We start from the raw sequence: 121,896 nt of genomic DNA on the forward strand, positions 1-121,896 counted from the left end.
GAAGTCAAAAATCCACGTCAAAAGCAATAAAATCGTGCCGTGGCCGTCCCACTGGGACAGTGCCGAAACGGTTTTATTGCTTTTGACGTGAATTTTTGACTCCTGTGAAGTGATGACTGTTTTTGCGCCCTCATATTGTCTGAAATTAAATTTGAATAAATTTTGACCAATACTCTCATATTAGAAGTCCGTAGATTGGTAATGATAGCTATTATACTTTTTAAATTTACTGTAATGCCGAAGTGTAGACCAACTATAGAGTAATATGCGAGATGCGACATCTGTCTGTACTTCTTCTTCCGGGTTTTCCCTCCTGTATTTTAGATTTGCCCTAATGAAAGTTCTAAAACAAATTAGTTTTAAAATTTTCATTTGGTCAAGTTGGGTTTGGTTAATTTGTGTAGGTTAGGTTTGGGTTTGAACAGAAAACGTAAGTTTCGCAACTCATTTTAGAGCAGCGTATAATTTTACTAACACCTATCAGTTAAATCATATTTTCGCTAGTAGAAATATATATCTACTTGTGAAAATATATTTGGACTTCACTGAAAAATAAACATTCACTGTAACATTTATACATTGCATATAAATAAATAATGAAAAGTATGTCAATGTATATATTACTAAATATAGAGAAGTTGAAATCGTATAATTTTACTAGCACCTGCCAGATAAATTATATTTTTACTGCTAAAAATATATATCTATCGGTGAAAATGTATTCTGATATGATTTTATTGAAATGATATTTTAAAAAATATTTTCGGGGTAGATTCGAGACTGTTTTCCTTAGATTTTCTTTGAGGAATACCCCGATCGTCCCTGATTCTGGTTTAGAATCAGGGACGTCATTTCAGCTTTTTTCAGAAGGGGAGTGGGAAAAGTTTGTCAGTCATTAGTCGTTTTTTATTATTTCGATTTCAATAAATGACAAGCAATTTTGATGACATCCCTGTTCATATTACAACTGTTCTTTTACTTTCAGGTTCATACGGGTGAACGTCCCTACAAATGTGACATCTGCTATGTGGCCTTCACCCAATCAAATTCTCTCAAAGCTCACCGTTTGACTCACTTCCCCGAGAACAGGCCAATGTTCCATTGTGCCCTCTGTCCGGTGACATGTAGCCGCAAGGCTGACCTTCGAGCCCACATCCGCAAGCTGCACACTGCGAATAAACTGTACGAGTGCAAGCGTTGCGGTAAACACTTACCTGACAAATACTCCTACAACGTTCACACCAAGTCTCACACCGGTGAAAAATCTCACAAATGCGAGTTCTGCACGTACGCCTCCATTTCCAAACTACATCTGGAATCCCACATGTTTATACACACAAACGAAAAGCCGTACGAATGCGACGAGTGCGACTACCGCTCTCGGCAGAGACAGCTGCTGAAGCGTCACAAGAACATTTATCACAACCCAGAGTATGTCCCGCCGGAGCCAAACGTAGCGTCTCACGAGTGCGACGTGTGCCATAAGAAGTTCATCCATGTCGGTAATTTGATCAAGCATCTAGCTGTCCACGATCCGGATTCTCAAGTGCATGAAGAGAAGGAAGCGTTGAGAGCCGGCCGGAAGCGGAGAATTAACGTTAAAGAGGAAGACGACGATATGATGCCGGGTAGCTTTAAAGAGGTCGAAGACGGCGAAGATGAAGGGCAGTATATAGTGTTCGAGATTGATGGAGTTGAAGACGATTCTGGGAAGAGAAACGTAGATGCGGGCAATAAGGCGATCGACGTTGATGTCGATATGAAAAACTGTTTCGGATTCGACGACGGTAGCGAAGAAGACGAATAGTTTGTTTTTTTTAAATTTATGATTTTATAATACATATTTTTTTGATTATATCACATTCTTTATATTAATTAATTATAGTGTATGAATTTTTTTTAAATAGTTTGCTCCCGGGGCGTGACCATGATTTAGCGAATTATTGAACCTTTTATTAAATTTTTAATCTAATAAATCTGATAAGTGCATGTCATCACTTTGAAGTCATATTATGGTATTTATACTAATATCTGTCAATAATCTATGTATATATTTGATTTTTTTATTATATTATAAGTACCGCCTCACTGTGAATATCTACTTTATAGAAACTAATATATCATACATAAAATAATGCTAAAAATCCACCACTAAAATATTATCGTATTTTATGATTCACAAATATATGTATGTTTAAAATGCACTAGTTTGATTAATTATATGAAATATTTATGATTTGGATTGTAAACCAAGTCATTATTATTATTATTTTAATATGTAGATGCTGCATTCAGGTTTAAAGATTTTTTTATAATTAATCTAGATATAATATTATCTCACAGTCAGGCGACAATATAATTAATTTAATTTCTTATATATGTTGCGATTAATATTTTGCTAAATGGTGGATACAACGAGGGGATTGTATTATAAATTTTCTTATTTTAGAGTTAAAATTCTATAATTAGTACTTTTATTTATATAAGCGAATTGTGTTTAAATTAAATAGCGGATCATTGCTATTGCTTTTAAGTTATGTTAGCATGATTTGGGATGTGAATGAGATCTCAACTAATAAACGTTTGAAAACATTTACCTTTTTTAAGTACCTGATATATTATATATACCCTAATATAAGACGCATAGGAGGAAGATAGAGAAAGAGATGAGCTACAGTCTGTGCACAATAAAAAATTTTGAATTTCTGCACTGCGATTGGTTAGTCGCCATGAGGGGCGGTACCGATATGTAGAAGTATACAGGGCGATATTTGTCTACTATTATCAAGATTATTATTTTTATAGTTCTATACATATTTAATTTATAATAATAGTATTTTTTTAATTATTACTATTTTTTTATAATTTTATTCCTTCTAATTAAGTTCGGTTTTTAGCAATCATGTTCTGAATGTATGTGTTTTTGTGCACTGACTTGATAAAAAATAGTGTAGATAGCTAAGGATCATAGGACCTGGTTGGTTCTGCTAAATATGAAACAACCTATCTATGCATTTTAACCAATTTAATATATTCACATCGATACAAAGTTTTCAAAATATAAAAATAGGCCTTTCATTATATGTATACATACATGTTTTATACACATTTGTCCTCGGACTTTAATATATATTTCACTAATTAGTACCATTCGTGTCGCCGTTGATACAATCCAAATATTTTCGATTCGACGATTAAAAAACATTAACATAAAATAATCTGAAATTCTTGTGCTATAAATATACCAACATACAATAAATACAAGTACATATTCAAAAGATGGATTGACAAATATGCTCTTCTATACATTAAGCTAAGGTTCTAAATATCTGCTTTTTTTTGGGAGTGAGTTTCGCTAACGGGGCGCTTCTATTGTGTTTATTTGGAGCTCTTATGCTAGCAACATTTTGATTCTTTCCAAACATCTCTCGTTACCCTGTTGTCTTCGTTTCTGAAAATGTACCACAATTTTAATTTGTACATCCGTCGACTCTTTCGCTTAGTACGGTAGCTTCCCAGTTCTGATTCATAGATTTTACTAACAATATATATAGGATTGACTTTTTTTTTAAATATAAATCTATAATATATAGTACATAAGGACATTCAAGTATATATATTTATGTCTATACATACTAAGGCTGCCATACACTGAATATTGATAAAAAATATATGTTTCTTTGCGATTCAGGATTTAGGAGGGATCAGAATAAGCTGTTAATTTGTTGGAATGTATGAAGTTTGTATAGATTCAGTCCTCTCAGAGTATGCTGCAGGCGGGCGCTGTGCCATGACCAAATATCTCGGAGACGAACATAGGAGTTCCGGCGCCTAGGCCTCCGTCGGTGCCGGAGTCTCCTTCGGGATCGCAGTGAAGATAACCGCCTTGACAGTCGGCGCATCGGCACTGATCGGACATGCGACACGACAGGCCCAGCTCTTTGGCCAAGGCTGCGTACATTACTTTGGATGTTTTGTTGGCGACCTAAATTATGAAAATATACATTAATAATTATAATAGAAACGCATTTACTTTAAATTGCAATTTAAAATATATATAAAAGTACAACAACTTTACATTTTTTTGTCACAATGTTTTATAATAATCCAATTTATGTATGGTTTTGAGATGCAATATTATTTTTTCACTATAATATCTCGTTTAACCTTCGCTTCGGTGATGTACACTTAGTTTACATGTAAAATTTGAATATTACGAAATAACCGAGTCGAAATGTAGCAATTATTGTAATAAAAATGTTGATAACGAGCATTAAATCATAATAATCGATATAAAAATTAAATTGTATTAGATTATAATAATTCTATTTTATTCAATTCGAATTAAAAATATTTTTTTATATCTCGAGCGTTTTACAAATTTTTTAACATGCTTGACTCTTTTTTTCTATTTAGTACAGGAAAAATCTGAAATTTCTTGTTTGCATTCGAGATACTAATACTTACTGATAACATGTCTTCAAACAAAATATCTTAAAAATATCAAAACTTAAATCATATAATATATGAGTATTAAAATATTAACCTGATTTGAAAATATTTAATAGGATTTTAAAACGAATTATTAATAAATATATAGTTATGATTCCGCTCGACAGCTCTCCACCATTAGCTCTCTATTCGTCAGTAGGTATACCCTATTTTAAATTTATTTTATACATTTATTTTTAATTCGCGCATATGACAACGCGCGATTATGTCGGCGCACATATGTCGTTGCGCAATTTTGACGGCGCACTTATGTTAGGGCGCATTTGCCCGGCGCGCAAAGGTCGGGGTACCAAACTAACATAGCATACAGTACGTAAATCGCTAATTAATTATTAAAGTTAGACGCGCTCCGCACAATAAAGCCGAGCCACATCTATATTAGATCGATGTGCAAACTATTATACATCTCCATTTTTGCTCAAACGTCACTCAAGTATTTTTGCTTTAAACACTTTCGCCTAAACTAATGGAGTTATTTTGGGTAAATATATCTGGAAAATGTAACAATTTAAAACTTAGCAATGCTGAAATGTAGCAGGTTGTCAATCGACTGTCTCTACAGCGACACCTTTTAAATTGATTAAACTAAAGCATTAAGAATTATTTTGCTTGTAAATCATTAATTAATTAATCCATATTGTTGTGTATAAAAATAAATTAAAGACTGGATGTCATGCTCTGTAGAAGAACAGTAGGACTAGGGATTGCAATACCGGTATTGGGACAAAAATTGCCATTTTGCACTGCGGGTATGAAAAAATGAAATATCGGTAGTACCGAAAATATTTTTTATTTTTTTTTTTAAATCCGTACATCTTATTTTTATGAATTTTTAAAATCCGTATATTGCTTAGAACTACGAAAACAACGATGCCCATATTGCTTGAAATCAGAAACGGAGATTAAAATGATGCCATTTGTAGGGAATGAATCGGGGTAGGATATCAAATTAGAATATTTTATCCCCTTTGGTCCCAGAGAGCCAAAATATCGGCCCACCCTACATATATATGCAAAAATTCCACCCGCCAATATTTCGACGCAAATTTAAAAACAAAAATTCAGCATGTTTTTATACGATATGAACGACGTGTACTTTTAATATATGTCTTGGGCAAGTCCAAAGATATCTAGCAGTTCCCAGTAATTAGGTTATATAACAGAGAAATGACATAAAAAAGCGACCTGTCAAACGCTTTTTTATGATAGGGATGGCTGGCGAAGTGAAAACATTTTTATCTCGATTCAGATATATTTTTATGCAATTTTCAATTATATTTAAAGTTTCATTTATTATATTTATATAAGAAACAAATTAAATAAAATTGCGCGAAATGTGAATTTAAAAAAAAATAACGCTTACATTGGAAAACAGTGCAATGTTATTTTTATTTACTGTTACCAATTAAATATAGGGCTTACCAGACTATATAACTAAAATAGGTATTAATTAAAATTTGTTAACGATTTTTTACATCAAATTTGATTTATCTTTTATTTTTTTTAAGTAAATAAAAATTTCAAATATATTGTTTATGTTGTTGTAACAACTAAATTTGATTTTTTTATAATACCTTACGTCGGTGTTTCTCAAAGTGTGGTACACGTACCCCTGGGGGTACGGGTAGAGTTTAGTGGGGATACGCGCTGCATCGGGCTTTGGCTGCGCCTGGTGCAACAAAAGAGCCTATTCCACTTTGTGTCATTTTTTCTGAAATTCTAACAAATGAAAGCATGAAACCATCCAACTTAAAGCGCCATTTTGAGACAAACCACAATCAGTACAAAGATAAACCAATTGATTTTTTGAAAATAAACTTAAAGATTTAAATCAGTATCGAAAAGTCATGCGGAGTTTGACAGAAAGTGACAATCAAAAAATCCGAGAAGCTTCGTATCGGGTGTTGCTTTTGATTGCGAAATGCAGTGCAGCAGAGAGGATTGGCGAAACTTTAATCAAGATAATGGCAGAAGTAATGATAGGAGATAAGGCAAAACAAACTTTTGACCGCGTTCCCTTCTCAAATAATACAGTTCATCAACGATTCATTGATATGTCTAATAATGTTATTGTCTGATATTTTTTTTTTAAGTCGTTATTATGCATTACAAGTCGACGAGTCCACTGACATTGGAAATTTTGCAAATCTTATGGCGTTTGTTAGATACGAAAAAGATTAAGGAATTCATGACGACTTTTTATTTTGCCTGCCTTTATCAGGTCATACAACAGGAGAAGATATCTTTAATGTTATGAATAAATTTATGCAAGGGAACAAAATTGATTGGAATAGATGTGTTGGAATAAGCACAGATGAAGCAAAAAGTATGGTCGCAATTAATAAAGAATTCAGAATGTTGGCCCAAATGTCACATACACAGAGAGGTTTTGGCAACACGAAAAATGCCCGCTGATCTACAGTGTGAAAATCATTAACTACATTAAAGGCCGTCCTTTGAATGCACGACTTTTTTCGCAAATGTGTGAAGAAATGAGAAGTAATCATACTTAGCTTCTTTTTCATACCGATGTTCGTTGGCTATCTCGAGAGAAAATTCGAAACCGAATATTTGAACTTAGAGATGAACTTCAAAGTATTTTTTAATAATAGATTTGAGCTGAGAAACTGTTTATATGACTGGAAATGGCTTTGTAAATTTGCATACTTAGCAGATATATTTTCTGTTTTAAATTGTCTCAACTTATCGTTACAAGGCAAAGAAATTTCATTGTTCTACGTTCAAGACAAAGTAAAGTAAATTTGTTGCAAAAGAGAGGTGGTAATGGAGAAGTGGACTCGTTTACCTATCTTCAGATAAAATTGATGATGATACTCTGAAATGTATAACACAACATTTAGAGAATTTACAAGTGGGCCTGAAAAATTATTTTCCTGATTTAAACAAAAATATTGAATGGATAAGATGTCCGTTCAAAATTAATACAACATCCATGCCAGAAGGTTTATCGCATGCGGAAGAAGAGCAATTGTTAGAATTAGCTTCAGACGAATTCTTGAAAAATAAACATAAGGAGTGTACTTTAACATCATTCTGGTTGCAAATGCAACATGTGTCCAGTTTTAAAAGAGAAAGTCCTAAAATACATCTTGCCTTTTCCAACTTCATATATATGTGAAGTTAGTTTTTCAGCATTTGTAGACATTAAGTCAAAAAAAGGAACAGGCTTTCATCTTTCATCCTTCTCATTGATTATAATGAATGTTATTTATAATATAGCTTTTATTTATATTTTGTTAAAAATGAATTTTATTTTTCATTTATTGTTGTTTCGTTTATTAAAAATAAATATTTTTTGATTGTTATTAACCCTTTGAACGCGGAAAGCGACTAAAGTCGCCCAATTGATTTTTTATCTCTTTACGCAACAATTAGTAAAAAAAATGCTTTTCAAGAAAAAACTTTTTTTTGTGAATAAACATAAAATATCATTTTAAATGAATAAAAATTAAAAAATCAGAACATTTAAACACAGTCCCAAGGTAAAATTTGCATTTTTCAAAAAAAAAAAAACAATAAAATATTATTTTTGATAACGCGTTCAAAGGGTTAAAGTATATACATTTTTTTAACGAGGGGTACTCAGTGTTACGAAAATTATAGAAGGGGTACACATATGTCGAAAGCTTGGGAAACACTGCCTTATGTCATTAAGAGTAAACAAAAAAGCTTCAAATTCATAAAATATATAACGTAATCTATTTAAAAAAATGCAAATGAATGATTTTTTTATCAAAAAAAAAAATTGCATATGGTATGCCAAATAGTCTGGGACTAAAAGAGCTATGTAGTATATATTTTCCGTCCAAGATGTCAACGCTCATTATCGTTGTGTTGGAAATAAGTGTGCGTGTACGCATGTATACATACATATACAGTTTTCCGCGAATTTGTTTACACCGATATGATAACTGTTTTAAGAGTAGGGTGACCATACGGGAGTCAAGGCCCATCCACGGCTGTAGAGCTTAAGAAGAATACAGATAAGTTATTTAACAGTCTTACTATTGCGGTTAAAATGCATTTTCGTTCGAAGTCTTGCTTACCCAATCGAATAATAATAAACGTTAAATATAAAAGCCAAAATATGATTTAGCATCCTGGCGTACCAGAAATAAAATATTTGTGGACAAAAGTTGTTAATAATACAAAATAAAAGCAAAAAATAAAATAAATAGTCAGATTGCTTGATTCAGAAAAGAAAGCTTACCTTGATGATCTTGGCGTTTTGAACTGGTGTTTTATCTTCTTCTTCGAATTGGTTTTCATCGTCATTCTCGTATTCATCGTGATTCTCGTATTCATCGTCATTCTCGTATTCATCGAGTCCTGCATAAATATTTTCGTTTGAGACTCTCTCGTCTGCCACCATAGTGGCGATGCTGTTATCGTCCAATTGGGCCGAGCTGGCATCGCAAGAAGTAGACGGTTCTTGGAAGTCTCGCCACAGAGACATCTCGCTGACTCGAACGTTGCCAATTAGGTCGTACTCTGCTTTATCGGCGTCGAAAGCGTTAGTCTTGAGTCTGTCCTGGCCTTCGTCCGAGTCCGAGGAGTACTCGTGAGACGAGATGGTGTTGGATCTCCTTGTCAAGATAGATCTGTTTGGCGACGGCTGAGAGTCGAAGCTGCCGCACCTGACCGTGCTCAAGCTCCGTTTTTCAGGGGTCTTACTACCCCAAGCTGCCAGGCGAGTCTGAAGAATATGAGCACAGTTAAAACCTCTGTAAAATGATTTTAAATGTAATCTTATACCTCTTCCAGGACGCGTTGATATGACGGCGGAGGACTCGATGGGATTGAAATCGACTCGACCGATACGCCGGAGTTTACATAAGAGCTCTCTGGAAAGGCAGTAATATGCTTTAAAATGGCGGTTGCTATAATACTTATGACCTAGTTTAACATTTAACAATTGACCCAATTGAAGTCTCGTCTATATAAAGCGAGCTATATCGAGCATTTGCCACTTTTATGGTATGGTCCGACCACGCAATGAACATTTTTACAGCTTTATCCACAACTTACTATAGGGTCTTCTTTTTCAAATATATTTTTTACTTCAAGAATAAAACTGGATCATTTTGATAAAAATATCCTGAATTAAGTTAATTTCTTATAATAACATTTTCTGAGAGTTTTTCTGTAATACGATTCAATAATCTCCATTTTAAACAATACATTTATGGCATTTAAGAAGTCACCAACGACGAATGCATAATCTGGCGGGTTTTCAGCACACGGCGTGATCATGGACGTCATTTGAAGGGGGGGGGGAGGTGAGGTATTTCCCCCCATTTGAATTTAAATAGAAAAATGCATGTCATTTAATAAATACTATGAATCCTAATGAAATAGAATTATTGAAAGAAGCTGAAATGACGCCCCTGATACTAAAGCAGAATATTTCGATTTATACCTCAAAAAAAAAAATCTAAAAAAACAGTCTCTTTTTTTAAATTTCATTTTAGTGAAATCAAATTAGAATACATTTTCATCGGTACATACATATTTTGACTAGTGAAAATATAATTATCTGGCACGTGCTAATAAAATTATATGATCTCAACTTTTCCATATGTAGTAATATAATATATACATTTACAAACTTTATTTATTTACATGCGATGTATAAATATAACAGTAAATGTGTATTTTTCAGTGAAGTTATATTTTCACTAGTGAATTTCCAAATACATTTTCACTAGTAGATATATATTTCTACTAACGAAAATATAAGTTAACTCATAGGCGCTAGTAAAATTATATGCTACCCTAAAATGTTTATGATATTCAATTTAACAGTGGCGAAATATAAATTTGCTGTTCAAACCCAAACTACACGAATTAACTAAACTCAGCTTGACCTAATAAAAGTTCTAAAACTCATTATAGGAGGGTGCAAAAACAATTATCACTTCTCAGAAGTCAAAAATTCACGTCAAAAGGATCAAAATCGTGTCGGCGCCGGCGCAGAGGAAACGCTCTATCGAGCGTTTCCTCTGCGACGGCTTTCCCCTATTTTTCTATTTATAATTATTTTTATTATTAGTTTTTTTATTTATTTAATTACATATTTTTAATTAACAAGTTGAAATGCTTTTTATTCCTTTCGCAGAATTTACTTTCAATAATCGGATGGTGAAAGGTGTTAGTTGGACACAGATATGAGAGAAAACATTTCCACTTCGATCGTCAGATTTGGCACAATCAATCCGTCATCTTGCCGATTTTGCAACCACAAAATGTCAGAAATGTATTTATGATAATTATATTATTTTTGGCGCAGTATTCTGAGATATTTAGATATTTTAATGTGTTTTGATAATAATCGAGCAAAATTATGTTTGTTAAATATTTACTGTTTTTAGAAATTCTATTACATTTTAAATTTTCTAACAATTATGACATATCATAATATATAATAAAATAAAAATAAATATTTATTTAAACTGAAATGCCACTTTTTATAGATTATTCGAATTAAATAATACATAATTAAATATTGAATTATATATATTACTTAAAAACCTTAATCACTAGCACATATTTTTGAGTTTCGGTTTTTTATATAATATTTTTGAAAAAATAAAATATGCTGTTATATAAATTTACGAAATAATTATATCTCGACTTCTTAGAATAAATTAGTATGAATTTTCAACTTTATTCGCAATATAATCAAAATTGAAACAAAAACGTTTTTTTTATTAAAAAATCATCTTGCACTAATTTTCAAAATCTTTTTTTAAAGGGGAAGGGGGTCCTGATTCTTGCCCTCTAAAAAAAGATTTTGAAAATTAGTGCAAGATGATTTTTTAATAAAAAAAACGTTTTTGTTTCAATTTTGATTATTTTGCGAAAAAAGTTGAAAATTCATACTAATTTATTCTAAGAAGTCGAGACATATTACTTGGGAGGAAGGGGGTCCTGATTCTTGCCTCAGGTGCCGTGTTTTTCAGCGCCGGCCCTGATAATAGCAATCCATATAACTTGGAACATCTATAATAATACAGAGGTTCGAAATTTGGTGTTCGACTCTCGCTGTCGCGAAATACCACATCTAGCAGACGTACGGATACTGGTCTTAATAATACTCAACTTATTTAATAAATATTTTTTGTATTAAATAGTAACAATACAATAATAAAATTATAAACATATCTAAAAATCTGTAGAAAACAATAACGATGACAAAAAGTTAATATACAGAGTGTAACAACTAGGTGTTCTTTTCTCACTATCGCGAAGCACCATAGCTATCGTGCGTACGGATACTGTACACTTTACTTATTTTTAAATTGTCGCTTTCCATACAGGTTTCTCGAAAAAATGTTACCTCTACACCATTATGTCACAAGTAGGGATTGCAATACCGGTAATACCGGTATTAGGGCAAAAATCTACCTTTGGTTCTACCGGTATTTAATTTTGTAATACCGGTAGTACCAAAAAAGTTCTCATTTTTTGCAAATGCGTTAATTTTATTTGTTGAAAACGATATTTCTATGGCTTAGAACTATCAAAACGCTGATGCATATATTGCTAGAAAGTAGAAGTTAAAATTCAAAAATGCTCATTTTAAGGTAGTGTTATCGGCGTAGGATATCAAAATATAAATTTATTTTGCAGTATTTACATATTTTTATTCTATAATATTTAAATAAACGTTTATAGTTAAAATTACTTTTAACGCGAGTAAAATATATAAGTATAATTTGATAAAATAAAATAAATAAATTACATAAATATCATCTGTTTTTTAAAAAAAAATAAGTCGCATTTTAAACAAACAGATTTACAATTTTACACGTACTTCTTTCGGGGAATCCTTACTGACAGAAAATAATGAGTAAAATAGGAATATATTTTAATGAAACAAATTGGCACATGATGCTATTGACATAAACGTTTAAGAGGCATTTGATCCATGAAAGATTTGCCCCCCCCCCCATATATTATCGCCTAAAAGTAGTATTGCCGAAAATATTGTAAATGAAAGAAAGTGAATAAATAAATGGGATAAAAGGTTATTTTGATTTTTATTAGTACTCCAATGATTTTTATTAGTACTCAAAGACAATACAATCAGCGTATAAAGCATTTTTAGAAGAACCTGCATGCATATAAAATTGTTTTAAGCTTTATATTGTTTAAATCACAAAATATGCGTAAATAAACAGACGGATAAGTGGTCATAAATAACGACAACTGAAGTCAAAATTTGACCTGTTTTTTTGAAATGCTTAAAAAAATATGTATATATGAAGACGACAATAATTACAAAGTTTTCATTCAATATCTTAAAAAAAATGTTGGAACTATTGAATCCTTAGATTTTTTGCAAAATTCGCAAGCATTTATTAACATTTAATAATATATTACACTTTGAATGAATAGTCATTATTTACAAAGTCTTGTTTATTACAAATTAATTATAATACTAATAATAATGTCAATACCGGTGATACAGGTATTACTAGTACTGACTGTTTTTACTCTATGTAATACTGGTATTATTGCAATCCCTAGGCACAAGATGTTATTGAGCCAAATTACTGTTTTTTTTACACTGTCAAAATTCCGCTGAGTCTACCCCTAAACCTGTGACATCATTTATGGAAGCCGCCTTTTGAATTGCTACGATTAGACAATTAAACAATGATGTACCTGTGTTCTATAAGGTATAGTGAAATTGGGACGAAAAGGCATAATCATTTATTTCGAATTCTTTGTAAATTTACTGACACTTTTAACTTTACTTTTGGGTGTACTAATAAAGGAATCGTGTAACATTTATATATTCAAATAAATAATATTTTACACACAGAAATCTACCTGATTTTGCAGCTAATGGAATTATATTTTTGGTAAATTAAAATATTCATGTGAGTCATAGAAAATATATCAGAAAAAGACAAACATCTCAACTAGTGTTTCTTCTCGAGAATTTTTGAGAAAAATGGCAAATCGAGAATTCGAATTTTTCTAGAAATTTTATAAGGCATTTATTTATTATGTAAAATTAAATTAAAAAAGTTTACAACCACTGCCATTTTTATAAAGCTGCATAAGTAAAAGCGGATTCATGCATAATATGCATACTATTGGAATGTTTTAATAGTGTTCTGAAAATTACAAAAAATTATTTATAATTTTGTAACACTCAAACTCGCATTATTTTTGCTTAAGTAATAAAAAAAGACACTCATATAAGAAACTTTTCCGAAGGTGTTCGTACCAGATGTTTGAAAATATACATACTTTCTCGGAAGATTGAAAATATTTGAATGGCGGATATTTTTTTGTGATTTTCTATTATTTAACCGGCCGGCGGCTTTATCTTTGCTTTGGGGATTTAAGAACCCGCTCCGTTAAGAAGAAATGACGCGTGGGAATCGGCAGAATACAAAACAATTTAGATCTATTTTTATTTTTCGATAATCCAAAAACGTTTTGTTTATATTATTTTTGTAAAGTAGCAACAGTTCTTGACAGTTTTTGACAAAGGGGCATTGAATTAGAAAATATCAATTCTGAGGATTTTTTTATTATACTTGACATGTGTTTTTTAATGGTTATTTTAAGAATATTATGCAATACTTTACTGTATTACATACATTTTTTTCATTCATCAAAATTTCTCGAGAATTCTCGAGAAATTTGAGAAGTGAATTCGGCAACAAGTCAGAATGCATAATCATGCTGGTTTTTAACCAATAACATTTAGTAATGTTTATTTTTATTGAAAATTCATTTAAAATCGAGGATAGTGATTAATAACTGATATCATACAATGTATAATCAATTATATAATTGTATTTCAATGCAATTGATTATATACTAGCAAACAATATAGACATGTATTTTTATATAAATAGTTAAAAAATTCACGCATAAATAATTAAAAAAAAACAAGGAACAGAAAGGGGGAAAGGTCCATCACAAGGTTATAATTATTTGAGTTGTAAAATAAGGCAAGTTATATAATTAAACAGATGTAAAATTATTTAAAACATCCAGATATTAAATGACGCGTAAGCGCGTTTTTCTACAAATTACGCATAATTAGGTCATCGACCTGTAAAGTGTTAATTAATTGGCACTCAAATTAAATATATATCCAGTCTAAAAAATATAACAGAAATAGTGAAAAAAACAGTCAGGCTATAAAATAAATACGAGGATATCGCGGATCAATATGTTTCTTAGTTTTTTTTTTATTTAAAACAATATTTTTTAGAGGTTAGAAGCAAGTGAGATCAATGGTTATGTAACAACAAGCATTGAATTTTAAAGAACATATGACAAGAAAATATAACCCTACGCAAAACATACAGTTCAATAAATCACATTGGAAATTTTCGAGAAGGTTTAGCTTAAAAGAGAAGATGACGCAGTGATTGTGTTGTATTTTCTGTTTGAAATATTCCTGAAGGTCAAAAGCAAATACGTAATTTCTTTAATTTTGTGCAATGGTTTGTGCTCCCTTCAGTGTTTTACTCGAAAATATAGGCAATAATAATAAATATAATAATAGTATATTAATAAATATTTTATAGGAAAGTGGTAAAATGCAAAAAAAAAAAATGAATTGATTTTTACTAATTTCTCTATGTTTTGTGTTAATATTATATAAGTATTGAAAAAAAAAACAACTACAAAATGGTTCCCGAGTGTATAGGTTTAAATTTGAAATTTAATTTTTAGAATAATTTAAAACAAATAGTTGTCTTTAATGTTCAAAAAAAAAATAAATGCATGAAAATTAGTGTTACGTTTGTATGTTATGAAAAAAGTTCTTCGATAGTTTCCTCACCAGTTTGAATAGCTGCTGCGTCGTCGCCTAGAAGGTTTTCCGCTGAAGAGTTGGCCCTGTCTTGGGACATCTTGAGACGGTAGTGCCGTTTGAAGGGTGCCACGGTGGCGGAGGAGCGGCTCTCTGGCCGATAGGAGGAAATCGATTAGTTCCCGGTGTGGTGTTTACACACGATTGCGACGCAATTGTTGGACACTGAGCCAAGCCATAGTCCTCGCAGGTCGCATGCGCTCGCCTCGAAAACTCTGCGACTTGGATGCGACGACCTGATCTTCGGATGTGCGCGAAGAGCTGTGGAAAGCGTCGAAAAGCTTCAATACGCACGCTCCGCTTTGACAGCTTCCGCCATTTGCAATTTCCCCTTCCACGTTCTCTCAACCCCCTGGAAAAGCCTTAGGCCATAACGACAAAATTTTTGACCATTTTCATTTAATCCATATTCATTTCCCCCATTGTGAATATAAATGTTTAATTATATCTAGAACTTATTATAACGAGTGTATAGCTTAATAGTTGCAAAGGAACGGAATTATAATAGATTTCAACACTGTCAGGAATTTCTCCCTGTTTTTTTTACCGCATATATCATAAAAAATAGGTTGATTTTATTTATGTAACAATAATTTTAATGTGTACAAATGTAAACAGTAATACAGAGGGTTTCTTTTTATGGGTATAGAATTAAAAATTATAAATACGAAGCGGATATATTGTTAAGTAATTAAGTACCTAAGTAAGTAAATTTAATTTTTAAGTTATTAAGTGCCTAACCTCAATAAAATTACCTTTTTATAAATATGTTAATATTAATCACATATTTGCGCTGTTTAGTTTTATAGTTATTATGTTTATGTATAGAGGAAAATTAAATAAAAATCTCTTAGCGTGGACTATATTTTTATATTTATAATATTAATATAGATGGTACTATATATTTATTTTTCCACCAGTCTAGAAAGATATCAAGGAAAAACAACTTAAAAATAATTATAATATTTATATATAAAAGAGAAAAAATAATGAATTCCTCCCTTATGGTTTACGTGTAAAATGTATGAAATATTATACGTACAACCTGAAAAAATAACATTTATTATAAACGATATCTCTCTCGCTTGAAAGCAAAAGCGTAGAATAAAATATTGCTCATTGTAAGGGCTAATTTAAACTTATCTCTATTAGTCAAACAGGGCCGAAATATCGGTCCACTCTACATATGCGAAAAATCCCATTGGCTGATATTTCGGCGCATTAGCTGATATTTTTTGTATTTTTGTATATGCGCGATTTGTCCAGATAATAGGAATACATTTGCTTTACCTGTGATAAATCTAACGGTACCTAGCTATTTACAGTAATTCAATTACGTAACAGAGAAATGACCACACTTTTTTTATTATAGGGATGGCTGGCGAAGTGAAAGCAAGAGCAGGTATTATATACTATTTGTACATTTTTATCTCCATTGAGACATATTTTTACGTATGCTTCACAAAATATTGCTGTAAAAATTATCAATAATTAACTGTCAATAATTATATAATATTTAAATAAAAACGTAATTAAAAAAATTGCGCGAAATGTTTGTTTATAAAAAAAAATATATTTTAATTGGAAAGTAATGCAATGGTTTTTTCTGCTACTAACTAAATATTGTACTAGACGATATACTCATAATGTGTAATAATAATAATGTTTTGTCAAACTTTTTTTTTAGGTAAATAAATGTAAAAAATATTTTTATTTATTGTTGTAAGAACTAAATATTGCTTTTAATTAATTATCATCATTGCGACTATATGAAACAATTTTAAATTTTTAAAACACATTTGTTTCGCATATAAAATTAATAAAAACATTCAAATATTTTTAATTATATAAAATATATAATTAAATAACTTCATAGATATACATATTAATTTTTTTTAATACATTGTGTAGTTTGATATAGTATCTTTTGAATGGATCTCATATCAGTTATCATAAAATGATATATTAAATACTATTAATAAAGATAAATAAGAAAGAACATTTTTAGAGTATAGAATCGTTGTGATGAAGATCTCTTCTTATTTATTTATTTTTTATAAATCTTCTATTATATTATGGCAGATGTTAGCCCCAAAGATAGCATTTGAGGGGGGGGGGACAGATGATAACATTGTAGATAACATATTTTTGTTTAAATATTTTATTAAGTACATGTTTGTTTTTGTAAAAAATATTTTTTGTTTATTTTTCTATTCAGTATAGTAAAAGGACATGAAAAATATTTTTTGTATTTTTAAATAATATGGTGTATGTTTGAATAATATAGTGTACACTGTGATGCACAAAACGTCCCGGTGAAAATAAATTGAAGATATCTTCAAAAACAAGCAATATATGTTGGTACGCTAGACTTGATTTTTTTAAATTATTCATTACAATATTTTCATAATATCATTACATTATTCATTAAAAATTTAATCTGTAATGATTAATTGGAATTTTAATTATATATTAATCACTAATAACGAAATCATAGACACGATAGAAATTTAAAAATACTGAGGTTCATACAGAATTCGAACCCAGATCTTTTAACGAAAATCGCGTTTAGAATCCTGTATTCAAGTGTAATATTTGTGAAATGAATGTGTATTTATCAAGCATGTTGATTTTTTATTTTGGTAACGGTCCTTACTTTTAAAAATACTGATTTAAAATTTATTTATGATCTAAACGAGCCCATGAATAATTGATTACTTAATTATCTTCGGTACACGTTCTTTTTAATTCCTACTCAAGGGAGATTTGTCCTCGTCAACCGCGGATTTGTTAAAAAATGTATAAGGCTTAACTGGCTCGCAACGGGAGATCGATGCTGCACAGTTTGAGGAGCTCCGGCGTTACGTCACGCATGCGCAGTATCAGGGGTGGGTAACGCCCCCGTAGCACGGCGCTCAGTTTACTCTCCCTTTTTGGTCATTTCACATATTGCATTAATCATGCCTAACGACCGAAATACTTTACTAAAACGCTGAACATCTTCTAGTTAAACACTTTCACGTCTTGGTATTTCCGAATTACCAAAACGACACAAAGTCACTCGAAAATGGCTCAAGATTAAGAGATTTTTAATAACTAAATTTATTAAATTATTTTATAACACTTGATAAAATATATTTGATCAAAAATTTACAATATTGTTAAGAATTATTTATTAGAAACATTCTTTAAAAAAGTCTATAAGATCAAATCAGAGGCATGAAAACATTATTTTATTTTTTTTAAATTTTATTTTAGCGTCCTATTATTTTTTTAAAAAGAGGATTAAGATGAAAGTTCTCAGGTATTTTTAAAAGAGGAAGTACGGAAACTACATTACTAGAGGCGTTGGATTACACTTCATTGCATTTTCAACGAAGCGCTTTTTGAAGTTGTTGAAGGTTTTTTTATTAAAAGTATGTGAGTAATTTAATGACAAGAGGCCATTTCTAGACATATTATTACTCACCAGCTTGCTGTGAAGGGCTCGGATGATGTCGTAGGTACTGGGACAAGCCTTCGGTAATGGGGCTCAGCCTCAAAGCGGGAAGAGCCTCTGTGTGCGTCCGGGGCGTTCTGGTGACACTCCATCACTCAGTCAAAACAAACGATGACCAACATAATTACGGATAAGAGTAATATTAAAGACTAAATTAAATTTTTTCAAATCAGATCTTTGTGCAATTATGTTTTTTTTTGTTTTGTAAGCCGAAAAACTTTTTTTTTTATTTTTAGTAAATAATATAGTAGCTTAATGACTCTTTTACAAACTTTTAAGGACTGATTTTTACACAACCATTATGGTTAGTCCAATTTAACTAATTACTAAACTTTCATCGTAACTAAAAAAATGATTTTAAGAGAGTTGAGAATAAAGAAAAATAGTAATATATAATCTAATAAATTATTGAACACTATAAAATGTAAATTGAAAATCATAGTAAAATATTTGGACAAATTTCTCGACGTAAATTTTCAATTTTGCCTTAATACAGCTATGTCACTTTTTAATTAGCCTCAATGTTTGCTAAAACTTCTAAATCTTATAATTTAAAATCACTACCTAATCCATTTTCAACCCTATTTAATCTCCACCATTATGCTCTTAGTCTCACTCGCGAATAATCGAGACTTGACTGTATTTTCTCAGCTAACTCCAATTGTTTTTCTCGTTATTTTTTCTTGTTTTCTTACCATCACACAAATTGGCGATCATAATTTCTCCTTCTGCCTTCGACGTTATTTCAGCTCCGAAGCGTAAATCGTTTATTTTCCCCCATATTGATTGAGTTCTCCGTTTTTTTGCATCGAAAACGCGATTTATCCAAAAAATAACACGGACCGCCAGTTTCTTTTTTTTATTTATTTAATAAACAATTTGGCACGGTTAATTTATATAATATAATTTAATATAATATATAATATACACACAATCAATGTATTATTAATATATATATATATATATATTTATTTTTTTTCTGTAATTTTGTAAATCTGGATTTCATTGTGATTTTGACTTAATGTTTGAAATTTTGGCAACGATCGATCTGCTATTATCACGAATTCGAAGTAACCTAATTCGCATGCTCGAATTTGTGATCATAGCAGGCCTATCACTGCCGAAGAATCGAACAGTGCGTCTCAATTACGATGTAACCTAGTTTTAAAAATATACATATTTTAGATATATATCGCTATGACTACATATATGTATATATAAGTTTATTAATCATATTCATTCATATATAAGCGCGTTCGTTCGATACTCTTAACACATTCACCACCATTCGCTCATTTTAGAATTTTCGTATTTAGAAATACATATAATTAAAAAATAAACGCTTGTGATCTAAAAGTGAGGTAACGAAGTTTGGAAACGAATCGATTTATTCGGAACTTGACCTTTAGAAAAAGTCTAAATTTAGTCTATATTAATAGGGTTTTTCGGATACAATGTGTTTTATATAGTGCTGAACAAACACAACGTTCAAATTCGATTTGGCTTACCCAAAAAAATGTGACTTTCAATACATTTAAGTATAATCAGCTTATGAATCGAGTTTGAGCTTTGTATTTGTAATACATATTTTTATTTGAGCAAAATCGTAAAAACGCAACTATGCGCTTATTGGTTGATTTTCTTTAATAACTCTTATAAAATTAACAAGTCTTGTTTGTTTGTTTGTTTGTTTTGTACAACGAAATTAACAACAATTTACGTTTTTATAAAAAATCTCACATGCCTCATAATATTATAATATCACAGCGTGAAATTACACAGAATTTGCATTGATGTTTTATATTCTTGAATGCTTATGAATTTGAGAACGACTCAAAACCACGTTTGATGATTTGAAAATCAAACTTAAAACGCAGCAAGAGCCTGATAGCTGATGCTCGATGCGGCTTATAAGTATGTGACGTCATAGGGTTAAGTTTGTGGCTACATCATCAAAATTAATGTGTTTATTAAAGCAGATTTGACTCAGTTTGCACCATGCGCCTGTTAAGCGAGCAATTTTCCGAACAGTAAATTTAAGTGAATATTCGCCAAAGCATGAAAGTAGTAGTTAAACAGCTTTTCCTGAAATATTTTAAGTGAATTCCATCAATTTCGCTTGAACTTATTAATTAAATCCAAAAGAGAAACGGCCGATGTAAAAAAAAGAGAAAGCGCTGTTATTATCTCTAAATGATTCTATTAAGTTTGTTATTACCATTTAAGTTTCATTTTTTTAGTATTATATATGCTACTTTTGTATTATATATATATAGTATATATTGCAAGAGTCCATTGCGATTGTAATGAGTAGGCATTCCTGTGGATCTATATTTAGATGCTTTGTAAAACTTTGACGTTTTGAGTGAACTGTATTTTATAACCGGTAAACCAGTTAATTAGATTAGTAGGATAGTTAAATTGTATAAGTCATTGCTTAGCAATTATAAAGTCTTATACGTCAAAATTTTTTGGGGTATATATATAAATAAATAAATCTCTTATTACTTAACTAAACTACTTTTATTTATTGCTTTTTTAATCAATCAAATAAGAATCATCAATGACTCAAGAAATAAATTATCATAATTTTATAGCGACTTTTCTTGCTTTGTATGAACAAAATAATTTTATAAGATCCGACGCAAATTATCAATTGAATGAAAATCACGCAAGTTATGACACTTAAGAAATGATTTAAAAAAAAAACTTCATCGTTTATCAACAACAAAGGAATTCCGCCCATAGATGAGGACTGTTTATAAATAGTAAAACACAAATTTTATCCAAAATTTAAGTCACTATTGTTAATATTACTGAATCTCCAAGCTTTAATCTTCAGAATTTTGTTTCAGCAAAAACGTCACCTTTGCGTCAGGAGTTCCCTTAGCACAAACGATTGATTGCTTGAAATTAAATAATGATTTTTTGTTTATCTCTTAATTTCTTTGTTGATTTTTTAACGGATACGAGCTAGTACATTATATAGCTAAAGTTATAAGCTTATAAATATTTGTAATTGCTTTTTTAATCGCCCGTTTCTCTGGCAATATTTTTTTTCTCAGTACCCTTATTATATTTTTTAAATAATCGCTTTTAGGTATTTCGCTGTTGTGCACAATTCTCCATTTTAATTAAATTCTTTTAATTTAAGACCACGTGCAAAAATTCGCCTACTTAAATAACCCACGACGTCACCTCTGGAGCAAAATTTAACTATAATCGCATTCTTAGTATCACAACGGCCGTTTTTGCGTTACATAACGTTCAGTATATCGTGGTTTAGAGGCGTCGACCCAAAAATATACTATTAAAAGTTTACGGTGAATACGGGAAAAGGCACCGAAAATTGCCAATCAATACACGTATTTTTTTATCTTTTTTAAAAACGAATAATTCAGACTTTTCGATCGTCTACAAAATAAACAACTATTTTTGCAAACACGAAATCCACTCGAACAATGCAAATATTCAAAGATAATCATGTAAAAGTTATTCTTTTGAAAAATAACAACCTTTGCGTGAGGTATGTTTTTTCCCTTCAAGAAGAGTATGTACGGATTTTTAAATAAATGTTTTGCTTATAAATCTGAGCAATAAATTCGTATACTTAAACGAAGGTTGTCCAATAAGTAATGGGATTATTTCTATTGAACTCCGAAAATCCAACAAAGAGTAAAATAGTACTGATATAATTGAATCCTACAAATTAAATAGGTTCTAAGTGCCATTTAATCAAAATAGATTTCTATTAAAAAACTTCAACTTTAGATATCTCTTAATATAATATAATTTATCGACAGGAACTTTAATCTCAATTTTATTTCAAAATTACAGATAATACCGTTATTAACGCAACAGTCTAATTAAATGATAATAATTTATATTTTAGCTCAGAAAAAATGTATTTATTATTTAATAGTGGTATTTTATTGTATCTATCGTTTGTTACGCGCAATGGACTGACACTAAAGTAACATGACTGCTAAAGATTAAATAAGATAGAATAATGATATACTAAAAGCAGAGGTCGGTAATATTAATTTAAGTTATATTCAAATAAAATTGGATACTTATTTCACCGCGCAATGCGAAATCTTTGGATAGGATTGTATATATGACTTAGTCATTCTCCAAATAATATTGATAAAAAAATCATCAGAGCAAATTAGCCGCGCATTATGAAATTTTTGTATAAAATAGACCTTTGACTTAGTTAAAACTTTTGACAGATTTAAACATCGCTGTGATTGTCACAGCATCCAAAAACTGAAGGAGCGGTGTACCAATCAAAATGCTGCATTTCTTTCGCCGAAAAAAATAGGAAAATAATAGAGATGCTCTAAAAAGATTTCTGTTCTTGAAAAAAACCCTAGAAAAACGTTAATAGCTTATGAGAAAAACAATAGTTTTAAAGCAGCCAAATAGCAAAGCAAAGAAATTGAGCTCCAATGCTAAGGCGTGTTTTACTAACATTATACCTAATAAATATTATCCCTGAGGTCAAGTATTATTGCCGCTCTTAAAATATACCTTTCAAAGTAATAGTATTTATCTACAAAGGACCAAAATACACTTCAGAAACATTGTTAGACTTCAACACTCGATTAAAGTAGTGTTTTTGATTCCAAAATTGCTGCGATTACAACATTCAAGACTTTGAAACAGAACATTGGGATGATTGTAAAATAATTCTGGAAAGCTTTGATGCATATAAATAACGCATTAATAAGAATTTTACGTTATTATTACTCACGCTCTTGCTTTACAGCTTGATTTAGACGTTGATGCTGAAGACATCATAGAGCCATTAAACTTCAGAGATTCATAAGCAAAACTGGACTAAAGCTTCTAAGATAATAGATCCGAACGAAGATCGACTGTTAAACAAAACATTAATAAAAATATTGCATGAGAAAGAAATCTTTATATTGCTAGATTATTTAAAAGAATTTTCCTTGAACTAAAACTATTGTTGAAGTTAATCTAATTTTACTTATAAGTAACTTAAAATTGTTACGAACTGTTAAGAACCATTTAGTTTATATGAACTTTTTTTAGATCACCATATGAGGATTACTTTATCTTACTTATTTAACAAACGCACTGCAGAGAAGATAATGAGCCGGATCCGGCCCCCGGGCCGTAAGTTGCATTGCTGACCTCCACATAATGGTAACGAATTGTTTTTAGCTCAATTTTATCATTTTTTTGGTCCGCGATTTTGACTGTTTATTTTATACAAAAAATTCTAAAGTCGATATATGACATATTTAATATTGAAAGCGGATAATTTATGGTATGAAATATTAATATTTTTTCTATAAGAAATACGATATTTTAGGCCGCATAGTGATTTTTTTAAAATGTGCCTTTTTTAATAATTAAATGTAGTGAAATTTTTGTGAACTACATTTCGCTACTTATTGCAGCAATATTTTCCCTGATTTTTTCCTTATTCTGTAACATATGTGAATGAGAGTTTCGATGAAGACTTATATGTATATTAAAGAAAGCATGCACGAATATTTCTTAATAGTAAGTCTTATTTTCAAATACTTTTGCGATTCACAACTTCAGAAAATTTTTCTTTTTATATACATATATTTAATATTTAATACCCAATCCCTAGTTTTAACCCATAATACTTTGTTTTCTATATTATGTAACGTAATATGAATATGATGAACTTCTGAGAGTAATTATTATATTTTTTTTTTCACCAAGTTCTTTAGTCAGTTTTTGATGGTAAAAAAAACTGGCACAAAACGGTTCTCAAAGCTCCCATTAATTATTGAACACGTACATACCCTTGCTGAAGTTAACGCGGAACATTATATACTTTTAATTAAATCAACCGTTCGGAACGACTAGATAAGTTTTCACAGTCCGGAAAAGACGAAGGGCGTGCATAGAGTAGGTTGTGTGTGCGGTCAGATTTTTTCGTGGTGACCCACATTCCGGTGACCCACATTCAGGTCAAAGGACCTTCGATATCACTGCAGCATGCACGATGGGGGGTTGTTGAGTAAATGATCCAGAAGGACCGGCGTACCGGCCGCTATCTCCAGAGTGGGGTCTTCTACGTTTTCTGCGCCCGCCGCCGGTGCAGGTTTGGGAGCTTCTGGAATTTCCTCTTCGTCCGGTTCCTTCTTCTCCGGCTGCACTTCGTCTTCGTAGAAGAGCAGGTCGCAAGATTTCTCCTCGGAGGTCTTCCCACTGGGCCACTCTTCGATGTCGCATTCGTCCATGGTGATGGAAACTTCGCTGGTGTCGCTGTCGGTGTCGCCGCAGTCGAAGTACTTGCACTGCAAATTAATAATGGAGATTAGTGACAGTTTATAATCTTGAGTATAGATGCACATATTATTAAACGCATATTGAGGAACTGAATGGTGAAAGCCATTTAGAATAAATTCAAAACATAATATGTAAATTGAAAAAAAGACCCAGTACTGATGAATTGGATGTAAATATAATTCAAAAAATATCGGAAATTTCAATTGTTTTTACACGAATATACAGAAAAGGAAGCCATATTTTATGAAGATCATCAAATGCGCGGAGACAACCATTACCGTTCATGTGGACAAGGTGGCTGATCGAGAGACTAGATTATTAGATTTTTTTGCACGATTTTTATAATACGCATCGCCGCCTCTATTTATATCTTTACTCTATGATTATACATATACCTAAGATAAAAAAAATAGTAAAAAGGTTAAGGAAATGAGAAATCCCTGATATATGTAAATATATGTTACATTGAATGTGTATTTCCAGTCAAATAATATTTTTACTATATCAGTAAAAACATATCGAAATACATTTTCACTGTTAGATATATATTTCTACCAGTGAAAATATAATTTGTCACATTTGAAAGGCTCGAAAAGTCCATTTGCGTGATTTTTATCACTGAGAGTTATAAGCGCCGCTTATTACATCCTGTACGCCACCAGCAAATTTTGTTTAAAAAAATATTTGTAATGCGACACATATTACGCAAAAATGTTATGAGCGTACGAGTATTGGAGCATGTAAATAAATATAGTTTCACTGATATTGCCCAGTAAAATTAAAAATCAATTTTTTTAAATTTGAACTGGCCTAGTTAGTGAAATTATATTTAAACCAGTGAAATTAAAACTTGAAAAATACACTTTCCTAGTTGCGAACCGTCCATTTGCTGTTCAAACCAATCCAAACCGCTAAAATTAAGTTTAGATTTAAATAGTTTCATAGACATAATTTAATTTTTGTTTTAAATTATGTTTTCGCTAGTAGAAATGTGCTCGGATATGATTTCACAAATACAGTTAGTGAATTTATGTTTCTACTAGTGAAAATATATCTTTACTTGAAAATATATATACATTCATTGTAACATATACTATACTATTATTGGGTCCAAAGAGTCGCGTGTCCAAAAAACGACAAACAAGCCAAGTTTTATATATAATTAATATTACTCAAGCGGATCGCACGAAATCCTCTCACGGACCGCATGTAATGCCAATTAACCAATTACTCGCAAGCCGTAGTTTGGGGACTATAAGACCCATAGTGGTTTTTGCCTTGCTCGTGGAATTGTGAAACATTTGTATATCCTAACTATTTTGACTAAATTAGAAATGGAAACATGAAAACATTCTTACATAACCAAGTAGTGTGTGGGAGTAGAATATTATTATTATGAATATCTTAGTTGTGTGGGAGAAGAAATGGGAGGAGAAGTAGAGATGGAGGGTGTGGGAGGGAGTAGCGCGAAATTTATTTATTGCGATGTCAGCTCTGGGCTCCGAATGGACCAAAGCGAACACGAACGTAAATATTATAGCTTCGTTTAAATGTAAATCCACAAAAATTGTTTCTTAAAATTCTCATTTCTAGGGCCAATATCGTAAATAAATGTCTTTTTATTACATAAAGCATTTTCTTAGAAAATTATATTTTTTTTAATTAGTTGTGAAGATAAAAAATACATTTTTTGTTTTTAACTCTGTAGTCTATTACATGCGCATTTCACACAACAGTAGTTTGAAGTTGTATTACAGTAAGGAAGTAAGTAAGAGAGAGAAAGGGGGAAAAAGAGTTTGCTATTGGGAATTAAAGTTTGATATAAAACTAGATTGGTTTTATAGTTAAGAAACATAAGGAGGACTGTGACAAAATAATCCCGCTGGGATCGAAAGCCTTCGGTATAAAAAAATTAAGGACGTGTTTATTTAGTCAACATTGAGCAACTGAAGGTACTAGTTAAATCAGAACCACTAAAAAATCCAGAGCTTTTTTTTCTTAACATTTAAAATAACTAAGAAAATAAAAAAGGTTACATTTGAATTAGAATCCACTACTATTTGCCTCTCAGCCATACACCGCGGGGGTGTATGCGCTTCTAAAGAAATATTTACCATTTTATTTTTATTATATAATAATGCTCTTTTCTTATAATAAATACAAATATTTTATTGTTTTTTGAAACAACAATAGTAGGAACACATTTAATAATGACTATAATAATTATATTTATTTAAAAGATCGTTGAAATTCTGCGCAAAATTATGGAATGAAGTAAGTGGTATTGTAGGTTAATCAAATTTATTCATTTAACAATCCAGTACTGACGCTGACCCCCTATAAATAAAAGTGGGAGGGGTATCGCATACAACTAAGATAAATATAAATCATGCTATTTGTGGTACTTCGTCCAGACGACATGAGAATCTACGACGCTAGCAAAATCTAAAGTGTCAATTTTTTGCAAAATGGCGACAAGTCTAAAAACTTAAACACTCGTAACTCAGTAGGTTTAAATTTTAACGAAAAGATCGCTATATATGAAACGTTTATAAGCTTAAACTTCATCTAAATAAAATATAAAATAATTTTTTGCTTCAAAACAAGCGATATATCAGTTCGATCGGACCCCCATACGAGCCATTTTGAGACTTTCAGAAGAGTTAACGCTCTTAATTGCTTGGTTTTAAAGATTAAAAATTACATTTTTAGTATCGTATAGAACTACCAAGTACCCCCCATATTTTTTGTATGAAAAAAATATATAATTTTTTTTTTATAAAATGGCGGCCAATGTAAAAATGTAAAGTGTCATAACTTTGCAAAATGAAATTCTAATGAAAAATGTCGTATGCAAAAAGTGTTTAGTAACTTAATTTGCATTTAAAAACAATTTTTAATTATTTTTTTTAATAAAAAACGAGTATTACGGTATATTGACCGGACCCCCGAACGAGCTTTTATGCGACTTGGCATATAGTTAACGCTCGTATTTGGTTCCTTTTGAAGATATAGACTTGAATTTTTGATACGAATTAGAGATTTCGAATATACTCACGATGCCGTTTAAAAAAATTAAAAATTAAAAAAAAAAGTTTTTTTTTCCAAAACACGTTTAGTGTTATGAGTCGATCGACCCACCATACATACGCTCATAAGACTTGCAATATAGTTAAGGTCAGTGTGAGCTTATTTATAGATATTTAAAGTTTAATTTTGGTGACAGTGTAGAATTCTTAAGCACTCTGTATATGTTTGCTAGCAAAATCCAATGTGTCAATTTTTTGCAAAATGGCGACAAGTCTAAAAACCCAAGCAGCCCAAGGATCCTTTTCCCGATCACTAATATTTAAGTTTAAATCTGGCGGGACCATCAATACAATTAGTGCTGAAGGAATTGCTAATAAGGTCTTATAAATACAATCACTACACTACAATTTTTAAAGCTGAATATAATTGGAAAAGATCGAGTAATAAATAAATAATATAATCCGATGGAGAAATCTCTATTAAATTAAGAATAAGTGGTAAGTTTAAAACGATATGTTATGTATTTTTATCTTAATGTGCTTAATGTATAAATTGAATTCCTGTACTGCAGCTGAATCAATCTGTAGTATTCTGTCAATGTTTTATTCTGTCAAGGCTGAAGTTTTATTTCCTATGAATATTGAATCAAGGGCATTTATGACATAACCTCAATTGTAATGAATGATCTAACTTACTTATAAATAATATTTAAAATATATGCCTCCCCTTTTGCTGCTAAATTGTATTAGGAGCGCAGAACTGTAAGTCGGTCTCGCTTACAATAGCGAAAATGGGCGGTGGAGTTACAGTCAAAGGGGAGAAATAATTAAAATTTAATAATAATTATTATTTTTTGCCGTACTCCACCGCCTTAATTTCATTATTGCGAGCGCGACCGATTTATAGTTCAGCGCTCCTAATACAATCTTGTTATATAAAATAAACAATCTTAGCTAGCGTCTAATAAACGGTATCCATAAACAGTTTCAAAAGCATCCATCCGTCGAATTTTACCGATTTTGAATATCCATTTTTTTAAATAAAAATTTAAGTGCCGCTACCGGGGCTCGAACTCGCAACCACAGAGCTACTAGTCAGAGACGCTATGGACTACGCTATTCCGTCTCTATCACTGTGAATATAAAAATCGTATTTTAAATTTGACTTTAAAACATTTACTAATTAAAAAGTTTTGATGTTTTAAAAAAATAATGCCCGGAATACAATATGTTAAGCATAGTATTTGGATTATAAACTTAATATTAAATTTGAGATAAATTAGTTAAAAATATATTCTTACTTGACAATCCAGACAGCGACAAGAGTCGGTCATCTCGCAAGGAATACCCAGCGCCATCGAAGCTTCTCTATACAGATCATCACTGGACTTCCTCTTCCTCCACTTGGGGCGAACTGAATTATTCTTAGGAAACAGTATCCCGCTGAGAAACCCGGTAAACATCTTCTTCAAAATATCGCATTTCTCATCGGCGCCGAATCCCTTCTCGTAATTTTTCAACCTCAATATCTTCTCGTCGATCCTGGCATCTTCGTCGAAGCAATCATCTGATAAGTTACCCTCGGATTCATCGTTGTTTCCGTTGACCAACCTTCTCGTGAGTCTGCCGGTCGTTTTCAAGTTCCTGTTCTCGTCTGTTAAACTCGATTCTATATCGTCCTCAATGTCTATTTCAATCTGAGGGCATTTATCGTCGGGGACATTGTACTTTTCGTTGCCACCGTAGCGATAAGGCTGAGGTTTCTGGTAGTTGAGGATATTGCCTATATCCGTGTTGCTCTGCCTCCGGTGGTTCGTGGCTAGGGTGGGGGTCTGGGTGTTGTTATTCAACACCTCGGAATTGAAGATGTTGATCACGCTCGGGTCCTGGAATAAACGACCTCGTTATATCGACAATATCAATTTCGCGGACGAGAAAAAACCGGCGATAAAATCGTTAGAGGGCCCTCAAGGAGGGCAGACGCGCAAATTTATATAGGAAACAATATTATTTACCATAAAAAGCCGTTTAACCTGCGCCGTACTGTATCGGCTTTATGGAGTTTGGGGCTATAAAAGCGTATAGGAGTATTTGATTTATTAGCGTATAAAAAAGCAATGAAGGGATGCAATAAAGAGGTTAACGCAATTTAGTTTAAGCGACTTGTTTATAAGCATATTTTTCGGATACAATGTGAACATTGCGCTTATCTGATACCTATAATCTAGATTATACATTTTTGTATGTACTGGAAGCTTTGAGGATCACAAAAGCGAATAATTTATTGTTTAAGATAAGGAAATTGAAAGGAATAATAGAAGTGCGTTGAAGCGGATAAAAAATGAACCACGAGCTATTGGAATTATTGTTATAAAAATATTTTTTTCATAAAGATAAGATTTAAATAAATTCAGCTATTCAAATTTTACTAATTAAATAGCGATTTATATTTATAAATATCGTAAAGCGTGACTCATAACTATGTACATCAAATTAGCTATATGCATCGCTGGAATAAGCATGCAAATAAATTACAATTTTATGCTACAATGATTTAATTAATTATTTAATTTTTATTAGAGTTAATTAATGTTATGAAATTATACACAAAATGATAAAAACGTATATTTTAAAAACATATATCAAAGAACAATCACACTATTTCAACATGACTTTTAATCTGTCTTGTGAAGTCCATAAAAATATGTTAGACGAAGATTTGTATTACAGTAAGTGCACAAAAAAACGTTCATGCGTAATCACGTGTTTATAAATTCTGTCCTGTGATTGGACAGTCATCGTGAGGGGCGGTACCGGTAAGTGTATGGACACAGGATAATGTTGATTTGTCTTTATTGAGGTACGGTTGTCGAATTTGTTGTCTTATCGCTTCTTTCACTTCGTTTTAAAAACACGGAAATGTCTTTTGGAGCAATAATAATTAGCTATGGACTTTTGAACCCAAGAAGTATAGCGATTATCAAAAATAAATGCATGAAAAATAATTTTGCTCAAGTAAAATAATCACGTAGTGATTATTAAAGTTATATGTGCTCTACAAGTTTTTTTTAACTTAATTTTTAATTTGTTCATTTAAAAAATATTTTATTTGTATTCTTTCTTTGCGTGAATCTGTTTTAATAACTTTTGAGAATGAATAGTCATAGTAATAGTTCTCAAAAAACTCTAATTAAAACTAAAATACTAATTTTGATTTAAAGAAATATTTATATTTATTTATATTTCAGTAAAAAATACTAAGAAGCAAGGATTATAATAAAAAAACAAATATGATTAAAACAGTAGTGAAAGAGCAATCTCAGAAGAAAAAAACTGCCTTATGTACTTGCACATACCGGCATCACCCCTCAAAGCGACTGACCAATTACAAGGCAAAAATGTATGTAATGACTACGCGTTGAACGTTTTTTTTATGCACTATTTTTTAAATTGAAATAAACTGTAGTAAAATATGCTCATTCAAACAGTTAGCAAGAAAGAAAAAAAATAATTGTTAGATTTTTTTATATATGTTTTATTGCTATATTTTGTATTAAGAGTCAGCGCACAAAAGCAAATAAACGCAAAGTTTACGCAATCACAAGGAACGCGGTTAAAATAAAACAAATCAAAAAAAAAAAAAATCGGTAAAAAAAGCAAAGATTATAATAAATAAAACAAATATGATTATATTAATAGTGAAAAAGATGATAATATATTAATCTCGGTAACAAAAAAAATACTGTCCTGTGTACTTACACATACCGGTACTGCCCCTCAAGGCTACCGACCAATCACAAGGCAAAAATTAACGTGATAATTACGCGTTGTACGATGTTTTTGTGGACTGGCAGTTTAACACATATAAACTATAATAAACTATGCTCATTAAAACAGTTAACCAGAAATAAAATGATTTTGTGTTTCATAAATTTATATCAAGTCGGTTTTTTTACTGTTGTATAACATGGAGTTATTTCTGTCGAAAATTAGTTATAATAGAACTGTTGAAAATAAATAGACACTAGCTTTAAACGAATATAACTAGCAAAATATAAATATTATTTTCAGAAAACTATTTATAAGAATATTGCTGATAGTAAAATATAATTTTAAGACAAAAATTAATGACTAAATTGACGAGTCGATTTTACACTTATATTTTCAATCTGTGAGTACTTAAATCAAAATTGAAACATAAATATTTATATAATATAAATAATTTTAAATGCATCTTAAACTTTTATCGTTAGCGGATTAGAACAGATAATATAGGACAAATTAATATAATATAATTTATGGCCTTGAAAAAAATACGGTGGCAATTTTTTTATATAATAAATTATTATAAATACATTTCTTTCTATTTTTATATTTCAGAATATGCAATAATATAATTTAATGAAATTGAAAATATACGCCGACAAATATAATCTTAAATGGCATCTAGAGATGATATCTAATATTTTTTATTAATATCTGATGAAGTTATTTTTATGCTTTGAAAGTGCACAAGAGATTTTGATTTATGGCGTGTGAATATATTTAAAAATAAGGTATAAAAGGGTGAAAAAGCGCTAAGCGTGATTAAGTTGACAGGTGAGATATCTTGGGTGTTTTCTTTCGCCAGATTTGATGTGGTAATTTCGCACGCGATATCTGACCTGTCAGCGTGTGTTTTTGTTTGTGGCCAAGTGAAGGGTAGGGTTTCGCAAAGTTTTATTTAACCCTTTCCACCAGATGGGCCCGGTTGATATCGGTACGCTAATGTTGACAGTGATAAACAAGAACTGTTTACGACGACGTACGAAACTAGATTTGTTAACATAGTTACACGTAAATCTACTCGAGGTCATAACGTTTCTGAATTACAGTAATAAAATGCAATTTTAATTAATATTACTTAATAGATGCTCCATAAATTTTATAGTTTGATTGTTTAAGATAATATTAAGTTTATTGTAAACCATAAACATAAAGATAATATTGAAAAACAAATATCAGATAGGGGAGAGTGTTTAATTTGTGGATAGTTGCACATTTCGACATTGATTATTTATTTACTGGAGAGGCACTTGAATTAGGTTAAATGCTATTTTATTAATTTACTATATTTATTACTTATGGAAAATATAATTTAATTAACATTTATCCTTATTCAAAATATCTATGATTCGCGGTTATTTATGATATTACAATTATTAACATTAGAAATAAAGCAAAATATTTTCTAGCTAAAAAATATGTTTCATTACATTTTTTACGTTTTTAATTTTTTCTCCAATAATTTTTTTAACGGAGTTATGCTTATATTATTTTTTTAAATGGCCGCTATTTTGATGCAATATACCTAATCAAGCTGATAAATTAAACTAGCCAATAATTATAGTAATCCAAATTTTTATTCCTAAAGAATATTTAGAGGGCAAAAATGCTCTATGATAGAAATTATATAAGAAATTTAAAACTTCATTTCTTCAGTCTGAAAGTAGCATTAGTATTTAGCATTATATTAAATACAACCGTAGCATTATATTTTTTTCCGTTTTATAAGGTATTAGAATATTTTTGTTAAATAAGAGCTAATAATAGTAGCGTAAACTGCTTTCTAAAATAGTTTCAAAACGGCTATAAAAACATAAAAAAATATTTGAAAAAATAAAAATAGAAATTTAATTTACTTAAAATTTTAAAAATCTTAATTTATGTGCGTTTTGAAGAAACAATAACTTGCGTAGTTTTAATAATATGGTTATGAAACTTATTATAAAAATAGATCTTGTAAATATCTCGGCTAAATTTGTAAACCAGTTTGATTCGCCATTCTTTTTTAAAATGGTAGTTATTCAAAATATAAAAAATAAGACTTCGTTAAAATTTTTTTTGAGAAAAATCTATATGGTCAAAATTGTTTCAAATTGAAATTTAATTAGAATAAGATTTTTTTTGTATTTATATGGTTGTTTTGTGGCATGCTAACTGCCACTGTTTTAATGATTTTGTCATATAAATATAAAGTGTCATTTACAAATATGGGATATGAGAAAATATTCTAAAAATAATTCTTCTAAATATATATTGTTTTTAAATAGTGACTATTCAGAAAGTAAAATAATTGTTAAATTTAAAAATATAAATCAAAGCAAAATTTTTTTTCAAAATCAAAATCATATTTTTTTTTTAAAAATATTTTTTTTTAAAAATAGCTTTTGTAAATAACTAGGCTAATATCATTAGTCAACCTAATCCGCGATCTTATTTCAAAAGGAGGGTTATTAAAAAAAAATATCTAAAACATAATAAAAAAAAAAAAATAAGATGTAAAAACCAGTAAAAATAGAAACTAAGTGTTTTTTTATTTTTATATCGAAATGTTTTTTTCGATATAAAAATAAAAAAAAAATTTTTGTAAGTTTGCTTTAAAAAAATCAAATTATAATTTACTAACAAAATATTAAAACAATATTTTTTCAAGCAATAAATTAAAAAAAATTAGCACTAAAATAATATTGAAAATAGTAAACTAAACAATTTTCAAAACTAATATGTAAAAAAAAATATAGTTAAAAGTAAATAGCTATGTGCTACGAAAAAAAATATGTTTTTCATGGATCATAAATAAAAAGAGAGTTTGGTTGATTTTTTAACAGGTATGATGCTTCTTTATTATTATTACATACAACATTGAAAAAAATCGATATTTGTTTTTGTATATATAAAGAAAACAATCAGTGTCCCTAGGTGCACCAATCTCCCCGCTCGACGCGAAGGGTTGTCGAATACGGCTAAAGCAAATATTTATTTTCGCAACATTTGGGAAGCTCGGCGTCTATTTGCCGATGGGGTAATAAAACACGTGGGTCGAAAAATACATACCTTATACTGTAAGTGTCCGCCCAGGACGTAAATCGAAGGAAACGGATGAGCTTTCACAGCGTCAGCCATTTTGGATGTTCTGAAAAGCGATCGGCGTTAGTTAGACAAAGAATATAAATCTTTTGGCAATTAGCGAGAAAGCTCTCCTCAAAGTCTCGCACGAATTGATTCGTCAAAGCCGAGGGATTCATCTCGGCAATTAAGTCTAAAATTCTTACGTCGGCCCCGTAAAACTACCTCCACTCCTCCCTCCGCTAATTTCCAATGTAATGCGCCTTTTATTAGAAAACTCCAAGTCTGGGATTATATTCGTTTCGGCAGGTTCGCGCAGGAGAGAAATTAATATTCCGGAGGCGTAACGAAAAATTTTTCGGCTACATTTTCGTCAGTTTGAAGATCGCGAAAAATACGGGAGCCCGGAGCTCTCCCCTTTTGTGTTTTGAATACCGCAGTCGAATGGAGGTCGGGCCACAAAGAGACGCTTCAATGTGTATTTGTGCGTTGCGTGTTTATGCTAAGCTCTCAGATCGCATAGTAGGCATTGTTGCTTTGAGGGAGCAATTGGCTTAAATTATGCGTAGAATTGGAATATATATTATCACAATATGTGTTCTCAAGAGTCTGTGGTTATGCGTACTTTACTTAGGGCACTCGCTTTAAAAATACGATCAAATTAAATAATTGTATAAATTATAATAATTTAAAAATATAAACTAGATATATAAAATAAAAATGCTAAGTAACTTGTAAAAAGGTCGGAAACCCACGGCTCGCGAGCCGCTTGCGGCTTTTGGGATACGCGCGAGTGGGCAGCATTTACCAAATTATTTTATTTGTTTGCTTTCATATCACGTACGGACGTCTTTCTAAAAATACATATTTGAGGAAACCGTTTCTTATGAGAAATGAATGTATTATTAGTACTGTGTTATGCAAATATAATATGCATAATGTAAATATTATCAGAGATAAGTTGTAAAAGTGGTGGTTCTCTCTAGTCTCTGGTTCTCGTTGTTGGCTCATGGCGCGGGCCCGAGTCATGAATCGGAGTTGGGTCATTTGTACGTTTCTTTGGACAAATGGATGAGAGTGTCCATTTAGGTCAATTGCAGTATTATTAAAGTCCGAGTGGCCTTTGTGGTCCCTTTCTATGATAACAAATTGTGTGAAACGGTTTTTAAATCACGTACGATTTGTGAAATAATATAGATACGACTTGTCTACGTCACGTAGTATCAACGTATTATAAAAAGATCGGGTTAACTTACAGCTACTTAAAAATATATTTTTAATTGTGCCAGATTCATTAATTGAACCACTCTTTTATTTACAATTGTGGGAATAATCATAAAAAAATCTGCCTAAGAAAAAATGGGACACCATCGTGGGAGACCTTTCAACAGCTTAAGTGACAATGTATCCGATATAAATAAGAATGGATTAAAATATCCGTCGCCTTGAAAAAAATTAACGCGTGCATTCATAATTAACTTTAGCGGCCAACATAATTTCATTTGAAAATAACTCGCTACCTTATGCGGTATTTGTTTGTGTCATAGAAAGAGGCAAAATATTCCATGGATACGGAATAAATTTGGGAACGCCGGAAAACAATAACTTTTAGGCGAAGTCCATAGACTTATTTGAGATTAGAGCATAAGGCATCCGGCTTAGACTCTAAAATCAAACAAAAATACCAGCGAATATCGCAGATGCCGCCGCTTCTCTCTTCGCGTCCCGATCGAAATCTAAAGGAAACCCATTTTAGAGTTGCTTAGAGCCTGCGTATGCACCCACGAAGACATTTAACATATTAAAAAAATAAACTGTTTTAACAATATATAATTTATAGTACGCGACTGATTTTTCGAAAATGTGTGCGTGTTCGCAAGTCAATCACTACAGTCACAACCAGTCACTGACAGCCAGTCCATCGGTATATATTATTTGCTATACGTTGACAGTGAGTTTGGGAGAAACCATGTCCATTTGAACAAGTAAAATATTTGTTCGGAACTGGCAAGCTGTCATTTGCTTTGTATGATGAAACATTGCATCAGCTGTACCAATTAAAACTTTTACTTTGAATGTAAATATTTTCAGTTGTGTTTCACAGTGGTGTGTGTTTCTTATATTAATAAAAAATATAGCAATTTAGAATTAATTAAATGTTATATTACTAAATATTTTATGATATTCTACACATGATGTATATATATCTTATTATGCTAATATTATTCCTTACACGTTTCAATGGACGTTGATATTACAACTTATGAAACGTGTCGAGAAAGAAAAATAAAACACAAGAAGCAATACAATTTTAGTGTACATGTGTACTTCAAAGTTTTATACGCGAGAAAGTCTTAATATCACATTATCTTTCAATCAAATTACGCAAACAGAAATTAGCACACTCGAAAAACTAATAACGACGTTAATGTAACAATTTACGCTAAATAAAATTTACCTTAAGCAATTATTTACAAGGGTAAGTCTACAAGAACGCTTTTGTAGCGTTCCTATTGCGATCACATAATATACTCATAAATTATCACATTGAATAAATTGCAGAGCTAACCGAAATATACGTTTATTGGAAAGATCTTGCTTCGCTGAGTCAGTTCAATCTTTGGAAGTTTTCTCCTTTGTGCCGCTAATATGAAATCCAGAAAACGATGGAGGAGTGTCCCATAAACAAGTGTCACTCTTTGTTTGGCCTAAACGACAGAATAAATTTTGTCGGTGGTATGAGCTTCGTCCAATTTGTCATCCTACCGCCCCTCGTTTGGGTTTTTTTTGTTCTCGAGGCCATTCAATAAATTTTCGCATTAAACTTTTATGGTCTTCCGAAGATTTAAATTGACACTCAAAGGCGGGACCTTTCAATGGCTATCGGAAATAATTAGTGTGGTAATTTTTCAACACAATGGCTAAAAATTGAGGCTATCGAGCTCAGAATATGAATCTAAAAGAAAAGCAGTTATATATTACACAAACATGAAGGCCATGTTTCTTGAAAGTCCAATGGTGTTTCAATACACTTTAAATAATAGCTATCACATTTTTAAAACATAGTTTAACAACGAAGTGTGGACAAACTATGGAGCAATATGCGTATTTATATATATTGTAATTTGGACTCGACCTAATTAAACTACCTATAAACCGAATTAAAGTCCTAAATCTGGTTTTAGAACTTTTGTTAGGTTAGATTTGGGTTTGAACAGACGTTTCGCAACTGTCAAATTGAGATTCGTAGACATTTTAGAGCAACATTTAGATTCACTAGTGAGTTAAATTATATTTTCGCTAGTAGAAATATACATTGAAATTCTTTTGTGTTGAATTACTTTATTCAGACAACAGTCAGAAATATACTTTCTCTATGCATAATTTGGCATAAAACTACTACTTCACTTTCGACTTGGAATAAATAGCCAAACTCGCACCAAGCAGAAATATGCCGAATCATGCTGATAGATTAAGGGAGAATAATAATCAAAAATAGTTCTGCTTGTTTATATAAATATAAAACATATATTAGACTCAGCTTTGAACAAGCATGTAATAGCTCCAGATCAATCATACACTGTTTAAAATGCTTCTGTAAGCATTAAAAATGAGATGTGGCGAAGAAGAAAATGTTCTGAATATATCGAACCTCGGCTTTAAAACTGTTATCGTTTAATGGATATCCGCTCTGATACGCAATATCGTTTGTTTATGACAACGATAAAATTGTGTATCGTATGCAAGCATTAATGTAATATAAAACATATATTTTTAAAGCAGTAAGAGGGAACTATGTTGTATAAAAATTGCTTAAAAAATAATAAGATTTTTTGCATTTCATGTCTACAGTCTTAAACTACAATGACAACATATTTTGTTTATGGAAATCTTAAAAACTTGCATGCATATAAATGAGAAGTATTATCTCAGTGCACACACATGTTTTTATTATAGAAGGACATAACTCACACTGCCACTGACATTTATTTCATCGTTTAAGTCTAACAAAGAGTGACACTTGTTTATGGCGAGCTCGTCTTTCTCCCTGCTTTTTAGATTTGATATTAATAATACACAAAAGAGGAACAATCCTCGCAGGCCTTGGGGATAATTACATCGAAAGTTTGAACTGAGTTTAAGTCTCCTAATTCTCGCAGGATTCTATCCCGATAAGACGTATCTGTCCTGTCTCCGCGGATCTTCACGATTCGCTGCCTTTACGGCTTCTGGAAATTCCAGCTCAGGGAGGATATAAACCCGAGTTTATATTTCGCATTTTGTTTATGCGCATACTTTCTTATCCCGCATCTTGATTTTGCCAACTGCTGCCTTTCCGGGACCCTTCCGAAAGTACCAAAAAACTCTTAAATATTCAATGCAATCTTTACTCCCATCTCGGTGTGTGTATCTCACATTATATTTATCTGAGACCTTATTCTAAAACGGTTCGGTGCCTGTTTTACATGCCCGTACTCGTAAGTTTAAATATTTCATCATTATATGTTTTCAGTTTATCGCTGTTAACCTGGCAAAGCTGAGTGGTGTTATAAAATTAACCAAGGATTGATTAATTTATGTTTTCTGAGAATTGCGTTGAATTTTTAAGCTTGGCATGTTTTGAAGTATGAGTTGCCGGTGTTTTTTAATTGGCGATTATTCGCAGACTGCGTTTTAATTAATTAAGAAATTGCGCTCGAAACATAACAGGATTTTTTTACTATTTCATTACCAAATGAAAGGTTAGTCCTTTATATAAATCACTACACTTAAAAAATGATTATTTTTGGTCATTCGAAAAAAACTATGGTATTTAATATAGCTTATATTCTTAAAGCCTAATTTTTCATCTTATATTTGTTAATAGCTTTAATTAAGTAATTTATTATACCTTCCAGGTTTCAATTTAAATTTATTGGTATCACTATTATGTTAAATTTAATTAATACCTCTTAATGTAATCTATATATACGAAAGGTAAATATAATATGAAACATATCAAATATTCTAGCGTGTTTTCCTCTACTTCTATTTTCACTGTATACTTAGGGTCTCTATGGTTATAGTTAAAAATAGAGTTCCTACTATAATTGAATGTATGTTACACTTGTGAATATTAGTTTATATCCTCAAACTTATATCCTAAATATAAATATTTACTATGTTCAACAATTTTAGTCGCTGATGTTTTTATAATGATTTTTTTTTCAACAATTTTTTCAGACTTACGTATAGCTACATTTATTAAATTAAAGAAATATATTTTTAAGTATATTATATTTAAAAGTCATTTTCCTTAACCTTTTATTTGCCGAAATTCGATATATCGGCTTTTGATACCTTTGAAAAAATTACCGAATTCAATGATATCATTAAAGAAAGAATCAGATACAATAATAATTGGATGTAAGGAATTATCTTTGAGAATTTTTTTTTTTTTCTGAAAATTTATTTATTATTAGCATCAATATTTAGATAGTAATATCGAAAAGCTCCGCAATAAATGGTCAAATATTATTTTCATTCCAGGGTTCTTAACATATATTTGAAGAAAATTTTAATCGTTTCCCATCACTTAAAATAATTTAGCAGAGTTAACAAACAAACAAAGTAACATTTTAACTATACGAATAATTTAAGCTTACTTTAAAAAATCTTTGTGGCTGTTTTTCTTAACTTTTTTACTTTAAAATTATTTATTTATTTTATGTCTAATTATTTTTTAAATAAATAAGCGCAAATCTCAAAAGTTTTATTTGTAAAATAAATCAAACATTTTAAAAGGCTAAGGGATAATAAATATTAGGTGTAACACACTCAATAATACTGCATAATAAATAGATTAAATACTAGTATTGAATTATTTATATAGAAAGTTTACTTTTTAGTTTGATTAGTTCGACTGTATGTGATGCGCATGTGTTTGACAATATAAATATTAACCCTTTCTCCGCGGCTGATATTTTGCGCGCCATTTCGAAATTTATTAATATGTAGAGGCACCTATACGTGTCATATTTTTTTTTAATATTATGCTTCAAGTGATTTACATTCTTAAATTATATAAATATCTATATTATTAGACTCAGTGGCTCATGGCATCCTTAGGTGCGCAATGAGTACTGGCGCATTTTCTTAATGACTTCTATTGAAGCCATCCGCGGTGAAAGGGTTAAGAGTGCATTTTTTTGCAATTATTTTTTAAAATATTGAAAATATAAATTTATATTAAAAATAGTGGTATATATTTTTTATAATAATACTATGTTCAAACAAAGGAGCATTGGATGGTATAAAAGTTTCTAAGAGGGCCGCAAAGATTTCATTAGTCAACCACCGATGAAATTGTGAAAGAACTGTGCTTAAGTAGCTGAAACAATTAAACAATTGAACAATTAATGCAGATAATATTTTATTAACATTATAGGCATAAAATGAGTAGCAAACAAACTTGTTTCAAAATTAAGTAGCTAAGAAAATTGCTGAGGTGAAAAATCAAGTGAATTTGAAATAAAGGCAATTCAAAAAGTACGTCAAGTTCAACCAAATGTCACGGTTTTTCTGACTTATTTGATTTATTTGATTATAACGGTTGTGTACGCTGAGTTATACAATATTATCGGTATGTTCGGATATTGTTTTTCATTTTTCATTCAAAACTTTATATTCATATGGAATTTATTAAAATCATAAAACCACGGTTTTGGGTTAAACCGATATTCTGTTCTGAAATTCATTGACTTTTTATTTTACTATTCACAATATACACGGTGAAACGGATACGGTAAAATGACAGTAAATCCAAAAATAGATTATTTCAAAATGGCAACTATTAAAATTTTTTTAATTTCTTTACATTACATTTTTTTATTAAATAAAGGAAAGCAGTAAAAATATTTTAAAATTGAAATTGAAAATTTATAAGTTGAATAAATATTAAAAATAAATAATTTTTTACGATATATTTTATTTTGTGGGTTTTTCAAACACATGATAATTAAACATATCGGCATAAAACTAATTATAAAAATAGATCTCGTAAATAACTGTATATGTACAATATAATTTCAAAATGGCAGCAATTAAAAAGAGATTTGAAGAAAATAAAAAAGTAAAACATTTATAAACGAGGAAATTGAATTGTAATGAAAATTGAAAATATTTTTTTAAAATAATATGTGAGATGTAACTAAATTAAGGAAACATCGAACCAGCTTGATCTGCCAACGTGTTTCAAAATGGCGGCTATTTAAAACACTGAAAATTGTAGCTTCATTAGAAAAAAGTAAAAAAGGGAAAAACGATTTTATACAAAAAAATTTCACACACTCGAGTGTTGGACACATATAACGAAATTTGAGAACGCGATAACTGCAGAAGTTTTAATAATATCGACATAAACTTTATTATAAAAATAGCTCTTGTATATCTTTAATATCTCGGCAAAGTTTGCTCATCAACCCAATCCCTCATTTTATTTTAAAATGGCGGGAATTAAAAAAACAATGAAATAATCGTAGCTTGGTAAAAAAAAACTTGAGAAAAAAGCATTTGAAAATGGAAATTGAAATAAAATATATTTTATAAAAAAAATGATAAACTCTCTGTTTTAAAGGGTCCTAGAAAAAGGCAATAATGTTATATATGAAAAAATAAAATTATAAGAGAAAATAAAAACTTTTTTTATCTAATTATCACTTTTGCTTTTTTGCTTTTTGCTTTGAAATGCTTTTTTTTTCAATAATTTGCCAAATTAATTACAAATACATTTAAATGTATTTTTATGATTGATTAGACATAGTATATATTGATACATTTAAAAATGAGTTTTCAACTATTGATTAAACATTTCTATATATAATAAAAATGCACACAAAAATTTTTTGCAATTTTTTTTCATTATAATCAATAAATAATTATAGTCTATTTCTATCCTCAATTAATATTTAGCCATATATGTATTATACAGATAGAATATTTATATTTGTAAAAAAATGCTAAATTATTTCACGGTTATATTTGAGCCGAAATAAGTCGATTGGAAAGCGACATAAACGCAAAATGAGAATATTTTTCCGTGACAGAAATATAATTAAAAGATAAATTGACGGCCTTTTTTGCGATATCCATTTTCATTTTCACGATACGCATCTGCCTTTCGCATAAATTCTCAGGTACGTATACGCACGCGATGATCGGACAGGGCCGGATTAACGACGGGGCTCGTAAATTTTTCGATTTCGCCCGCGACATCTGTCGCCTATGGACGGCGGCGCCTAATCGTCGCACTCTCCGCCTCTAACCCTAAACGACTCTGGCTTTTACCGACGACGAAATCAATCATTCCGACGACAGCGTCTTGAATTATTCATGACGTTTTGGGGTCGCAAAATCCAACTTTCACCTCACAATTTTTCATTGCTCTCGGGCTACAGCCACTTTAAAACTGACCTGCATTTATTATTCAAAAGCACAAGCTTTCCTATTCATGTGAATATATTATACTAGCGGTGTCACCCGAAACCAAATTACAATTCCAATTTAAAGTAATTTAGATGCGCATTTGAAATTTTATATTTCACTAATACTACGCGCTCAAAACATCGCGATACTCGCTCCTAAGGAGGCAACACTCTCACATTCGCTGTTGAATCCACCCGAGATAAATTTAAATATGTTTACAATTAAACATTAAAAAATAATTATGGCGCACACCATCTCATGTATTTTTTTTCTATCGCCGAAACCAAGTTTGTTGAGAACAAGACGGTTCAAGAAACCAAAGTTGCTTAACTTCCAAAGAAGTAGCTCATGACAAACTTTGTCGAATGCTTTATGAAAGTCGTATAGGCTATATTGACCTGGATTTTAGAATCGAGGGATTTTGTCACAGGCTTAAAGGTTACAAAGTTAGTAACTATGAAACGACGCGAACGAAACCCGCGTTGTTAGTCTACTAGCGCTGGCCGTTATGTCATATAGATTATAAGAAAATATAATAAAGCGAAAAAACGAAAATTTTGAGTAGCCTTCGATATGCATTAGAAATTATTGACTATGGAATAATGTAGAAGAAACGGAGTTGCTGGCTCACTACATCCTGCTGACAATTGTGAATATTATATGTTCAATTTAAATAATATAATATTAAATAATGAAACATAAATGTATTTGCTTTATAAAAATATAGAAGTAAAATATTTTAAGTAACTTTTAAAACATTTTTAATTTTATAAAAAGCACCATAAAATCTCGAACTCTTCCTGTTTCCGTAGGATACATACATATTTAATCGAGTGGGAAAGGCAATTTAACTTGATTTCGAAACTATGGTGAAACCCAAATTAATATTTCATCTTAACCCCTTTTCGTATTAAATTTTTTAACAAACCCAAAAAATATTTTTTTCCACAGATTTATTTCAATAAGGGGTGAGTTAGGGGTGTTTATACACTAGCGCAATTAAATCAACTATAACTCAAGTGTACAAAACATAATTACGCATGTGTGACTGATTTATACCGGGGTTTCTAATTGAGCTACAAATTAATGATGTGTTACAGTCCCAGCGACGCCATTGCTTGTTTTTACGAGGGTTGGGTGTCAATTTTGAGCTTTAAGAGCCTATTTTAAAAGTATAGTTTGTTAGGGGATTAAATTTAAACTGGAAAAAACCCAGAGCACGTGGACCTTGCAGCAGCGTTATAATTATTTGTTAATCTCTTATGATGTAGCAATGAAACTGTTAACCCACAAAGGATTACATAAACGGTTTACACCCTCGAAATAAATGACCAGCTTTTGTATGCGTTTTTAGACCCTAAATGGCTATACTTTGTCACACTTAGATTATCGTGAAATTAATGGCATGCTATGAGTTGACGCATCAGTGTTCGTCATTATTTATAGAAAATTTCGCTCATTTTATTTTGGATGGTGCGGAAATAATACTCTTTTCAGTGGTAAGAAAATCATATCCTTGAGATGAAAATAAAATTAATGTTAAAACTTATTCAGAGGTTTTAACGAATCTTTCAGAGAATAAAAATAATAAAGAGCTGAGAAATTTAAAAGATTTTCCGCTGAAAAGTTTGAAGCTCGTCCATCATTAACCCTTTTATATACATATTATATATGTATATAAAATTGAATACCGTGAATATAATTCAATTTTATTTTAATCTTAATTAGTATTTCAATGTCTCATTGTTCAATAGTTGCATACTTAATTCATAAAGATAACAATTGTTTTAACACGCTCATAATTTCATTAATTATATTTTATTTTTACAATCTCCTTATTTTATATATAGTGTAGTAATATAATACTTAAAGTATCTAACTAAATTATATAATGACGTAATAGTTAATCAGTTAAGAAAAAAAGTTGTTTTTTATAATAATATATTATTATATTTATATTTAATTTTGTGCTACACTTTCATATAAATATATTATTCAATACATATATTACATTTTCTATGAGCTTAATTGGCAGATAATTAAAGAAATTTTAATACCTTATGTAAGCGATTATTTATTCATCACGTTATTCATTAGTAAGATTAGGAAAATCTAGGAAAACCAAATCTGAGACGATCCATTGAAATTATATTATTATAGAAATCACTAATTATATTCTTACAGAGACGATAAAATTTTGGAAAAACTAAATATGCGAAAAATTAGTGCTGGTAGAATTTATTATTGTAAATTTGCGTATTTCACTTTGATAATACAATATTTTTTTATGAAGTGAAAAAAAAAACCTTAAATATATGTATATATAAAAATTGCAAAATATTTTGCCACAGAGATAAGATAACTAAATATACATAAATAGTTTTACTTTGCTTTTGGCTAAAAAAAATTATAAAATCTTTTATTGCATATTTTTTTCTGGAAATATTATTTTTGTTATTTGCTTCAGCAATAATTAAAAAATATTTTGATTTTATTGATATACTCGATTCAATTTATAATGGTTTTAAGTACATAATAAATTCATTAAAAGCTGAATTTTAGACTCTAGAATAAAAGTGAGATTGATTATAATATAAAAAATGCATATTAAATTTTGCTACAGAAATATGCTCAGTATTTCCAGCATATTTAAATAAATATTCTTATTATTGCTCACACAATATTTTGTCTTGGCAGTGGCTAATTTGCGCAACGTGCCAGAAATCTCGCGCGTTGCGCTCTAAGCCTTGCTTAATTAATATAACAACTAATTATTACTCTAAATTATTTTTATGTGTAACAAAACAGGAAACATAAATATTTATTAAATAATAATTTATCTGTGATCAGAATTATGACAATATAAAAAAATGATAAAACAGATTTCGATCATCCAGTTTTGTAAATTTTAGAATATTATTATTAGATTTTTATCAGAATATTTAAAATAAATTCATTATCTATTTTATATCCCATGTAATAAAAATTATATTTGTTATTATAATATTTTTTTTTGGATGAAAATTTTATCCTATATTTTACTATTTTTTAACATTTTATGCTACAAAATAGCCAAATTTAAAATTGGTGCACTTATATTTGCATCTATGATAAGACAGCTCTCTCGAATCAAGAAACTATCTACAGAATACAACTCAACACTATTTTTCTATAGTAAATTGTAAAATATAAAAAATAAAATGAGACCAACTTTTTCGCATTATGAAATTTGTTACAAAAAATAGCTTAGTGCTTATTATTTTTGTATGTACAAAAATATGTACTAGTATCAATATTAAATTAAATCAAATATAAAAATAGTCAATAATTATATTTTTTAATATTATATCAATAATGATTTTCATCTTATTTTTCTTTCCTAAATATACATCTTATTATAGTATAACTATTTTATATTTTGAACTGCTAATCAGCAGCACTTTAAAATTTTAATGTATCATAATTGAAAATTTTTGATCACATCCGTTACCAATAACTCATAAATAAGCAAATTATTTCACAGATTTATACAGAAAATTTTACTTTTTGGTAACATAAATTAGTTTATACAGAAAATTTCACTTTTTTGTAATATAAAGAGTTTAAAAATCAGCTTAGATAAAATTTATATATGTAAATAACTATGTATTAATAATTTATTTAAATAAATAAAAACTATTACAATACCATAAAAATTATATATGAAATTTTTTACAAAAAAATATTTTATTTTTAGTGTAAAATTTGCAACAAAAAATGCTTTGTATTTATTTATAAATATTTTTGTGTAATATTTCAACAAATAATATACAATATTTAAAAAAAAATTTAAATAAATTAAATATGTAATAAGTATCAGTAAATCATAAAAATAAAGTATGTTGATCTAATACACTACATATAAAAGTATTTAATAAAAAAACATTTTATAGCAATTTAAATTTTTAAATGATTAAAATTGTCGTTTTAAACAATTGAAAATAACCAAAAAATTTTACAGATTTTATTGTTTTTTTTTGTAGGGTTTTTATAGAGAAAATATATCTTTTTAATACAAACATAAAAAAAAACAGTTCGCTCATAAGCAGTTTTATAAATAGCTTTGATATTTTTGATCATATTATTTTTTGCAAATATAATTTAATTTTTTAATAAAGTTGGAAAACTTTGAAGTTGACTTTTTTGAGTACTTTTAGAAAAAAGTTAAGAGCTGCAAACTATAATGTTTTATAATGAAATATTTAAAATAATAAAATGTAATTTGTATCTAAACAAGAATTAAAATTATAGAACTAAGATAGAGCCCTAAATTTACTTGAGCCAATCAAGTAGTATTTACTATATAGTAGACACAATTTTTTATTACACATATACAGATTTGCTTTATCTGAAATAATTAATGTAACATAAAAAATATTTTAAGATCCTACTGATAAAAATAAATGTTTTCAACAACTTTCTAAAATGATAATTATAATATTTTGAATCATAAAAAAAAACGCAATTTAGTACAAATCTTGCTATTTTTAAAATAAATACCTATTCACTTAAATGTTTATAATTGATCAAATATTATTTCTTAGTAATTTCAGTAAATTGTAATTACTTAGAATATTATGAATAATAAATTATAAAATACGATCTGAGCTAGTAAAACTTTTCCATACACATTTTCTACGCCCATACAAGCAAATTACCCAAACCAGGAACCCAACTCGTATAATTGCACAAATATACCCCAACGTATTGTCACATAAACAGGGTTAAATTCCTCATAACCGTTACATATGGCTTAATAACAATGGTGAAAATATGCTGTGCGATTTTTGGCAGAGGCGAAAATTTTCAAATGATTCGAATTTTTGCTAATTACGTGCGATGTTGTGTGACGCTCAGTGTTTTTGGTGTGTTTTTCTAACCGTTTTCACTTTATTTATTTTTGCGATTGGTAACATGTCACCAGTGGTAACAAACCGCGGGCCGCGGGCACCCGCGCCCCGGCGACGGTCGCGCCTCGACTGGAGAGAGGGCGAAACGGCGCCTGGAAAATTCCCATCCCTCAAATCAGCGGTTGCCAACCTTTACGCCGATTGGTGGGTGACTTCAGTGTTGTCTTTAACCTGATTATTATGAATGTTATTTCTAACAACACTATATCACAAAATAAACTAACACAATTTTCGAGGTGTGATTAAAAACCGACATTTTTTTAAATTTTCAATATTACTGTTGTCACTTTACTTTACATTTATTCCAATCCGAAATAACATAAATGTTTTTAGAACAATAACAAGTCGCATGGAGTCATATCCGTTTATATTCTATGCGGCATCAGAACGATGTCGTTTTTGTTAAAAAAATAACGAATTAATATTGAAGTGTGAGTGTCTTGTCATCTCTGACATATTCACCGTACTGGTAAAAACGTTAATAAATCATTTGCTAGAACACACTAAAGCCTTCTACAATATTTATATCACTTGATCGTACTTTATTTTACTTTGAACGTTAAATTGAATAACTATTGTTCCGTTATTTTCGAAAAAATCGCTTAGCGTGACTAAATGCGTTGTCAATACCTGGCCGTCAAACACAAACTACGCATCTAATATAGCAAAAAATTGGTAAGCACATACAAACAGTCGTATATGTGCTTTGCCACCGAAGATTTAAAGTGAATAGTGTAGTAGAATAGATTGAAAACTGAGCGTTAAATACTGTTGCGTGTTTGAATTTGATATATTTTGAAAGGGTAAGAGTTTGCCACTATTACAGTACTTAGACCAAAACAGTGAGCTTTCTACATTAATAATTAAGATATTTTACTATTTGATTGCTTGGTGTGGAGTAACTACAAGTCATGTAAAATTAAGCAATCTTAAAAAAACATTATATACATATATATTAAAGAACATTGTTATTTTTATACAAACAAATATTTTACGAAACCACACTGTCGTGAAATTAGTAACAAGGTTTAATATTAACAGACTAGTAGCCCGAAATAGAGCAAAAGTAGCGATGCATAATTCATAGGAATGCGTTGCATATATCTGCCAATAAGTATTAAGCATCACTTAAATGTTTATTTCATAATATTACTACGTTGTCAATTTTACCGATTATAGAATTGTACACAGATATAATTTAACTAGCTCTAAATTAGACAGCAACAAATAGTCTGGTTCCACCCCGAATAATCAATATTATCCAGACTAGAAAAGGCGTTGGACTTCCAACAATGCTAAATAGTGTATAAGTCAGAATACTACAAAATTGAATCACTTTTCAGTGTCACGCTATAATCCAATCACCAAATAAGTGAAATAAAAGATCGGTGTCAAATGCAATGGAACGCGATACAAAAAGGTGACAAGCATCCCTAGATTACACGTTACATAAAATTACGACATTGACAATTATTACAGATTTTAAATCTATTGCTACATAGATACACGCTAAGGGATCTAATATATCAAGTACTAAACAATTAACTTATTTAAATAAATAAATAATTAAAAATAACTAGAAAAGACATTGCATTTTTCCTAATTCTGAAGATTATCTAAGCGAGAAAATCACTTCAGTCAGAATTTAGAACCTAAACATATTAAAAAGCGAACCTTAGAGGAGTTTATTGATCGGCATCCAGGTGATTACTGCTGTGAATATCAAGAGAAAACCGAAATTTATAATAAACTATATTCTTTAAGCAAATCTTTTTACGATTATAAATTTAGGCGATATATCAAACTACGTTATAAGAATTTTAATACGTAGTAAGAATTCTATAAAATAAATAAAAAAGTATGTGTAAAAAAAATAAGAAGCACAATTTTCTATGTGCTATAAAGCTCAAAATTATAGTTATAATATATGTACATACATACATACATATGCTAAGTTCATTTACATTTGTGTTATATTTAAGAATGACCTTGTGGTAATTATTTTATTGGAGATTTTCGTCAAGCTTTGTTTTCGTTGTACAATATTTTATCACTTCACAAAGGTCCTTTGAAGTTTTATCGTTTCCTTTGATTTGTTTTATTTTTACGTTTATACAAAACATAATTTTAATGATAACGAAATATTTAATCACTTATCAGTCATTTTGGCCATGCTTTTGTAGATGGAAAGACGGAAAGTTTTGAGAGCCACGCTCTACGCTGAAACCACGAACACAATAAGATGATAACTTTCCACGCGTGTGCTTGTGATCGTGAGCTACAAAAAATATAAGGCCCGACTCACAGCATACTTTTATTGTAATATATTTATGGATGTTTCTAATTAATTCTGTTGAACAAAATATTAATTAAAAGCCAGAACATTGCTACACTGAATCCATTTCCGTCAGATATTCTATTCAGACGCTTCAGTCAGAACTTTCCACTTTCATGCCTTCAAGATCTGTTTACCCCGTATCAATCAATATAAAAATATATACTTTAATTTAGACATATTACCAAGTCACAGACTTGAATAATTAGTGACACAATAATAGGTAAATATGTGGCCAAAATGGTTATCGATTCTCATAGACATTGTCAGATTTGAAAGACAAAATATTATATACTGTATTCGGATTCAAAAAGAAGTTATAAAAACTCCATCAGTATTTAACGTCTTTATTTTACAGGTATTTCACTATTAGTTTGGCCCACCGACCGTTCTTTTTTATCGGTGGCGACCGACTCCCCAGACCCGCTTGAACGCAAAGTGGTGTTCGCAAACACAGGTATGTAAATCTGACAAAGATATTATTTTCCACAATTATAACATGATACAATGATAACTGCTGTAGTTTTTATCATATCTATATGAAACCATGTAAATATTTCGAATAAGTTCCGCTATCTTGTTTATAAAGCACGGCCATTCAAAAAATTAAAAAACGTTTTAAAAATACTTTGGTCAATAAGTGGATTTTTGAGAACACGATAACTTTTAAAAATAGATTTTTTAAATTCGTTAGACATCGAGCATTTTTTCTAAAATTACATCTACTCAAAACATGAAAAATCGTATAAGAGATAAAAAACTCCTAAAAAATATTATATACAATAAAATAAAAAATGGAATTCTTAAAATAAAATCGTTATTTTTATTTACTATTTTTGCTAAATTATACAGATTATTGGAGACAACTGCGTATATTTAATAATAATGTAATGAAATTCATTCCAAAAATATATCTTTCAAATATATTCGCTAAGTTCGTTAGAGATTGATCCACCATATTTTTTTTGAAAAATGACAGCTATTTGAAAATATAAATAAATCAAACGCAATGGTTTTCAATTTTCATAGACATAGTCTGATTCAAAGGATAAAAAATTTTTGTATTTGGATGCGAAAGCAAGTTATAAAAACTCCTTCTGAATTTTACGTGTTTCATTATTAGTTTGGCCCACCGACCGATCCGTTTTATCGGTGGCGACCGACTTCCAACAGCCGTTTGAACACCAGTTCCGCTGCCTTTTCGCCCTATAACATACATGGTATGCAAATCTGGCGTCAACAGAGATAATATTTTATGCAATTATAATATGACGTAATTTTTATCATATCATTAAAAAAACATGTAAATATTAAAATTCGTTAGCTAGCCTTATCCACCAGTTAGAGAAAAAATAAAATAGGTAAGAAACATTTTAAAATAAAACGTTTTTTTTTTACATATTTTTGCTATTTATTTAATATTTTTAGGTATATTAAAAAACTAAAAAACTCAAGTTCCGTTTAAAAAAATTTCAATAATATATATTAAAATAATATAAAAATTAAAATAAAAAACGAGATCTTGGAAAAAAAGTTTTTAATTTAAGTTAAATTAAATTAAAGTTCGTTAGTGAACCTAATTAACTATCTTGTTTTAAAATGGCGGTCATTTAAAAAAAATAGCAAAACAAATTTTTGACAGAAAAATGTAAAGAGATGGAAATTTATTACATTTAAAATTATAAATAAAATTAAAATAAAAAATAATTTAAAAAAACATGAACTTGGTAACTCCGTTAAGAAATCCCAAGAAAATAGAAATCAAAAATGTTCCATAATAGATAGTAAAGTTTAAATTAAAAACTTTTTTTGGTTAAATTATATATAATAAATACAGAAATTTACCTTATTTTTGCGGCTTTTGTCAAATGTAATTATTGTTTATTTATTTGAAGACGTCTGCAGGTCAGTTTTGCGCCAACGTTTCCTGTACAAAAAACAATACATATTTAGAAAATATATAAAAAACTGTCCATCAACTGCGAGTGCGACAAATGTTTAAAAATTCGGATAGCTGTGCTTGTTGTGGAGTTGTAAATAACACAATCACAACATTTGAAATTTTGCGCCACTAACTACAATAATTAACCTAAAAAAACTTTTGCAATAAATACAAAAAAAATGAAACGTAATCATGATTTTATTAAAGCATGAAACTTTCTTATTTATAAATAGTAGCAGGTGTGCCGTTATATTTAGATTAAAACAATAATTTCGTTGCAAATCGAATGGCAGTGAGTACTTCAGTCAAAAATTGTCTTTAGATACTGTGGGATATTTTAAAAAACTATCTTAATAAATGACACAGTAAATAGATAAATAAACTAACGATTAATGACAAAAAAAGTCTTAAAATTCTACTGATACAGTAGGATTTCGAGAGAAGCATTAAACGGAGGCAAACAAACAACATGTTTAATTTATTTTGACGATTAAAATGAAATAATTGTTGCGTTTTTTTTTATTTTTAAAGGTCATTAAAAAGCTCGCGAATCACCAATATTTTTTAAAAGTGACACGCGCTCCGCATAACTAAACCGAGCATCTTCTACTCTTTATCGCAAACTTTAACGATTTAACTAAAACTCTTTTCAAACAAAATTCCATCGGTGAAATAAACATAAAATATAAAAATGTTGTATTTGGCAATAGTAAAAATATTTTAAATGTTTTAAATTTATTTGATTTCACTTTTGAAGAAATATGGATTTAAGACCCAATACGTATTCTGAAGTTTCCAGTTGCATAAAAATGTCAATAAAATGGTAGTGATAGTATTTTAATTTTAATGGAACACAATTCAGCTTTAAATTGGGGCTCTCTTTATGGTAAACCATGCACAATTACAGCAACATTTATGTCTTGACTCTTTTTTTATTGCAATTTTAAAATTTCAATAAAATATTTTAAATTTAATATTACAGCATAGGAAAATATATTTGATCGGTAAATTATTAAAATAATAATGTTTAAAAAATAGAACACGAACATCTTTAAAATTGTGCAGTGTAAACCGTCCAGAATTTTCCCCGGGAAAGCCCTCCCGATCCCAGACGAGAGCTGGCGCCGGTGTGACTGCACCGACACACACTCGCACAAACTCATACCCTTAAACACACAACAACCAATATTTATTAAGAATTTACCGAAATATTCAAAGGTAAACGCCACTTGTTTTACACTCCCTTTTATTTGAGACACACATAGCGACCGTTGCTTATTTACTTTCTGTATACATTTGTTTTTTCAAGATTGAAAATGCGATTTGAAAATAAATTAAGAAACGTGTTCGAGAAGCGAGTTGTGTCCATTGGGTTGGAAAAGCTTTTCATAAACACACCTTATCGATTGCTTTGTTTTCAAACATTGTTTCCTCTTACATGTGTATATGTATAGGCTCTATTCACATTGGCAAATTTCAAGTGTTACACAACACTCCCAAGTTTATATGTGTTTCGCTCATTATTTTGGAATTACACATACTCTATGCTCCTCTAGTTATTTTGGGAGTACACATTCTTGTGCTTCTAAAACAAAAATTAACTTTATAAAATATATGACGTTTAAACTAACCGGGTTTTAATTGATGTTAACTATATTTATAATTATTAATACTTGAAATATATCTTACATTTGTTTTTGTTTGCTCACTCAGTGCCATGGTGATATTTTTGTTAAATATTAAATAAACAGTTTGAATTTTATTTTGTTTATATATATAAATTATCCTTATTCATTTGTATTTTTATTTTCATAAAAATGCTCACTTTTAAATAATATAAAACTATGTGAATACAAAATCCAGGTGTTATCCAGATTCAGATATTTATTGACAGACCCAAACAGTGCAAAACCTCGTGCAAGATACATGGGTCGCATCAATGACCATAAAAGCTAGATTCAAGATTGTGCGCTGTAAGAGAAAAGTAGGAATTGCTATTAATATATCTAAGATCTGCTCTTTGCATATTTACATACTCGGTGTTGCTTAATTGAATACAATTGTTTCAGGGGTAAATCGCTTACAAATGTTATACTATTATCTAACCGTATTATGGTGATAAAACAACTGGGAAATCCGACTTATGTCAACATAACATTGTACTAGTCTAAAAAGGAACTTATGAAATAATAGGACGCTGTAAAAGGAGAGCGACTAATTAAATTTTGCTAAAAGGAAGATTTAGTTGACATTTGAATTACTAAAAAGGCTTGTATACATTGAAGTTGCCATTACATTGTAATGATAGAACAATATGTAAGCAATTAGATTTTATTGTATATTTATTAGTAAGTATTAGGTACATGTTTATATATAAAAGTGTGCAAATGTTTTTCTATTATAAATATTTTTATTTTATTTCAACATCTATTTTTACTTTTCATTTTTTCCGAGATTCTTGTTTACATACATAGCTATGATTTTTTGAATAACCTATTTTTTTCTTTACTTTTTTAAACATAGTACCCTTTTTTAATAAATTAAATACATTTTTATTTATTTTTTAATTTTTATTAATCACAATTTTTACTATTTAAGGATTTGGTAATAACCCTAAACGGCGTGACTTTGCAGCCAGTAAGACGCAGGTGGAAAATAGTAAGAATTTTATTAGATTATATTACATATTGCGACATACTTATGAATGGCGAGATGTTTTCTCTGAACAGTGGTGGAGAAGCTGGCGCAGGGATATTGTCGGTGGAAGATCCTCAGAGTTCTGGTTGGTGTGGTGTGGCAACAGAATAGCGGAAGTTGATCCTTCTCTGCTACGGTGCTTGTATGGTGAAGTCCTTCTCAAGATGTGCCTCCATGACGTATGTTATCCGCGGACGGGCGTGCGTCTGCTACTCTTTTCGAGTGTCTTCCAGATGACTACCTTTATGTATTTGGGGCTGCATTCACTTCTTAGAACAACGAAATATGTATACGTCTTTAGAAAGTGACATTTACTTGATGGGCATCTTCAAGGTCGAATTGTGCAACGGGAATGTTGTAGCCTTACAGTGATTTTTGTCTTTCGGTGATATATCGTTTCACGTGACCGTTTCGTAACAAAGTAATATATATTCAATGCACTAGAACATTTTTGTGTTATTTATGGGAAACCCTTAGAGCTTTGTGTGGTCCCATTATTGTCTAGCTTACCCTTATTGTTGAATGATCATCTTTGGTCACAGATTTTAACGCGAGTTTCAAGAATAGAGTCCTCACATTATTTTTAAACATATTTACTTCTTTATTTTTTTACAATTTTTACAAGAGCATTTTTTTTAATTTAATTTTTTTATTATCAAACATCTTATCTTATTTACTCTTTTCTTTAAGATGTTTTAACAGAATAACGAATTTTTCAATTTTTTTAATAGCAGCCGTTTTGAAACACAATGCCTGAACAGGATGACTATTTAAATATGTCGATATAATAAAAACGACAGCAATTATTGTTTTCTTAATTTTTCTTATATTGTATAAAAAATATTTTTATGAAATCTACCAAAAAAACAATATATAATCAGTATAATTTCACCCAAAATTATGTATCAGTATAATTTGCAAATTATGTATCGGAACATAATTTTCTTGCTGCCAATATTTATATAAATGAGGCTAAAAAGTATAAAGAGATCACCATCAATTAAATTAAATGACGCACCGACCGATCCGTTTTTCGGTGGCGACCGACTTCCCAGACCTGCTTGAACGCCAGTTGCGCTGTCTTTTCACCCTATAGCAAGGTGGTATTAATATATATTTGATGATGATATATTTATTTTTAAATCCACCTAAAAACAATATATAATCAATATAAATTCACCCTGTTGCAAATTCGGTATCTGAACTTAATCTTCTTGTTAAGGATTATATAAAGGAGGCTAAAAAGTATTAAAAAAATCACCATCAATTGGAAATTGAATACAAATTGGATTTGGAAATGAGATTTTTTTATATACTTCTTCTCTTTCCCTTGGTTAAAAAGAACAAGGAAAAGAGAATAACTCGTTGGACGATTCCCGGTGAAATCTTTCGTTACTTGTTCTATTAATTTTTATTATTTTTGTGGTTTATTTTTCTTAGTAGTGTAAGCTTGAATAATATATATTTAACATATGTTAATAAGTAGAAAAAAATACTAAATTTACAACAAAATCACGACATATAAAATTAGAAAAATCACCACCTCTGTAAGAAAGGGGAAAATATTACCCAATCTGAATAAAAAACATGAAAGGACCGGGTATATAAAGCCATTATTAAGGCACTATTGAGAAGCCATAACAAATGAGAAAGAATTTGAAGCGGAACCGCACATATTTAAGTCTGGGTAAAATATGATATGAAAATGTTAAAGTATAATAATTAAACGAACCTTATTTAATACCAGCATTGCTTTTGACATGGATTTTTGACTTCTGAGAAGAGATAATTGTTTTCTTCGCTCTCCTATTCGGCAAAATTATGTTTATATGTTCCTCATTATATTTGTAATATTATTTAATTTGTTATAATATTATATAAAATCATAGTCTGAACTCCAGATTACCGAACGTTCCCAATGCGACAGCTATGGCACGATTTTATTGCTTTTGACGTGGATTTTTGACTTCTGAGAAGTAATGATTGCGTACTTCTATTGGGCAAAATTTGGTTTTGACACGCTTCATTTAATTCTTACTTATTATAAGTCGTAATATTGATATAAAAAGTCTTAATATAAACGCTACATGAGCTACGCGAGCGTTCCCACTGTGACAGCGCCAAAACGATTTTATTGTTTTTGACGTGGACTTTTGACTTCTGATAAAGCATAATCTCCTATTAGTCAAAATTTGGTTTAGATGTGTTTCATTAAATTCTCACGTATTTTAAGTCGTAATATTGTTATAAAAATTCTTATAATTAACGATTTACACAATTTGTGTTAGCACAGTCAGTTCGAGAGCTATCAGTTTCATCATTATTCATAGTTTAGAAAGAGATGGCAACTTTGAGTTTATGCCAGCTCTAAATCTCATAATACGTTCGATATACACTCCCCCCTCCCCCTCTCAAATTACGTCCCCGTTGAAGGCACTGAAATTGAACTCCATTGCTTTTAAATATAATAACCTTGTATTTTTAATACTGAAAGATTTTTTTGTCACACGATTAAAGATTTTTTTTCTTTTCTTTCCAAAGAAAATTTCTAAAATTTCAGGAATATTTAAAAAAAAATGTTTTTACGATTTTTTTTGTAATTAAATTGATGCAAATTTTTTATTAATAATATTTGAGTAACTAATTTTATTCGATTCGCTTATTTTTGAATCATTTAGTTTATTTAATTCACTTATATTATTTACTTCATCGGTGCACTTTCAGTTATCGTTTTCTTTTCTTTTAATAAAAAAATGTTCTATTGTATTCTGTTTACGTTTTTCACTTATTCTTATTAAAAAAATAAGGATAATTACTTGTTAATCGAATAAAATATATGTAACTATTGAATAGAGAGTATTAAAATAATAAGAGTGCGCGTCACTTGATAATATTAGACTGAAATCTGAAACAAAATTTAATTATTACTCAATCGACGGGTCATTTTTTGTCGCGTGATTTTCACACATCACAGAGTTACATCAATAAAATTATTCCATCAGCCGCTTCTTGCGTGAAAAATTTCGTCATCTACGGTTTAAAACCATAAGAGGCGTGAATATTGGCAGTTTAGTATATGATTTATTGGTTTGCATTGATTTTTACGATTTCTATGTATAAATTATACAAATAAATAATTATATTTTTATACCAGCAAAAATATATCGTCGAGCGTGTAACTATCATACTCCGTTTCTAATCGGTTGTAGTCGCCAAATGGCAAAACGAGCGTTTATCAGTTTTTTTATAGTATATGTATATTTTTTGCATTATCTTAATATCCGTCAGCTCATGACATTTGCTTTACAAAATTTTATACGAAATATTTAATATCAAAATATCTTGTAAATGTACTTGGAAAGTTTATTTCATTGCAATTAAAGTGCCAGGGCGGCGTTCTGTCTCAAAAGGAAGTATCATGGCAAATGTGTCGATTCTAGAGAAAGCTAAGCGCAATTATTTTCATAGCAATCTAATAGTTATCTAGTGATTTTTTTTATGATTTTTAATATTTCAGTTCGACTTTCTGAACATTCACTGTCTAATAAGTAGACAGTAGTAGCCAAGACAAAAAGCAAGTCACAATTAAATTAAAACCATAACAAAAACGCAATGTGTAAGATGATCCAGAGCGTAACCGCAGTCGGTCAAGAAAATCTTTCAAATATAGCATTATAACTACTCACTATAAGTTTATCTCGCACCATTTTTCGCTCTAGGCCATTAATTTTTTTTCTCCGTATCAATCATTGGCAGAGAGTCCATCGATCGCAGCTCACCCGTGTCCCGGGTTTATTTATTTATATAGGGCGCCTCCGATAAGTCGGGCTCCATTTTTTTGTTGCTTTTTCCAAGCTATCAGGCGTTGATCCGCTTTTAGGTTGTCGGATTTACGGGGCGACGAAGAGCTCTAGACCCGGAAGGAAGCTGTATTTGCGGAGTAATCCGACTTGTGTCTTGCAGAGGGCGGGAAGGGCCACTTCCGCCGGTAACAGGTGCCCCCGACGACCCCCGGCTTAATTTATACGGCTTTGCGACCCCAACGAACCGTGCGATACCTTCGTTATGTTTTTCTGCAATCGAACACCGTTCAAGTAAGGTTTTGAAAGGTTTTCGATTAACACAAAAAAAACATCATTCAAATCGAAAAAATATATATCTGAGAAGATTTTCTTTAATTATACACGTAGAAGAAAGTTCTCTATCTGAATATAAGTGAAATCGTAGAAATTGTAGACGAAAAAAATGAAAAGAAAATTGTATAGTTGGGATTTGGACTATTAATATTTTTATATAACTTAAAATCTAAATTTATTTATAGTATTTGCATTTTTGATACCCATTTTTCACTTATTTATACATATCCTCACTTTCGAGTTAGTGGTGTTTTTTTTTTAATTTTAAAACAAAGTGTGTTATTATTTCTTTTTTATATTATGTAAGTTTTCCGTGGGTGCGTCCGTACTGTCTTGAAGCGGGCTTAACTCTGGATTCCGGACGTGGGCGTGGAGCTGAACTGGGACGATATTTAGGCTTTTCTAGGGGGAGGGGAGTCAAAATTTGGCCAGTCAGTAGTCGTTTTTTTAATATTTCTATTTCATTTAAGATTTATATTATTTTATTAAATGATTTTTCTGGACAATTTTAGGAGGTCCCTGATTAGAATCCACGTCAACAGCAGTAAAACCGTGCCGACACTGTCGCTGTGAAAACGTTCGGTTATCTATGCGCAGCTATCTATGCGCAGCACCGACAATTTGTCGGTATTTTTTTTTTATAATTTAAAATACAAGATTAATAATACAGGAAAATACATATATTAAAATTAAGTACAAAAATAAAAATATGATGTTTTATATTAATCGGTGCAATAAAGTTTAGGACTGAAAAACAGCTGTCAGTTGGTCGGCAAGATATAATTTACTCGCCGACCGACCAGTTTATGTTTATGATTCACATTTTATGATTGAGCTATCATGTGAAATGGCAAATGTGTAATTTAGAATGAATTTGTTGCATTTTGAATGGGCTATATATATATTACTCTTGTTTATTTCATAATATGTGACGTAGCGACACATTCACATTTCAACTGACTGATGATGAAAGTTTATTTTCTGACATAGATGGTCGATCGTCAATGACACTTAATGAGAGGTCTTCGTTTCATTTTTTATGTAAAATAAATACATATGTTCTTTTTAACTTGAATTTAGAAGTACTTTTCCTTTCTCCTGTAATATTACAAATAGGTACTTAGAATATTCTCAGGTTCTACATCATCATTTATTATTTAAAGTATTCGTTTCCAAAAGTACTCATTTGACCTTCTAGGTCCGTTGAACCAAGCACTGTCCACTTAGGGATATTCATGTACTTCCGCCTAGATTCGCCATATCGTAATTGCGTCACGTCACAAACAATAACGACCTAAGCCAAGCGAAGCGATAACAAACACACACAAATTTCAGGTTAGACCTCTGCAATAATTACTATTGCGAATTCGGAACGTCTGACCGAAAGTAGCTTCGTTATGCGAGGTCTATTTCTAGACGTATCCGACGGCTCGATCGGGCGAAAAGGGAGAATTTTGCGCGACCCCCGAGGCGGCAGGGAGGTTGGGGTGCTTTCACAGAGTATGGGCATAGCGTGTACCCAGGTGGATGTTTATACGACGATGCTCCGATACATGTGCATAATAAATCGATATTGCACGCCACCGACTGTGACGAGCAGAATAGGGCTACCACCGACTCGATTTATATAATTAATATATAGTCATAAAATATTATCTGTTGACGATTCCTTATAATTTAATTTTGACGGATCAAAAACGGGCGCATTTCTTTTCAGACTTAGAAAGTGTATAAAGAAGATAACCATATCAAAATTAATTAATGTAAATGTCAATCTTAATCCTGACTTTTAATGAATATTTTAAGCGAAGTTGTTTGAGTTTAATGAATATTTATTAAATTAAAATTTAAATGTGGATTATTACATATTTTAAATAAATAGTAACTCTGTATTTTTTTGCTATCTGTGATATACCGTATAGTATTAAAATTAAATTAAGCTATTAGAGATGTAGTTTATTAAAAATGATAAAGTTTTTTGGCGAACAATTTAAAATATCGTTATCAAAATAATAGAAAGCTGTCGATTAAAAAAGGTTATATCATATCTGTTAAAAAATCACCAATGGTTTCAATAGTGGATCAGCAACACGGTTTTCGTCAGTATGTGGATATTTTATTTTTAGCACAAAATTAGTATTCTTTATGAATTGAAATAGCTAATTATTAAATATTTTTTAATTCTTTATATGAACGACCTAGCTCGATTTTAATTACACATCCCGTTATTCATCTATGTAATTAAGAAAATCTAGGAAAACCTTATCCGTTATGGTCGATCAGAATTATAGTTATATAATAGTAAAGATACAGTAGAAAATAAAAAAAAACACTAGGGTTCATAGGGTATTTTTTAGTAATAGACACCAACTTAAACCCCACGTCTATCGTGATGAATTTTTACTTCTGAAAAAGGATAATTGTTTTTTACGCTCTCCTATTGGTCAAAATTCGGTTTCTATGCTTTTCATTCGATTCTCACTCTTTGGAAGTCATAATATTGTAATAAAAAGTCTGAACATAAATGCAAGATAACCAAGCGTTTCTACTGTGATGGCGATGAAACGATTTTTTTGCTTTTGACGTAGATTTTTGACTTCTGAGAAGAGATATTTTTTTTGCGCTTTTCTATCGGTCAAAATTCGGTTTATATGTTTATCATTCGATTTTCACTTATTTTTAAGTCATAATATGAGCGCTATATAACTGAACGTTTCTACTGCAGTGACGACAGAACGATTTTATAGCTTTTGACATGAATTTGTAACTTCTGAGAAGAGATAATTGTTCTTTGTGCTATCCTATTGATCAATATTCGGTTTATATGTTCTTTATTATATTTTCACTTATTTTTAAGTCGTAATATTGCTATAAAAAAATCCTAATATGAACGCTAGATAACCGAGCGTTTTTACTGCGACTGAGACGGAATGATTTTATTGCTTTTGCCGCAAATTTTCGATTTCTGAGAAGGGATAATTGTTTTTTGAGCTCTCCTATTGGTCATAATTTGGTTTAGATATGCTTCATTTGATTCTCACATATTGTAAGTAGTAATATTGCTATAAAAAGTCTAAATCTATATTCCATACAGATATTAATGTTTTTATTTTTCCATCATGTCTGGGAGATCGGAATTAGTGATTATTATATACATAATTATAATTCCGATTGATCGTCACATATTAGGTTTTCCTAGATTTTCTTAATTTCACGGATGAATATTATGATGAATTATTAAAATTGAGCTAGGTCCCGGTAGCGGCATTCTAATTTTTATTTAAAAAAATGCGCTATTATTAAAAAAAACCGGCCGTGTCACCGGTTCCTATACTTTTTCAGTCTGATGGTTAATACTTACTTGTAGGTATTCATTATATCTGATTGACTTATCCAGTTGGTACAAACTTACTCCGTTGTAACGCATTGGGCTTACGCCTGTCAGATTACAACGGAAGATTTAATAAAATAAATAATAAAAAAAAAACTATATGAATTAGAAAATAAAAAATATGAACGCTAGATTACTGAGCGTTTCCATTGCGACGTCACGATTTTATTGCTTTTGACGTGGCATGCATGTCATTTAATGAAATACAATGCATCTTAATAAAAATAGAAATATTAAAAAAACGACCACTGAACGGCCAACTTTTGCCGCTGCACCCCCCCCCCCTTGGAAAAAGCTGAAATTACGACCCTGCGTCGAGTTTTTATTTATTCCGTAATTTCTAGATAGATTATTATAAGAAACCATTAATTTTGAAAAATAACCAGTACATCTGATGCTATCCAACTGTAAATAAATACTGTCTGTGACAGCCCTGATGCAATACACCTGTACTCGGTGCCCCTACCCTGCCTCGCCGCGTATCCGACAGGTGTTTAATCAGCCAACTTGGTTTATCAGTGTGGAACGGCGCGCGCAGCGGCAGCCCGCGCCTGAACCTAACCTAAAATCGAAGTATACCTGCACCGCCGGTATATCGATCGCTCGCGCCTAAAATTGGATTATCTTATCGCACTCGTACGAGTTCTTTATTCGCCCGGCGTAAAATTATGCCTAAGATAAGATAGTCGGCTGAATCGAACGTTGATTTCCGCAACCGTTTTAATTTGAACACACAAAAACGTACACACCGGTGTTGCGCATGCGCAGACGATTTGTATAGATTGCTTTTCGCCGGAAAGATGCATCAGATAGGAGTGTGATTTATCGGAAAAGTGCGAAACAAGATGGCGGAAGCCGAGAGCGTTGTGACGATCGATGATCTTCCGATTACTTTTCAGGTATTCAAAAATATATATTGTGTGATGAATGACATTTTATATCTAATGTTTTTCTACATATTGATAATATGCTAAAACTATATATTGATAGTATAGAAATTCTGATTTTATATTATTCAAAAATGTTGAAAACAATATAATATAAAATTTCTTTTGTTTCGTTTAAAAATATATGTATATGCATAGACAGGTGGAGGCACTTGTCCCCTCTTGATTTTGGCAGAAAAATAATTGTCATTTAATGAAATACTATGATTCTGATATAAAATAAAAAATTAAAAAAATTAAATTACGTCAATAAATCTAAACCAGAAATTCTCGAATTATCCCTTAAAAAAATCAATCCCGAAAATATTTTTCAAATGTGTACTTTCGGTATAATCATATCGGAATACATTTACACTGGTGCTAGTAAAATTATATGATTTCAACTTTTCCACACGTAGTAATATTTACAAACTCTATTTACATTTCATGTTACAGTGAATATGTATTTTTCAATGCAAATATATTTTCTCTAGTGAAATCCAAATACATTTTCACTAGTAGATATATATATATATATGTTTCTATTAGCAAAAATATAATTAGTATCTGTTATGAAATTCAATTTGACAGTTGCGAAACATCCATTTTCTGCTCAAACCCAAACCAAACTTATAAGATTTTTATTTAATTAATTTATGTAATTCCGCATGAGTAAGAAATAATTTATTCTGCGGTTACAATTTGATACATCAAAATTATAAATTTATGGCAATAATAATGGGGCACCCCAATAAATGTGTTATATCTTAAAAATCGTGAAAATATAAATAAAAAAACAATTAACGTTGTTTAAAGTGTCTATTTTAATCTTATTTTTAATATTCAGTAGGCATACCTTAGCTTTAATTACAGCTGCACCCCTTTTTGGCATACTAATGACTTTCAGGTGGATGGAGACAATTTTCCCATTCCATCTGCAATTTTTCTCAATTTAGCTCAATTTTAGATTTGCATTGTGTTTTAATTTTGCCCATAAATTCTCTATAGATCGCTTTGATGCAAACCAAAAAATGTTTTCTTGTTAGAATCGGATTGTATCATGTTTTGTGCTTGGAAATATTTTCCAATAGAAATCTAATAAAGTAGATTTCAACATTGAAATATAAATGTCATTATTAATTCTACCCTCGCAAGTGTACATGTTTCATACCCTTGCTGCTGCCGTGCAACCCCAGACCATAACACTTCCGCCACAATATTTGACTTTGGGTACTACGCAATCAGCTAGATATTCTTTATCGATTCTTCAACGCACGTGTACTACACAAAAGGTCGCAAAAACTTACAAAAATGTTTAAAAAAGAGTATGATTATTTTAAATAATATTTCTTAAGAATTTTTTGAATAAATTAAGTTTTTAATATTTTTTTGATATTAATCAATTTTAGTTTAATGCTTACTGATTAAGAATAACAATTGTGAAGATCATAAAAAATAATGTTACATTTCTAGTTTCTTTAGAAAGTTAATCGTTACTTGGAAAACAAGATTGTTTAATTAATATTGAATATCTTCTATAATTTCTATATGTAGGATTAAATTATTTCATTATTATAATAACGATAAATAAGATGGTTGTAAAGTTACTTTTCAATATCAACTATTTGAGATATTTTAGATTTTATATGTCTATAATAACGTTTTTTTATATAATAATTTGCCATGTATTTGCTTATAATTATTATTATATTTAGTTGTATTTTGATTTGATATAATTTTTATTTATTATAATATATCTTTATATATTTTTTCTTAGCCTTTTGAGTAGTGTTTGTTAATTTATTTTACATATATTTTATATATTTTTCGGTTTTTGTGGATTTTTTTAATATTAATTTAGAGCCTCTCAATATTTTTTTATAAAATTTACATAACATATTTTTTAAATCTTTTACATCAAATTAAATTTTAAAAAATATTATATAAATACAATGTTTTTTTATTTATTATTTATTCAGTTACATATGTAAATATATAACTATTTATGGTACCTCAAAACAGTTCAAGGTCGACCGCCGTACATGTACGGCGATACCTCTCAAAGGGTTAAGGATGTCTTGAAACGTATTTGTTGTTTATTTATTTATTTATAAATTTGGGGAAATGATGTATTTATTTACGTATAGATACAAATTAATTATTTACACATGTAGCTTTTTAATAAAAATATGTGTAATTAGTTTCAAATTTATATTTTCTTTAACGGTTTGTAAATATGAAAACATTCGTTATAATTTAAATTATATGTAATTTCATACGGGAGCAATATTTTTCATAAATTTATTTCTATTTAAATATAATATAATATATTTATACCTTTCATGGGTGCTGGTATTTACGAATATAATTAACTGTCGGAGGATAAATTGTCACCGAAACAAATATTCAGGCTGTGCGTCTTATTTTGTAGTTCCATCTAATATTCTAAGTAATTAAGTATTAAATTGATTAGCTATAAATAAGTCTTTTGAACTTATAAAGTTATAAGTTTTATGAAGAAAACATCTGAGATTTTCTTATTTGCGTGCGAACTTGACCTTTGCGTCGAGCTTCGAAAGACCAGCGAAACACTGTTTGATTTTTTAAGCATTATTTTTTGCATATTTCTAACAAATATGCCCTTTCCGCATCCGCACTTCACTGAAACCAACTGTATAAGAACGAGCAGGAAGCTTCAAAAATATTGGTCATTAAAAAAGTTTCGTTGGGCATGTCTTGAATAAATCAGAGCAAGTGGTATGGTCGTTTTAAAAATAGTTGAACGTCAATTGATAGTAGTTTAATCACCAAAACTCCTGAAACAACCAATAAAATGCAGCATTATAATGGCGGTTAGAGAGATTTAAAATGCAGTGAATATTTCGTATGTTTTTGGCATAAAGTACAGTCAATTCAAGACTGTTAATCGTTAAAGTTTGGAAGGATTATCTTAAAATAAAATCATTTTTTAGAATAAGTGTTTTCTGTACATATGCATTATACCAATGAAATTTATGTTTATTTTTTTAATTAAATATCGAGCATATGTACACCTCTTGACAACTCTTACACAAAAAAAATAGACAAGATTCGCGGTTCTTCCTGTATCAGATAATATGGAATAACGGCTTATGTCAGCCGTATTTCACGTTTTTTTGTGATTACGTCCAACTCGTCGCATTTACGTCGTTGTATTACACAAAAATGGCGACAGAACCCGTGACCGTGTCCGTTCAGCTCCGCGTGACCGCTTCCGGTCGACCACTTCCGATCCAACCGTGCAAACGCACTTCCGACAAGGCCGTGTCGCGTGCACGAATTTCATCTGATGCTCGTTCGACCGAAAACGTATTGTTCGATTGCCCGTTAATAATTTTATTATGCCTCCGGGGGTTTTTGGAATATTCCGCAAACAAAGTGAGATGGCTTAATGGATTTTTTTGGGATCCCTTATCTGGTGTTTTTGTGACCTATTTTTGGTCTTTCGCTAATAAATTTAATACCGTCATGGTAAATTTGATTTAAAAATGTTAAATGGTATAGGTAAATTTTTTTGTGCGATTGTTAATTATAAATGTAAAAAGCAAAAGTATATCTAGAAACACGAAAAATCGAGCGTCCGGTGTAAGTATTTGACTGCTTGCTGCGGTTCCTCGCGATAGTGATATACAGACAACCCTAAGTATATTATATTATATAAAGTTTAATATTTTGTAATTAACAATATTTATTTAATTCGTTATATAAATACTAATAATAAAGATATAATTCTTTCATCTATTAGTCAATCTAAAAATCCCATCCTTTTACAAATCTTCATGTTTTAAGGGAAACGACTTATAATCAGGAATGTATTGACTTATTTTTTACCATTAACATAATTTTTTTTTCTTATTGAATCTACTCCGGTTCAATTTATCTAATCACAAAAATTAGTCTTATTACCTATTATTCATATATAATTTATTTAGGGTATACCCTGTATCCGTTCTAGATGTTGGAACCACTACCTTAAAAAAAACCATCCAAGAATGCAATGACAAAAGAACGAATGTTTCACTTTATGCTTGTAAATAGTATTTGGTTAATTGTTCACTATTGTAATTCACACAATACCAATGGCTCTCAACATATTTTTAATCACACGGAATTTATTGCTGTTTTTTTTATTATTTTTCCTAAATATTCAAGATGTAGAAGAACGATTAAAAGATTGGAATGGTTGGTTATAAAAGAAATATTGGAGATGAATGTTTTAGTAGTTATATATAAGTTAAAAAATAATATCCCTTCAGAGTATTTTAATAAGTATTTACTAAGAAAAGTATGTACATACATTTAATAGTGATAATTTAAGGGTAGATAGGTATAAAAAAAAGTATGTTAATGGTATGTTTTATATGTGTCTTGTTTGTATTTATTGTATAAATAAATAAATAAATATTGATGTATTACACAATAAAACATGTTATTTAACCCTAAACCTTTCTTTAACGCTAACAAATTGATATATCAGATTTCGGCAACAAAAGGGTTAAACTACAACAACGCTACAAAAGTGATTGTAATAGAGAAGTTATCTGTACCTTAGATAGACAATATTCGTGTGCCAAATCCTATTTCGATACACCATAATATAAAGGTTATTTCATTTCAGTAAAAACCGATATATCGGATTTCAACAACCAGATGGTTAATATCCCACCATTAACCTAGTATAACCTTTTTAGGTACAATTCTGAGTTAAAATGGATGATTTTATAAGGGTTGGCTAGTGTGAATGTAGATTATATACAAGTAATTTTCAATACGTATTACAATTTGATCCAATAATGGTCCACGATTTTTCATAATACAGCACTCAAACGCTGAACTTTGACTCAATCCTCAGTTTATAACGTGTGATATTGTGTGATGCCTTTATTCCAATGATACATTCCCGGAGCAGAAATTATAAGTCCAAGTTAGTTTTTACTACTGAATATTTGTTTTAAGTAGGTGTAGCTGCACTACTTTAATTATATTTATCTAAGATGATTTTATTTTTGCCGTATAAAAAAAAATTTGGGGTTGTTACACGACCGAAGACTATAGTGACAAAAACCAGTACCATAACAAAATATGACGATTAAAAAAGTGACTTTAAGTAATAAATTTCGCATCAATAATACTGTATTAGTTATTCAGCACTCATAGGCTTTGTCACTATCTTAAGGTTATGGCGTGAATTATCACTCATTTTTTCTGCTAATTTTTAGAAGTTTAAACAGCAGTTATTTTTTTTGCAATTTATCTTGAGATCAACGGCGATTATGAACATCTCATTAATTACCAGTACAGAATTCACCTCTTCCCAGAGATCGTATCATTAAATTCCCAGAAAAAAATTCACATTCCATTTTTTTTATATTAAGCATATATTTTAGGTAACTGTATTTGGATTACTTTTTTTGATAATATTTTTTTCTTTTAACCAGTGAAAAATATTGATATTGTTACACGACCGAAGACAAAATAAAACTAACCTGCAGATATGTAGAGATTATATACTAGTATAAAAATGCAATTCAGTAATAATCCGGTGCGTACGGTGAGATATATTCCCTTTCGCTCGCTCGCGTGACGAGAGTGAGTAAGAAAAAGTGGACGTGCGGAACGCATGTAACGCACACCCTTATCTCTCACTCAACTCGTCACTTAGAACGCGAGCGAGCGAAAGGGAATATGTCTCACCATACGCACCTGGTAAATATATAATAATTATCAAAATATAAGAAAGTAGTATTTAAATTATTAGAGATACACTGAGAATTTTCATATTTTTTATACCACAAGTATTATTTATAAACTACTCAAAAAATATAAATAGCTTATATTTATTTACTAATAAAAGCATATATGTATACAAACATGTGTTTAATCATTTATTAATTCTAGTGTATTTATTTTTACAGTATTAAAGTTAGTAATTTCAAAAAAAATAATTTAGTAAGTTCTAAACTGTAACATATACCGTAATACTAGTCGCATAAAAGATCTGGCTGAACTCCTGGATTCCGGAATGCTTAGCTGGACCAGGTCTGACTTAAAGTTTTTAGGAAATCAGCTGCATTCTCATACTTATTATAGTTGTTTCGATCATACACGGCGTAGCTTTGTATGTGTTCTACTGAACTTGCTTGTTCCAAGTTGGAAGCGAAGTGAGTTTAGTAATCCGCATTCACGCTTATATTTAAAGAAAATCTTTCGGCTATTTTAATCTTGATTGTATGGCCAATGTGATGGTTTAGTGCTGGGAATAAATTATGGGATATTATCTACTAAATATCTAGTTAAAATTTTCTTTAAAATTGGTAGAATTGGCAATGGTCTATTAACTGCAATATTTTTTATTACTTTAGGCGCATTTAATCGACCGACCGATTTTTTTTGTATGACCATCATGACGCATTGGGGAAACCTGTCAAGTCGTGACTTTTGTATGACTGACCGATTTTTTTTGTATGTACCATCATGACGCATTGGGGAAACCTGTCAAGTCGTGATGGTCAGATTTGTAATAAAAATATATAATAATTTCTAGCGTTGTTTAATATATTAAATTAAAGTTCGTAGATTTGAATCTCACACAAATCCAATAATTATTGATTTTTTATTATGCGTGTAGGAAATCGATGATTATATTTATTAATTCCAAATTGTACTTTTTTATTACCTCAGGAATTATTATCTAGTATTTTTATATGAATAATATCAAATGAATGTTTTGAAATAATCGACTTGAATGTTTGATATTAAGAGCTAAATAAACGTTAGGTTATTGAGTGGTGGGAGTATGGAAAATCAGGTGCTACGTGTTGAGTTAAATTAATTTTGCGTAAGATTTTAGAATATTATAATGAAATAAAAAATGGCTTTTAGGTAATTTTATTAGCTAATATTATTAACGTCTTGTATGTGAAAAATGATAGCAATAATCATCAAGACGGTTTATGTAATATTTGTAGCTGCAATATAAAAAATCGAAAGGCAGTTTTTAGATTAGAAAATCAAATTATACGTTATGAACCATGAAATCAATAACTTATATATTTCTTGTTAATTTAAAATAGTAGTTTTTGAGGAGAAATAAATAAAAATTTTCAATTTCAGAATCCTATATTTTTATTTCCTATACTGAACTAGAGTATTTATTATCTTTATAATTATGATAATATAATTAGATACTCGAGTTTATTAAGTAATATATTTGACTCGTTTCATTATTTATATCCTCCACTGATAGCACGCAATAAAATATTGTATGTACACATAATTCTGAGTGTTTGTGAGTAACAATCAATAAACCGGTGATTAAATCTCCGATAATTTTGCTTGTGTAGTGCAAATTCATGGCAACACGTAACACAAAGGCTTTTCGCAATGACTTATTTCGTAACAATTATGAGTCATGCTGTAGATTGTTCTCGTGTGATACGCTCGTTAAAAAACGAATATTCATTAAAATCTCTCTCTGCGTTGGGTACTTATTAAAAATTACCGAGCAATGACATTATGTACCTGTTCGTTTGAGGTATCATATTTTACATTAATCCTGACATATCCAATGGCCTTGCCAATTAGTCCGTATAATAATTAAGTTAGTTATGAAGATAGGGACATGGAATCAAATTATCATAATTATTTTAATGCATAAGATATTTTTTGTTAATATTTGTATTGTTAAAATAAGTAGATACAAGCTCATATAATTAGAGCAAATTCAATATTAGATATTAGATTAAGACAATTTACTTTATGAAGCACTATTAAAATTGAGACAGAATTGTCGTGTAAGAGAATTGAACCTTTTTACTCACCAGATTGCAGTTATTAGGATAATTTGTCGATTTCTTGCCGATAGCTCTCAACTGTGGTTTTGCCTAGGTTGAAAAAATGTAGTAAATAATACTATCCACGGCGACATTAATTCACTACGTCGTATTTAAATTAAAAATTAGCAAAATACGCAGAATTTCACAATAACATTCATACTTTCAAGTCATTAATTAGCAAAAAAAAATCTTTAAACTTGTTAAAAAAATCAATTATAGCCTCTCATTAAAAAATAGTTTGAATTACCGTTGTAATTATGAGACGGTCGCCTAACGCGGGACCTTAAAACAAGTATTCACAAAGGGAGTAATCTAAGGTGGAGTTAGACACAATTGGCAAACATTATAAAACATCACTAGAAGAACGGTAATCATACATCACTAACAGAATCACTCGACAGACTCGCCAATTCAACTATGCCGCCCGATACTATAATAAATATTGAAATATTGTCATTTTAATGTATCAGTATTGGTATTTTGCTGTCTAAAAATCATATTTAATAACGATATTAGAAGCAGCAGTAGCAACATATGTAGATATCTTTGGAAAAAATCTATTATGATTGGTTTAAACTATCTTGAATTTTGAGGTAAATAATCAGATTATATTAGACCCAATTTTTTGTATCTTTTGATCAAAATATTTATCTTTATCAATTTTATTTAAGATTGATGCCGCAATCATTAAATTTTAATGCATTAACGAATTATATTCTTGATAAACGGAAAATAATATAGTATTTTAGTTCGACCAACAAGTCTAGTGAAGATAAATACGAACTAATACCTTTATCTATTTGATTTCTGCTTTAAACACCGTATACTTTGAATCCAAAACATACACGATAATATATCTTCAGATTGGTATTAATCACATGTTTGCTGGTTGAGTGTTATTATTAGAATATCAACATAATTTAGTGTAGTTGCATATAATAAAATTCACTGATGCAAATAATCACTTTATATGTGGTTTTGTCTACACTTTGCTACAAAAATAAGCTTTCAACGACCAGGAATTGTAATTATATCATCTTTCCATTTTTTTGATAGTCTTATATTTTTAATATGACAGCTATTTTATAAAACAAAGGAACAAAACATATTTTTTTTAAATATATCTTTTTAATAATAAATATAATACATTAGTAATTAAAATTTGTTAAAAACATAGAAAATGGGGTACTAAGGTACCTCGCTTTGTTCAAGCATAGCTATAATATATAATACATATATATAAATTGCTCTCGTTTCTAAACGATTATTTTTTATGCATTTTAATGAGCTATTATTAAGACATAACACTCGAGATTTAGAATTAATGGTATATTTACTATTTTTATTAAAATATATGTACATAAATGCAATTGTTCATATGTAATATATAAATTAATAATCTGAAAAACATGTATTCTAATTAATCTTGACTCATAATCCTCACTTTGTATTCGTTCGACTGCTTCCAAAGCGTACATAGAAAAATCCAGTTTCGTTTTTAATTCGCATTTATATTACAACAAGAGCAAAAACAACACTATACATTTCTATAAAATACGACCGTTTGTGTATTAATTAAATTGTAAATTTTTACATTCGCATGCAATATTTATGAGTTTCGTTCCAGAGTAATAATAAATGGAATTCAGCAGAGGGTTTAATTATTATATAATTGGTCTTGTGTGCACAAAGATAAAGATTGTAACGGCTTTTATAAAAACACATGCGATAAAATAGTCTGATTGATCAGCTGTCAGATTATAAAAAAGAAAAATATTTTTTCCATCAATAGCTGCAAACAATTCGTTTTCAATAAATGGTTGAACTCAATCGTACTTTTTGCGAAAAATAATTAAAAAGGGGTTATAGTAGAGTATTTCTTTGTAGTCGCACTTTAATCTCGTTTCTTTATATATTTTAATTTCAAGTTCTTAATTAAGATTCAGTACAACAGTAGCAACATTTAGGGTTATTTAAAAACAATATTACATTTACTATTCGCGATTAACTGACGTAAAATATTTTGAACGATCAACACCAGTATACTATAATCATAATTTTAAATTTTATGCAATGTAAAATTAATTTTAATATACATATCTCACAGGTGCTTTAAAAAATAGCGACGGAAAGTCTTCACTGGCGTGTCGAGTTGTATTATTGTCGTCTATGCTTTCGGTGGAGCAGCTGGGATTGTCATGACATGTTCTCGCGATGCTATCTAAATGATCCGCTGGTGTCTGTGACTCCGTGACGTCTCTCTCATGTCACATATTGGTTCGAGACAGCTCTGGCGAATCACAGATTCGCTTTGTTGTCGAGAAAATTACATCGCTTCTATAACACACCCCCAAAATATGTTAACGCCCTAAGATAAAACAGTTCAGATTGTTACTCTGGCGATCGGTAACCAGAGTTAAAAGAACGATAGTAATATGCGCAGGGTATAATGTATTTTCTAGCGCGATAGGTGATTAATGTTTCGGAGCGAATGTGCTATTCAATAGTTCGTTCTTAATTTCCAATTATTGTCTGTGTTGATGGATGTAAAACACTGCAGAAACGTGTTTTAAGAAATGCATATCATTTGAAGAATGTAAATATCTTTATAATTCAATAAACACAGATATACCACCGCTAATATCTAAAAACAATAATGCTAATCAGAAGATGGTAAAGATGCTGGCCAACCTCTTTTGAAAACTTTATACAGTGACACAAAATTATTTCCACTCACAAGGGCATATAAAAGTCATACGTGTGATTTTTTAACTAATTATTTATTTTATTAATTAATTGTGGTTTATAACATAAACAGAATATAAAAAAATACTTTAATATTATAATTTATTATATTGAGGAAGCCCGCTACATTTTTATTTTTGCGGATTGCCCTGTGAATATTATTATACTAATTCACACCTCCGTACAATATTCCCCTGGCCGTACTCGTTTTCTTATATGTACTTATCTATCCATAAACTATTTTTATTTCTAGTAATAAATCTATATGCATTTTTCATTTATTATTAAATACTTATTAAACAGTAAAACATTTATTTTCAATAGTTCTTGAATATCTAACTATTCTAATCTCTTGAGTAACAATAAAAAAATTAATATAAAATTAAAATTAAATTAATTAACATAGTAAATATAAAAATACCAAAGATTTCAGAAACATTTCTTAAGATATGCGTAGCATTTCGAGCATAATAATGGTTTAAAAAATATAAAAAAAAACATATACCACCACTAAAAACTCAAAAAATATAGCAATACCAATCAGGAGAAAGCTGAAATGCTTGCCAACGCATTTTTGAAATTTTATAAATTATTTTCGTCGCAAAACCGATCAAAACATATTCAAATGGCTTTCACTACTTATTTAAAATATTTAATTTGTATTTATAATTTGTGTATCTCTAAACAATAAAGATTCATTAAATTAAAAAAGTTTAAATTTTGATCAATTTGCCTATTGCTTAAGTTAAGCAAAAAGTAATAAAATTTTATTGCGCTTAAAATATTATAAACGAAAATTGGATTATTTATCAAAAACTTTTTTACAGTAATATTTTTATTCAACGTGAATCACACCAAATACAATTTATAGTACAAACAAGCTTATTCAATGTATGCATAATGTATACGGATTAAATATCCAAATGTTGTATGTAGTGTGACGCTGTTTTGACGTATGTTCTCATTGTGATTCCTATTTCATACACTTGTATACACGGTATTAAATTGCTTCGAGTTTTTGCGGCATTGACAAGGTTAGTTGCTGACAGCAAACACAAATGTTTAACCATTACGTATGTTTCAGGTCAAATATCTTGGCCAGCACGATGCCGGCGGACTTTGGGGCATAAAACACACTAGAAGACCAGTTGACAATATGGTATCCGCAGCCAAAAACCTTCCTTCAAGTATGTTTTTTTTACTTCATAAATAATTTGATGCAAATACATAAAATTCTTCTCCAATTCCAGATCAAGTCCTGCCAATGATAGAACTAGAAGTGTCTACGGAAGGCGTTCGTATAGAATCTACATCGACAATAAAGCGAATGACTATGATTCAGAACAATTTTAAGATTGAATCCATATCTTATGGTGTTCAAGATCTCATTTACACTAGGGTATTCTCAATGATTGTCGTCAAAGATGTGGATCCTATGCATAAGATAAATCCATTTGAATGCCACGCTTTTGTATGTGATTCAAAGTAAGTGTTCTACTTTATAGCAAATCGTCATATTGACATACCTCGAGACATCCAACAATAACTGTCAACTTTAAATAATCATATTTTCTTATTCCAATACAATGATCGTGTCTGTAGAAAAATACATAAAAGGTTGTGTAAATTAACTAAAAGTTTTATATATACATACATAAGTATCAGGCGCGTACGGTGAGATACATTCCCTCTCGCTCGCTCGCGTGTTAGGTATTCTAAAAAATATTTTAGAAAAAAGTAATAATTTGTTTAAATATTCAATTAAATTTAAAAAAACATAATGCTTTTGCCATACTTAAGTTTTTTAACGTATTTGTGAAAAGTACTAATTTTAACGTTTTTTTTTAGAAACTCAGCTAGAAAACTGACATATGCTTTAGCAGCAGCTTTTCAAGAATACTCTGAAAGAGTTAAGAAGTCACAAATGGAATCACTAGCTTCTAAACAAACAGGAGGTAATTTAATTTTTTTTACGTAACAATTTATATTAATAATTATATTTAATATATAATTCCTGTTGTTCCAGAAGAAAATGTTGAACCACCTAAGGAATTTTACATGAAGAAGAAATTCGCTATTGATTTGAGGACTCCTGAGGAAATTCAAGCTGATATGGATGCAGAAACGGAGGCATAAATATTCAAGATGTATATATATAACTTAAGAACCAAAGAATATTATTCCAGTGGATAGTATAGATTACCAAATTCTAAGACCAAATCAAAAGAATAGTATTTTAGCAAAGCGTGTTATGATAATGGATCACTATATTTTATATTTATTATATAAAAAATGTAGAAGTAAATTTATTCTATGATATATAACCAAAGGAGTATCATATATTATATATGTATTTAAATATGTTTATCATAAATTATTAAAATAATATGATTTTTATAGCGTATTTTAATTTTTAATAAGAAATACAAATATATGATTTAATATTTCAGCCATTAAAAATTGATTCTTATGAATTATTTTCACAGTATAATGGATCTTAGTTTAGATCTATTTGACGGTGATGGTGACGAGTGGAAATTTGACACAGATTGAGCCACTACAATAGCATTTTTTAGAGATTTACATGTCATTTAATTTGTTACGAATGGGATGTTACGATGAAACACCGGCCGTTGTTATCCGTCAAGGTTCACCAAAAGAATTTTGCTGCCCCCTGCCGCCGCTACGTCAATGTTAACAGAGTGCCGCTAATTTTTGGCCATACTGAAATAAAAAAAAAGAAATCAATAACATATTTATTTATTTTATTAATTTATTTAGCAAATATATCTATTTTTACACTAAGCAAGTTTAAATGATGCATATAATACATATAAAACATAATATAAACATAAACAGAAAATAAAAAAAATGCTTAATGTTATAATTTAATTCAGGATACCCGCTACATATAAATATATAAAACAGTTATTTAAAAAAATATTTTATAAAAATAATTACACCATCTGTTGTCGAATCTATGCATTTTAATAAATAATTCAAAATATAACGATTTTTTATATAAATAAATAAAAACAAAAAATAGTGTCATCTGTTGTCTCAGATAAAAAATAATTTTTGTTTATTAACGATTTATTTCAGTTTAAATATAACCGTTGAATGTTAAATACAGCTCGTGATCCATTAACGTTTTTCGGTTAAAGTATCGTCTCGCTAGAATCAAAGTGGGCTTTTATGGGTAAATATGCTTTAGAGAAAGTATTTACATATTTGCTTAGTCAATACATTTTGATTCAAAATGAAATTAATTAATATACATACAATAAAACGTTCTACCGTTATTTATGTTTATGTAACTTAATTAAATTTGCGGTCATGCGTGCATTATCGATGCATTTTGTGAACATTTTGAGGTCAAAAATCCGTAAACACTTTCTTCATGTGACCTACATATTTGTAAAGATTCTTGAATTGCAAGTCGATGATTCAATTACTTCACGACTTATTTTAAACATAAGTATGCAATTTAATTCATATAAAAATGTGCCGATTGAATATGTAAAGGTATTAAATAAGAAATAATAACGAGACAACTTTTATGTTAAAAATTTCTCTGCATTCAAATCTGACCTTTACACTAACAAAACTCTCGTTAAAAGTTTTTTGCTTTGAGCGATACAATTTATTTTTCCATAATTCAAGGGTTCTTTAAATAGCTCCCGGGGGATCAAGTTAAGATTTTAAATACAACTTTTGCGTTAGATTTGCGTCTAAAACATTTTTGAGGTATTACATTTATTTGATATCTCAAAGTTGTTTATATTCTTATTGGAAAAGTGTCGTATAAACAATAATAAAATATTTTATTAGGGACTTGAAAGTCTTTCAGGAAAGTGGATCGTAAAATATTAAATAAAATGTATAATAGAAGTGAAAGTATATAGAGATTTAGTATTGGATCAAATACAATAATTAAACTGAATTTGAATAGAGTTTGGATTACAATGATTCGCTTCGGCTTAAATTATGATTAAAAGCCATAAACGCCGTAAGATGTTTTAATTAGATAGACAACGTTTAACGATTTGTAAATATTTATGAATCGTAAAATGTCAATATTAACTAAAACTAGCGTCTAACAAAGTATTATTTATCTATGATGCCTAAGAAACAAGTTCAAGTTAATTTAACGGCCAATTTCCCAAATTTTGTTTCATCTTCGAGATCAGTTTCTCTTTTTAGTTAAAAAAAACTTGCTATTTAGTTTGATTTATTACGTTAAATTCACGTTTCACTAAAAAGGATGACGGAAATGCAGTCAAAATTTTTGTGATCAGAATTCTGATTTTTCAGCGCTTAAAAATCTTCATTCGAGTACAATTACGAAACTAGTTTTGTGCGAACGTTAATCCTAGTAAACACAAGTTTAAATTGATTTTCTTATAAGTTTTCTCTTATTGAATCATCATTGTTTTCAGAAATCTCTTTGGCTAGATCAAATAGATTGTTGAATACATTTTTAAATTATGCTCATGTAACCATAGTGCTTCTATGTGAAGTATAATAGCAATCTCTATTGAAGTCTTTGCCGTTCTCAATGCATAGCTGTTTCCAAACAATATATTGCTGTAGTAATACTACGTATTGTAATGAGGATGCAGGCGATCAATGTTGTCGATGAATCACACAATGCACAATGAATGTATTTGTCACCGACATTTTCAGCATTTTCTTATTGCCCACTCTTGCTCCATAACGCCTACAGAAGACGGGTGCGCCCACTTTTGAAATGGCACATCACTGGCACATTTACGCTAATTATTTTGTGCTAAAGATGCAACCATTAAAAGTAATTCTAAATCATACATAAACATATTCTTATTTAAAATGCACACGAAACGTTTATTAAATAATGATAATGGCGCACACTTCAAATAAAAGTGCATTATCCCACATAGATTGTTCTAGCTCCACTTAGCTATAGCCGAAAACATTATTGTTCTGGCGTAATCTGACGGCGCCGACAGAATTGTATTATTTTTGACGTGAATTTTTGCCTTCTGAGAAATGATAATTGTTTTTTCGCTCTCCTATTGTCCAAAACTCGGTTTGAAAATACTTTGATCAGCCTTTTTATATTAAAATTTCATAGTAATATCAATAATCATATTTTTAAAACATGTGTAAATATGTGAGATGCGATGTCTGTCTGTACTTATTCTTTCGCTTATATTCCTCTGAGAGATGAGTTGATTTATATTGTATTTTATACTTGACCTAATGAAAGTTCCAAAACTATAATTAGTTTATAAGGAAATAGAATGGTAATTAGTTATATATAACTATAATTTGTATAATTCAGCTGGTGCAATTATTGATTTTTCGTTATTTCTTTGCTGCTTCCCAGTGGCGTAGCTAAGGTATGTGCCGCCCAGGGCGATCCTTAAAATTGCCGCCCCCCCCCCATACATTTTTTGCAGGGTCATAAAATCAGCATTTCTTAAAATAATAAATTGGTTACTATTAAGCTTTTATTATTCGTGGATTTATATATGCTTTAGTGCATTCAGGGTTAAGAACTACACTAGATGGTCGTATCGCGAATATGCCGCCCCCAAGCAAGTGCCGCCCGGGGCAGCCCGCCTCCTCCGCCCCCCCTAGGATTGAGTTTGTCAAGTTAAGTTTCAACAACAGCTTAGATCAGTACATCATTTCACTATCGCCTATCTGTCAAATTCAATTTTCAATGAAACCTAATCAGCTCCTCATAGCTGTTATCTCAAACAAGATGGCTCTCTCAGATGCTATGTATTATATATTGCAGATCTTCACAGGATGTTGATCGAGAAAAAGCTGGCGGTTGAATTCTTAGATGTTCTCTTCTCAACGGCGAATCAACTTATTGACGTGGAATTTCCATAGAATCCGATATAAAACTAGAGAACTGGAACTACTGATTGGTGAGTACAAAAATGATATTATCGAACGTTAACATATTCATCCCCAACGTCTTCGGAGGGACCGTCTCTCAAAACCGGGCGAATGAGTCGCGATATTTGTAAATAAATCACCAAACAACCGTCGCGATGCAAATTAAACATTAAAATAGGATATTAATAACTGTCTGGATGTGAATTACACTGTAATGATCTTGATGCGGTGTTTGGTTTTGGGGATTCTGTGATTTTAACTGGAGATTTCAACGCCAGACACGTGCATTGGAATTGTTCCGTTGCGAATCAATCCAGAACGACGCTTTTTTACTACATGCGCAATACGCATATAACTTTAAACTTTCCAAAAATATTAATTTAATAACAGAATGACAGTGTCAATTTTAGATATTGTGTTAGTTAAATGTCATGCTCATATCTTAGATATGTAATGCATTCAGGCTATGTATTCGGATCACTTTCCTGTGTTTTTACACTGGAGAATGAGACTGAAGCAGTGGCGTAGCTAGGGTATTTGCTGCCCAGGGCGATCCTTAAAATTTTCGCCCCCCCCCCCTTAAATTTTTAAAATAATAAATTGGTTATTATTAAGCTCTTGTTATTCGTGGATTTGTGTATGTTTTAGTACATTCAGAGTTAAGAACTACACTAGACGGTCGTATCGCGAATATGCCGCCTCCAAGCAAGTGCCGCCCGGGGCGGCCCGCCCCCTCATAGCTATGCCACTGGGCTGAAGCTATCCATAGAATTGTCTTTGATTATAAAAATGCTGATTGGAAAGGTTTCGAGAGTATTGTCGGACATTAAAACTATTGACGTAGATATTATTTATTGAACATAATTAGCATTTCATAATTATTGAATTAATTAAAATTCAAAATAATATGAGAAAGCAATGGCAAAAAATAAATCTCCGTAATTAAAAACTTTCTGAGCATTAAAAACGAAGCGTGGTTGCGTAAACTTGATAAGCTTAATCAGGAGGTATTAGTTATGGAAAGTTACTAAATCGCTTGAAAACAAATACCCAGAAATTCCACGGTTAAAAACTGAAAATGCATAGCTGACACAGATCTGGGTAAGGTAGAAATGTTAGCTGTTAGCTTTTTCTGTATTGTACGAATTTACTAAAAAAAATAATATCAAAGTAAATAGATCAATAAGAAAAATATAATCATCCGCGAAAGTTATTGATTTAATTCGCAAAATAAGCTCACAAGAAATTTTGTTAAAATGTTATTAACAACTTGAAAAATAAAAAAATCCTAGAATTGCCAGCTTAGATAACGCGTTGATAAAACACCTTCCTATAATTCTGGGCCTGATTTGATTCCTAATTTAATTTTGAAGGGTTGATCTAATTTTTTTTATCTAATGTACGGTTACGATACAGCCATTTTACGGCCATTTTACGGCCATTTTACGGCCTTAAACCAATCGCGAATACATTACAAAAATCTTTTGAAATCCTAAATAAATATTTTAAGAGACGTCTCTCCTAAATGAAGAGAGCGATAACTTATAGTGGAAAATAACTTACACCTGGACTTCAAGCTTTAATTTGATAAACATATTTTGGAACTTTGGGCTTTTCGCTATTGAGGCCATTAGACCGATATTTAATAGAAAATGTGTGTTACTATAAAAAATAAAATAATACTATTTTTTTCTTAATTATAAGTTATTTAAAACAAAGCTATAAAAATATATATATATATATATATATAATACACATTTTTATACTAATTTAAAAAAATTAGTCTTCAAATACCAATCGTTAAAGAACACTGTCATTTTCATACTAGAAATTTAATTTCATACACTAATTTAATGTATCGTTGACTATGATCAAAACAACCCTTAATTTAAATTCAAGCACATTATGCTTATGACAACATATCAATAATTCTAGTTCGCTAATGAAATGTACTCAAATTATCGCTTAATTTCTTATTTTTTTATGCTTGAATTGTAAAATGTTTTTTTTAATTTTTTCCCTTGAATCATAACCACAAACGCTTAGTTTTATATCTTATTTTTTATTAAATATAGCTAAGAACTAATTATGAAAATAATTAGGCATGAAAATAGTTGTAAAAAATATATAATTAATATGCCTGTAAAATTATTTATGTTATTAAAATAAACATTTAAAAAAATGTTACATTGTGAATTGATTATTATTCTCTATTATATGTTAAAGACTTATCAAGTTAGTTTTATATTACATAAATTGGACCAGCTCCTCATAGCTATCACTTAAATCATCTTTCTTGTGGTTGTATTATAAACTAACTATGTTTTATTTAATTTTTGCTAAAATTTAACTCTATACTTAATGTATAGATCTTTATGATTTTGCTCTCTTTTCTCCTCTAGAAGATTTAATTTACCTGGCGCAAGTAATGTATCAAGGCATACGTGACTCGTGAGACGAATCCGAAAAGTAATTGTAAAATACTCTTCATTATCGACCTTGTTACAAAGTATTACATATAAATGCGTATCATGAGAGCATTCTCAGTACCGTTATAAGAAAAGAATCTAAACACGCTATAAATCTCATTATTGATCCCTTGTTATTAAACAGGTAGTTCTGTATACGGAACCATTTTGGGCTTTGTTTATTTTTTGACTTATCTTAACCCAAGTTTAAGGTCAGCTCACTTGCACCGGCCTCTAACGGAGAGTCAATCGAAAGACCAATATTGAAATAACTCGCTGACCTGCTCCACATACTCCGATACAACTGCCGGACAATGTTTGACAGATATTTAATCGAAATGTTTTTTTTAACGGCCGTTTTCGCCATTAGACGTTAATATAGGAATCGAATTGTTAAAGGTGTTTATGATATGTCCATAAAAGTATTGTGAATTTATACATTGAAAGTTTTTTCCGCGTTCAGGTTGAATGTATGAAATTGGTGTCACTCTTATAATTGCCAATATAAATTTTGATTATGTCGCCATAAGCAGTGAAAACGAACGTAAAATGTTAATTTTAGCATCTGTAATTAAAGATAAATTTGACGGTAATTACTCGCTCATTTGCTTCATACGATCTTATCAGCAGATAAAGAGGAAATCGAATTTTTTAATACTAGTGACTTTTTTAGCAGAAGCTTTAAATTTATGTCGCAGAAAAAATGCAATTGATAGCTTAAAATATATTTTGATACATGTTAACATGAACATAGGACAGATACTGTTATTTTTAGAATTTTTAGAAATAAATGCACATTTGCTTTCTGTTTAAAAAAACGATTTGTGAGTTCTTAAATATACTAGAGTATCATTATATTAATAAACAATGTTTCAAAGCTTTAAGCTAACTCAATAGCCGATGCAAATTAACATATCAGACATATTATTTTGGATTTTGATCAAAAAAAGTTTGATTGATCATCGCCCATATTTTATACCATGTTATTGATTGAGTTTATGGGAATGGAGCTTGTTAAGATATAGAAATTTTTATTTTGAGGAAAACTTGTTAATTTCTAAAACGAACCGGACCTTACGACTACATGTTGTATATTACTTTTATTTTTCCGTTAATTTATTCAGATCTCCAAGAACGTGAGATGTTTCTAGTAATGAAAACTTTTATTTTTTCTGCAGCTTATTTAAATTTCGCACAATTAAATTAGCATAATCGAGTCGTTTTTTTACAACTAACTTTCCTTCGTACAATACACGATATTGATTCAACTTAACGACCGCCAAGAGCACATATTCTGAAGGAATAATAGCACAGTAATTACTGAATGATAAGCGTAAAAATCCGGTGAGTTTATTGTAGCCATTGGAAATATGGCACGCTTGTATATGTTCACACAATTATCGCAAACTACTTTTCAATTTAAACAGCTCAATATTTACGAACAAATAATCTAAAAAGCTTGTTAATTCGACTATCGCGATGATACGGTCACCGTACGTACAAAAGAGATTTTCCTAGAAAACATGTATGTCACACATTTGAGGCACCGCCCTATGTGTACCATAAAAAGCTTTAAAAGCATTGTTTCAAATACCTTCCTCAAGATCTAACTATTTTATTTACTCCATTGATGATATAAATTAATAGATTGAATTGAAATAATTCGACATTTAAAAAAATTAAAATTGAAAAAAAAAACTTTCATGGCAATTTCAGTAAGCTTTGATATATATCCAAAATGAAGCTAGTTTTAAAAACCATTTTTAAATACTTTAAAGCAGCTACATCCAACAGTTTATCTTGTAAATTGATATTCTTGCAAAGTGAAACTCAAAACGGTTAATTAATTCAGTCAAGTGTTCAGTAATGACTTTTCCTATATATAATGCAGTCGTCTAATGCCTGCACTACTCTCTCTGAAAATTGTCCGAACCAAAGATACAACTGAAGTCGGCCCAAACCTACGACTTCGAGTAAGCGACCACACTGCCGAAAATTTCATATGTCGTCCGGACGGCGGCTTCTGTCACGTACAGCTGGCGCGCGATCGAAAAATGTGCCAAACAATCGCAATTTTTAAATTTTCATATTATTAAAATTACGCTACTGATAATTATAAAAGTTTGTGTGAGCACTTACCAATACAATATCAGTGAAAACTTTTCGGTCGTAAATATTCAATTTACGCAAAATCTTTGTCGGCTTTTGAAAAATCCCATAAGGCATAAAAATGATACTTCAGAATACGAACACCACATCTGTGATTATCCTAGAATTTGTCGCCATCGATTCTAAATAAGAATTCGTTATGGTGTGACATTTATATAAACCGATCTAGGAAAATACATAACGATTTCATAACGAAACGATTTTTTAACAAAATCAAGTGCCAGTAATAATTTTTAAATTATGTAATTTTATATGAAAAAAAATATAATAACGATATCTATTAGAAGAATATACTATCAAAAATATAATTAATCCCTTTTGGTGCCCTAAAATATTCAAAGAAGTTGAAGTCCCTGATAAGCACGTGGTATTATAACTTGCCCACGTGACCACGATGCAGCGCTCGACATGCGTGTTAACCATAGGACGCCTACGCGCATACTGAAATTGAACCGAGTTACTCGTTCTATCTCAGTTTGTGAAACACCATATAATTATCTCTCTCACTGTCGTCACTTAACACGCGAGAGAACAAAAGGGGAAGTATCTCACCGCTGGCGCTCGAAAAAGCAGACTTCGGTCCGTTTGCCGACAATGTTCGGAAGCGCTCGAAGCTGGCCTAGTTGACTGAATTACCTCTACTTTACCTCCCGTTCTCGGTAACCTCGAACAACTTCCGAGAGATTTTAGAGCGGGCAGAACCGAACTCGACCGAAGTAAGCCACTATATTCTCCGTCCTTGGCCAACCTTGGCCAACCTTAGCCAACTTCCAGAGAGTGTAGTGCAGGCATAATGGTTTGCTATTTCTGCTATATAATACAATACGTAGAGATCGAAATCTTTTTACATCAACAAACTATATAGAATTCTTTGTAAAAAAATCCAATCGTTCGAAAATTATGGATTCATTTTCAGTTCAAAAGAATACAATCTAATGCGAGTAGTTTATGACCTTTAAAATGTTAAATAGTTGAGATAGAGATGCGTCAGCTGCATATGGGATAGAAAGAAAACTTACATTCGATGACGAATAGATATCGCTAAAAATGAAAGTGTGCTGAACCGGGTATAAAAACAAAAAAATAACTAAAACACAAAAGTAAAAGTCATTAATGATGTCTAGAGATCGCTGATAGATTCCAATTAGGATCTTCCACTTCCTCTACCCATTTTGTATATTGAATTGAAACGCTTCAGAGAACTGGAATATATGATTTGGTTACATATTAATCTAATCTTCCAATCGATTGACATATTTTATCATTTTTAACACTAGATTTAGAACACACTGATTCTTTTTTTGAACTTAATCTGAAGCTTCTATTTTCATGTCCCGAATCTTCAAGCACTAATCATAGGCATCATCGGCCAAACATCCGAGTGCGTGCTATTACACGTTTCCTATTTTAAATTTCAAATTCTTTTTGCCAATTCAGGTGCCTACGTGACCGAAAGACTTAAAATCTTGCAGGTCTAAACCTGGTAAGTATTCCGAATATTGTTTTAATCGCTCGGAATGGCGTCTCACTATTGATGCGACACGTAATTCCAGTTCTTTCCTGCGTCCTCAATTTCATATCTGGTTTTTAAGATGCATTCAGCGATACTTGCTCGCCTATATCGGTTACGTGTCGACTAACTACCCGAATTAGTTCCGTTGATTTTTTTCTGCAGTCCAGTTTTTTGAGGTTATGTATGCAGACGAACGGTACACCTGTTCGATTCGAGGATTTTCAGCGCTCGGAGCAAAATCTAGATTTTTTATGTCGCATAAACTATAACATTTAAAAGGGGAGGGTGAGCTCTCAATAAATGAGCACGTAGCGTTAAATTAATGTTATTTATACATTTTTAATACAAGGATATACAACTGGATCACTGTTGATGTGTTAAGTGTTATGAGATAAAATTTTATCGACGCTATATATATATATATCGTATACAAAAAAAAATTCTTAGAAGGTCTGAGACACAAATTAATTTATTACAATCATAACTTTTAGCAGATGCTTGCGTCTAATTTTGACGCAACAATTATAGATGATCACGACAATTTTGATTTTTTACATAGTCCTACAAACAATTGTATTATTTATTTAAATTTTACGAAAATATTTAGCATCTCAATGTTGTACTAAATCAAATTTTATTTGCAAGTATTACATAACCTAACTACTATGGATTGGTAATGTACGGCTCGCGTGCCGAATCTGGCGCACCAGGAGAAAAAGTTTGAATTGCAGTTTCAAACTTATTATATTAATTTCAGCGTTATGATGATCGAATAATCCTTTATTATTTGGCACCGACCTTCTTAATTGTTTAATGGTTTTTACTAGTGTTTTGAAACTGTTAATGTATCCCGTATATACATCGTATACAAAAAACAGTTCCCAGAAAGTCTGAGAGACACAAATAAATAAATTATTTTAATTAGCTTTTAACAAATCTTTGCGATTCATTTTGACGCAACGATTACAGATGATCCCGACAATTCAATTTTATTTTTATTAAAATAAACTAATAAAATACATTGTGTTGCGAGATTTTTTTAATAAAAAAATTAATATTCACTATAAAAGGAGCGATCTTAAATATGATAAATAAAGTTATTGGAACATTATTAATTTTATAAGTTAATAAAATTAAAGATGCCATTAGAGCAAGACATGAAGTATAATAAAAAATACAATGTAATAGCGATAATATAATAATAATAAAATAACAAGGTTATCGACCTACTACAGTGCAAAAATTTTAGAACATGAAAAAAAGTAATTAATTGTATATGTCACAAAATGTTTTATTAAGCACTACTATAAAAACACTGTTTCCAATTTAAATTAAGCCCTTAGGAATATTTTGATTAAAACTCTATTTTAAAGACTGAAATATCATATTTATATTATTCATAAACACGTGCATTCTGATAGATATCCTATTTTTAAGCAAAGTGATGGTGAAAATATGAATATATGACTAATGTTCGAGAAAGTATACTATTGTAGAATATATAATTTTTTTAATATTTTCCAATTATCCATTTAGAGTCTCCTCACTTTTAATCAAATCTTAACAAAGGATACTAATATATAAAACGTTTGAAAGCCATTGCATACAAATGAACGTTGTTCGCTTAGTCACGTTAACCCCAAAAATCATCCCCTTTGTGTGCAAATTAATGCTGATTGAGGCAATTGAATATGTATGTGAATTAACCAGGCACTTTATCGTGCGAGAGGTAAATTTGCAAGGATGCTCGCTTCTAATTAAATTATTAATTAGTGGTAGTCAAATAGTACGTATTTATTTAGCGATTTATACTGTAACGTTATTAAAAAAGACATCCATTACTTTCAAACAAGTGTTGTTGACAAGCTGTCATCTTTGTGTCATGGTGTCACATTCTGTCATTGATCAAGAACAAGATCCGGTAGTACCTAGTTTTTAGAACACGAATCATGGTGTAATATAAACGGTTTATCTTAACTATTATTTAACAGTACTTGGAAAAATGTATTATATTGCCTAGAAAGTTTTTTTTTTACTATCATATAGAAATATGTATAATATATACTGACCGAGATCATGTTTTAGAGATAATCATACAGATAAGAACAATTCGTATAATAAAAACATTTTCAAGGAAACGTATTATACGTTTTAAATCGACGGTTCTCAAACATTTTCAATGACCCACTTTCTAGAACGACAAATTCTAAATAAAATATTTGAAGTCAGTTTGCGTATATTCTTTAAAATAATATATTTTCGCAGACAAAAGATCATTACTTTAAAAATATGTTTATTTTTTAATATTTAATTTACTTTTATGGCAAAGAAGAAGACAGTTTTGCTCTTTCTATATTAAATTTCCATTAAAGTTTAAAATCTAATGTTCAAAATACTTTGCCATTTCATGCATTGATTCTACAATTTTATTTTTGATAGTTGATGTTATAATAATTTTTATTCTTAGAGTAAATATAATCACAACATTTTTATCATATCACATTAAAATTAATTTAACCTTATTTTTAAGTTTAACTATTGAACTATGTTATTTTCTGACTTTTTTTTCAAATCGCTCATTAAACAATATCAGACCTAGAATTGAACTTTGAAGTACTCCTGTATCTAACAATAACATAGAACTTTACTTAACATAAAGTGGATGGGTGAATAGTATTATGCCTCACCTAGTTATTAACTCTGTAAAATTGACGTTAAAAAATCGTTGGATTTTTAACGCTATAAATATAGTTAAAATTCTTTACGGGCGCAACTTGAGCATGTCATAAGAATATAAAGTGTACGGTGGAATGTATCTCTGTTCTTCTTTAGTATATATATGATTTGGCTTATCTGGCATATATCTTACACTATATTAGATTGATCTTTCCATTCAAGGTCATTGAATTTTACAAGTTTTCTTGTCTAAATTGCCAATCGAATGTTGGTTTCAAGATTTGATATCAACATTTTTTTATCAAAGTGCTTGATCAAGATGAAGTTGAAATATAAATCCTTATTTTTTATGAATATCTGCGAACAGTATCAAAGATGCTTACCTAACCAATGATGTACTAATTGATCCTATGGACAAAGCATTTACATAGGATACATGGGATTTAACTATTTTTATTATTCTCAAAGAATTCTAGTGCTCACAGATTTTTTAATATAAAATCTTATTAGAATTTTGATTTTAAAATAAAAGTTATTTGCAACGCAGTGTCCTGTGAAATGCATACCTAATATTTAGACATTTCTAAGTCATAAATATTTATTTGCATTATATTTTATTTACTTATTGTAGTTTTGTAATGACATTGGAAAAAAAAAATTTTGGTAATTTTTTATGAAAATATTTAGTTTTATTGATTTTTAATATGTTATTTGCAACCTTTTCATTTATAACTTCCTTTTTTCTAACAGTGTTTTATTTTTTTAAATAAATAAACATTTTATATAATGACAAAAGTTTAATTCATTGAAAAAAATAATTTATTTTAATTATTTATTACGATATTCATCCGTGAGATTAGAAAAATCTAAAAAAACCTGAACTTTGGAGATCGATTCGAATTATAATTTTATAAAAATTACTAATTCTGATATTACAGATACGATAGTAATTAAAAAAACACTAGAATTCATATGGGATTCGACCCCATATCTTCCAGGTATTATTATTCACCGTTTATCTCTCACAAGTCACTTTACTAAGTTTCACATATTCTACATATTCTCATGGTTTTGACAGAAAAGTCTTAAATTTTGCGATTAGATGTCGAATATGCTGGGTTTTGTTATGCGATGCTATAACAATATATTTCCGATTCACTTTCAACACAATACGTTTGTTGCGTTTATCAAAAAAACATTTAATCACAAAATAGAGGTGCCATCAGTAGGTATAAAAACGGTCAAAAAGCTTTTAGCAACATTTAAAAATCCAAATATTATGTTATTAAATCTTAAGCTCTGGTGATAAAGTCAGTCGGCATACGTCTAAGCCAAAAATAATGTGTTTTTTTTTTTGTAAAATGTGGCATTAATGCGAGAAAACCTTATACGTATGTTTTACTTTCGAGTGTATGTACCAGTATTGATGTAGCGTGTATTTTTTTGATTACTGAGAGATGATGTCAACAATCAGTCGTTGCACGTTTTTTTTTAGTAGAGAGTCACGATTGCGTACCTTATTCTTAACTAGGGATTGCAATACCGGTAATACCGGAATTGAGCCAAAAACTGACGTTCAGTTTATTACAAAATAAAATACCGGTAAAAAAAATATTTTTTAAATCCGTACATATTATTTGTTGAAAACGATATCTAAATGGTTTAGAACTACGAAAACGAGGATGGCAATATTGCTTGAAAGCAAAAGCGTATAATAAAATGATGCTCATTGAAGGGGACTAACCCAAGTAGTTCGATATCGAAGTAGATCATAGGGTAGAATATCAGACCACCCTACCTATGCAAAAAAATCCAGCAAATTTAACTTTACATATTTGATATTTTTGTATTTTTGCATATGCACGAGATATCAATATAAAAGGAATAAAATTGTTAAATCGCAAAAAAATCTAGCGGTACCTAACTGTTATTTAACAAAGAATTTACCGCGCTCTTTTTATGATAGGGATGGCTGGCGAAGTGAAAACTAAAGCAGATATTGCATACACGAAATTTTTTCTACTATTTGTACACTTTTATCTCAATTCAGATATATTTTCACTTAAATAGTTCACGGAATATGCTTTACTAAACATCTACGTTAAATATTAGCAATAAGTAAAATTGCGCAAAATGTTTTTTTTTTTAATATTATATTTATTATATTTTTTTTTAATATTAAATTATTTTATTATTAAATATTATTGCGATTTTCTAAAATCGATATTGAATTTGCAATATTATATATAAATCTCATCTTAAACATAAAAATATCAAAATAAGTTTTTTTTTCAAAAATTTTCCCATTTTGCACAATAAAAATACAATATTTACAATTTCCTAGGCACTTTTTTCTCACAAGGTTTTTTTGAATAATCATGGCAAAAAATAATGAGTAAAATATTTTATTGGAATAAATTGGCAAGTGGTGCTCTGGCCTCAGGTATAAAAAATTAGAGAATATCCAGAAGCGGTAGATCAAAAACAATATTTTGTCAAAGACGACATTGTCTTAGATTTATTGTTCCAAAAGAAGAAAAATTTGGAGCCCGAATTTTCTAAAAACAAAATTCGTAATATTAAATATTTCGAAATAATAGTTGTAATAATTAATAGGAATCAATAAATATGGTAAATCATGCGAGCGGTACTCGGATTATTTTTTCAGTCATTTTTTAAAAATAATATTAATTATGTCAGTATTGGTAATACCGGTTTTATTACAATCCCTGCTCAGCCAGGAAGTACGCGCTTAAGAACTTGTACCACTTGTACAAGACATACGCGAGGATGTTTTCTGCGAAAGCTACAAGGAGCTGGAACAATTTATGTAAAAAGAATATTGAGGAAACTCATATTCAAATTTCTTAAAAGCAAATGATTTAGTACTGAAATAATTTAGCTTAAAGATAAAACATCTATAATAGTTGATGCATCATAAAGAATTGTATGTAGACCATATTCATTATGAAATTATCGGAAACTGTAAACAGATAATTTTATTGCTGTTATTCAATCATGCACTATTACAACTATATCTTAAAATAATAAACTGTAACGATTCCAATTATAAAAAAATCATATTATTCCAAATATATAACAGGACCATGCATATGAATATTTCGCTCGAATTTTTGCGTCGCCGATTCGCGGTGAAATTTTGACATGAATTTTATTCATATACGCGCATAAATAATTCATGTCTACCCGCGTGCCGCCCATTTAGCACCACTGGCTCTTCATAAGAGCGATTCGTACAGCACGAAGCTCAGTTGGCCTTGAACCTGCAGCGCGTTTGCTATCTTCCCTTCGGAGAAAGCGCCTTCATCTGTGTCAATAGGACTCTGACGATATATCGAAGATGCTAGGAAAGGTCCGATTGGCCTTTGTGGGCCTGCTGGCCTTATCGTCCTGTGTGGCGACACAGGAACAGGGAAGAAGTGCTTATTATTCAGACCTGATGGACGTGATTATGTGTGGCTTTGGTGGTCAACCTATGACCTGTATCAGGGAAAAAGCCGGAAGGCTACTGGACGGTTGGGAAGCAAGCCTTAATATGGAAATGAGGAGTTGGGGAGGTGAGCTTTTTTATATATTTTTCTACTCTTAGTAACTTAAATACACATATATATATATATATATATATATATATATATATATATATATATATATATATATATATATATATATATATATATATATATATATATATATATATATATATACATAATTTAAATATAATATTCTGTCATCATTAGCCATTATTATATTTTAGTCATTGATCTCTATGATAAGAAGTAGCAGATTTTAGGATATTAATGATAGGTTATTATATTGGTTATAAATCTTGTATAAGTATTTAGGTTAGTGCCCATCCCAACGCCTCTCGCCTACGGTATTTTAAGTGATTCATAAAACTAATGTGAGAAATCAAATTTATGAATATTGAATAAACCTTATTGTTAACATTGTTTGGCTCATATAGGTCAAGCAGTTTTAAACCTTTATAACATATAATTCACAAAGCTATAGTTTAATGCCGCAATATCGACTATTTCAACTTAAACGTTGTGTGATATGTTATTAGTTTAAATACATATTTATATGTTTTATAATTATTATTTTAATAATTAGATGTCTCAAATATGACATAAATAATATTATAAGCAATTACTTTCATTTGTGCCGTTCATCGTTGTTCGTGCAACGCATTCAATTATTTTTCCTCATAAATATTTTTTTTAATAAAATTATAATTTTTTTATTTTTAATAATAAATTATTGCAATGCTTCATTTGCATATGATGGATGAGTCTCACAAATTACCTTTCATTGACATATTTGCATATATTAATCTATCACCCGAAAGGTCATGATCATGCTTAGACCATCTCTAGTGTAAAGGTTCAGATTCTTACCAACTTTTACTTCACGACAGCACGACTTTACCTATTTTCATACGATTACTGATTTTTTCGTTTTGTCTATCAATCACATTATAACATATTTTGCTCCAACGTTATTCGTTAATCTTCACAGAAATTCTTATTTGCATAAAACATATATTTGCTGCTTTACTGTTATAATGTAAATATGATTTAGGAACAGTATATTAATGTATGCATTCCTAACACGCTAGATAAATTAATTGAACGGTAAAAGACCGCTTTTTTGTCCACACTGAATAGCATTACATTTAATTAAAATATATACAAATGATGCAATATTATCGTGCAAAAATTCACATATATTACTTTCATTCTCGTTCATTTAATCGAATAATTATCATATCAAATCATTTTCGTCTCTTCGCTAAATATGCGCAAATTGAACGAATCGAACCGCTAATTTGCGCAATTATAAAACCATATTTCGACTACTGTTTTCACTGTGCAAATCAATCGATCGATTTAGATCTGTCTGAAAGAAGGTTAATTGGCATAGATGAATGTCTGTCTGAATGCGTTTGATGTCATCCGACTTACCGAAACGGTACTTGTTTCTGGGACGAAGTAAGAGTGCCGATACATCACTCTGTTCGAAAACAAAACCGGTTTTAAAAGAGTTCGGTAGGATGTAGAAAAAAATAAACCCTTTATGCCATAAAATTATTGATATACTCTTTTCATACCGCAAAGAGTAAGCGTAGAAGAGAAAGTGAATTACGCTTTTTGGCATTGTTTTTATGGGAAAATTGTGATCTGTAATGGGTTATGTAATGAAAGTAAGTTTTTAGGTTATGTGTCAAATTTCGGGGATAGTGAATTGTGCGCAAGCGCAATAAATAATTGATACGTGAAGATATGTGACCGAGAATGCGTCAGGGACGCGCTAAAGCGTGCAATTTATTTTCACAATTGTCACCTATCAGGGGCTCTCAATTAATGACCGACAATTAGCGTTTGTACTAGATATATTTAAAATCTGAGCGATTTAGCAGACCTTAAACTATTTTTTATGTGATTTTGCCCGGTTGATTGGCGACCCCTGTTTAAAAGTAAATTGATAATATTATATTAGGTAAAGAAGTAAATATAATATGTTTAAAAGAACTATAATATTTAGTGATATAATAGCATTAAATAAATCAACCCACGAGCACAAATCAAAAGAGCCGCATTCGGCTCGAGAGCCTCACATTTAACGCTTACCCTTATATTAATGTGAAATAATAATAAAATATAAATTCAATATTTATGTTTTTTAATAATATAAATTGCAAAATATAAGTCAGTAACGTTTTAAAATCATAGATAAACTTTAATGTTTTACTGCCCTTTTGATTTATTTTTTAAATATGTGAAATAAATCATATTTAATTTAAATCAAAATTTGACTTTTAATTGTCAGAATAGTGAGAAAATTTTGGATGGCATGAAAATATTTTTATTTGTTTGCTCGTGTAGATAAATTATTTATGTATTATATTTTAAGCATTATAATACAAAATTTAATTAAATTTAATATTATATCAAAATCTATATTTATTTATAAAAAAGTATATAGGTTTCAATAAATATTACCTAGTTTTATTTATAAAATACGGTTTTATTTAAAACAATATTTTTTACATGATAAAAAAAATCTTGCCATTTGTAACTATTTTAGTTCTTTCTCTACAACTTTTTTTATATTTTGAAATAATCGCTATTTTGAAACAAGGCCGCAAATCGTATTGATTAAAAATATATGTACATTTTTTGGAGATCTGTGTCCAAAAAACGTTTTATCTTTACATATAAAATATTACATTTTAATTTAGAATATTTTTTCTAATGAAATCTTAATAATAAAAATATTTAATGTTTTAATTTAGTATATATTTGCTCTCAATATTTTTTAAGAGAACGATTTTTTTGTGAAATAATAATATTAAATAAAAAAAAATCTCTATTTACAAATATAAATTCTGCAAAAGAAAGCTCCAGTTATAACTTCAAAAGCTTTTGCAGTTCTTGCAATTCAAATAAACGACAATATATGCCATTTATTTTTTGAACTGATTATACCAATACTTATTAATACGTAAATAATCAGTCAGATAACAACATATGGTTTTTATTATTGATATTCAGTTACAGTGAAAATATTACATATTTCCACAGTATATAAGTAATATTAAAACGTAGAAGTGCGGGAATGGTCGCTTGCGTTAAAAAAATATGTTTTTTTCCGTTAAGTTAAAAATTAAGTTGAAAAGTTGAGTTTTTATATAAGTTTAATTCAATGTTTTAAAATGCATAATAAAACAAATTCAAATAACTATCAGTACATTCTAAAAACATATAAAAATAGGTGTTGTGTCAACATCAGACTGATTCAGTGACATATTTTTAATATACTAAATGTTAGCACGTCAGTATATTTAATTAGGCTGCGGGGAATCGAACTAATGTTTCTGAATTATAAGTTCAGCGTCTTTTTACGAACCCCTTCAAATATTTTTCTCATAAAAATAGTATTTTATTTATTTAAGACCTAGAACAAGTAACGTGTTTTTTCAAACGCATTGAATATTGTAATGGAAATGATTTCCTAAGACTTGTTTTTAAATTATTTCACTCCATAAAAATACTGTTCTTTATTTGGAGATCTCTGTAAAACTGTAGCAATTTGTTGTCGTTAACCCAAAAACCCCGACACCCATATAGGACCGACATCCTTAAAAGTATGTGGTAAGAACCAGCTCGCGGCTTCCGCATCTGAAAGTGAAGCCTTATTTTCCAATGTCCGTTGAAAAATGACAAGTCGTTAATATCCGAGATGACCACGCCAAACCTGCCTTAACATGGCTCACTTTTACGCGTACCGTTAAACGCGCGAATCAAAGGGTGACGAGACGTGTGTAAACGATGGTTATTCAAGTATGTAACAACAACAACGCGACATAACGGTGTATATGATTATTTGATGTTTCACACTTGTGATGTCTCCACTGATTATTAAAAAAAAAACATTTTTGATAATAAACATTTGATACCCCTGACAATTGTTTTTAGATAGTAATATAAAATAATAATTTATTCTAGCCATTTTATATTTAGCAACGTATTAACATTGATATATTTTATCACTCATTAACTTTGATTTTAGTCTGCTGTTTTACTACTTAATTAGTAGTTGTTGGTTGTGTTGATCTGGTTGTAATGCCTGCCATATTGCAACGATATATTTACAATAATGTTTAAATCACGATGAATGACATTGATTCTTAAGTTTATATATTATATTAAAATTAATCTTAGCTAGTTAATATTTATATTTTTTTTAAATGTCTAAACTTCACTAATAAAATATCAATAAATAGAAATAGTGAGTTGTCAGTTTCACTAACAATAAAATATTATCCTTGCGGTACTTCACTAGTACAGTTCTCTACATCAAAAATATTATACATTATTTTTTATATTATTATATTATATATTATCTCTTAGATGCAATTAAAATAGTTTTTTAATCTCATTGAATACTAACAGTTAAGATTTAATCAATTAAATATATAATATAAAAAAACATAGTTCCGTTTATATTTAAATTGTGTATTTTTCAACAATACATTAATCAAACGACCAGCTGTAAAACTTTAAGCAGTTATCTATGACCCAAAATGAATACTTTTTAATGCCAACAAACATTTTTAATGCAGTTAATTTTTCATAATGTAAAGATATATTGTTTATCATTAAGATTGTATAATATTAAACTTCAAAAACGTTTATTGTATACTTTCCAATTTTTATGACTATTTGTTATTGATAATAAAAAAGTATGTTGTCTTAGAGTTATTATTTTAAATCATACTTAAAAGTTAAAAATTATATTTAATTTTATTTTTCTCATTGTTTTTAATAGTTAACGATATATAAAAAGCGTTAAATTTAACGCAATATGTTATTTCTACTGTGAATAATATATGCAATACAATATAGAATCATTGTATTTAAAATTATGCACATCTTAAATTTATGTCCAGCATTTATGCTCAATTACAATAAATTTTATATAATAAAGTAATGACCGTCATGAAATTGTCATATGTACCTTTTAAATTCGTATATAAAACAGATGGTTTCAAGTAAATAAGTCGTAAAACGCTTTAACCTACAATAAAATAACGTAAAAGATGCTTCTGTGCTTTAACTATTCTTTAAGAGCATTCAAATATCAGGAACATGATAATATCAAGCTACGTAAATGGTTCTCGTCAGTATGTGAGCTATGATACTCGTCGCTTCGAGTATACCCATAATTAGACTTCAGCGGTAACACGGTTTTCGTCCGCGTCGCTACACGGTCACTATGTTATTATGCATCTCGAAGGTAATGACAAAGCTCAGCAATTCTTAAATTCAGGTCGATATCTAACATTCTAAAAGCATTCGACAAAGTTTGTCATAAACTTATTCTTCGTTTATGTAAACGATTTTGATAGCATTTTCTCGAACTGCCATCAGTATGTGAGAAGTGCTACAATAATCTACTTTTATAAATACATATAATTTAAGTGTGTAAAATCCGGCCTTAGCTGCAAAGTGACATATATTAATTAATTAAAATACAAATAATAATTTATTATTATTTATAAAAGTTTCATTGATTTCCAGTCTGATGGTGAATACTTACTTTTTATGTTTTCATATATCTGATTGATTTAACTAGGCTTACACCTGTTAAATTACTACGGAAGTTACTCTTCCGGATGGCTCTCTACAAACGCAACCATAGTCGTCATATCCCAATGACTACAGTATTGTAGAAGTTAAAAAACTCTTTATATTCATTAATTAGGGCATAATGTACATTTTCTCGTCAGTGTGTCTTCCGGGTGCGCTCTATAAACGGAACCATCATCATCGCTTCTGCAATATTTATTGTATTTAGTGTAAAGTTTCAAATTAATATCTATTAATTAAAACTTATCCATTTGATACTGATTTATCCCGTTGTAGCGCATTGGGCTTACGCGTGTCAGATTACAACGGAAGTTAAAAATCTTTCTCATATAATTTTGATCCAAGGAAAACAATGTTTATTAAAATAATTAGGTCGTATTGTACATTTTCGTGTCAGTGTGTCTTCCGGGTGGCTCTCAACAAACGCAACCATCATCGTCGCTTCCCGATTATTTCAGCGAGACAATGTGTATTGTTTTAACTAGATATTTATTGTATTGTTTCATTTTAATATCTATTAATTATAAATTAAAATATAAATATTAAATTATAATTATTTATATAAATGTCACCGGTTTATGGTTAAACTTACGCAAAAACGTTGTAACGCATTAGGCTTACGCCTGGCAAATTACAACGGAATATTAAAAAAAACTATCTCACGTAAGTCTGATGTAATGAATAGTGTTTATTCAGATTAATTAGGTCGTATTGTACATTTTCATGTCAGTGTCGCTTCCGGGTGACTCTCTAAAAACGCAACCATCATCGTCGCTTTCCAATGACTGCAGTGAGACAATGTGCTTCAATTTAATATTTATGCTTCTCAAAATTCGTCGTTAGTATGTGAGTTATGGTATGAGTATCAATTTGGGTTTTTATTATGGTTTTTCTTCTCTTGGTCAATGACATACATGCGGAAATTAAGAACTAATATTTGTTATGTGCTAATGACCTGAAAGTGTTTCAAGGCATTCGCACAAATGCGGATTCTTTGTCTTAACAAAAAGATCTGAAGTCACTTTGTAGATGGGCGGTTACTTTTCACATTATTACCTTCACTAGTACCTAGTTTATGTAAAACTGTTTTAGGTAGAAACACTTTGTCTAGGAACTAATATGATTGACTACCATTCGTTAGTTTATATGGCTACTAAATTAAATACTTTTAAATATATCATATAGTATATTTAAAAGCTAATCGTATTCGTATTTCTTTAAGGCGATTAAATTATTGTATTTTCGATGCAGGGTGTTATAAATGATGCAGTTTTTAAAGATGCTTAGAGGAGATGTCAGCAATTTGTCGATACTAGGCGATTTTTGCTGTGAGACGTATAGTGTCTTATAGAGTCGCGACTGCGTCCTTTATTCTTAACATTGCGGCAAGGACGTCAGCGCTCCCTTACATGAGACACCCAGCTCCTTAACAGACTTGTCAGACACAAAAATATTCACGGCGATAGCTATGAGGTGCTAGGCAATTTATGTGCGATAGTGAACATATTTTTAGGTGTGTGATTTTATTTTTAAATATTTAAATATCATTTAGCTATTAAACGTCAGGTTTATAAGATTTGTATATTATAAGCCCTTTCTTTAATTTAAATAAATTTTAAAAAAATATACCAGATTAAATGATTTTAAATAAGAAATAAATGTTTTAGAATTTCATCGCCAAAATAATAATTTATAATTTGTGTTGTAAATGTTAATATTTTTTTTAAGATACACTGTAATTTGTTATATAAATAGATTAATTGAATTGCTATACTAATTGACACCTTTATTTTTTTCTGTTTTTTAGACGAAGCAGACAGAGATGCGGTGATGAACGGAAGGCAGTTGTCCGAAATGCCCGAATCGCCTTCGGCCATCGGTCAAAAGTTGATGTTGGCTATTAACGAGTTGACAAACATCCTCCAAAAGAGCCTATACAGGTGAGCACTTCCAAAGGACAATTACCCGTAGATACCCGGCGATTTTCTGAACCGGCATTCGGTGTCAATGGAACAACAGAACGATGACGACATAATTGTGGCTTTCTAATGGTGGGAAGACATCGGCGTGCCTTACAGCTACTGCGCTGTAATTAATTACATTTTTTTTTCATCTACGCACATCGAAGGGAATTTGCGTAGGTTTACAAATTTACATAAATCGCCTAACGTCTCACCTGGTTCCCAAAACACGGCCCGTTAGAGGCTTAAGCGCTGCGAAAATTTGCGTAGCGTAGGGCCAAAGGGCTATATTTCTAAATTAATTACACTAAATTTATAGCTTGCTTTGTTAATAAACGTCGTAAATTATCAAATTAGACTAGTGTTAGTACTACTAATTTGAGTTTATTATATTATAGTTATGGGAAACTTTTGTATGTTGCGATACTTCTGATTGTTTCATTGATTTGGGAAATTTTCCCAATATGACTTCTGGTTAATATAATAAATAGCAACAAAGAAGCACATTATTTACATTTTTTGTAAGAAATACAGTTCTAAAATTTGGACCCTATATCACGATTATACTCTGGATACTTTGAGATAAAATCGAAATGAATAAAGCTGTCCAATTAAAATACGTAACGCGTAATATATTTGTACAAATTTGTAATGTTCAATGACCGGTTTTTATATTTCAAGAATAGGTATTAGATACTAAATTACTTAATTATATAATAATTGGATGTTAAGCAACATCCGTTAATTTCTTTTTAAAACTTTCTTAATAAAAAAAACTTCCGGAGTTTTATGAAAAATACCTAATTTGTCAAGAAAGATTATAAACAATTTTACAATTCTTTTCCAAACATCACTTTTTCTCGATATTACTATTATAAAATCATTAGAGTTTGTCGTTTTTTTATATATTAGATAATATTATACAAATGTAAATAAATGTTATCTTAAAAATTAACATTTTGATTTGGTTATTTATAATAAAAAGGCAATATTTTTTATTAAATATGCTTATGTCAATATGATTATTTATTATAATTTATTTTTTATTTTTTTATTATAAAATTTTATTTATTTAAATGATTTTTGTTTCATTATTTTTTTTATTATTTTTATTATTTTGAATACAAGATTACGTCCTTAAATCATACATAAATGACAAAAAAAGTGCATTATAATTTTATTAACATTAGTTTTTAAGCAATTTTTAAATTACTAAAATATACGAACCGATTTATTTACAAATTTAAGTATTTGATTTTTATCAAAAAGCTTCTAATAATTAAAAAGTTTCTCTCAAAATATTTTTTTTACTAATATACATATATCATTTTATTAAAAATATAGCAAAATAATATTTATTGTAAATCTTCCGCTGCTTTAGTCTATTACGTTATAACTGTGTAAACACAATCAATGACTATAAAGTAAGTAGAGAGATGCTCGACTAAAAATCAGTTTATTTTATCAATTATAAATCATTATAACAAATTTAAATTAATATATTTTACTATGCATGACCTATCTTGATTTTATTATATTATTCCTCCGTGATATTAAGAAAATATGGAAAATCATGATATGTGATAATCGATCAGAATTATAATTTATTAATTAACAATAATTCCGAACATACGATAGAAACTAAAAAACACTTTTATATTTTATGTATTGTGCAAATAATTTTCTTATAAAATGAACGTAGAAATAGAAGTTTTAACTCAAATATTTCTATTGCGACCACCTTTATTTATTGAATTATAATTAGTTGTGAAAGACTCATAATAATGGGCCTTAAAACTAATTGATTTTTATTCCTTGGATATTTTACGCATCCGAACAATATCGAAAACACTACTAGAACAATGAATAGGGTCAGTACCAAATACAATGGAATAGAAAAAAAATAGAAAATTGGTTTAAAACTACATTCATAACTACTTGATGCTTTTTTTAAATCAAGTTAAATAGGAATGCGTTTAACATATTAGTAACTACTAAATATATTTTTAGCATTACAATATTCATTAGACGAATATTAAATATTTTAAAATCAATATCAGTGTTGAAAAAATCACGAATTGCACTAAAGGCAAACTTAAATTCATATGTTTGTTGTACACTTTCCGTAATTTTAAATAGACTAAAAAGTTTTTTATTTTTTCTTCTCGAAAAGACAGCATTTTTCTTATTTACGTGCGTCTTACCGGGGCTTTGAAGAACCAACAAAACACGTGAATTGCAGTTTTAATATTTTATTCTATATTTTCTACGTGCTTAACAATACATATACTTATTCCCACGTCCGCACTTCACGCACGCCAGCGGAATAATAACGAGCATGAAATTCGCGCATCTTGGCCATAACAAAATTTTTGCTGAACATGTCCTAAATAATCCCACATTACGAAAAAACACATTTTGGCATAAAAAATAACTTATTAAAATAAAAATGACAAGATATCAAATATTCAAAAGGCCGCAAATTTAAAAAAAATTAAAATCAGGCTATTTTAAATAAAGTTTTTTTTTAAATTGATTTATTCATGTGACACTGTAATATCATATATCATAATTACAGTATAAAACTGATATATCATTCATCTCGTAATTTAATACCATTTGACCCACTTTTATTGATTGCTATCGATTAATATTAAACTATATTTTACAGTGCAGATCTTTAGAAAATGTTTGTTGTATAATATTAGTATTAAAAACAGTTTTATATATACATATCCCCATAACTAATTGGTAAGGCGATTAATGAAAAAAGTATGTGGGTCGGTGAAAATGTCTCTTTGCCGAATGCAATATGGCGATCGATTGTCGAATGCAATATGAAACTTTCATATATCACACAATGGGCGAGTGTGTGTAAAATTGTGCGACTGGAAAGAAATTAAACTGACGCTTACATTTCCATCAACCGTGAAACGACAGAAATGCCGTGACTACTCGTTATAAGTAACCGCTGCATTATAGTAAGCACTTAGCAGAACTGTGACATAACTTTGTGGTTGAGCTTCAAAAGTGCATTGTCGTGTCGATTACAAACATCATTATATATATAAAAAAATGAATTGATAAACGTAAAATAGTTTCACTACATTTCTAGTTCTCTTCAACGCTGAATCTGGTTGGACAGTCAATGCAAAAATGAATAGTAGCCTCGGCCGATTCAGCGTAACTCTGCTTACATGTTCAGCAGGGGATGAATTTTCTGCAGTGTTCAAAGATAAAATGTTGGCTTATGTATATTAAATATACACTTCCACGTCTCTTCCAGTCTTCGCATTGGATTATATGGAGCGAACCAGACACTTTGTTATTATCTAACACATATATTTTAGACTTTTTCTCGTGCATCTATAGTTAAAGTCATAATATGCAACATAGTCATAGTATGTGTGGGCTTAATGCCTGTTTAAACTTCATTCCATAGCATTTGGCACCGACCCTATTGTTTGTTCTAAATGTTAGTAAATACTAAAATAATTTATTTTTTAATCAAACTAATTTATAATTGAAATATTTTTTTAAAGCACAGTTTGCATATTACATTAAGCCTTATGTTTTTCATTTCTATCGTATATGGGGGATCTTAATTGGGTTAGCACTGAGAAACGAGATAATAGTTGCAGATTATTTATTTCACTGTTAATATTGCACCAACATCGAAGAGCAGGCCGCTGGAATAAGTCTTCTGCTGCTGCTCCACCTCGGTGTTGCCCGCGTAGCTCCAGTGGCTCCTACATAATATATCAGAAAAACTAAGTACCTCGAGTACCGCACGTTATTGTTCAGTAGTGTGATTAATATTTGCTATTTATATGACTTCGAATATTATCTACATATAGATTATTATACGTTTTTAAATTTCAGATTCGAAGCGCGCAAAAAGGGAGAAAGTGGCGGTGGAATTGACACCATCACAATATCGGCCGGACAGAACGACGATAAGAAGAAAAAGGATAAGAAGAAGAAGAAGAAACAGAAGCCTTCAAACATTCACATCCACCAAGGCGATAAGGATAAGGAGGAGGAAGAAGAAGAAGACAAAGGTGTACTTATCGAGGGTTCTTCCATTCAGAACGGAGAAGTTCTGATTCAGGGTTTGAGGGTAGATCAAGAATTAGCAGGTCCTGCCAAAATCCGCATTAAGCGGGACGATGGATCTGAGAGTGATTTAGAAGTTGGAGGTAATGTAGAACAATCATCTTATTGACTGATGAATTAAATAGTTTAGTGCTAACAAAGTAGTCGTATATATATATATTACTCATACAAATAAAAACAATAGCTTTCTAGCTGTTGCGCACGTTTAATTACAAATACCATACGTCTACACGGTGTGATGAATATGCGGTTTTTTTAGACGGTAGAGGAAAAAAGAAGAAGAAGAAGAAGGCAATCTTGAAGTTGCTGCTCCTCGGTGCTGTTTTGAAGGCCAAGATAGGACTTTTGCTGCAGCTCTTCTCGGCTCATCTCCAAGTCAAGTTCTTCGCCTTAGCTCTTGCAGGCCTAGCGCTCAACATTGCCAGATTTTGGTTGGATTTGAAGAAAGGACACGCTCCGCAGAAGGTCAGTAGATGCCGATGATTTAGCGCTGTTTGATGTTTGATGAGTAACTCAATACGCAAGTTCAATTGCACCTTTCACTTTATATATTTGGACAATCGTGGTGTGGGACTTTTGATGTCAATCAATTTCTCCTGTGTTTATTTGGGTCACTGTGTCCTTTTACGGCAAGAAACATTTTGCAAAAACATTTTTTTTATTAGATTGTCGTTAATCGTCGGAGGTCAAATAACAATATACAACATTTTTGCACTTCTTTACACAAAGCTTTAATAGCTTAATTTATATATACAATTACACGCTTTTTACCTTATTGCTCCATTGGCATTTTGTTATTCCTTAGAATTAAAAAAAACATTATATAGATATAATCAAATTTTAATTTGAAACTATATCATTATTTTTTTTAAAGCCAAATTCATCTAATGATTCATTGACAGCATAATAATTAAAAATATGCATAAAACGATAGCGTTTTTTTTTTTAATTACATGATTTTAATATGTTGACTTTAGCGTCCATTATTTTTTTCACTGAAATATTAGTTTTCAATAAATAAATAAATACTAAAAGTAATTTTTTTTCAAGCGATTTTTTTCTAGCCGTCAAATATTTTAAATTTTTTTTTCATACATAGCTGTCTCGTTAATTCTTGATCGAAAAATCTCGAGACTGAGTTCGTAATATTATAATACACGCATATAGCTATTAGCATCATTATTATAATTAGGTATAATATCATATTATACATACATAGTACATACTCAATTCATGAAAAATATAGTTTTGTGCTCTAAATTGAAATTATGAATTCTTAAAATACATAAAAAAACTTTTTGTATAAAAAAACATATTTTTTTACAAAATTATAGTGACGTATGATATATAGTTTTTTTCTATCATACATAGGTTTTTTACTATAATCATTCTACATTTTTTTCAGTTAGATTTATATGTTAAGTTTTTACTTTATACTTCACATGTATATAGTTTTATTGTAAAATAATTTTATAAGCAATATAAAAATATATGTATATGCAAACTAATAACGGTTTTGAATTAGGCGTAAAATTTTCAATTTGAATAAAGCTATTGTATCTTTGTGGTAAAAAAGTTGTTATTAAATTTAGTCTCAGTAAGAATAATATGAGTTTGAACGTCTCTAAAAATAAAATATTTACATACTAACAAAAAATCTGTTTATACGAGTTGACTTTTATTTTCTTCAAAAATTAATATTTATAATTTAGTGTTCAAAATTAATTGAGATGCTATTAAATATCATTATTGAATAAAATCTATTATAATAATTGGTTTAAAAATATACATACAAAAATAAAATTAATGATGTTTAAAAGTCACTTGTTAAATAAATGGTCAATAAATATATTTATTGGTTAGTAATAAAATAAGTGTTTGTTTTTACAGTAAACTTTTTGAATTAAATTATATGGTTAGTTATAAAATATTTTGATCAAATGTTGCAATTTTAACAAAGAACGATACAATGTAATTGTATTGTAAAAACCGAATATAAATAATAATGAAAGTATATAAGTAATTTTAAAATAATTTGTTTTTATTATTTTCCATAATTGTAGCGTCACTGGCCGTTTTTGTGAATGATACTGACCATTTATGATTATTATCTGACCATATACTGCTATTTTTATTGACCAATATTTTTTTTGAAAGTTTATTTATTCGGTCACTAATTACATTAAACGAGCTATAATTCGAATAATTTATTGACCGTTTAAGGCAGAGCTACTGACCATTTATAATTGACCATTCAATTTTCTGCCAATTTATTTAAATTTTATATACGTCAATAATTGTTTAGCGTATGTTTATTATGTTTTTAAATAAACTTTTTAATATATTAGTATTTAACAGAGAACGACAATATGCTTTTTAAAAATCAAATAGTATTATAATTAAATTAAATTAGTTTTGCAATTAACCCTTTAATTGCCGAAATCCGATATATCAGTTTTTGTTACTGCACCGAAAATTGCTGAATTCATTAAAAAACGGATACATTTTAAATGAATCGATTCAATCCAGGAAAAAATAATGTTATTTTCAAACATATTAATTTATTTTTTAATACATCGATATTTAGACTAAAGCAATGAAAAATTTCTGTTATATTTTTTATTAAGATACCTATAATATAATTCTGAAAATAAATGTATCTAATTTAGTAGCGTCAAATAAAATTTATAATAAATTAATATATACAATCGACAATATCTCAAAAATAAATATATTTGAGGTAAAAATCTTATTGTACAATTTTTTCGGTCAGAGTTCAGATAGTAGAAAAATGTTTTTCTCATGCGGTCGAATCTCGGTCACCCATCATCATTATTTAAATACACTTTACTTAGAAGCAATTTGTCTATTTATACAGCCCATTTAGCTGTCAGCATATCACAAATAATGGTAACAATCACAAACCGCTTCTTTTCTGTTGTATTATTATTTTTGTGAATAATTTTCAAATTAACCGGAAGAAGGATGACAAGATCCGCAATTACAAAAAGTAGGTCTTTGTTCAAAATCGCCTCCAATCAGTTACCATAAAGTCTTAGCGGTACTTTTAGTCATGACCAGTGAAACTTTTACTGAGATGATTCGATTACGTCCGAATATGCTAGGTCGTTAGTATGATTTTAAAAAGTTTGTTCCACTTAACTCACGCAACTCTTTAGTATAATTGTAACTAACACCGAATATATTTATATACGTATGTATGTGGAATTGTTTTAACACGGTGTGACTAAAAAGGCTTGAACGTTACGCTTTCAGGTGATTTATTACGAGCATGCTCAGCATCAGCATCACTACGAGCACGAAGATGACCACGGATGGGGTGGTTACTGGTCGAGGAGTATCGACGATAAACCTATACATAAGAAGGTATAAAAGTGAAGAGTAATTTTTTTTATATTTTGCGAGTCGTCGAAATGCCTAAAATATTTTGCATATATTTTTTATCTTAACTTACATAAAAATATGAACAAAAATAAAAATATAACAATCCAAGGATGTGGACCGCCCCGGGCGGTGCTTGTTCTGAGGCGGCATTTTCGCAATGGAAGGACCGTTCTTAAAAAATATATCTATGTATTGAAAACATTAAAATTCCGCCACTTTAGATAAAAATATTCTTAGCCGACCAAGTTTCTTAAAATCGGTAAAATTCGAAGTTTCGCCAGATGTTTCCCATTGTTTGCTTGAGTCGAATGCGTGCTAAGCTATTAATATATTTCAACAAACTTGTTTTACAATTTTTTTATATGCATATAATATATGAAGGGTATATGGCGTAGCTAAGGGGGTGGGGATCAAAATAAAAATTTTGGCATATTGATGACATATTTTTAGGAAGGTCAAATTTTGTATTAGATAATTTTATGGAAAGAGAGGGGGGAAGCAAAGATAAGGATCGCCCCGGGCGGTACAAGCCCTAGTTATGGCACTGCAACAACAAGATTTGTGTTACATTTATGTATATAAAACAATTAACTATTCAGTATTCACAAATCCGCAGAACGATGAATTTTAATTTAATTGTACTAATACTCTGTTTTTCACATTAATAATTAAACTATTAATACGCATCGATTTAACAAATATTATGCAATGACAAAAAAGTGCTACTCCAGATGATGCTAAATTGTATTTTTAGCGAAACACCATAACCATAAAAAAAACAACAAAATTTTTTTTTTAATACAAAAATATAGAAAATGTATTATATACATATATATTACTTACGTACAACATATTTACTTTGACCTATGCAAAAAAAATCATCCATTTCTTAAAAAAATAAAAATAAAAACAACTATTTTTTGTGAAAAATCATTTAAAATAGGAATTTTGCGTTTAATTATAAACCAAAGCATTTCTTGGTTATTGTAGATCAATTGCAATACTTTTAGTCGTTTTGTAATATAATATATTATATTTTACTATTACATTTATGAGATACTAATTATAATTCACATTTAGGTTTTTCTGCCATATAGATGAAATAAAAATTATTTTGGCTGTTTACAAAATTTAGTTTAATAATTGTTTTGATATTTTGTATTTTTTTATTTCGAACAATAATATTATTTAATATTTAATTTTTAATTTTAATAAAAATCATATCAAATAATACGAAACACGACGCCCGATATTGATCTGTTTTTTAACTTATATATTTTAATAGCTTAACTAATAATATCTCTTAAGCATCTAAACACAGATTTTAGCAATATGTCTACAGAAAACAATCTCAAATTGTATTTGTTCAAATATTTAACAGTTATTCTAATAAGCTTTAAATTTGCCAATGTTATTTGTTCACTTTCTATTGATTTTTTTCTTGCGCCATTTTTTGAATACACTATTTCTAACTGAAGAATATGTACATACCTATGACGCATTGCTTTAATGTTTATTCGCATCAGCACACCTGTGATCTATATAATTATAAATCCTGGTAATATTTCTTTTTCACATCTTTTAATTGCGATAATTTATTTTCAGAATTATTTTTAACTCTGTAAACCCAAAAAAAATTTGGGAAATTCTAGAGTCGTTTCTCAAGCAGAAACGCAGTGTTTCAATCCACTTCAACCTTTTTATCTCGTGGCTCAGATTTATATTTTTCATAAGAACAAATCGGATCACGTTAATGCGTTGAAATCACGATCCGTATACGCATGCGCTAACGACGCTCTAATTAGTCAAAAACGAACAGCGAAAGATGTGACGGTCGCTAATTACGATTTTTGTAACAGTACAAAGGTACTTGATTGGATAAAAAAATATATATTTATTTACTTCTTTTTTTTAAATTCGTTTTACATTATTTATTGGAGCGTGTATAGCACGTTAATTAAATATATATATATATACTTTTACATTGTAATGCAAATGTATTATACATAAATTATATTATAAGAAGTAATAAAATACACGATACGAACTGCAATTTCTTTTAATTGTTTGCTATTTAATATTTTATACACATGAATGCTTACATTGTATTTTTATTTACAGGAGGAGGCTATTACGCCTGCAGAAGAAGGTAGTAATTTGGCATATGGCGGATGGCTGGGAAGAAGCGCAATGACAAGAAGAAAATAATTTAGTATTTAGTTTTGTACATACTTTCCATTCTCTTGTAAATATATCAGCTATAAAAATGTATTTGGAAAAATGTTAAACTTGCTTATAGTAACTATTTATTTTTATAATCATAAAGATGTAAATATATTTATTTTAATTAAATTAAAAACAGTCGTCTTTTGTAATATATTTTCATATAAAAAATATGTATTTTTTATATTATTTATTTTAGAATAAACAATACGTAATCAGTGTATTATGGGTTAAAATACAGAGAAGCTGATGAATGTATATAGTTTTATATCGATCGTTGGCATTTATATTTATTTTTTATAATCAATGTGTTGCAGTAGATAAATATTTATTTAATAATATAAAAATATCTGTTATTGAAACGTTATGATGTTAAATAAAAATATTTTAATACTAAATCTATGTATTTTATTTAAATAAGTAGCTGATGCATATAGTGGGGGGGGGGGCGCGTAATAAAATAGCAGTTTATAAAGACGGTTAACACGAATTGAAGAACATAAGCGTTTACAAAAATATTTCACGCAATATTAAGGGATGAACGGTAAAGATTGGAATATCTAAAAGACTATCCTATCAGAGGCGACGATTCAAAGCAATGTATCTCTGATGTCTAAAAAAAGTGAAATCAAAATTATACATGCAATAAAATAATTAAATAAACATATTAAATTAAATAAAAACCATCACTTTTCTTCGACTGTCCGACCATGTCTAGCGAAAGCAACTAAATTCACCTGAATTTCTAAGAGTTCAACCCGATCTTCGATACGACTTGATTCGTGACGCATTACTATGGCAAAAACAGACGCATATATATACATATATTCACAAGAGCTGTAAAATTGTTAATAAAAACCTGTATTTTGTACGCACCATTAAATATAATTTTGGCAACTTCTAATTAAATATGTATTAATTCTAACAACCGAATGCGTTACACATGGATCTGCATGTTTATTTTCATTATTAAACAAAATTTAATAAGCTGTAAGCTGAGGGTCCTAGAGTATAAATATTAATTTATATGATTTTGAGGTATGTTTTGCGCCCTAGATTATAAGTAGAAAATATATAAAAAAATATTTAAATAAAGAATCAGTTAAAAAATACTAATGATATTATTATTACTATTTCAAAATTCAAATTAATTAAAATAAAAAGTATAAAAGTTAATTTTCAATTAAAATTATAATAAAAAGTATTAATATTTTGTCCAAAATATCAATGATTCAGATGAAACTATCCAGCGTGTAATTTTACATATGTTTGAATAATCTCGTCTTTATGGCAATAAAACATTATAATTTTATATTTTTAAAAAATATTTTTTATGAAAACATAGAAATAAAATTTAATATTTAATTATAAAAGCTAAAATAAATAATTACTTAATGTTAGTGATTATTTTTATATTACATTTATTTACGCTGCAATTTTAGTTATTCATAAATATTAGAAATACGTAATTATTTAAGATACTTATTTTTATAAAATCAAAACATATTAAATTTTATTATTTTTAAAATCAGAGGAAATTATATTACTTCTCAAAGAAATTAAATAAAAATTAAATAATATAATTTTTTAAATAATTATACTTTCAACAGATGTCACTAATATTTTTTATTAAAATTATTTTTCTGTTTCTTAATAGATGTCACTAGTAATTTTTAACCATATTATTTTCTCTCTGCAAAAAAATAAATGTTTTAGTTTTTGATATTCACATATTTTTGCATCATGCTCAAAAACACAGAGCAATTTTTAATAATGGGTGAAGTGGATTTTAGTATGAGGAGACCTAATTTAGACTCGAATTAAAGAAAATACACAAACAAACAATTTAGTAGGTGTCAAAGGAACAGTGATGTTTTTTACAAGATCAAATAAGCAAGCAAAATAACATACATGATAATCGGGATAATATTTTAAATCAATATTGTTATATTATGCCAAATATTATGATATTCTAAAACTGAAAAAAATAACCTATTGAATACCTAGATTTTGATCTCGAATGCCGGAGTACTTTTGATAGTGCGACTGACACCAATACCTCGCTTGGCTTGTTCACTCTACAAATCAAAAGATAATCACTGGAAGCGTTTAATAAAAATTGTGCAGTAATGAAATGACACCGAGGCAGTGACAGTGACCGAGGCTGGACTCGATCATGATATAACGACATTATTGCACAAAACCGGTCGTTGACCGGAAAAAAATGTCTGATATTTTCATGCAGTCATACTAAACGGTGTGCTTTTACTTTTTATCCGCACGAAGTAATGTGATCGGTGGATTAATAATAACATTATAGTTAACAGATGAATTGACGATCGATTATATTTAAAAAATGCAAAACTAAAATAAATCTTGTATAAGATTATATAAATCGGTTGAGGCTCAAAGCACCTAATGTAGGTGTAAATGGTACAATTTTAAATAGTTCAATGCTATCTTATTTTATAGTTTACCAGGTTAGTAAATATATATATATAACAACATGTCTTTAGTCTTTTATTTAACGAGATCGTTATGAATGGTTCTCTATTTAGAATACAATACAATCACATTCCGCGTGGGCTGAACAGATTTTTACAATCGTGACATTTGTATAGAATGCTCAATTAGAGAGAACGAAGAAAGTGTAGCAAGGATGCATTAAAAGTCAGGAATCTGCCTTTAAAGAACTAAGTTGCAAAGCGTGAACTTTGCCTCACATAGAGAGCGATATAGAAAATGGAATTCTTAAAATTGAATTAAGTCAATGGTCGAATATGTGCGTGCTGTGGCTTTGTGTCGAAATTGTATTAAAAAAACAATAATCAGATGATAAATTATGTCGAAAGGTAATACTTGGAATTTGTAGTGCGCAGTTGTAAAAAGTGACATTTTCACACGTCAGAAAAGAAAATAGCGGAAATTGTTTTTAAAAGAATAATTTATTTAAAATTAAATTTTTACTGGGTTTGATATATGCATTTATTTTAGTAATTTTGAACTTCGTGTATTTTCGAAGCCTTGCTTCGCGTAGTCTTTAAGTTATCCAGAAGATCTGGTTGAACTCTTGGATTCTAACGTGAAGTGCAATTTTTTGTTGGTCACTCGCTCTTCGCACTTCCTATAGTATGTTCAGATAATGCCAACATTTAAATAACTATACAAATTATTTTTTTAAGTTTTTGCCAAATACTATTCGGCTTAGCTCTCGTTTATTCCAAGTCGGAAGCGAAGTGGTAGAAGTGTCAAGATTTGGCTGATGGAGTTCCTTTTGTTCTTATTATTCTCGATCATCTTGCCAATGCTTAAATCGGTACGGAAATATACTATTTAAACTATATCTTTACGGAGTATTACTAAATATAAAAATTGTTAAAATTTACATTGTGACTATGATTAAAACATGTGTATATTGCCGAGTTTGAGTGTCAAAGTACCTGTAGAATCATTCCAATCATACCATACGCCAATCCTTCAGATCATTATTTAGACACCAACTGTATTTTTTGTACAAGTTCCTTTTGTAAAATTGCGTTCTGATCTGCACTAATATGCGATCATGCTGACGAAGAAAAACTGATTCATAACTCAAAAGTCGTTAGTATTTTTTTTACAGGCAAGTCCATGTGACTTTCTCCGGCGATCTTCAAAAGTACTTTTTTAATAGATTGCTCTGTATTTATTAATATTTTTTAATACACATTTAAACTCTATTTTTTTTTACATAATTGCCATTTTGAAACAAGGCAGATGTTAACATACATATTTTTATAATACAGTTTAGATTCTAAACTGTCTTTAAAAAAAACGATGTGCATAAGTTTTGGTTTTCAACCGACAGTTACAAACGCCACTTACTAAATCCAGCGAATTTCATTTAAAAAAAAAAATTTTAATAGTGCCTTTATTAATAAATGATTAGATACATTTTAATTAGACTAGTTAGTGAAATTATATTCATAGAAATGAAAATCTAACATCACTGAAAAATACACATACACTGTAACAGTTGCGAAACGTCCATTAACTATTTGAACGCAAACCTAACCTAAACGAATAAATCAAACTTAACTTGACCTAATAAAAGTAACCATGTTTTTTCAGCTTTCGTTTGTTTAAGTTTGGGTTTGAATAGAAAATGGACATTGCGCAACTGTCACATTGAGTTTCATGTATATTTTAGCTCATAATATCAAATTATATTTTCGCTAGTAGAAATATATATCCACCGAAAGACATGTGTTCGGATTATATAATATTATGATTTCACTGAAACATCTAGTAACATATATAATGTTTATATGTATAGAAAAGATGTAAGGCTTCAATAATATGGCGTTGAGGATAAAAATATAGTTATATTATATTTTAACACATAATAAAAAATTGAGGTATTTGTAAAATTTTTTTAATGATATGTCATTTTCACGCATAGTTTATTTGATAAATAATTTCTGGCAGTGATCTCAGTGTTTATTTAAGTATTTTTTAAGCTTAAAATGTATATTATGATTAAGTGGCGTATAGAAGATAATAATATTTTTATAACGAATTTTGTGCTTGTTTTTATATAAAACTAAATATTGTAAAATACGATTGTTGAGATCCTGAGAAACTTTCTTGAATCATCAAGCAGCTAATTATGTTTTTCAATTATGTGAGAATCGTCACGTCGCTTTTGCAACCTATTTTACTATAAATCAAACTTAACCGCTTTTTAATGCATTTTTTAATTGTAAGGTAATTGAATTTTTATACCTTTCGAAAATACATTAAGTTATTAATTAGTAAATAACAATTATCAGATTATAATTTGTATACTAGTGATGCGTTATCAGTAAAAATATTTTTAATTAAATTTCACATATTTTTAGATACCTTTATAGTATAACCCAGTTTGATTAATTGAATTGTATGTACCAGTATTATATTTGTTTATTTATTAGAAACGTTACAAATTACAGGCTATGAATGTAAAACTAGATACGATTTACCACATCAATAGAATGTAATTTAAATTTATTTTCTCTTCTCACATACAAATAATATATACGAATTACTTTCGACTAAAGAGTTATGTGGTGTGGCTATACTGATTTTATTTGGGACATGCCTGTTACAAATATTGTTATGGCCAAGAGCTGTTTGGCCTAAGCTTAGCGAGAAAGTCCTGCACGGTCGTCCTCAAATTACTGGCATCCTTACTGTGCGAACGTAATGTGTAATGTTACGTAGAAGTTACAAATTGACAATGAAGTCAACTGTAGACAAGTATATTTAGATTTTAATCTAATTAAAAGGCAAGTGTCATTTACTGTTAATGTGTTTTTTTTAAATAATATACCTAAAAACTACCCGTAATGCCCATCACTTTTCTAATAAATGTCAATTAATTTTACAAAAATATCATATTTGAATGTTTAGATTACCGCCTCAACGTTTTATGCTTACTGATGTATTCTTTAACCCTTAATTTTTTTATAGTATTATTTATGAGTTTATTGAAAATTTGGCGTGTCTTTCAATAAACTAGTACAATATTCTAAAGCTAAATATTCCATTTTTGTTTGTATTAAATTAGTCGCAGAATACTTGCTAAGAAAGTTTCATCAAACATTTTTCGTCACTTAAATCTCCTTAAAATATATCATATATATTTTTCGTCGGCGTGAACAAACTATATTGCGTATCTCAGTGGACATTAACCGTTTCAAAACCTGTGGACATTACTCGAACAAGTGTAAGTAAAGAAATACAGTGCGTATAATTACCAAGCATCCCAGATTCACATTCTGTACTATGACGACGTATCCAATTTTATAAATTACCGTTACGCGGTTTTCCGATCAAAAAATATATGTATAAAACAAAGAGTCTGGTTCCGCCCCAAATCATTATAATAGTCGCAATTTTCAATAATATATAAGTCGGTTCATTGCCGTATTCCTTCAGAAACTTCGTTTCTGACTTGATTAATATAATAATTTTGTAAAATAATTTTGGCCGGCGGAGTATAACTTTGTACGCCTGTAGTATATAACTGGTTCCAATTGATTCTGCATACAAATAAAATAATAATGTTGCCAAAATTGCATTTTAAAATTTTATTAACTCTAGCACTACAAAAAATTTAAACCTTCAAAATAAATGAACTTGTAATTCATTTTATTTTTTAATCTAACGTTGTAATCTGACGTATGCTCAATGTGTTACACAGGTAAATCTATACTAACTAGGTAAATCAATCAGACATAATGAATACATACAAGTAAGTATTAAACCACAGACTTTTCAGTCTGGGAATCGGTGACATTTATATAATTAATTATAAATTATTATGTATATCATAATTTATAATCGATAAATGTCAATTTGCAGCAGTGGCCGGTTTTTTAATAATTGCACATTTTATAAATAAAGATTCGACGGTCAAGTCCGTACGGATGTGTCGATTATAATGGTGCGAATTTCGCATAATAACATTAATTATTAAAAGATAAAAAGGTTTATATGTATATAGATTACAAAGTGTATTTTTTACGAAATTTTAATTTTTTTACATACTCTTTTAATAACATTATTTATAGATACCAATTTTAAGGCGGATCTTCAACTACCGAACCACCATGCTAATCATTTGTAAAATCGTTTCATATGCAAAAAAAGTTGGTGACCCTTGGGCATTAATTTAAAAAATTTCCTCAAAATCAAGACCACCGAACGTGGACACAAATGATCATTCCGATTTGGACAACACGTGAAAGTTTTGACCCACATTTAAGGGACTTCTCCTTCCGGCACCGATTGTGGGTCTGGACAAGTGAACTTGGGGCTTGTACCCGAAACCGTTATTACACTAAAATAACTCGTTTTTTTCAACATCAATTACATACCTACGATAGATAATGGTGGTGTCTCAGCATCGCTTGGTGGTTTAGCCCAAATTTTACATACAAACATTCCAAAGAGCACCTAGAACTTTTCGTTCGCACGATTATAACAAAATTTAGATCGTTTTGGATATTTATGTCTTTCAATACCAATACAATACAATTATAAACAATCCAGACTTTCTCAATGGAGAAAACTGTTTGAATTTCTGATTGGTTTACATTAAAATATCATTCAGGTCGCTTTTTAAGAATACTTTTATCTGAAAAAATAACAAAGAGAAGTAAACATACGCAACGGTGCATCGGAAACTGAAGTTGAACGAAATCAAAAGTTATATTCGTGCATAAAAGCACGCAAAAGAATTTATTTAACCATATTATTTTTTATTCAATAATTAATCCCATTTCACTACTTAAGAGTTGACAATATAATTGACCACATTATTGACAAATAAAGTTTTTTGCCTACTGGTGCAATTTTTTTCATATAGGATCATTTTGAAATTAAATAAGCTTTTTCCTTTATGTACATTAATTATTATTTATTATAACATGCAACAGAATGCAATAAAAAACATATAATAAATTTAACCTTGGTTAAGTCATTATGATGCAAATGAACCTTGTAACAAAATTCGGGTAAAAAATGCACGATATTGGCAATAAAAATTTTAAATAATATTTTTTTAAATAATAAATAACGGGTTATTAGTACAAATGTTATTTTTATAAAGTCAACTAGTAACGCTCCCTCATAATAATAAACATGCAATAAGCCATTAGTTTTAAATTTAAATTAAATATATTATTATTATAAATGTATTTATATTAAAACTATAATTATTTTATAAAAAGCAAGTTAAATTTACTTTCACTTAGAACATATGTATTATCTTTGACTTTAGAACGCAATTAAACATATATATATAAATATATTTTTTTGCAAACTTAACCGAAACAGAACATACTCCCCCAAGTTTAAGTAGCTACGCTACTGATTCTAAATGGTATGTTTATAAAGAAGTAATTAGAAGAGCGCGTGGTAAAAAAAAAAGTGCTCAAGTCGAAGCTATTAATTACAAAATTAATAAAATATGTTTTTCTACACAATTTTTTTACCGTTGAAAAATTAATGTATAAAATTAAATTGAAAAACAACTCTTTCGATCAAAAATTCTATATTCATCCTATGTTAACATATAGAACGTAGATTTTATATTTAACATATTTGGCTTAAAAAATCTGATAATAAATTGGACTCAAATATTTCTGAAAAATTTCAACTTTACTTGAATAAATTTTCAAAATTTATGTAATTTGTAAAACTCATATTCAAATTAATTAAATTATGTATTTTGTAGAACTGTTATATACTACATTTATACTTTAAAAATATCAGAGCGAAGTTTAAGAAAAAGTGTCTTACATGAAAAAGATACGGAGGTTTATTTACATATACAACTCATTTATTTTTAGCAGATTATGCTTAAATAATATGTTTTAGTTAGTTCAGCCACGCAGCGCAATTATTTTTAATTTTTACTTTTTATGTGACATTGCACAACATTTTTGCTCTTATTTTATTCAAATATAAAGCTGTGTTTGTATAAAATATCGTTTCAGAAACGCTTGTCGGATAATGTGGATCGGCAAGCCTGATCTGGCCCGCGAGCCGTACATTGCTCATATATGCAACAAAGAGTCACAGTCTTATGGCGGTGAATCTTATTTAAATATATTGTATTAAAAATAAATATTTATTTTTTAATACATTTTATTCAAGCTAGCATTATTTTTATCAAATATTTTTATATTATTTATTTTAAAAATTAGTATTTTTGACTTAAGGTATTTAGTCAAAAACATTTTTTGATGTCAGAAATAATTTAAAATTAAATTAAAATATTTTAAAACGTAAAAGTGCGACGTGGCAACATTATTTATATATTTTTTTATACAAAAGCGATCATCTACATACTGTTTTTTATCATACAACATTATTTTAACACATCATAATCAATTGACAGATTTAGATTTTTTTTAATAATTATTTATTAAAAAAGCATATAATTAATAAATATAGTAAACATGTTGTTAATTGATATTATTTACTTGACTCTGTTTTAAAATTAAATAGTATTTTTTTTAATATATTGCTAATAACTTTTAAATGAAACGGTTGGTTATAAAATTAATATATAATCAGTTAAGATCAGCCACTTAAACTAATTCATTTTTTATTTCATACATATCCTTGTGAAGATTTATATGTATTTTTTATAAAAAATATTAAATATTTTCGTTCTTTGTTAAAATACTAATAAAACTAACCATTTATTTAAAAAATGTTCATTACTTACTGACAAAAATCAACCAAAATACTTACCTGTTGCTTAACACATGCCTGATGAGATGTAATACTACATTCTTAATAAAAATATAAATAACTAGTTTAATAAATGAAATTAGAAGAAGGCTTTTCTAAAACCAGGAATTGGAGAGTTCCTGTTAACCTTGACCAAGATCTAATCCACATTATGTTACGTCTAAGTAGTGGTAATAGTCACGGATGCTTGGTCGTCTTTGGTCAGGGTTTCAGAATCGTCTGCCAGTTGGTCCGTGACTTTCTTTGGCTGATGACGTTCTGGTCCCGTTACTTCTTCACTTCATATATATACACAGCGCACGTTTGGGAGCACCATCATTCGGTGCTTACACTCCATCCAGTCTCCAGCGTCCAATGCGGTCGCATTCATAGAAGTGAAAAGACATAAAAAGTAATAATAAGCAATAAAAAGTGACAAGTGCAATAATGAATTTGTGATTTCGATTTATATACCGATCGATGTGTGAATGAATGGCAGTGACCGACTTCGAGTGAATCGACTTTTTTGGATATCAAGTTTTTGTGGTTCACGAATCTGTGACGCTATTTAAAAGTAGGTCCTTTGAGGAAATTTATGATACAAAAAGGAGTGTTTTCGACTTATCCGAATTGTTTATTAGCATATTATTGTAATTCTGTGCTTGTTTAAAACATCGATAAAATGTTATGACCTGAATTTTTGAAATTTTGCGTTTCGGATTTGCAGGCGGAACTCTTTTTTTGGAACATGGACGTCAAAGAGATGATCAAGTGGCTCTTCAGCTACCAAACTAAAAGATCTCCGCAGTCGTCGAGAAGGCACTTGACTATTGCCCTTTCGTTGGTTTTGCTCGTCAATCTTACCCTGTGTCATGCCTCAAATCAAACAAATCAAACGTCAGAAGACTTGAAAAGTTCTACTGGATTAGAAAACTCTTTAACGCAGGAACGACTGTTGAAATTCATAGAAAATACATCAAATTACATAAGCGATTCAATGGACGAACAAGCCGGTACCGGTCAGTATTAAGTTTCTAAATGAATAAAATTTTATTAGCTAAGTATCAAATTTAGTATTTTTTCCACGCGTAAAATCGATAGTTCCGACTGTAATAACCATTCTTGGAATTACATGGTAGCGAGCGCCATTGTTCGCTTAAAAGCCCTGTCATTATCGACGATGCTCTTCAAACAAAGTTCAAAAACCGATGCAAGCATTTGAATACCATTAACGATGATGTTTTTGTTTTAAAATTCAATATAAAATCGAGGTTAAATGTTATTCATCTAGGAATGGCGAGAACTTTTGGAAGACCACTCAGGAAGCTCCAATCTGCCTTACTACCGGTTATGTTCATGTTGGGAGTAATGTCTACTCTAATCTTCCTGACGTTTTTGTTGACTTTAAAGGGTGTTGCAATTGGAGGACTCCTATTGATCTTCAAGGTACTAATCAAGCTCATTATCATTAGATACGCTTTTATACATATTTTAATTTTCAAATAGGTCGCCGGATTCTTGTCGCACTTTAAATCAGGTTGGGGAGATCCTCACCACGATCATCATGGATACCAAAAAGATATCCACCTGCACATTTCTGGACATCCAGTGGGCCACGGTTCGCCTTCTGAACATTATCCTAGTATTTGGTCCCATTCTTAACAACATGATTAGAATTTAAGATTGGTTTTTGAACTCTTTCATCTTCAAGGTAGCCACGAAGGATGGAATCGGCTCGACGGGAATGCTATCATACCGCCGTTTAAGAAATATTCCAGCTATGGCTATCCAGAATATCCGAGCCAAGGTTTAACATCCAACCAAGGACTAACATCCTTTAAGGGACTATCTCCTAGTCAGGCAATACCTTCTTATCAGACTCTCTCTCATCAAGCTTCGAACTCAGCTAACATACCATACGGTCTTTATGTCCGAAACGGAGACTCAGCTTCAACTTCCACCAGTTAACACAAAACGCATGAACATCTAACACATGACATCATCATTCATGGTTCATTCTATAATAAATCCAATCAAAACTTACCTTGAAATTTAATCATTTTTATATACTTTCAGGCATATATTTGGGATGAATTCGACCGACCGCACTTCTATGATAGATTTTAAATTATACATAAACGACACAAGATTCGATCGGATGTGATCATTGACTCTACCTAATACCAAAGCGATCGCCTCCATTGAACATCTTGGTAATAGAATTAGTTAGCCAAATGTATTTTAATTTATTTATTTATTTAATTATATTATCGTGTTCATTTCTGTGTTGTTTTTGTTGAACGACAGAATAATAAGCTAACCCCTAACAGGCTATGTCTGAATTGCATATAAATGTTTCAAACAAACGACAGACAAAGCCTAGGAGAGGCTAAATCATTATTCCGTCTCGGACTTTCACCTGTAAAATTAATTCATTCGGTTATAAAATTAAGAACGATTCGAGTTTATGCAAAAGTTATACG

At 29.7% G+C, this 121,896-nt stretch overlaps 6 protein-coding genes and 1 long non-coding RNA gene across 22 annotated transcripts in view; 4 read left to right on the forward strand and 3 right to left on the reverse strand.

The window, feature by feature from the left end:
- Window positions 1-2,592, forward strand: part of LOC148226899 (uncharacterized) — a 7,824-nt gene extending 5,232 nt beyond the window's left edge. For both annotated transcript variants that reach the window (XM_088202109.1, XM_088202107.1), the window contains one exon: window positions 986-2,592. In XM_088202109.1, the coding sequence (XP_088058235.1) occupies window positions 986-1,807 (822 nt within the window). In that variant the 3' untranslated portion in view covers window positions 1,808-2,592. The remainder of the gene's footprint in view (window positions 1-985) is intronic.
- A 416-nt stretch (window positions 2,593-3,008) lies between these two features.
- LOC148226900 (uncharacterized) lies at window positions 3,009-15,754 on the reverse strand. Its single transcript, XM_088201614.1, has 4 exons — window positions 15,353-15,754; window positions 9,289-9,377; window positions 8,744-9,229; window positions 3,009-3,985 (listed from the first exon to the last, which is right to left on the reverse strand). The coding sequence occupies exons 1-4, from the start codon at window positions 15,420-15,422 to the stop codon at window positions 3,761-3,763; spliced, it is 870 nt and encodes a 289-aa protein (XP_088057740.1). The 5' UTR covers window positions 15,423-15,754; the 3' UTR covers window positions 3,009-3,760.
- Window positions 15,755-24,465: 8,711 nt separating this feature from the next.
- Window positions 24,466-48,583, reverse strand: LOC148226901 (uncharacterized). Its single transcript, XM_088202212.1, has 4 exons — window positions 48,435-48,583; window positions 35,087-35,165; window positions 29,512-30,096; window positions 24,466-25,189 (listed from the first exon to the last, which is right to left on the reverse strand). The coding sequence occupies exons 2-4, from the start codon at window positions 35,153-35,155 to the stop codon at window positions 24,878-24,880; spliced, it is 966 nt and encodes a 321-aa protein (XP_088058338.1). The 5' UTR covers window positions 35,156-35,165; window positions 48,435-48,583; the 3' UTR covers window positions 24,466-24,877.
- Window positions 48,584-63,528: 14,945 nt separating this feature from the next.
- On the forward strand, window positions 63,529-76,953 carry LOC148226902 (low density lipoprotein receptor adapter protein 1). Of its 2 annotated transcripts, none has more exons than XM_088202235.1 (5): window positions 63,529-63,910; window positions 75,641-75,743; window positions 75,807-76,041; window positions 76,405-76,511; window positions 76,583-76,953. In XM_088202235.1, exons 1-5 carry the CDS (start codon window positions 63,857-63,859, stop codon window positions 76,690-76,692), a joined length of 609 nt encoding a protein of 202 aa, XP_088058361.1. In that variant the 5' UTR covers window positions 63,529-63,856; the 3' UTR covers window positions 76,693-76,953. The 2 variants fall into 2 exon arrangements, with proteins under 2 accessions (XP_088058361.1, XP_088058362.1); XM_088202236.1 differs by having other exon boundaries at window positions 63,710-63,910; window positions 76,586-76,953.
- A 15,445-nt stretch (window positions 76,954-92,398) lies between these two features.
- Window positions 92,399-110,210, forward strand: LOC148226903 (uncharacterized). Of its 3 annotated transcripts, none has more exons than XM_088202209.1 (6): window positions 92,399-92,852; window positions 100,255-100,387; window positions 104,291-104,607; window positions 104,784-104,989; window positions 107,801-107,911; window positions 110,051-110,210. In XM_088202209.1, the coding sequence occupies exons 1-6, from the start codon at window positions 92,636-92,638 to the stop codon at window positions 110,135-110,137; spliced, it is 1,071 nt and encodes a 356-aa protein (XP_088058335.1). In that variant the 5' UTR covers window positions 92,399-92,635; the 3' UTR covers window positions 110,138-110,210. The 3 variants fall into 3 exon arrangements, with proteins under 3 accessions (XP_088058335.1, XP_088058337.1, XP_088058336.1); XM_088202210.1 differs by having other exon boundaries at window positions 92,480-92,852; window positions 104,291-104,469; XM_088202211.1 differs by lacking the exon at window positions 107,801-107,911.
- On the reverse strand, window positions 102,266-104,799 carry LOC148226904 (uncharacterized). Its single transcript, XR_015811981.1, has 2 exons — window positions 103,684-104,799; window positions 102,266-103,628 (listed from the first exon to the last, which is right to left on the reverse strand). It is a non-coding gene; the product is annotated as an uncharacterized LOC148226904 (long non-coding RNA).
- Window positions 110,211-119,655: 9,445 nt separating the features above from the next.
- On the forward strand, window positions 119,656-121,691 carry LOC148226905 (uncharacterized). 12 transcript variants are annotated; one of them, XM_088202215.1, is made up of 6 exons: window positions 119,656-119,987; window positions 120,141-120,432; window positions 120,705-120,859; window positions 120,920-121,055; window positions 121,125-121,424; window positions 121,490-121,691. In XM_088202215.1, exons 2-5 carry the CDS (start codon window positions 120,162-120,164, stop codon window positions 121,379-121,381), a joined length of 819 nt encoding a protein of 272 aa, XP_088058341.1. In that variant the 5' UTR covers window positions 119,656-119,987; window positions 120,141-120,161; the 3' UTR covers window positions 121,382-121,424; window positions 121,490-121,691. The 12 variants fall into 12 exon arrangements, with proteins under 12 accessions (XP_088058341.1, XP_088058342.1, XP_088058345.1 ...); XM_088202216.1 differs by having other exon boundaries at window positions 119,656-119,825; XM_088202219.1 differs by having other exon boundaries at window positions 119,656-119,825; window positions 121,125-121,273.
- Window positions 121,692-121,896: the final 205 nt, after the last annotated feature.

The sequence above is a fragment of the Plectrocnemia conspersa genome, unplaced genomic scaffold (assembly GCF_051122295.1).
Source record: "Plectrocnemia conspersa isolate PC_06_02 unplaced genomic scaffold, ASM5112229v1 ptg000013l, whole genome shotgun sequence".
NCBI lineage: Eukaryota > Metazoa > Arthropoda > Insecta > Trichoptera > Polycentropodidae > Plectrocnemia > Plectrocnemia conspersa.

Excerpts from the sequence above, each read along its gene's own strand:
- LOC148226900 (XM_088201614.1), bottom strand. The coding sequence starts at position 15,422 with ATGTCCCAAGACAGGGCCAACTCTTCAGCGGAAAACCTTCTAGGCGAC. Across the intron at positions 9,230-9,288 it reads ATCAACGCGTCCTGGAAGAG|ACTCGCCTGGCAGCTTGGGG; the intron begins GTATAAGATTAC and ends CATATTCTTCAG. Across the intron at positions 3,986-8,743 it reads AAAACGCCAAGATCATCAAG|GTCGCCAACAAAACATCCAA; the intron begins GTAAGCTTTCTT and ends TTCATAATTTAG.
- LOC148226901 (XM_088202212.1), bottom strand. The coding sequence starts at position 35,155 with ATGGCTGACGCTGTGAAAGCTCATCCGTTTCCTTCGATTTACGTCCTG. Across the intron at positions 30,097-35,086 it reads GCGGACACTTACAGTATAAG|GACCCGAGCGTGATCAACAT; the intron begins GTATGTATTTTT and ends CGTTTATTCCAG. Across the intron at positions 25,190-29,511 it reads GTCGCTGTCTGGATTGTCAA|TGCAAGTACTTCGACTGCGG; the intron begins GTAAGAATATAT and ends ATTAATTTGCAG.
- LOC148226902 (XM_088202235.1), top strand. The coding sequence starts at position 63,857 with ATGGCGGAAGCCGAGAGCGTTGTGACGATCGATGATCTTCCGATTACT. Across the intron at positions 75,744-75,806 it reads AGCCAAAAACCTTCCTTCAA|ATCAAGTCCTGCCAATGATA; the intron begins GTATGTTTTTTT and ends CTCCAATTCCAG. Across the intron at positions 76,042-76,404 it reads GCTTTTGTATGTGATTCAAA|AAACTCAGCTAGAAAACTGA; the intron begins GTAAGTGTTCTA and ends GTTTTTTTTTAG.
- LOC148226903 (XM_088202209.1), top strand. The coding sequence starts at position 92,636 with ATGCTAGGAAAGGTCCGATTGGCCTTTGTGGGCCTGCTGGCCTTATCG. Across the intron at positions 104,608-104,783 it reads GAGTGATTTAGAAGTTGGAG|ACGGTAGAGGAAAAAAGAAG; the intron begins GTAATGTAGAAC and ends CGGTTTTTTTAG. Across the intron at positions 104,990-107,800 it reads AAGGACACGCTCCGCAGAAG|GTGATTTATTACGAGCATGC; the intron begins GTCAGTAGATGC and ends TTACGCTTTCAG.
- LOC148226905 (XM_088202215.1), top strand. The coding sequence starts at position 120,162 with ATGGACGTCAAAGAGATGATCAAGTGGCTCTTCAGCTACCAAACTAAA. Across the intron at positions 120,433-120,704 it reads GGACGAACAAGCCGGTACCG|GAATGGCGAGAACTTTTGGA; the intron begins GTCAGTATTAAG and ends TTATTCATCTAG. Across the intron at positions 121,056-121,124 it reads GCCTTCTGAACATTATCCTA|GTAGCCACGAAGGATGGAAT; the intron begins GTATTTGGTCCC and ends TTCATCTTCAAG.